Source organism: Rhyacophila brunnea, unplaced genomic scaffold (assembly GCF_057557595.1).
Source record: "Rhyacophila brunnea isolate RB1 unplaced genomic scaffold, BYU_Rbru_1.0 scaffold_4, whole genome shotgun sequence".
NCBI classification, from domain to species: domain Eukaryota; kingdom Metazoa; phylum Arthropoda; class Insecta; order Trichoptera; family Rhyacophilidae; genus Rhyacophila; species Rhyacophila brunnea.
In genome coordinates this window covers 54,178,515-54,322,693 of record NW_028233068.1, presented here as the reverse complement: position 1 = coordinate 54,322,693, position 144,179 = coordinate 54,178,515, and the positions used below count along the sequence as shown (strand labels likewise).

Here is a 144,179-nt window from a genome sequence, read left to right as displayed (position 1 = left end):
TACTCGTATGTATATGAGTATGTAGGTATAACTAGAATTCGGGTTTATTGAATAGAAAGCTTTCGCGGGTTTATGGCCACCACCAATCGGCCTCCTGAATATGCTACTCCATGTTTGTTACCACGTCACGTTGCTTGTGATTTCTCGAGATTCGAATCAAGAATATTTGTTTTCTCGCGAATTCGAGATTAGTTTTTTGATTTCTCGAGATTTCTCGTGATTCTAAAAAAATCGACATTATTACGAAATTATTTTTTCTTACCATTTTTCAAAATTTCAAAAATAATCAATTCAAAGTGAAAGTCGAGAGCACTTTTCTGACTAATTCCATTCGTTTTTTTTTAATTAAAGTTGCGGTCAGCAACCTTAGCCAAGTGATAAATTCTCGAGAATCCCATCACTAATTTCTCGAAAAATGAGAATTCTCGAAATTTCGGAAAATTAATATCTGGAGATTCGAGATTGGATTGTTTTGGATATATCTCAAAATTTCTCGATCACAATCTCTAACTTGAATAAATAGCACTGTCCTAGGACAGTCTTATCGATTGATTTTCTTATCGTTGTGGTTTAAATAACCTAAAGTATAATATACACAGTACTAAGCATATACTTAACGATGCTTGTCTAGCCCTTACTAACTTATGCTTCAACGTAAATATTCATAGTTCAATATTTTTTTATCTTTCATTTTTTATTGTACATATTATAGGTACTAATAACAGTAAATAACTAAGTAGCACATTATTATTCTATAATTTGCAGCTTACAAACAGCGGTCAGAGAGTAGCTTCTCAAACTTTAGACTGAAACTATTTTACAAATATTTGTTTAATTAATAATGAATAAACAAATACGCAATTTGATGTGAAGTTGGTAGCTTGGAAATACGTATGGCATTTGGCCAGGTCGAAGGTCAGAGCAAAAACTCTTCTTCTGAAAATGATGTACGGGCCAAATCAACTCCATAGAGGTGGATAAGCCAAGTCATGAATAAGAATAGCTGACGACGGAATCATCCATGTCGTGATCCTCAGTGACAAGGCCTCGCCGAGGACTTATTTATAATGTACTATATTATATTTATTTAATTTAATTTGGTGGTTAAACTAGACATTTGATACAACTATTCAAAAAAAAATACACTCATATGCAGGTATTGAACATTTGATGACACTGCACGCGAAAGCAATATTTGACAGAGTATAAATGCCAAACATTATCGAATTGTAGGTAAGTATAAAAAATATGTATATGTATCATTGCATAATTTAAGAGTTATTATTGCGTTAAACTATTTATTTTATTCAACGAATAATTCACAAAATTTGAAAATGTAACATTATACATATACTTAATATATTAAACATACATAATTTGAAAATATCTCGTGTATAATATTCACTAGAAAAAGTCTTTTTCTAGAAAAAAAAAAAATACTACACCCGACGGGATTTGACCCAGTAACCTCTGGATTCGCGCTAGTGTGGTTTTCCATAATGGAGTGATTCGTGACGTCGGTTAGTAATTAAGGAATTAATTGATACCTGTCTTATTTTTTTAATATACAACAACCAATAGCTAACATTATAACGCAATTTGATAAGCATTTCATTTAAGAACTACTAGTTAAAATCGTCGTAATTAAGTAGTGTAATTAAGTGCCCTAGCTTAATTGGAAAAGCACACTGGCGTAAGTGAAGCGGTTACAGGTTCAAGTCCCGTCAGATGTAGTATTTTTTCTAAAAAAAGTTTATGCATGAGATGTTTTCAAATTATGTACATACTCGTACGTTCAATATTATTGCATTGTTTAGACCAGTCAGTTATTTCAAACCTTTTTATGCTTGAGTGCTAAGAAAGCCAAAAACATTTGTAAAGATAAATTAATATGTAGTTGGCAGACATGAATAGTGTGTTAGTAAAATTAAATAAAATGAATACGTGTATTAATTAAGTCGCTAAGTACCAAAATAATAAAAACTGACATTTTTATAGAAAAATGTTCTACATACCAACGCCAATAACTTCAACTATAGTCTAAGTGCCTCAAGCAAGTCAAAAAAATACAGCAAAATAATTAAATCTGTCGACGTTGTAAGTCCGTTGGCGTGTTTTATTTATAATGGTGTAAGTATCACTGTAGTGATCAACGGCATTCAATATAAAATAGCTGACGATGGTGTGTTGACACTTGCGAGTTCTTAATACTTAAAATTATAGAAGCTGCCGTGATTGATTCACACTGTAAAACTACATTTTTCAAAAGGTCTGCTTCATGAAATTTTACTGCAATGACTCGGTATTTTGTAACTACAGGCAATACTACTTTTTGGTACTTAGAGCCTTATTTAATACACGTATTCAAATGATGATCTACTATATTTACGTCCTGCTTACAATATTTACAAGTAGTGTTAAATGGCCACGATGGCCGCGCGGCTTATGCGTTGGCCTATGCGTCGTGGGTTCCAGGTTCGAATCCTGGGTTTGACAAGTACACATATTGTTTTTCAGTTTGTGTATGAGTCAGAGTATGGACCTAATAGGTTGAGCAAGTGGCTGACATCTGTTTCTCGTAAAAACAAAATCTGTCAATACAAACTTCCACTGCGTGGAGGCCCATGATCCTATTAGGATCGGACATGGTCGAAAGAAATTAAATGAAATATCAATGAAAAATTATTTGAACCCAAACTCTCATTTAACTTAATTTTTAATTTAATACATATATTTATATTAAATTTAATATATACTTTTAATTTAATTTAATTTAAAAAAACTCTACCAGTAGGTATAGAAAGAAGTTGTTGTCCAACATCTTTCGCATCACGGCAATATGTCGCTCAAATTGAATGCGTTTCCATGAAAATGGTATTGTTTAATGATAATCGCGACTCACAGTTTTAAATCACCCTTGTGCGTTTCAGCTGCACACCCACCCCTAAATTCTTACCCAGACAAATAAATCTTTGGTCTGATAAGGGCCGCATCAGTAAATAAGAACATGGGATGACTCGCTCTTCACAAAAATTGGTATTTGCAGAAATAAAATCGTGCGCCGATACTTTACTTAGATCCAGCTATTAACTATTATATATAAATCAGCGTGATTATTATAATCTAACGTTATAAGTTAATCGTGACTTTAGGTTACTTATTGTTCCTTCATTATTATTTAGTGTATACAAATAAGTAATAATAATCAGCAGATATCGGCTAGGAAAGACATATTATATGAAACACAAAATCGTAGGAGTCAAAATATTCAAAAACTATAAGTCACCACAGAGTTTTAATTCATGTCAAGACCTACATTCAGACAGGACGTCTAAAAGAAGAGGGATATGGTGTACAAATATACATGCTACAACAATAATAATTGTCTGCATTTCATAACATTATAAGTATAATTATAATGTAGGTAAGTCAAATACAAGTTTAGTATACGTAAAAACTGAGTGTCTAACTTTTTAAACCACTCTTCTCTGTAGAACGTAGTACATATCTACAAGAAAGGCGGCTACAATAAAATCGTGGAAGAGGAAACTATATTGGCGATAGTTAAAAATATTTCCCGTGGAAAGCAATCACAGATAATTGCTTTTACCGTAGTGAAATAAACATTAGCCCGCATACATCAATCTGTTTCTACCCTAAAACTATGGTTTATTGCACTGGCGTCGTAAAAAATCCTCCATAGAAACTTTTCCGACTGTAAAAACGCAATAACTCGTTTTATTTTACGACCTAATTGGATTAAACATTCATTTTATATATTTTCTCTTTTTATGTATCGGCGCAGTGGTCCGCGAACAAGATAGGAGTCGCGCATATGTGGCATTTGAATATAGGATACATAAAAAAGTTTAATACTGAGTAGGTACTAATAAAATATTTAATTATATTATGTCAAACTTTATGTGAAAGGGTAAGAGGTACAATGATGGGCCAGTTAAGCGGATGGCTTGCTTTGATCGGTCAGAACAAGCTTATTAATGCGGTTTTATTGAAATGCGCGTCTACAAAGCATATATATTGATATATATATGTGTACATATTTTATAATACCAAACATGGTTAATACAAAAAATATAAAAGAAAAAAAAATCGCAAAAAGTACAGTGATGGGCCACCCGTCTTTTTATGCATAAATTAAACAACTAATACTTACTTTTCAATAAAATATTGAATCAACGTGTTTAATCTTATGATATAATCAACAAACATTACTCCTTTATCTCACCGTTAATGTAATAAAAGAGGATAAAGTGACAGAGAGTGGATTCTAAGGTCTTAGAAAATTATTGACCTGTCTGTTAAATACTTCATCCACCGAGTCACTAAATAAAACATCAATCTCAATTGGGACATGGCGCTGCTGAGATTTTGGAACGCAATTTGAATGGAAGCTATCTTTATACACTGAACATTCTAATTTATTAAGATGTTTTATTATTATTTCACAAATCGCACAACGATTTTGGCCGCCATTTTTTAAACTTTATTATTTTTGATTGCCTCTACTTTCAATTGCCTCATTAAAATGTGCTGTTTTTGCCTTTATTTTTTTATCTTCCTCTGCACTTTTCTTGTTTTCCATTTTTTGGTCTTAAATATCTCTATATTTTTGCAAAGTGATGGCGAATGAAACTCTTTGTAAAAATGTTTATCGTTTATTTTTGGTATCTGAGGCCATGATAATGTTTGAATTAGAACTGTAGATATATTTACCATATTTTCATTTATTTCTTCCATGATTCCTATCTATTGCCATGTTGCATTCTCTCTCGGCACTGACATATTATATACATTTAATTGGGTTATATTTTCTGTGCTCTAGCTGTTGTCAGATAATGATTTAATTTGATTAAGTTTTTCCGCAATCGGTAGGTATGGTATAAAAAATGTTTTATCTGTTTACCTCCGGTAGTATTTTGAATATTTTTAAGGTTTTCTTCTGTTTAAAAATCTTTAAGAATGAAAACAGCATTTTACGATATTTTGCAGCTTTAACAGGAGGGAAAACACTTATATATATAGGCTGAATCCTAAGTGCATTAGGATTATAGTGCTAAAATATGATGTTAAAACTATAGATGATGCTGTTGCATACTTTTATAAAAATGGAGAATAGCTGTGTGAAGTTGCAAAAAAAAATCGGAGTGCCACGATCGATATCAATACATTGGAAATATTTTCTATCCGAATCTGGTTACTGTGGGTATAGAGTTTCCTATATTATTTATCGAAAGGCATAAGTCACAATATCTTATCTACCAAGTTAGTGAGCTTTGTCTAAAATTTTATTTGAAATAAATCTTAAGCAGGATTGTGCGAGGATTGTCAAGTGACGAAGTCAAATCAAATCAAATCAAATCAAATTTATTTATTTTACATAATAAAATATACATAACAAATTATAAATTCAAAGCGTTCACGACATGACATAAAATAAGTGTTAATATTTTTTAAAAATAAAAATACAGAGAATAAGTAATAAAATAAGAAAATAAGTCATTGGTTCCAGAGACGTCCCGTGAGGGTAGGCAGATTGAGCATCGCTTGGGGGCGGCAGTTACTCTAAGGACGCCAAATCGAGGAGAATCATTAGGTAATATAAATAGTAACCTAAACTTAGAACATAATAACAAAAATTTCTTTCCATTAAAAAATTCAGCTCACTGGTTGGAAACATAATGTATTAATTTATTAACATAAAAGGTTTAACAGGACTGTATTTTTTGTCGGTTTCGCGATGTCTAGTTTATTTACGTTGTCCTTGGACGTCACGTCCTTGATGACCAGCAATGACACGTGCAGATTTGCTAATTACTTTTGAATTATATGTAGGTACATAGGTACTTACCTAATAATTAATTTATCTAGGTATTTTTGCCAGTCACTCGCGAGTTTTGAAAGTTGTCAGGTGTATTTTTTAATGTACCTGAAATCCTGTTTATTGAAGTAGTGGTAAGTATTTATCGTCACTGTTCTGGCAGAAGACACTAATTCGAAAAAATGACATATTGAGTTAGTTATACCAAAATGTTCCTCATTTCAAACTTTACACCGTCTTTACCTTCTTAATAAATAAACAGTCTTTATTTTAAAGTCATCCTTTTTACGATTACTTAATAAACTCACACGATAGACCATTTCAAACATTTTAACAACTTCAAAGTCAAATTACTCAAAACTAGTATTCTCCAGTTAGTGTGTTCTGCCAGAACAGAGACGATATTTTGTTAGTAATGTATCCATACAACATACAACACATTTCTTAAATATTGTGGTCATGAAAGGATGATAAAAAATACTGTATAAAATGGGGCGGCATTTTGGCGCTGCCTGGGGGCGGCATTTTGTCTAGGAACGTTACTAACGTTGTGGTAGACAACGGATTGGAAAAGTTTGACTACCTATCTACAATCTTCACTAAAAAGCACTGAAACATGAAAAATAATTTTCACATAATAGACAAAATGAAAAGACAGGGACCTTTCCCGTATTAAGTATCTACAGGTTGAGTGTAAGAGCTAAGAACGTACCTACCTGAGAAGACGAGAATACCTTCTAATAATTGTGGGGTTTAAATATTATTATGATCAATTTGGGAGGGAACTAAGTGAGAAAGTAAAAGAAATAAAAATGAAGTGATTTTTAGTTACACTGTACCGCAATAGCCTCCGCCGTCTGTTGCTATGGCTACCGATCCTTGTCGTTTTGATTCCGCGGTGCAGTATGGAAAAGTTACGAACTTACACGAAAATTCACGAACCGTTGCGAAAGCTTCTCCCTAAAGCTCTTGAACTTTTTAGCTTATTAACAAAATGTGTGCAACTGAAATATCTGCATACGACCGAACATGGGAAGGGTCTTTAATTCAAAGTCGTTAGTGATCACTACGCTGATTTCAAACAATACTAAATCAACGTATCTACGTAATGTTACAATTTTGTATACTGTCCAACCCCAGGATTTAGAGATAAGTTTTTTTCAATCCAGTAGGTCTATTCTATACTTATCGACCGATGAAATGATACATATTATCAAACCTAGGGTAGATTTGTATCACGTATTAGCACTTATTGTGACAATTAATATAAGTTGGTTGTAATTGTTGCAACGAGTTCTATATTTTAACTGCACCTCTCTTGTTGTTATTAAAATATAGCACTTATTGCAACAATTACAACAAACTTATTGTAATTGTTACAATAACTACTAATACTTTGATACAAACCTACCCTAAGTTTGATAATATTTATCACTTTATCACTTTAGCGGTCGATAAGTATGGAATAGAACCACAGGACTGAAAGACATAAACGACTTATTTTTTAGCAGGTGTTTGAATTAAATTATTATGAATTTTCAATGCAAAAAAACTTATTTAGAAATGAAATACGTAAATCTTAAACGATCTTCAAACGTATAATATTAAATTTTTACTATCTTTAGACACGTCATGTAACGGTGAAGAGTAATAAAATAATATCTACAACATTTTTTTATGCCCAAAGAAAAATAAGTTATATGACCCATAACTTGTTTATATAATATATTATGTATTATACAATTATTAGGACAATCGACTAAAATTCTAAATTTTAAAATAAGATATATTATTATGATCTAAGTTTTTCCATAATATAATATTATGGGGTTATATCGTAATTTTCGCTGATTTTCATATATTGTATGTGAAAATGTTCGCTTTCCATATTTCTTTGGTCAATTATCAAATAAAACTAATCCTGAAATCTAAGAATATGAACATGTTCAATACAAATGAAGTCTAGTGGTAGAATTTCATTATAATGGTTTTTAAACCAAACTATTTTTATTAGGAATGCCTCAACATTTGACAATGTTTTGTACAATTAAGTTTTGCGGCATGAAAATTGCATCCCATTACCGACTTTTAATTTTCAGCGAGATGTTGTAGGTAGGTGCGCTATTGCCTTAAGCCAGGCGCGCATACAGAAAAAAAATTGGGGGGGGTTTAATATCAATAATATTTTTAATTCATTTTGAATGCAGCTGGGAGGAATGGGCTTAACAAAATCTATCACCACAATTACCCCGTCTACTATGCTTATAGCCATTTTAATAGCGAAATCCCATACTTTTATGGATACATTGCTCATACCCAGACACTCTACACTCTCTACTTCGAGCTATTGCACCCACAAGCAGTTATTGAAAACGCGTGGTTTATTATAATTATTATTAGGACCGTTAGTGTCCGTTGTATTATGCGCACTTTATTTTCTTTTAAACATGCCGCATCGACATGATGAAGCAAATATTAGATGCCCCAGATAGTTGAACCAATTTATGTGTGGTACATGTCTATCGGTGGCTACAGGCCTTGCCTATCATATAATACCGAGAGGAGTGGGACCAACCCGTTGAGAAGGCTATTCGACAGCCAAATCATCTGGGCCATGATCGTCAGTCATGTGAGGTCCTGACGAAGAAGAAATAAAATAATATTTCATTCACCTAAAAAAATCCATCCCAAATCCAAAGAGGGGTCCGGATCCGAAAATTTCCCCCTCGTGTGCATGCGCTTGCCGAAAGCTTTTAGGTATGTTATACAACTCAGTGATGTCACCACATACAAAGTCGTATTTATGGAACCTAAAAAAGCTCAAGTTGTATATAATATATAAATTCATTATTGTATCTCCTAGTTCCCTATTCTGTGATTTATTCTCAACATGTGGCACTGCAAGTGAGAAAAATCTCAATTTCACGAATCTTATTCCCAATGGACTGCGAACTCTGTTGAATGAAGCACTTTGCAATCAAAAGCAAGGATTTGTATGGTTCATAATAATAAAAAAATGTGCCTCCCAAAAATCTGCCAATCCTGCGAATATGCCGCCCCTAAACAATGCTTGGCTTACCTATCTTCACAGGATCTCACTGCTTACATCCAATAATTCGAGGGCTTAGTGTCAAACAACACTATCTACAAAAGTGCAACTTTACAGTAGAGCCAAAAATCGTTATTTTAGATTCTTGTAACTTAACAAGGGAAATGTTTATTTAAAACCTAATGTGAATATTTTATGATGTATTGTGTATTGTACATTTATCTTGCTTATGATGATGCTAAAATTTATAGGGATAGTTTTAAAAAAATATGAAAACAAGGGTAACTTTTGTAATTAGCGTTAAACTTTACTGACGATTTAATAAGAAATTAGAAAAGATTGACATAACGTTGTTTGACTATCATGTAGCCGTAAATGTAAAATAACGTTATCTCAAAAAAAAAAAAACACTTTTTTGTAGATAACGTTGTCTGACTTTAAGCACTCGAATTGTAATCTATGATTGCGATTGAATATAATTTTATTCATTAATTTTTAAAAATGATCTGAGGTAAATGATTTTAATTATTTTCCAAGGTTGTAAGGAGATAAAAAAAAAACTCTGCATTAGGTAGTGATATTAACAAGAATATATTAATGATATTAGTAAGAAATTTATAGACAATGGACCACCATTATTTAGATGATAAATCACAAATAACTGAATATACCTTCTAAATAACATGTGACTACAGTAAGCGAGTTAACATTTTCAACGCGTCCAATTCTGCCGACACAGGGAATGTTGATTTCTCTATAAGTTACCAATGCAACCATACTAAGATGTTCTGGAATTCTTATTATAAATGTCCTGTAATACAAAAACATCCTATTACTCCCACTAAGACAAGGCTTCACAACCTTCAATGAGTCGCAAAATGTTTTCTAGGAGGTCGCTAACTAAACATGGTGGAACACCAGACTGTCATTGGGAATGTACCTATTTATTTTGTATAAAATTTATAGTAGCTGCTAAAGTGAAACCAAATATAATAGTAGAAATAAATTCAGGCTGAATCAGCGTAATGTTTGTAAAATAAACAAACAGAGGCTACTAATTAAATCGAATAAAAATGTAATAATTTTATTATACTCCACAAGAACGAAACAGTTTGTGCTGTCAAAAAAGAAAATGTGATGAATACGAATTCACACGGAAGAGAAAAGTGTTGAAATGTTTATTTTATATTATTTTGAATGAGCTTTCTTATTCTTCTTGGATAACACTGTAGTGTAAAAAATTAAGCCTTGGCCTACTCAATCCTCCGCCTCCAGCAACAGCTCCCTGGTGTCCATTCCCATATTATGTGTTTTCTTCATCATATTAAAATGTCTGCCGTGGCAGTGGAATGCAGGTTATTTTGGTATTATAAAAGGGGGTTGTGGTTTGAGGAAGGTTAGGAGTTCGTCCCTTAAGGTTATAATAGGTCAACCACACAATGAATACTTGGAAACATAGGTTACAAACAATGAAAGTCTGATGATTGTTTTTCTAATTTTTTTTATTAATAATAGAAATTTTATTTACATAATTTTTGTCATTTCAAAATTAATTCCATACACGCTAAGATTTTCAATAATGTATCTGAAACCATAACATTTTGAAATAGTAAAATATTATTTTTTCTGCATTTTATAAAGAATGAATATCTCACGGTGCACTAAAAAAACTACTAACTTATACAAACTTTTTACAATATTACTTTTTGTATTGTGTCCAAATCTGAACAAACATTGACCATAAAATGAAGTAACTATGGAAAGGGGACATTAATAATAGGTAAAATAAATCATTTTATTTAACAAGTATATACATATGAATATATACCTACATATACCATTTTTGGAGAGAAGGTTCTGAGACATAAATTAAAAATGATAAATCTATGGTCCTTACAAATTGACAGTGTTTCGTCTACTTCTTTCTTTCGATTAGTTACTTTTAATAAAAAAAAAATACTACATACTTACAAAACAAATTTAAATACGTTTTAAAAACCGAAACGTAAATAAAAATTCACTCCTCCCCAAGGTCATAAGTCCATAATGTCAACTACCTAATACATTATAGAAATTTCATAACGTAAATCGGATAACAAAAATTAATTTTCATCGAGAATCAAAGAACAGGTATTTTGCTACATTTTACAATCCTGTTAAAGAAAAACTTCTCACATACAGTTTTGTACTTATAAAAAAACAATTTAAAAAATATACCGCACACCACTGGCGGAAATAAAATAAAACGATTTTGTGATACATAATTATATTATTTAATTCTCTATGAGAAATAGAAAAATAGCACATAATGTAAATACATATAACAATTATTTATAAAACACAATATTAAGACACATAATATCATATTATCCCAATATAATGTGACAAAATTGCCAATAAATTAGGTCAATTTTTAACAATTTAATGAAATACAGTACACTCTCAGTAATTCGCCGCTCGATTATCTAACAACTACTATAATCTGTCGTTATTTTTACTAGTTGAAAGCACAAAATCAAGCTCTATAATTCGCCGGTATACAACGCAGAGGAGACGGGTTTATTTTGGAAACATCTCCTTCGTAAAACGTACGTACATCGCGAAGAAAATAATGTACCAGGGAGGAAAGTGCCCAAGGACCGCATCACAATTATGTCGTGCTCGAATGCAACCGGGACACACAAAATGAAGATTTGGTCATAGGGAAGCCAGGAATCCTAAGCCATTCAAGAATATCTGCCTCACTGAACAACTGGTTGTGTCAAGTGATTACTGTTTAATATTTAGTTAATAAACTTAGTTTATAAATATGAATAATTTAGTAAATACTTGATTTTGTTTAAAAATAAAATCGTAATTTGCTAGTACAAATTTCTCAAAAAAACTATTTTTATGAAATACCTGTTTTAATTTTTACCATATTTTGTATATATGCACTATAAACCGCCGCTTTCAATAATTGGACACTTGTCTGGTTTTTGGGGTGGCGGATTACTTAGAGAGTAGGTACCGTACCATCCAGTGTTTCCCAAAGTTTTTTTAGCAGCGGAACAATTTTTATTGTAGAATATGTATTTACGGAGCAATGGAATAATAAAATTGTGAAAAAATTTATGAAACACAAGTAACGGTGGTTAGTCTTCCACATCGCACTGGACACCAATATTCTGTAGTATAAAGTTTGGGAAATACTGCCTCGGGATATACTTTCACACATATTATGATTTGTATCTTTCAATTACAAAATATTGCATACTGATATTAAGGTTCCATTACGCTTATTTTGTTGGTGTGTTGATCATTTCCTACTTGCCACGATTTGATAATATAATTTACATTCGAACTTGGTTATTACGAGGAAGATGGGACCGACTGAATTTGCTCGTTATAAGCATTACTCGTTATATCGTTATATAACATTTTTCGTGCCATGTTCTATTTAAGTGTAGAACATAAAAAATCTGAAAACCATCGTAAAAATCCAGGAAACAAGCATGGCATTCATAAACTACAAAAGAAGTGGTTTATTGTAATGAAGTGATGAGCCGCCGGCGCTGGTAGGTACCTACTGAATTCACAAAGCTTGGATTTTTTACATGCAATTTCAACCATATGCGTGGATACTTTTTCAATGTCATCGGCGAAAACACCAATTAGGTACTTAGACACTTAACTAGTGTTATAAACAAAATCCGATCCCGGCGGCATCGATCTATTTAACTGCCTGGTCGGATATTATTGCTTAGGGTCGAAAATATTGTTTTTAAACGATCAACACATTAACAGTTTTGCTCGGTATACCCGAGAAGTAACTCGTTGCAAAAGTGAATAAATGTATGGAGAAAATCATAAACTAAAATGTCAACGAATGTTACCCCATTACATCCGAGATCTCGCTATTTTCGTGATCGTAATAACCACGTTCGACTGTACTTTATTTTCAACATTTATTTAATTTCAGGTAGATGTACTTTCATTTAACATGAAATCTTACAATTAAATTCAATTCAACAAGTTTGTATTGTCATTTCGAAGATAATACTCACCATGTACCATATGACACTTTCTAAGAAAATGTACAGGCTGTAATTTTGATACTGAATCAATTATACATAGTAAGTTTTTCACAAACAATTTAACCTTTATACATTATCAAATGTATTTCCTGATGGACAATTAGCCAAATTAGTGTAGACAGTGTGAAGTTTCTCAATTTATTCTAAAATGTCACTTAGTGAGTTTCACCTTTGAAACGAAAATGTCCTGAATTGTTGAAGAGAAACCGAAGGCGCAAGCAGCGATAGGTACTTTAAAAACATTTCACTTTTCTAAAGTCATAACAACAACAATTATGATCTATATACCGACAACTATAATTTGAGGTTCGGCTGTTTGGAGAACTAATAGCTTGCAATACTCACATTGCAATACTAACCTCAACTTATAGTTGTCAGTCTCTATCTACCTAATGAATACAAAAACATTGTCTCTCACTTAGAGAGCTTTTTAATTGAACAATTATTTATACATAGTTCCGTCATCAGTTCAGTAGTCGTATTATTATATAAAAAATAATTTTCCCAAAGTGGAGTTACCGCCCCTGTATAGCCAGTGGAGGGATCTTGCGGGGCGTTATATACTAAAAAAATGAATGCACGAATATTTTTTAATAAAACATATTTCCGATTGACTACATAGACGACGGCCGAGAAGGCAACGTGTCAGTCTATAATATCGTGGGTTTCGGGTTCGAATCCCACTTACAATTTTATTATTAGTTTACTTAAGAGAGATATAATTTTGTGGGGGTGCGGCACTGAAAAAAATTATCTTTGAAAAGGGAGAGCCAAAAAAGTTTGGAAAACTATGAATACACACAGGGTGTAATCGACAAGTGACTGTGTCTTTCATTTTCAATGTACTCACAAGTCGACACAATTCTTTCAAAGCATGACCTTTAGTGGAAACATCAGTGAAACGTAAAAATCGCCAGATTTTGAACCAGTTTTTCCCATATCAAACGTCCAATGAATAAAATAAAATATAAATCTATCGAAAGATAAATATATTTCTGTGAATAGTAACTAATTATATTTTCAAATTTCCGTTCAATTATCAAATGTTCAGAAGTTATTTAAAAACCACGTCAGACAAAATATCAAATTTGCATTGAGACAGTGAAGATATAAAAGTGATAGTACCTTTCTTATACTACTTGTTATTATACTATACTATTATAATAATATTTAACTATTTATATACTTACCTACTTCGTTTTGTGATTTACTTGTACATTCTAGATAGCTGATACATAAAATGCACTTTGTCAGGACTGCTTATTAATTAAAAAATTACTGCGCGAAAAGTCTGTCAGACGGGTTACGCCTAGCATAATGACATGATGTTAATTCTGCATCAAACATTTTCACTCATCGGATTGTAATTAAAATAGCAAAATTACTAGAACATAACTGAAAAACCCTATGCATGCACTCGAAAAAGAATACATTCCAAACAATATTTGCCAACATAATCATAGGCAATCACAATCACTTACCAATTTAGAAAATGAAAAATCAAGATTTAAAAAATCCTACAATATCATGCATTTACAGATGTTAGTTTGTACTGCCCAATTATTACGGATCATTTAGTGACAAGTGTACAGCCTAAAATATTGCCAACTACGCTGTCAATATTTCCAGCAAATAATATTTATGGAAAGAGCCATTTGTGAATATTTTGACATTCAATCTTAAAAAATACTTTGATTGTCACTAGGACTGTACTTTTTAAGCTGTTCCATCAACTCTCCATCATTAAAATTGACTTTAATGCTGAAATATCGAAAATATGGTAATACAGGTACTGAACTGATACTGAAATGTGTAAATACACCCTAAACATGGAATATTACACAAAAATAATATCCAAGATGCTAGATTTTACACTTCACATAATACAATCGATTGTGCATATTTATTCTTCCTAAATCTTTTACGTCGCCAACAGATATGAGCATAATATAATGTAATGTTTGCCATATTGACAGAAATCAGTAGTATATTGTTCGAAGGTCTCTCCATTCTATACTACTGGATCAACATGTATTCTATCGTCTTCTCAACCTGACATTTCATGTTCTTTAGAGAACTCATTCTCAAGAAGCACCATACGTCTATCCAGCAAAACAAAATGAATTCTGTAATGGATATCGTTATGTCTAGTTATGATTACCACAGAGAATATTATGAATTGTCCTACACGACTGAGTTCGAAAATATCGCACACTTCTAGAATGAATAAGATACAGATGTTTCCAACCATAAGCCAGTATTGTTGATATTTACTTAGTTGACCTTCAGTCATCATAAAAAATACTACACTGGCAGTCGTGAACCTGTATAGTAGTCGATTGGGAGCAATAAGTAACTCTTGTAGTTTATAAATCATACCACCTCGTGAGTAGGTAGACGAGAGGCCTGGATTCAATAATTACACGAGAGCCACCTTTAAATATCGAAAATGAAAAAGTGCTCTTTTTTCTGCAACAATGGATACATTTTGGCTCATATTTATTGGCAACATTATACTAAATATACAATATAATGCGCGCATTCTACAACTACTGATAGGAGCGCGTTGGGAAGATATAGAGATACATAAAGTTCTTAATGCGCAATAATTTTAATTTGGTGTGTAAATTTTTAATATTTATTGAGCGGATACCTAAATTTTGTATAAATTATTGTTTGGTCCCAATTATTTACAACACAAATCCAACACTCGTTGGAATAAGTTTATAATCATTCCATACGCAGGAGTGAGTGCGTTGTTGTAAATTGTCAAAATAAATTATCAGAGCAGCCTTGTGATGGTTTGGTTTTAGACATAAAAATTTAATATCTATTGACATTTTACATAAATACTGGGTGGTGAGGGAAAATTAATTATTACATAGTTGAATTAATTGTCAGGTATTATAAATCAACTGAGCACCAGTAGAGGAAAAAATCAATTATTGGACTATGATATGCATTTGTAGATTAAGGGTTTTTTTTGTGAAAATGAAGTAATTGGCTTAAAAAAAATCTTAATTATCGCACGCTAAGCCAAAGCGGGACGGCACTTATTCGTGCATGCGGCGTGATGATTTGCAACTTTAGAAGAGAGCAATTAGAAAAAAGAACTACCCTACCGAAAAATAGAAACTTTTGTGACCAAATAACTTTTCCTGGTACATTTTTTTTTCGACCATGTCCGATCCTAATAAGATCATATGAGCCTCCACAGAGTGGAGGTTTGTATTAACAGATTTTTGTTATACGAGAAATGGGTGTCAGCCACTTGCTCAACCTATTAGGTCTATACTCTGGCTCAAACACAAATTGAAAAACAATATGTGTATTTTGCCAGACCCAGGATTCGAACCTGATCCCACGACACCATAGTGGGACTATTATGGGTCACTGAAAATAACATTTCAAGCAATCTAATCATATTTACTATTATTTATTTCAATTTATATGGATAAAAATGGCCTTTGGGACCAAATTCCCTTTCGAATTACGAAATAATGAATATTTCGATTTATAATGAATTTTTTGTATGAGAAATGATTCTTGGGGGTTAAAATTTACGAAAAATTCGAAATACGGTGAAATTCGATTTATCGTTATTCGAATTATCGAGGTTCTGCTGTATAGCAAATTTTTGCTAAAATGTCCTTATGTCTTTTTGGCGTAGTGCCTTCAATATGTATACAATCGATGGAATGCTCTCAGTGAAAAATGAATCTATATTTTGGACTACTAAATTTTTTATGGATTTTTTGAGTTATCAAATCCTTTTTTTTTTTGAAAATGTTTCGTAACTGCAAATGCACAACACAGTCCAATTAGTTTACAAATTATTACAATACTCAGTGATTTTGTATCAGTACTGAATGCAGAAGTGGTAGAAGTCTCCATACATAATATTGGATTGGATTATTTGCAACACGCGAGTGGTCACAGTACGTTAAACGCCAATTGTACAATTGAAAGTTACAATATAAGGTGTATTTGTTATTTTTTTTCAATTAATAAGTTTCATGTTAATCGTAACAGATAACTAATATTATGTAATTATCACTACGGATTCGATACTTTTATCCCCCGTTACAGATGTCCTGATATTTCAAGTAAAACGTGATGTAGTTGATAATATAATCTCCAAAATTCGTAGGATATTATCGATGTAAAATGTTCTTTGCTAGTAATAAATTATTATTCGGGTACAAATAAAATGCTCAACGGCAACACTGGGTTAATGTAGACTATGATGAAATTTTCCTTAAAATTAACAATAGGTATTTGTAACAATACATATAATATCTACAATGAGAGGAAGGATCTTGTTCAGCAGATCATTTTGTGTATCTTGAGTATCTTGCCCAAGCGCTGCTTCGCCGTCTTCATTCCTTTCTTGAATTTAACGGCTGGAAAAGGGAATTTAATCATCGGTAAACATAATAAAGAATTATATAGTTGAAGAAAACCCTCCACCAGACAAGAGCCTAAAATATATACAATATAAAAGCTGAAAAGAACATATTGTATCCTGTTTAAAACAGCTACAATTAATTTGTAGCAAACTTTATTATTTTCATGGGTATCTGGGTATCTGTCGTCGAAATTCAAAAGCATTTCAAAATATTTTAATACAGTTTTAGAGTCACTGAAATTGTTCCATAATACAGTAAAACCTCGTTAATACGAATTCCACAGGACCGAAAATCGAAAAAAAATTCGAATTACGAATTGTATGGGGGAAAAATATTTAAATTTTTAAAAAAATTAAAATTTTTGATTTTCATTAATATTGTTTACGATCATAGATGTGTCTACCAAATTTCCGGTTCCGTGTGTGTTAATGGGCCATAAAGATAATTTTTATTACCTTCATAAAATAAGTAATTTTTGATGTTTTAAGAAACGTCTGTCACAATTTTCAATGACTGGCTCCTGAAATAGTGTACTTTATTACGATTTATTGAATATTTTTATATGCCAGGAATTGAATGGTAATACATATTCACGGATTCAGCATAACATTCAGATGTTCCAAAACAAATATGAGTATACAATTTGCATCAAAAAGTACCAACAAAAATCATGTAAAATATTAATTTCGCTCAGCTACCAAATCTATTACAATAAAACAGTCCAGAAATCCTATCAAGTGTTTTAATACCCTAATTTCATAAGGCACCCACTTGTTATACATAATAAAATTAATTGGTTAAAGTATGCGCCAAGTGAACAGGGGCGTTGCAAAATATTCTAATTTTTTCACCAACCAAAAAAAAACCAAGTCTGCTTCCATTTAGGGTATTATGGAAAAATCCTGATGCACTAAAGATACCCGTGACCAAAAAAAATTGGTAAGCCCCGAGTTAAAAAAATAGAACAAAAAGTTACCTTTGGGGGTGGCAGGCGACGGCAAGACATGCTGTACAGGTGGCGGCCTCGGAGGCTTTACAGGTCTCTTCTTCCTGTAGGGCTTTTTCAAGCTCGTCAAACTCTGAAATATTCAACCAGATAATTATTAACAACATGAAAATTGAAGTCATGAAATACATATTAATTAGCTTATTATTTAGTTTTGACTTACGGCAGGTTCTCTGAGCGCATGGGCAAGGGCTAGGGGAACATCGGGGGAACGGTGAACGACTCCAGGGTGAACGGCAAGGTGCTGCACCCCATGCGTCGGAATGCTGTCAGGATTCATGTTGTTTACGGGGTCAGGGGAGCGGGAACGGGGCAGAGGCTGGGGGTGAAGGTGCGGGTGGGCGAGAGGGAGAGGATTAGGGTGCGAACGAGGGACAGGAACGACATGCGGGTGGGATAGAGAGTGAGGTGAATGCAAGGAAGGAGAGATTGAAGGTAGCGGGCCGAGACCCGGTGGCACGGTCTGCAAAAATAAAACAATTGTATTAGATCACTGTCTGTCAGCACACATCAATTATTCACCACAACAAAACTCTAGGAGCGCGATGCAGAACCATCCAACGCGTAAGTGCCTAAGTTCGCGCCTAACTTTAAAGAGCCAATTTCGGCGACCAACGTTAAGTGAGAAAAACATATTATTCTTATTACAGTATAACCCCTATTTTACGTTTTTTAAGGGACTGAAGAAAAACAACCCAATTGGAGGGAAAATGTAAAAGGGGGGTATTGAAATTTTTTTTATTTTTTATTAAAAAAATCATGTACAGTTTGTAGCATTTTTGTTTTTTTGTTATGTAATTCTCTTTCAAGACTATATAAATATTTAAAAGTGTCATCTTGAATATCAGCAAAGCTTGTAAAGTAGGTTTTTAAACCCTCGATGAACCTCATTGCTTCTTCTTTTGTTGGAATATCAACCTCTTCTTCATCAGATAGTTCTTCAGCAGACAAGTTTGCTGGTGTTAAATGACTGTCAACAATGTCATCAACTTCCACCAAGTCTGATGTCATAACATTGGAGTCAAGGTTTACATAATCCTCCGGGGGTTGGTCTGAAATCCTTTCCCAGACTTCTATAACATCACACTGGATATTTTCTTGGGTACTGGGTACGTCTTCATCCTGCTCCTTGTATATCCCAGCTTTCCGGAAACAATTCTTGATGGTAGAGCGGTTATTTCACCCCATGCCTTAACGGTATAATGCATTGCATCTAAAATGGACATCTTAAATTTGTTGGGGTTCTCACCTCGTTCTAACTGATACAATAGCATCTGTACCAAGTTTCTTCTATAGTAGTGCTTGAATGCCCGAATTATCCCTAAATCCAGGGGTTGCAGTTCACTTGTACAGTTAGGAGGAAAAAATGCCAACTGAATGTTCCTCAAACTCAAGTTTGTGGGGTGAGCTGGGCACCTATCGAGGAATAGCAATATTTTTCGATGTTTTACTCCCATCAAAGCGTCTAATGCAGTTAGCTGCTTTTCAAATAAGATTGATGTCATCCAGGCTTTTTTATAGGCTTCATATTTTGTCGGCTATGTCCTGACATTTTTGAAGCAGCGGGGTTTTGCAGACCTCCCAATCACTAACAGGGGAAGCTTCTCACTGCCATCTGAATTTGTAATAAAGAGAACAGTGAGACGAACCTTGCTTAATTTTCCTCCATGACAGACTTCACCCTTGAAGCTGTGAGTCTTACAAGGTAGAACGTTGAAGAACAGCCCAGCCCAGTCTCATCGGCATTGAAAATATCTCTGGGAGCGTAGTCTGCTTCCAATCTTCAGCAATATCCAAATCAACACTTTGCGATTCTCCGCAAATTGATCTGTAGACCACATTGTGCCTCTTCTTAAAACGATCTATCCATCCATTTGATGCAGTAAATCCTTCAATATTTAGTCGATTCGCGATGCGCAGCGCCTTTTCACGAATGATTGTACCGCCGACGGGAATATTACTGGGCCGCGCACTGACGAACCATTCTTTTAAAATCTCCTCCATTTTTTCGTACTTCGACGCTCTGATGTACATACGTTTTTTCGCCTCGGGTCCACATTGAATAGCGCTTTTTTCAATAGATTCACGGTTTTTGATGATTGTGGCCAAAGTAGTAATGGGTATTCCTATATTTCGGGCCAGTGAAACGCGTGAGCCAACGTGTTTATTCACTTTTTCGAGAATGTTCCTTTTCTCTTGCACTGACAAAGCTTTCCTTTGGTTAGACATTATTATGACAGACGGAGTGTATACAAAACACAACAAAAGAAAAGATGACGACCAATGGACCAATCACCTTGTTATGCGCCGAACTCGGGTCAATCACAGCATCGCTCGCCGACCAATCACCGTGCGCCGTTCGAATGTCACGACCCAATCATTGTCAAGCGCGCGTAACTCGCATATTTTGAATATTTTTGACGTAAATCGCGGGGAAAAAAAAACCTAAATATGGGTATTAAATGTACTGAAATACATAGGGACTGAAAAAATTACATGCAATTGCCGGGAAAACGTGAATTCCGGGCACGTTTATACTGTATATTCTTGTTAGAATGGGCTGATTAACGTTGACATCTCTGCGTTACGCTCTAAGAAAGCTCTAGCTCTAGAAATGGTCAATTATTTAATTAATATTGTTCCACTTGAACAATCACGATCATCATTAAAAATGTTGTTTTTGCTTGATGACTTCTTAGATACGATTACATATTGTAGTCCAAAAGATAAGAGATCTTAATTTGCAAAAAGAAATTTTTCGTAAACACAGTGCAAATGAAAACTCTGCCAATCATGCTAATATTGACCTGTGACCTTAGATAGCATCGATGTTTGTTGTCCCAAAGTACAGAACTAACCTGCCATTAGTAAAACTAATTGGAAGGGTGACAACTGTGTTCAACCCACAGAAAAGAAAAATAAATAGAACTCTGATCCAAGGTCCTGCAAACGCTGCAAATTGAAGCAGGATTTTAGAAGTGTGCGTTAATAGGGTGGACGGACAAAAAATGACCTTCACAGCGCACACAGAGCCGCATCATTGATGTCTTCTTTTTATTAGAAATATTGCATACGAAACAATATAATATTATAAATACATATTACTAATATTGGTGTTTTAACGCGTTTTTTAAATTAACATACTTTTCACACACAGTTATGAATATACTTTATAGAAATTGAAAAAAGGATATTAATTGTATTTTGTAGTAAGTATATTTCTATGTTTGTACATTGTACAGAATAATTATGAAAAATATTAAATATAATTATTAAAACCTCATCAAACTTATACGTGACATAATATATAAGATTAAGTAATAACAAGATAAGTACATAAATATTTACATACAAAGGTAATTCTAAATAGGCATAACATTAATCGCATTTATAATTATATATTAACAGAAAATATCATTATATAACATATAAATCAAATATCAAGTTTTTTGACTATTCTGTCGCATGTATAATGGAAGATCTCTCTAAACATGGCATCATCACTTCCCTTCCGAATAAATATGGGTAGGTACAAAAAGAAATTTTAAATAATTGCTTACTTGATGACAAAACGGTATCTAAATACACTACATTAACGGTGAGCAATAATTAATAACTGAAACATTTAATCACTTGATTTTATTTTTTTTATTTTATAATTAAAATGAATATTGACAGTAAATAAATGCACATTTACCTATGCATATTGCATATGCAACAATAAATCATTATGATAAACGAAAACAGTTATCCCTAATTGATTATTATAAATATTGTCTAATATTCCCTGTCTGAAATGCGGCCCTGTTATTCAAACAAAATACACGCATTATATGCATTACAGTGGTGTGCGTCGCACTCGTCAATAACGTTTAACATTGTTTGTGCGTGAACGTCAAATGCCATGCGGAAAATAAATTTTAATGCATGTTACGATATTGACATAAATATTCAAAATAACAATAAAAATATGCTTACTTGTGAAATGTAGTTGCACTATTTGTTTTATTTTTCATATTTGTATCATTACCACAACTTTTTACTGAGCAGATTGCTATTTTCAATTTTAAAACCGACAGTAGTTGTCAGGGCAACGCACAAGTTTAGAATAACGTTTTATTAACACGCGTTTAATGTTATCCTTACCCGAGATCGGTTGCCTGCGTAGCCTTACCAGTTGGGTATTTCAGTTCCCATTATTTCTGAGTTCCCTGGTTCAACCATATCGCTTCAAATATTGATATATTCCACTTGTGTGAGTATTCAATGAACGTTGTACGTATTATAAATTACAAAGATAGGGTCTACGTAGTTCACTCTTGGTGTACTTGATTGTATATATTTTGTATGATTTTTAATATAGTTTGCTTGTTATACTTTTTTTTGGTAAAATCTTGTCAATAATGTTACCTATTTTTTTTATTTTTTCTGGTTTGTAAACTTATAATTTGTAATAATTACTTCATAGAAATAAATAAATATAAAACAATGTTTTGTTGAAGTGAAATGAAGTCTAGCAAAACTAATAGATTAGATTTGGGATACTAGTAAAATAGAAGATGTTTCGAAGATTTTAGTTTTTCTTTTCTACGCACAAAAGTATCTTCTTCAAACGGAAATACATATATACCTAGAGAATAAAATATAATGGAAGACGATAAATATGAAAAGTGTAACTTACGTGGGGGGTATGTCCAGGTGCAGGGGTGCGAGCGGCATCCGGCTGTTGCGGTTGAGGGACACCTCGGAGACGAGCGGCGGTAAGAGCAGCCTGCACGGCCTCACGTCGAGAGCCCCGTCTAGCCGGCCGAGATGATCGAGGCAAAAGGCGCCCTAACCTGCCCCGCGGCGACCAAGATTCATCCTCTCTGCAATCCCAATAATGGAATTTCAAAATACTATTATAATATTATAATGTGGTATAAAAAAAATATCTGGCATAATATACCTATTCACATAATTATCCGTTGATATAGGAACAGTAATCTCGATTGAAATGATCATGTGATGAATGACTAAATGGCAAAATATGGCAATGGGCACAGACCTGTCTCCAGGCATCATGGCGTTGGATGACTTTCTGCGGTGAGATTTAGAGTTGGGAGTTCTCCGAGAGGGTGGAAGATCATCTTCCTCATCCGAAGACATCTCCAGCGATGGATAAACTGCTCCGGACAATTATAAAAACAATAAAATAAATGCACAGAATGTAATTTTTTAATGAATTCAAATAAGAATTTAACTCAATGCTATAATGATGGTTATTCAAAAATTATCTGGTTTTCTCACAAAAACAAATGAAGCATGGGAGGTCTCTACTGTTAAAGGGGTGGAGGGTACTTTCATATACATGTTCACACATTACAATATACATATACATACAAGCTTTGATGTCAATTCCAAAATACTAGATCTGGTCAAAAAATAAATTAAATCCCGATTGACATCATAAAGGTACAGTAGAATCATGGCTCACCGTATTCGTCATCTCTATGCACAGCTCTGATGGGCGGAGCTTCGGGCGGAGGCTGCCTTCTGGGCTGAGGTTCGGCCCTCGCTAAGCCGTAGCTCTGCCCGATGGACAGCATCCCCGCCACAGCATCTCGCTCTCTGAAACAGAGTAAAAGAGATTTAAAAAATCACACTCCAAAACCTTAGATCCACCCCATCCGAAGATTCTTCGCACCCAAACTACTGTAATAGAGGGAGTAATACTAACTTCTTGTTCAAGATTACTTGTAGTGATTCCAGAACATTTTTAGTATGGTTGAATTGGTAACTCGGAAAAATAATATTCTCTGCCCCATTCAATGTACTTATTGTTTGAAAATAAAGAAGAAAATGACGGCCTATTGATGTCATGCTTTGATTTTTGTTATTTGCAATTTTACATAATTGTTTATCTAAATAATGATTTGTACAGAAAACTTTTTTAGATTTGCAATGGTAATGTTTGAAAAGCATTTTAATAAGAGGCGGTAAATAAATCTGAGTGTACAAATATGAAATTTGTTTCATATGAATATAGGTACATTAATGCATATGACTTGTGCCTAGATTAATCATTAAGCCTGAGTACATACCAATTTTTTTAAACTTGTAAATACTATGAGCGTTTTGATGTCCGTCAAAGAAACCTTCTCATTCTTTTTATTAATAAAATACAAACAGTGCTGAAAGAAACTAAAAGTCAGTGTGAACTATTAAATTCTTTCTTTGCTCACCGTAGAACAAAGAAACTTAATACATATTAACTCACTGATTGTCAGAAGATCCAGCATAGGCAGAGGCCTGCAGTAGGGATTCAATGCCATTTTTGGGTGCCGCAAATGCAGCGTGCTCCGCCTCCTGTCTATAGACGTGCACTACAAATCACATAATTACACAAATTAGTCGAAGTTTGCGGCTTCCGCAATGTTTTTGTTTTATTTTGATTCAAAAATTATTTGAATATAAAAATCAAAATTGATTTATACTGCCAGTTCTCTGACAAGTTTGCCATTTGTATTACAAAAAGACATCAGTATATTACCGACTGTCGACTCCTTTAAAATGAAAGATAACATGGTGCGGTGAAGCACCTCTTGTGATAAATACATACAGGGCTTATCAGTAGCAGAAGTGATTTATTTCCAGAAAAATAGATAAAGCGAGCAGAGTGTAGAAGAGAGATCAAAAAGATATACCGGGAATGGTAATCTTGAGAGTGTCTGCCCCCTGAGGAGGCGCTAGGAGCAAGGGAACAGTCGGATGCTTTGGCTTTTTCTTCTTGGGAGGGCGGGCAGTGGCCGGTGGATGGGCTGACTCATCAATGCAGAGCGCCCCCTCTTCGGGATGTGTCTCCTCGCGCTCATCATAGTCGTAGATGGAAGAGCGCGGGTCCACTCGCCGGCGGCTAGGCCTTTCGCTCCGCCCCACGACTGCTCCCTGTCAACATACACATTCTCTATTAACACTTGTTACGAGAATATAAAAAAATACGCTGCATCGAGAGTTTTTCCAGTCACTTTCATCTGTATTCGGAGCGGACCAAGTCACACCCGGAAATGTATGGGGCATGGTGGTTGTAAAGGTTCTTTTATTTTTCACATACTCTGTCCATTTAATATGTCAATGTTTTAATAAAACATTAAAAGGTAGAAAATTTTACAAATTAAAATTATCTGTAACTCAATAATCAAAAATGTCAGCCTGATATATCTACAAGACAATGTCAACAATTTTTTCAAATTCCTGATGGAGTTTCAGTTATAGATTATATTATACCAATGACATTATTAATGGACGACGCACTCAATACAGTAGCTAGCAAGTAAATTCGCATGTATAGGTAGACGTCACGCAATTTCCAGTATGCGATATCACGCATCGAGAATTTATAGCAATATGACCTTTATTGTAATGGCGTTAGAGCAGTGTTTCTAATGTCAATGTTCATTTGAGCGAACCCGTTCGAACCGAACCATTCGGCAGACCCAACAAAAAGCATCAGGAATTTATAGCAATATCACCTTTATTGTAATGGCGTTTATTGTAACAGATTATGCCATTCGGCAGACCCGACAATTAAGTAAGTGTCATTTTCTTTTCCAGATGATTCGTCCATATTATTGTCATTGTATTATACACATGCAGTTTTTATCATACGGCTGGATGGAGATCAGACGGCGAGATTTAAAAATTGACTCACATAAGCAGGCGGCGGCCGAGGGACAACAACTGTTCCGGTAACCTGATGATGCGGGTCGACGATACCAGGCACGTCTCCGTCTTCGGGGAAGCGTCCTCGGGGCTGTCGGAAGACGACCGCTTCGGGCTCATCGCGCGGCGGGAGACTGCGGTACGGGTCGGAGTTGTTGGCGAAGTTGCCGCCAAAGCCGGAGGGTGAGGCCGGGTCAGAGTCCAGATCCCCGTCGTAACGGAGCAGGGCGGCAGGGCTGAGATAGTCATCGGCAGGCTCCGCGGGTGAATAGTCAGGCGGGGCGGGGCCGTCCCTACCATGCAGCAAGAAGCGGGATCCATACGAGTCATCGTACATTCCGGGGCCGTAGAGCGGGCCGCCATCTGAGGGTGGTGGATCAGTCCGAGCGACGTATGGAGGGGGAGGGGCGGAGCGAATTGCCGGGGGCGTCGAGTTCTCATTGGTGAAGAGCACCTGTTCGTCTGTCTGATCGGTGGCGTTGTTCCGCACTCGGCTCTTGGAAATGGTCCAGCGGTTGGAGGTGTTGCGGGGTCCTTCTCCGGTGAGGTGCGACTCGAGTATGGAGCGGGAGGGCGAGGCAGAGGAGGCAGCGTATTCAGGCGGTGGGCCCCGACGATCACCGTTTCCAGTCCGCTCGATGTCACGATCTGACGGTGGTAATCTGACAACAGATCAAGATATTAAATATTTATAATTTAGATAACGACTATCTCTCACTATTTCATTATATTATATTTATAGAGCAATCAAAAAGAGAGGAATGAGTTCATAAAAGGAATTAACAATAGTGCACAACCTGCAGCCCTTCCTGCCATTTATTGTGGCTCGCCGACAATACATGAAATAAGTAAAAAAATTCTAATATTTCCTTTTTAATTAATTAACACTACAACAGATGATGCGGGCGGAGAGTGAGGGGGAGTAGTGAAACAAACACAAAAATGAAAGCTTGAACAAATCAAATAATATATTATGTTTTATGACCTCACTGGGAATCGGACCCAAAGGTCCTGGTATAAGAGGCCAATGCATTTGACTATGAGAACTGTAGAGGTACAAACCCAATAATTATAATTACCTAGGCTAGGTTTTCAGTGAAACATGTTAAAATGCTTTTATCAGTTAATTAAAAAATTTTGTTAAATGTACTGCAATGATTGTAGCAAACAATGCATGTGATAGTGACCGTTGGCCACGAAAACACACTTACTGCATATCACAACATGAGCCACCAGCAAAATTTTGCTAGAGGAAATCTGACTTTTCACTTTTAGAGTAAATCAAAATGAAAAAAGGCAAGTCTTTCGATGGTAGCACGGAGTGTCAGTGATCTCACTAGTGCTGACACTGAACTTCATTTGGTGTGTACTAATTTAATTAATAATAAAAAAAATTCTAGACTCGGAAGGGAACAAATATTATGTATATTATGTATATACAGTCGTTTCCTGTGTGGTCTGCGAACAATTAGTGAATGGCCATGTGATAAAAAGATTGTGCATCACTGAAATACAATACAAAATACCAATTTTGTTAATTTCCCATAGATTTTATGCATTTATAGTTTTTGACATTTAAGAATTATGTACTTTGAAGTTTACTTAAGGCAACTGGGGTTGCCGATTAGTAAAAGGTGGTGTGAAGCCATTAAGGTTAATTATGTAATAAACTTCACATGACCCCAAACTGGTGGGTAATGTACAATTTTGGTGCAGAACGGAGTACCAGTAATGGCAGTGAAATAAAATCTTATTACATTTCAACACATGTCAATAATACATCTTGACTCACAATTAGGGAATCCAATCCCGAGCCAAAATTCTAATCCCGGGATTTCGGGATTACAATTTGACAATCCCGGGATCCCGGGATTGGCATTTTTTTGCATTGTTAATATAAAATTTTTATATTTACAAATAACATTGATAAAATCGGTCAAAAATAAATCTAGTATAATTTATACTATTTAAGACATTTATTGTTAATATTGCATACGTTCAATCTTGGAAATACATAAGTTTAATGGAGAAAATAATATTGTAATATAAATAATAATGTGAATTTAATATGAGATTTCTGTTTCTGATAGTAAAGACTTATTGAATGGGTTAGTGAGATTTAAAATAGTAAAGCAAATCATGGTGTACTGGCCTTTCCGCTTCATAAATCTAATTAGTCAGCCAAATATGAAACTGCCGTAAAACGTATGAGAATGTGGTGGATTACTTTGTTAATAGTGCGAAGCATTGTTTTTTTCCAATCTCTCTCATTTTCATTAATGTATGTGAAAAAATAAAATGAATCGGCAACTTACACATGAGTAGAAATCAAACTTCATTCAAACTCAGTGTATTTCCAATGTAGTTTTTCTGTTATATTTTCATTTTTATTTTATTTTCCATAAAAATTTATAGAAAAATCAATCCCGAAAGTTTCAGGATTATGTTTATCAATCCCGGGATTCATAGGTATCGAAAATAGCTCGGGACCCCGGGATTGGAATCCCTACTCACAATATAACATTGGCTGAATATAAAAATATTCTTACCCAATTTTAATTTTTAAAAGGCCTCCTCCTCCTCGGTCGTCAGCGAGACGGGCATAAGGGTCACTGGAGGCAAGGGCGGGACGATTACCGCGCGCTCCCTCTGGAATGCGGTAGTCGCTATCTCCCCCGAAGGAGTCCTGCGAGTCGTAGCCCTGGCCGTAGGAGGCCATCCCACTACGGCACGCCATGGTGGCCATGCTAGTCAGCTCCGCATCCTCCGAATCTTGGCTGGAGTTGGAGAACACGTGGTTGGAGTCAGGCACGTGCATGATGGGCTTAGGGAGGGTCAGCTTTAGGACGTTTCGCTTCTCGGGGTGGTTGTTGTGACGACTGTAAAGGGAGCGGGGGTGAGGCGGAATAGATGATGAGGTAAAGGCTGGGGTGGGGAGTGGTTGTAGCGGAGGGGCGCCTCCCGCAGACACGGATGCGAATGGTCTATCCCGCGAGACAGCCTGCTTACTTTTTGCTTCCTGAAAATTAAACCCATTGGAATCATTCGGAAACTATTTCATTTTCCCAATCACATGACAGTGGCTTCCCAACATTTCTGTTTTACAGTGGCATTAGATTATAATGTTTGAGACTTTCACGGTTGTTTGTTGTTATCATATTTATAGATTTCTGGGTTTTCACCGTGTGTATTTCTTCGTTCATTCTCAAGAGACGGCCTCTACAGCAAATCCGAAACATCGAGTAAAGAAGGAAGAAGTACACACGGTGAAAACCCAGAAATTTATAAATATGATAGCAAAGAGATTCTTTTACAGCGTCCTAAAAATATATGTTCCGAGCAGCCAATTTAAAAATTTTCCTTTCATAATCAGATTTTTGGATTTCTAATTGCAAATGGAAAGTGCCATAATCAGAATATTTAAGAGGCTTTTTTATCCATTTCTCAATTTAAACAGAATTTGATATAATAGACACAGATAAATAATGAAAGGACAGATGGTCATTTTCATTTCGTCATCCCCTGAAAAAACTGTTTCTGAAGCATATGAATCTATCAGTGTGGTTGTGCATCAGCGATTTGAAATAGAATACCAATTTTCTATGAAATCAATAATAAAGATACAAGAATATTACAATTATTAAACATTTTTGACTTGGAACTCAAATATTGTCACCTTGCCTTGCTTATAAAATTTAAAACTAAAAATTAAACCTACAAATAGATCTAAAAGTGTCTAGTCGCTTACTTGAGGTCTGGGTCTTTTTCTTTTCTTTTTGGCAGGTGAAGGCACGGTGGGATGAGGCAGGGCTGGGGGCAGAGACCTCTCAAGCCGCTTCAGTTCCCTTGCAAGCTCCCGGACCAGCTGCCCGCTGTTTACCCCCTCAGGGATGCTCTCCTTTTTTGATTGATCATGCTGCGGAAGAAAATGTATGTTAAAAACAATATTATTACGTCAAAAGTCAGTCAAGATACGGCATAGAGGATTGCGAAAGACTCACCGCTTTGTTGGCATTCCACTCACGGAGAGCGGCTGCCAGGATCCTGACACCTCTCAGTAAATAAGGCGGGACGTTTAATGTTGTGCGAGTTGTGCCCTCTCCCTCCTTGCAGCGCTCCCCAAGAGTGAAATCTTTATCCTGCAAACAGAACCACGACAAACAATATAATTATTTAATGTATTTAATATATTAATGTGAATTTCCATATGCCAGTTTTTTTATGACTAGTTTGCTGGTATTGCCTTATATTAATCTGAATAAAGAATGAGAGGTAGCAAGCGAACGCACCTGATGCTCTTCGTTGATTCTTTTCATTTGCTGCAGGAGATGTGCTCCCGCATACCAATGGATTGTCTCGAACGATGGGAATCGGAACATTGTGGGGGTATCTATTTGCTTTTCTATCTCATTCACCCTGTAAAATAAGATGAAACTAATTTTTAAAAACACATTCTATCTAAAATACACAAAGAATAAACACCAGCGGCTCTCGTGGTGCGGTGCGTAAGGCGCCAGCCTTCCATCTCGGAGTTCCGGGTTCGATTCCCAGTGAGGTCAAAATATATTTACATAATCTAATATGTAAATTCCTCAAGCATGGGAGTTTTGCCACTGTAATTGGGCTTCACGGCCTGTAGTGGTGTTTAACAAAGAAACAAAGAACAAATAACTAAAATAAAAAACACGATCTCGACTTAATCAGAACTCAAGACCCGGACCCAGTTTATTCCATTGAGTCAACATGCCAATATCAATGCAAATGTCACTGAATACAATGTAAGACAAAAAAGCAGTGATTTTATATCGATGCTTTCACAGATGGAAATATTGGGTGCATTCGTCAATTAGAAATAGTATATTGATGCACAGTGCAACTATTAGTGTGAGAAAATTTATCAAGTTCCCAAGACTTGACAGCAGACGAAAAACATTTTATCGCACTCATTATCATGTGGTTCACTGATATATATTTGACTAACAGTAATTGGTAACAACTTCTTCCCGATCCACTTTCAATTAAGTTGCAAACACAAAAAAATATTTTTTCAATCAACAATGTTAGATAAGTCAACTCTGTGTGCATCAGTGCATTAAGTTACCCATGTTCCGTGAATGTCAACTAAACTACATATTATGTATATAAAGTTGATGAGTTGTTGTCATGTCGAGTTTGTACATGTTAGGCTGCCAAAAACTTCCAATAATAATCTAGTCTTTGCTTTACAATACAAATCCATCGTTAATGTGGCATCATCATAGTTGAGGGTCATTTAGATTAAATAATGGATTAGCATGAAACGTACTGTAACTGCAATTCAATATTGAGGCTGTGAAGGAAATTTCCACCAAAGACCATGGAATCTTCAACAGTGAGGACAGCATGAATCCAGCCAGTCGGGATGAACATTGTCTGACCTTTCTTGAGGGTGCATGCCGAACAACACTCCACCTGAAACGAACACATACATACTATTATCTTTACCTAAGTAAGTACCAGTGTTTTGGAGAGGAGTAATGTGATTCAGGATATGTTAAATAAATGATTGACCTATCATTCTTTACTTGATTCCAAGTGTAATACAAATTATATCGCTGATATAAAGTAATAAATCGAGGGCTTAGTGTCAAACAACACTATCTACAAAAGTGCAACTTTACAGGAGAGCCAAAAATCGTTATTTTAGATTCTTGTAACTTAACAAGGGAAATGTTTATTTAAAACCTAATGTTAATATTTTATAATTTATTGTGTATTGTACATTCATCTTGCTTATGATGATGTTAAAATTTATAGGGATAGTTTTAAAAAAATATGAAAATAAGGGTAACTTATGTAATTAGCGTTAAACTTTACTGACGATTTAATAAGAAATTAGAAAAGATTGACATAACGTTGTTTGACTATCATGTAGCCGTAAATGTAAAATAACGTTATCTCAAAAAAAAAAAAAAAAACACTTTTTTGTAGATAACGTTGAATGACTTTAAGCACTCGAAATACTAATGCTAATTTAATAGTGCCTAAAGGCTGGTTCAGACTGGTCGAGTAATTTAGTATCCATGTAAATGTGTGTGAACATTCAAATTTAGTTGAGTAATTTAGTAAAATCATTTAGTCGAGTCGATCCATTTTATTCTATTTTTTCAGTCGAGTAGCGCCCCCCACCACCTCTCACTAAATACTAAACAAGCCACAAGACAAGTGTGAACACGTTATGTTTAGTCAAGTTCATTAGTTGTTGTAGAATTTATTCCTCCAATTCTTCTAATATATGAAGTTATTAACTTATTTATTTATTTTAATTATGAAAATTTCAATAAAAAGAATGTTATATTCTTAAATTTGTGAATTATCCGTTGAATAAAAAAAAATGTTTATTTTTGCTTTGTTACCTTGTGCTCTGTTTATTTTGACTTGTCACTTACTAAAATACTGTGTTCAGACACTTTTCAGTTACTAAATCACTCGCCAGTCGACTAAATCACTCGACCAGTCCGAACCAGCCTTAATAGATACTTTCTCAGTAAATTGTATTGAATTACATGTTCCATCATTAGAAATCTCTAAGTGCTCGTCCGTAGTCATTTGGCGGGCGCGGCGCGACGGCGTCTTGCGAAACTCAAACGTGTAACCGTGTGTATTATGCCCCAAAAAACACACTGTCTACGAACATTTTACACACGGTTATACATTTGAGTTTCGCAAGACGCCGCCGCGCCGGCCCCGCGCGACCACTACGTTCTTGCACTAATATTTGTCACATTGCCTCTTAATCTTTTTTCATTTCAAATTCGGCCTCCTTCAGCACAATTTAAACTGTTGTTTGTGACATGTTACCATATATAACTTTAAAAGGTTTTGGAATAATTATCTGTTCTCACCAAATCGCCAAAGAAAACTTCATTTTGATTAGTAGATGTGGACCACTGCTGATATAGTGCCAGATTCGCAGCTGTAGGAGGAATTAAGTAGAATATCTGAAAACAATTGTGTCATAATAAAAAAAATATTATATTTAAAGGCACATTTATTACAAAGTATTTTGTGTAACCATTGCCATGAAACCATAAAGGTAATTTCCCAAAATGACAGATGTCACGTTTATGAAGAGTCATGGTGTTTCGGAGTAATAAAATAATGATAAAAACACCACTGTTACTGATATTCCTAAACATTTCTATACCCCGTTTACACATGCATGGATTTACTGCTGACAGTACGTATTATCACGGCCATAACAAAAAAATGCATGTGTAAACACTTATTATCGTGCAAGTTGCAAGATTGCATGCATGGTTCAAAAAAGTTAAGAAGCTTCTGAATTTTCATGTGACAATATTGAACTGTGCGATATCTCATTAGAACGATAGTGGCGAACTTATTTTGAGGTTTACTGATTTTCACAACCTATCAAATCGAGGGCTTAGTGTCAAACAATACTATCTACAAAAGTGCAACTTTACAGGAGAGCCAAAAATCGTATTTTAGATTCTTGTAACTCAACAAGGGAAATGTTTATTTAAAACCTAATGTTAATATTTTATAATTTATTGTGTATTGTACATTTATCTTGCTTATGATTATGTTAAAATTTATAGGGATAGTTTTTAAAAAATATGAAAACAAGGGTAACTTATGTAGTTAGCGTTAAACTTTACTGACGATTTAATAAGAAATTAGAAAAGATTGACATAACGTTGTTTGACTATCATGTAGCCGTAAATGTAAAATAACGTTATCTCAAAAAAAAAAAAAAAACACTTTTTTGTAGATAACGTTGTCTGACTTTAAGCACTCGAAATAGTACTATACAATGACAACATTGCGTCTCGCTTAACTCTTGAAGAATGGGATTGTAGAGACAATCAGCACATTTACGTGTAAACATTTATTATCACAATAGTTTTAAATACACACTATTGGTGCAAGTAAATCTATGCACGTGTACAGGCGCTATTACTCTAATTAACATATCGCACCGTGAGTGTAAAACCAAGGCATCTGCAAAAGACATATTTTGGATATATTAGGGTTTGAAGTCTTCGTTTTGTTAGGAGAAATAGTTTCTAAAAAAAAACCATAATATTTGGTTTATATCTACATTATATTGCATGTTCTTTCAGTTACTTCACTTTTACATTATCAACTTCACGACGTTTGCAGTTGTTTTGCATTTAATCTCGAAATTGAAAAATTTGCAGATGCCTTGGTTTTACACTCACAGTGCGATATATCGGCGAAGCATCAGACTACTATACGAAAAATGAATGGTTTGATTCTTAGGTAGGTATGTCAAAAGGTTTTCGTATTCCCTCTACCATGGCCAAGGTAAAACCACTGATGACAAAATACTTAATTTTATACATAATATAGTTCAGTTGAGGCATGGTCTAAAAGATTGTGACTACGCGACGCGCAGATTGTGCAAACGACGCGTGACGAACAAAACATAATTTGTCATAAAAATTCAACATGCGTCCATTTAATGTTATGTTTATTGTTATATTAGTAATAATAATAATATTTTCATTGACATGTTTTGTTTTTCGAGTAAATACGTAACGATTTTTAGTCATCTTTACACGATTTAAGAATATATTCTTGCGACGCCATCACAAAACAAATTGGCGTGCTCACGGGTCGACTATCGCTCTCCGATTGGCAACGCGTGCAAAATTACGTCCCACATATAGTTGAAAATTATTTTCCGTTTCATTGAAGTATGCTCTTCAGAAACATCCATCACTTTAATAAATTACTGTAAATAAAACTGTTATTTATGTATGGTATAATTCTATTATTATTAATTGTGGCAAATAAACTACAGCCTGTATAGCATATTTTTTGTGCTACTGACCTTCCTGCCGTGCAGAATGTGGTACCAAACAGTTGTGCCCCCAAAATCAACGTGGAAGTCGGTGTAGGAGCTGCCGGCCGACATGATGCAGTACTTTTGGACGAGAGGGGTAAGCGGAGCGACACTATCGGGCCACACCACCTGCACCCAATCCAACTGGCGTGCCATCAGCGGAGGCTCCACCAGCTCCGACATGCTGGAAGTTAACAGACACTCAACATTTTCTTCTCCATTAAATGCTATATATAGCACCGGCTACCTAGTAAAAGTCTAGCAGCATCTATATTACTACAATTTACTTATTATTGTCTATAGCAGTGATGGCGAACATATGGCATGCGTGTCACTAGTGGCACGCAAGATGTTTTTGCATGGCACGCGAATGTTTCATTTTGAAGAGAAAAGAATTTACTATTTTATATATACCTATTTAAAAAATGTATTTTTTATAAAAAAATACTATTAATTACTATATAATATAATATTAAAAAAATAATGACGACATAGCCATGCGTATTTTCTTCAGTTTTTGACAAATCGCATTGTATAAAAAATTGCAGGCAAATCCTTTTCAAGAATAATCATTACGTTTAATGTAAATATACAACTGCATAGGTCGCAACAAACCTTTTGAAATTAATTATCGACACTCATTCAAATATAATAACTGCTTGTTATTTTGCCTCAAATATAATCTCTAAAAATGGAAAACCGTTCAGTGATAGAGAATATAATATGAAAGAAGAGTGGTTTAAATGCTTCCACGATCTCTTTGAGACTTTTTAAAATAAGGGAAAAAATATTCAAAGAATAAAAGATATGCCTTCGGCTGGAAATACGGTGAAAGATAGAATATCAAGAACTCAATTGTAATTTTTTAACTTTTTTAATGGAATTCCTAAAAACTGTTTTTTTAGAAAACTTTAAAAAACTGTTTTTTACCATGAAAAACTGCTTGGCATGTCAGAAAGTCGAAAAATATTATTTGGGATATTTTGGCATGCGTACGTAAAAAGGTTCGCCAACCCTAGTCTATACAATTTTTATCACAATTATTTATCCCATATTCTAAAAAGCAATGTTTGTTAATATTTATTTATACATTAGTCTCCAAATTAGGAAGAAGCAGTTTTTAAAGAATATAATGATACAACTTCAAAGAAATGTCACAATTGCATTTCAGTGACTGGCAATAATACAGAATGAAATGAAACGGGAAGATGTGGAGTAATTTTATTTTAAATATAAAAAATCACATGTAAACAGTCCATGGCTAAGATAAATTTACCATTCAAAATGGTCAACCTGTTCATACTTGACATAAAATTATGGCAACCCTAATAATAAACCTTCCAACCAAATTATCGATAAAAAAAGACAAATTGTATGAAGGCATAAAATAAATAAGCCTCATAAAAGCCACATAACTTTGGCTGGTATGTATGTACTTACTACTACATATTATAATGCATAGTCTTGCCTTTGCATTTTGCCTTCTTTATATGACATCAACAAAGCCAAATTTATGAATATAATATGTACATAACTTGTGAATTCCATGTATTTTAATTGTAGGTAATACTTCCTATCATCAATTATTATGATATTTTGACCTGCCTATATAGAATACTTTTTGTAGACCTATGTACATTTTAACTATGACAATTTATTTTACTTTTAAAATAATACATTTTGTTATTTTTATTTGACTGGTCTGAGATCAGTCTGTTGTATTTATATGTTATATTATGGGAAGAATTAATAATTACATACCAACTGTGTTTTAAAGACCCAAAACTTTTTTTTGTTCAAGCAATTGATAAATTGACAAATTATAACAATTTGTTTTTTGACTAACATTCTGCTTTCACTGATAGTTCAAACTGAACTTTAGTGGAAACCTTAAAGACTGTACATACTGGAGTTGGCAACATCATGAAAGCGGCAACCCAGCAAAACTAAACTATTAAATTTTGGATTAAAGATACAAAAATGACTCCATAAAACCATATGATACAAATAAATAATTATGATAAATATAATGTATATTTTATAAGGTTGTCAACTATTTTTCTGTATGTAGGTACCACTGTTTTAGTGGTTAGGTATTCAATTCTGACAAACCAAAATTTTAAATAAGCGCAGTCAGACTTACGGCGTATCACTGAACTCCAAGCTAAGAACGTTGAGAACTTTAGTCCTGTCCTCTCCAATGAAATAATCTACAAAATCTCCTAGAGCCATCTTGAAATTGGACTGACGAGTGACATCGATGACGTCAATCTCTCGCGTCGCGCCAATCAAGCGCCTGACGGAGCGCACATCAAATGAGGAGGAGGGTGGTACGCGTAGCTCCAGCCCAGTTGGGTTTTCGAAGAGTAGAGGCCGGTTGAATCCTGGATCAATAGTTGAAAGATTAATCAAACGCTACAAGTACATATAGCTAATAACAACAGGTGACAGACTAAGAATCGGCAGATAATTCAATGTCCAAAGCCACTCGTGTATGTATTTTTATTGATTTTTATAATTTATTTATCTATTTTAAATGCGTATAACTTGAAATCCTTTTTATTTATATGAAACCGTATTTAGATATGGTACCAATATTGAAGCTCGATTTGATATAAATAAAAAGGATTTAAGTTTTACAAAAATCGCTGTTTTTTAAAATAAAAAATATTAAAACTATGAATTAGTCAAAAATCTCTGACAAAATATAAAAAACTTAAGGGGGGACATGCTCAGCGTAGGTCAAAGTGGAGCTTTTATTCTATTTTCAAAGCATGATTCTGGACATTCCTTAAACGTTGTAGATAATCTATAAGAATATGTTAACGCGCGTGTTTGAACATGTACCTAACCGAAAAAAAAATCTTTTTTTTTAAACGGTACATGTTCAAACACGCGCGTTAACATCATTTCACTCCCTACTTCAATTATAGTTTGCCAATTTATGGCTACGGCCGTATGTTGTAAATTAACCACTGGGGAATGCCAAAAGAAATGGTGTATTTCAAAAAAACACTACCTTATTCTTAGGTCAATAATTATTATAAAGCAATCATTATTCGTAAGATGTTTATCACACTTGAATGGTCAAAGACATAGCTTATAATTAGTATCTTTAGAATTATCTTCAAATGTGTTAATCTTGCCCATTTTTTGAATAATAAAATGCCTAATTCTTGTCAAATTTGGGATCACAGAGATTATCAATATAATTTTTTATAGTAAATATTTCACTATAATAATGTCGACATAAATTATACTGAAGGTTTTATAAATGCGTTTAAAAATTAATACATGTAAAAAATCTTAACACCACTGCACATTTATGTACTGAAATATGACTATATTCTAAAATATTAGAGCGAGAGGTTTAAAAGAATACTATTTTATGTAATAAAAATACTTTATGCAGTCATCAAATGTTTAAAATAAATATAAAGGATAATAAGGCTTCAAAATTATATAAATAGATTATCTACAACGTTTGAGGAACGTCCAGGATCATGCTTTGAAAATAGAATAAAACTCCATTTTGACCCACGCTGAGCACGTCCGCCCTTAATATCTTAAATTTTAATAATAAATTTCTTTTTTTTCTTTTGACCATGTCCGATCCTAATAGGATCATATCGTGGGTATACTGACAGAACGCATTATTTCAGATTTTGCTGTTTTTCTGTTTTAAATGCCAAAATGTATACAATTTTACGCTCTACGTCCTAGTAAAACGCACAAAGGCATAGGATATAATGGTGAGAAAATAGAAACATTATTAAATCATATTGTTATTTTTTTATTCTGATAGAAAGCATGATAATGACTTAATGCGTTCTGCGTATACAAAATACAGGAATTGTAACATGTCGTATATTGTGTTTGCCATAAAGGTTAGTCTTTATAATGTAGAAAAAATGTTTTCAAATCATAAAACAATCTACGTGGGAGAACGCTTTGAAAAAAAAAATTAAAGTCCTTTTTGCGATTATCTCAGAACTTGTTTTAATGAGTTAGTGCAAGAACGTAGTGGTCGCACGGGGGCGGCGCGGCGGCGTCTTGCGAAACTCAAACGTATAACCGTGTGTAAAATGTTCGTAGACAGTGTGTTTTTTGGGGCATAATACACACGGTTATACGTTTGAGTTTCGCAAGACGCCGCCGCGCCCGCCAAATGACTACGGACGAGCACTTAATGCTTTCTGTCAGTATACCCTCGATATGGGCCTCCACAGAGTGGAGGTTTGTATTAAAAGATTTTTAAATAATAAATATGACCATAAAATATAATATGTAATAATAAGATGGGGTACTTTGACAAATTCACATTTTTGTATTAATTATTAATTGTAAGTTTATCTTTGACTTAAAATAAAAAATATTTTTCTTTTTAATGTTTTCAGATACAATATTATTTATAGCTTAGATTGTACATGTTAGATTAGCTTAAATTGTAAATAATCAAAAAAATGTCTCAAATTGCAAGCTTAGTATTTTTCCGCTGGGTGCCTCGGGTATGTAGAGGTACCGGATTTTAAAATTTAAATATGGAAAATATGGAGCAGGAATTTTGGAAATTGTTATTTAATTAATATTTTCCCACATAAATGCGTAAACAATAGTCACACATAGAATGGTAAATTATTATCGATTGATCAAATACACCGTAATAGAGCAATATCGAGATTTTTCAAATTCACACTTGTTTTTGAATAAAAAACGATCAGGGGATCGAATTTTTTTGAACCTATCGGACATGATAAATAACACACAATCAATCCCCAAAATCAAAATAGTTCTAGGATAATATTATGTACAATAGATAGGATTGCATGCAATGCATGAATGTTTTGTCTAAAACATAAATAAATACGGTAGGTACAGTAGAACCTCGATTATTTGGATTAATTAGGAATGATGATAGTCAGGATAATGATAAATCCGGATATTCGAAAAATAATAAAACATCTACTTTACTTCCAGAATATACATGCTTAAAACCGTGTTTTTCACTAATTATATTATTAAATTTTATAGTCTTATTATAAGAACAAGAAACTGGTTATCAAAAAAAAATGTATAATCGAGGTCCGGATAACCGAGGTTCTACTGTATTTAAATTTTAATTGATTTAGGTTTTAAACTATTCCATTTGAGTCATCTTTTGGGACCCTGATTTCGCCTTTTAGCATTTTCAGGCACTACGCGCACTCACCAATGGTAAATTAAATGCACACTGACTACGAAAATTAACACTATCGACCGAGGGTACTTGATGGAATTTGAATTTAAATTGATTTAACCCCACGGTCAATAGTATTAATTTTCTAAATATGGTATTTGTTTGGTACAGAAATTTATACAGTAAGTATCGGAGGAAGATTTGTCTATGTAGCAAAAGGAAGCTAACCTTTCTCCTTGAGGTAGGCCTCGGTGAACTGTCCGGCTTGCATGGAGATAACATGCTTGTCGAAGGGGAAGGCACGGCCGGAAAGGGTAGAGATGAAAGACCAGCTGCCTGTCTGCACGGCCCGCCGGTCCGCATTCACTTCGTACCGATCCTGGCGGTGCTCGTTTGTCGCAACTTTGACTGAAAATTGTTTGCCATATATTAACACAGTATTTTGGAAAAGCCTTAGAAGCAGGTGCATATCTAGTACTAATTGTATGGAAATTCATCATATTATGGCATTTCGCTTTACGTCTAATTTTAAATAAACATAACTAGGCCATAAAATGAGATAATAGTGTACTACCCGGGATTTGCCTTTTGGCATTTTCATTACGAATAATAATGTTGTTCGTGAAACAACATTGTATTGTCTATGAAACTTGGTTATATAGTGGTAGAACTGTTCTGAAAGATAGGACACTCTTTTGTATTATTTTTCAAATTTGCTTTCTTTTGTTTTTATAATATACCTATCATTTGATTTTCTTCTGCTGTCACTTTTAACATGTATATGTTTTACCGCTTGCCGTGATATTAAAATTGTGTACACAAATTCGAGTGTAACGCAAAAATGTTACCATTACTATTTTATTACAATTTTTCACATCATCACGACAAGCACGGTGGCTAAGCGGTCAAGGCTGCAGTAATTTTGAATTGAAGTTCTGTTGGCGTGGATTCGAATCCAACTTCTGACTAATATTTTTATATTTTATTTTATTACTAATGTATATTTCTTAAATTATTAATTTATATTTTTAACCAAATATACGTTAATAAGTGAATACTAGACTAAACAAATTGACGATAAAAAATATTCTTCTATTTACTTATAAAATATTTAAAATTGTGTATGGTTGGTTTAATGTCATAATTTTAGATATTTAATAAACAAATGAAAATTTTTTGACTATTATCTAAAATGACTTGGATTTAGGATTTAATTGAATTTTAAAATGTAACAAACACTATCTACATCAGTGGTCAGTAACATTTTGATATACTGGGTAAAACATATACATGTACCAATGTACTTCCGTGTACTCAGCATCAGGCTACTGATGTTTTTGGGTTATACCTATCAGCTAATTAAATTTAGATAATTTTATACTTTATACAGCAATATTTTTCATATAATTATGTATCACTCGCATTCAGATATAATCTCGAGACATCTCAGCCTAATACAAACATATTTCAGTTATAAAACATCAATAACAATCATGAAAATGTATCTACAGATTTCAGATGTTTGTGAATTAAAAATTAAAAGAACCAACCTCAGATTAAATTAAATAAACAAATAAATGGTAATCCAAATAGAAATACCACTGAAAATTTCTTCTGATAGACTAAGCCAGGAACCTTATCATATTCATTTTTTTCAAATGCAAACAACCGTGTCACAAACTTCGTAAAAGTTGTACATATTATTCAGTCAACTAGTGTTCTTGGTGTGTAGTCAACATAAAATCTTCTTTCACAAGTCACAATGGAACTTTTCATATAAGTACCTACTTAAGCTATCGGGGGTCATGCTACTACATTATTATCATATCATTGATATTATTATCCAGAATATTATAATTTAAGACGTGAAACAACTGTTATAATATAGTATCTCACTTATAATACTTAATGTACATTTATTTAGAACTTAAGATGCATTACAGTACTCAGAAACAATGCAACGATGATTTTTGGTGAATTTAATGTAGATGTGGCACTTCTTCGCTTAAATATTAGTACGAAATGACAGTTTGACGTGTAATATCAATACAATACAAGGTTAATTCGATATTGTGCGTGAATCAAATGTTTTACTTACAGATAGAGGGGCCATAAGTCGGAACGCATTTTGGACAATGGTATTTATCGATGTCTTCCGACTGATAAATCTTCACGTTGACGCAGCTGAAATATAAGATTTAAAGAATTAAAATAGCCATTATAATAGTCAGTTAATTAAAACTTAAACGATGGATTTCTTGTTGTCGAAATAGCGGCCTGACATTTAGTCGTCCGAAGACGTCCCTAGCAACGGGAACGTAAACAATCAACAAGAAAGTGTCAAAACTACTGCGAACTTGCAAGTTATAGGGAAAAAAATATAGTGCCTGGAATATATTGCATTTATTCATTCTGTAAAATGCAATGAGTGAAAGATTTGAGCTTGTTTTCATTTAAAAATCGTGCAAAACTGGCAGCTATTACACCGGAGGAGGGGCCATCATTATGTATAAACGTCTGCTCCGACGATAGAAACATTCAATTTTATATTATTTCGTGCTTAAATCTCTGTGCGATGTCTCTTTACCTGCCGTGAAACCATTCTCTGCAGCAGTCACATTCTATCATGAATTGTCCAACATTATAAGGTTGTCCGCAAAGACAATAAGTCTCTGTCGAAGACGCCATCTTGGCGAAACCATAGAATTTGGACTGACGACCGACTGACACTGAGCAAGACACAATGTTACCACTTTATTGTGTTTCATAAAAATTGTATAAAAATATATAGATTCCTTGATTCGTTTATTATTTTAGGTAGGTATATTATCTACCTAAACCATTACGAATTTCATTTAAAGAGGTTGGACAGTGTTTTAATTAGGTTTTAAAAACTAACCAACACCATCTGCAATTTGTATTCTTTTATCAATGAAAACAAATAAGTATGACCAAAGCATACACCTCGTATACATTATTTTTATCAGATCTGCATAGTCGACCCATCGCCTCCTAAATATGTTTAATAGCTTTGCAATTTGAGAAAGATGGGACCACATTTATAACATTTTTTTAAATTTATTTTGATTTTTATCTTTGAGGTTAAATAATATACAATATTTTTTATTAATGTTTTTAGATACCTACCTACCTAGGTAGTACGGTCAAAAAGTTTCAATTATTGGAAGCTTCGTATTTTTCAAGGCCTGAACAAAAACGATGCATGAGTGCGAGTGAGAAAGTATTCGGCACCCTTATAATCTCTGCGACACGTGCTAGAGTAAGATAAAAGGTCTACATATTTTTAAGTTGGTTTCCAAAAATATCGCCGGCAAATAGTGCCGAATCGCTTCACGTAGCGTGTTGTTCGTGTTGCTAAATTTGCTATTTTTTGTGTTAAACATAAAGTCAGTGGTAAATATTTTTAGTTAATTAAGTAGGAAAGGTGGTTCTGCATGTTGTATTAAAATATGGTAGCCGTACTGATAAGCAAGAAGATGGTATTACGTTTCATAGGTAAGTTGATACATGCTCGTGACAATTTATTTGTATATTATTATTTATTTTAATATCAGTGACCTAGTGTTTCTTTAAAATAACTTAAATTATGGATATATTTACCTAATTGGTTGCATTTTGACCGCTTAAAAATACTATATAACGTAAAAAAACAGAAAATTATATTTTAATTCTGAGCGTCTAGTGCGAGCACTTTGGGCGAGCACTAGCGAAATGGTCTATGGTCTCGAACATTTATAGGCGAATGCGTTCGCTCGCCCACAAACCAAACGCACGGCACGTAGCTTCATTTAGCAATGCAACGGGTGGCGTCTATATGTATCTATAGTCTATGGTATTTTTCCACTAGGTGCCTTTGGTCTATGCATGTATCACCTTATTATATTACTAGCAGAACCAGTTGGCGGTCGCCAGTCTGTCTCGCTAGGTCTTGCAGACGGCTTGGCGGTGTTGGATAGTAATATAATTTTGAAGTATCCATAGACGGTGCCATAGTTTTCCCTTCGGGATGAATTTTCATTCACCTCAGACAGTTTGACATTTCGCTGATTCGTCAGTTTTACGAATTGCATCTTGTCACTGCCAATATAAATTTGGGGTCATATGCGTAGTCTATTCTGAAGTTTGGCCTTCACAATATCGTCTGACACCACCTCAGGCCTCTTGACCTATCACAGGGGTCGGCAAAATCTTGGACCAAAGGAGCCAAATATGAGTGGTTAAACAAAAATTTGAGAGCCATTTGTATATTTAAATGAATTAATTACATTTTATAATTGTTTACTTATTAAGTGAAGAAGATTTCCCGAATAAAACTAACGTTTTGTTTGTTTTTATTGTTGAAATTATAAATATAATTTTTACAGAATATGAATTACATAAGTACCTACTTATAATTTTCACGAATTCTTTAAAACTAATGTGAACAATGACCTTCCTTGCATTTTATTGGAGAGTTTCTGTATGTTTGGTATGTAATTTGTAGTTTTTAATTTCAGGCGCGACTCCAAATTCTCATCGGTTATTTGACTTCTCTAAATGCTATTTATATTATTCATGTTTGAAAATGATTGTTCACATACATAGTATGTAGACTCGATTATAAGTTAGGAAAGCTATTCCATGTATTAAAAATCGTAGTATCTACCATTCTACCTTATGTAGTTTAGAGCACTCCACTTGTCTTGTGAAATTAAATTGCATTTTTCTGTCTCCAAATCCTCAGTTTTGGTGGCAAGACCTACAAATTTGGAGCTCCATAACTCTTTGCTTGTTAAATACACCAATAAAATTGTATTTAAAAAGTGCTCGTGTCAATATCAAATGGAGAAAAATTTTATTTGTTGACTTTTGCAATGCGTGGATTTAAAACAACAACAATCTTACCTTTTTGCATCGACCATCACGGAGGAAAAATTAGTCTCGACAACTGGCAATCGCCGATTGCTACCGAATTCGAATATACAGCAATATTATGTGATTAATATAAATAGCGATCCAATATAATGTGAATATTAATCTCTTTCGAGTCCCATTTAGATAATAGAAGAAGGTTTGCAGCGTAAAAAAAATTAATTTAATCATTTTGTTTCATTGCCTATCAAAAATAAATGCTTGCAGCCATAAAATAATATTTAAAAATCAAATTTTGAATTAAAAATTAACCTTCAACAATATGTGTTTCCCGGTGCGGGACGTTCATATCGAGACAAATGTTGATAAATGATAAAGCAATACATATTATATCTGAGAGGAATAGACCAATTCTGATAAGAATAGGAATTTATAAGACCTAAAGATGTGGAATCAGCTTAAAGAGGCCTTCATCCAGCAGTGGATTGATACAGGTTGATGACGATAATCACGATATAAATGGGTAGGTATATAAAATCATAAATTTAATTGTCCAAGAAGAGTAGAATTAGGTTGAGATAACCTTCATCCAGCAGTGGATTGATCTTGGTTGATGATGATAATGACGATATTATGAATGGGTATATATAATATCAGCAATTTTTATAAATAAAGCAATTCATATTACCGACAGAAATACAAACAACTTAGAGAGGCCTTTATCCACCAGTGGATTGATTCAGGCTCATGATGATAATGGCATTATAAATAGATATAATATAATATCACCAATTTTGATAAATACAGCAACTGAAATGACAGAAAGGAGTATAATCAGGGTATGGGAGGCCTTTGTCCAGCAGAGGATTGGTTCAGGTCGATGATGATAAGGATGATAAAAATAGGTATAATATCACAAATTCATTAAACCGATAGTAGTAGAATCACGTTGCGGAACCCTTCATCCAGCAGTGGATTGATCCTGGTTGATGATGATGATGATGATGACGACGATATTAATATGTAGATAAATAACATTAGCATTTTTAATAAACATAGAAATTCATTTAAGACTGTCAAGAATACAATCAACGAAGAGAGGCCTTCATCCAGCAGTGGATTGAGTGGAGTGATAATAATGGCATTATAAATATATATAGGTAAATAATATTATAATTTATCACCGATTTTGATAAATATAACAATTCATGTGTAAGTAAGGAGTAGAATAAGGTTGAGGAGGCCTTCATCCAGCAGTGGCTAGGTCCAGATTGATGATGATAAGGATGATGAAAATAGGTAGATATTATACAATATCACAAATTTTGATAACTACGTATAACAATTCATATATCTAACAGGAGTAGCATCAGGTTGCGGAGCCCGTAGTGGATTGGTATAAATATGTAGATATTATAATAATTATATCACCTGTTGTTATGCTGTCTTTCACGTTGATTAATAAAATTAAAATAAATATTTCTTTCATTCCTTCAGTAGATTCAAATTTGCCATATTAATATGACTATATTGTAATCTATGGAAATTAGTAGCCTTTAGGTAATTATTCAATAAAAAAATAGTGTGTGTGAGCCACAAAGAAGTATTTAAAAAAAATCAAATTTGGAATACAATTAAGTACAAAAATTTCAGTGGGGGCGTTTTTAGACAATGCAAGGATTTCGAATTGTTCCAAAATTTTCCAAAGTTTTTTCAACGCAAAAAAATTAAGTGCGCCAATGTGTACATGGTGACATTTGAATAAAAATAATTAGTTCTATCTGTCAATAAAGGATTAGAAGGTATTAAGCGACGAACATGTAATTTTGTTAGGCATCAACAGTAAATATGGCGATCGTATACGGTATGTAAGAAAATATCGGATATAAACGTCACGTACCTGTGAAATCATGAAAAATTTCTGAAATATGTTCAATTCAATCGGTAGATGAATCAGTAGCGCACATTTTGAAGTGAAGATGTAAAAATAACATTAAAATGTCGCTTAATACTTTGGACGCGGAAGACGCACACGGTGCGTAATGACCAGGCGGCCGATCGATGTAATTAACGTGCATTTTAAAGGGGGCAATTAAAATCTCATTATCTATTCAGCAGCGAAAGCGTTAAATGAGCTGTTGGCGCATTTTCCAAAATCTCTTAGTATAATAATATATAGGAGATTATTTTTTCAATGGTAGCTAGCAAAGAGATTAGACTCTGGCACCTCTAGGCACCGTGCAATGTCTTTGGTAGGTAGTTATTTACAATCAAATAAACAAAATGTGCTAACAAAACAGTTTTGTTGTGTATTCATAGGTGCCACTGTTAACTTATAATAATATATAATTTGATGGATTACTGGGCACAGACCTCTAAACTTATCTGTATAATGGCCAAAAATGGAACTACGAACTACCATAGGACGGCATTTTGAAAATTTCATTTGAATGTTAGATTTTGTCCAGTTACCTTGATTGGGTAGTTTTCGACAGTGGCTCCCCCTTCCCATTCTACAGATAAGTTTGTAGGTCTGTAACAGCATTAGCGTGAAGTTTGATAGTTTTGACGGAAAATAATTCATAGTGATGATATAATATAGACTACAACATAATATTATAATTTCGATCACATAAGTCGAATTTTATGATTTTTTGTTGTATTTTATGTAGTATTTTCAAAGAGATTGAAGACTTATTTTATATTTTTCTAAAAAAATTAATGTTGCATAAATCAATAACCTATTTTGAAACGATGATTTTTAAAAATTAGGGAAAGATTTCTTTGAAAAAATGTCACCCGACTGCGTCCTGAAAAACATGCAATATTGACTTACTTATATGTGATTGTTGCCACCGCCCATTGATCTATGATTAACTATTTATTTTCTTTGTGAGTGCCCTAAAATCACCTGGAAAAATATTAATTATTTTTCCCTATTTTTAATAATTTACAATAATAGTAAATATGTATGCATTTACAAAAAAAACCTCTCTGTAGATAACCATTTTTTTTTATCAATTAGGAAAAAACATGTAGCACGTGGTGATGTGTAAACTGTGTCTAACTAATTTTTCACTTACTAAGTACTATTATGTATTATATTATAACATCCACTCGTTTAATCCACAGCATCTCAATTATAATGTTAATGTGGCTAGGTACCTACTAATACCGACAGAACTGTCTGCCTTCAGCAAACGGCCCCTCTAGGGTACGAAAAGACCGGATCATCGCCCTCCAGTCTATTAGTCAGCTGGTCTTGAATAAGTAAGTTACCCTCCTCCTAGCTACTATTCAAATATAATAAAAATATTTACTAAGTAATCATAATAATATTAAATAAGTAGTATTAATTATATTAATATTAGAGTCAGCAACCTTAAAGGGTTAGAGACATGGCGTGATGTATACAGGTCGATCCGTATTGGTTGAGACCTCGTACGATGTGTCAGGTAGTCTGTCGACTCTCCAAGGACAAGAAATAAAATCAAAAAAAAAAGCAATAGGAGAAATTCTTTTCGAGTGAGATGACGTTATGTTAAGAACGAAATGTTAAGTTGCGATTAAAGATAAATGTTATAAGATTGAGCTAGTATATTTAGTTTAAGTTATTGTGAGAAGTTATTTAAGAGACTTAGTGAATAATAAAACAGTTAACTTACGTTGAGTTATTTATTGTGAACCTTTCCCTACTCCCGGCGAGTTAAGAAATAACGGAAGAGAAGTATTAAAAAATGTGGTGAAATGTACGAAGTAGCACTACCTACGTGGTATAATGAATAAAGAATAGACATAAAATTTTATCATGTGTTTTTTGTTAACTTTATTTAATATCAGTATAAGTTTATTACATCATTTTATAAATTTATTCCGTTTAAATAGGTACGTAATCTATCATAATTACAATTTCTTCTAATAATTATTACATTCGGATTATGGATTGCTATAACAGTAAAGAAGCATCTCATGTGTTTATCTTACAATACGTGCAAAATACTTATTACTGTTGAAAGAGATACTAACAATAATAATTATGGGCAAAGATTGACGGATATTAACATGTTTGCTATAACAATAAAATTAATAATGATTTATCACTATCATTAATATTAATTTAAATATATATTTATTAAATATTTAATAATAAGGTGTACGTACATAGTAGATAAATTTTAACGATAATAATTATTACATTCAAGAGATTCAGCATTTATTTTGTGGTAATCATGCACATTTTCCATTGTTAATGTATCACAATATGGTATTCACCATTTATGAAAATTATTAAGCTCAGGTACAACATAAGTTTCGTTCCCATAGTAAACTTGATCAAGTATGGTTGTGGTATGCGAACGAAAGATCTGTAGTAAATTATACCTATAAGTATTAACCGGTTCTATGCGTTCAGCGAGTTATCTTGCTCAATAAGGCCGTGATTGACAGACTGCACATATAAATTTCGCGAGTTACCTATCTCGCCCCACTTTAAACTCAAATTACTAGCAACTGTCGATTGATTTACATAATGTAAAAATTTAAGCACACAGTGACATCTGTTTGAATAATTATAAAATACTAAGTCACAAATTATAGGTATTACAGCGATTATAGTAAGAGCTTTGCTCTACATTCAACGTTTGTCGTTAAAAACCTGTGGCCTGTCAGATACTGCCATAGTAATATCGTGAGGCATAGAAAAGGTTAATTAGGTACCTATATACCAAGACGTTTAATGATACATTAATAAATACAATAATCCATTCCAATACCTAATATTTTATTAATAATCATTACAAGATTATGGCTAGAATTTATTTGGGCGCAATACCCCCCACGACCAGTCTCTGGGAAATGGAAAGGATGAAATATTTTATAAAAGAAGCTGTCTGTTTTGGATAACATTATTTTAATTATACAAGTAACCTTGATATTTATAGCGTTCATGAATCTTTTATGTTACAATATTATATTATATTATATACAAACTCTGAATTTTCTGAACAAGAAAGATGACAAAATTTAACCATGTTCAGTCACAAAAGAATGGATAACAATTAATTACAAAAATGCATTCTTCACAATAACTATTTATGTATTAGATATTATGTTATACTCCCATAAAATCATTTTTTAAAACAATGAAAAAAATAACGATAAGCTATAATTTTCATTTAATCAGAAATTAAAGGGCCAAGTGCCAAGTGCTTCAGTAGTAAAGTTCTACTATAATAGACATCTCGCGACAGAAAAGGAAGCATATTATTTAATACAATTTACTGATAGTTAACATTTTAAAGTGTTTTTAATTCAAAGATAAAATGAAAACATTTTATTTAGATTCACTGAATACTTTCAACTAATAAAATTACATATTTTACAACGTTTTTCTTAGCTCGTATTCTTATTTGTCTGGTACAAATCTTGCAATCGATTTTTAACTAACTTCCTGACTTGCTAGACATTTGAAACTTTTAGAATATATCAGAACACGATGCCAATGCATTTTTTTATTACATTTAGCCATCTTTAAGTAGAATTGAATTCATTTTCAGTTAATTTTGTTTTGTATGAAAAGTTATTTCGACACCATTATTGGTTGCTAGTCTGGGGTCCTAGCAACTAAATTATTAATATATTCGTGTGTTACTATGGAAATCAATATGACATGTCAAGTACAAATTTTTTTGATTGTTTAAGCTAGTCAAGTCAAGTTTATATGGTTCAACAGAAAATTTAAAAATTTTGTAGGTATAATATATACTTTTATCATATAAATTTAGTTTGATAAAATCTCGATTTTGTAATAGTTGTTGTTTTTCATGAGATTCAGCATTTTCTTCTTGGTAATTCATTATGATTAATTTTATTATAAACTGAGTTATCACTGTATTCACCATTGTTTATAGGTACAACATGTGCTTCGCTCACTTGGTAAGCTTTTTCAAATATTGGTACCGAAAATTACATTTTACTTTGTGTAGGGCCACTGTGTAGGGTTTAAATTATTGTCAATAGTATGTGGTGGAGAGTATAAGGAGAGGTAATGATGTGTTGTAGAAAAGGGATAGTTGGTATAATTGAGTGGAGGGTGCGCGAATTTTTAATGTGAATATTGTAAGAAGTGGGGAGTAATTAGAGTTTAAAATGTTGTTGATCAATGTGTTTATTATAGGAATTCTAAAGTATTGACTTTTAAACCTATTTTATCAGTTTGGTGAAGGATTTTGAAATTATTATCTTTGACAAATTTATTCAATTAGTTTTCGATGCATATTCTGGAAAATTATTACTTTTTAAACATCTAATGTAGTCGTTGCCTATGATATTGAAGGCACATTAGGTCTTCCCAAAGTAGACCCGGTTGCAGTCATCGCATGGTAATAATAACAATATATTTAACTTGAAATCATTTTTTTTATATCGAACCAGCTCCGCTATAAATCCTTGTACTTAGATTTTTTTGATTTCGTTTATACCTTTGTTTTTTAATGTTTTTAGATAAGTAGATAATTTAATATGAATTATCAGTAAACTGTTTTAAATTGTGTGCTTCGTTATTTTGCCGCTAGATGATCTTAGTAGTATTTATAACACTTCCCTATCTTATGTTAATAGTTTATTGTCAAAAATAAAAAAAATCTTTTCAAGTGATTTAGCAATTGAAATACAAAAAGATAATTATACAATTTTCATTATGTAATATTTCTCCAATATACACTCAACAATATTATTATAAACATAACAACAGTATTAATCTGATAACTTCAAATAAATATCATAGGTACCATAATATTACCTGTTTTATTAAATATTATGTAGGTATAGGTCTGTTACCGAAAGTTGAGGCGATCACAGATACGAAAGATTGGGTGTATTGGTGTATTTTTGAAGAATACAGTATTCTTTTACAGGCTGTTCTTTTTTGATTAGTTCGATTGTTTTTCCTAATGAGTATTCTGGTCGCCTCAGCTTTCGGTAACAGACCTATACTCCTACCAATTATCTTTGTTATTTAACTAGATACCCTGAATGCTACTAATATGTTGATGCTAATTGATTGAATTATTCATTTATTAGCTATTATCATTTATAACTTTCATTGTAAAAGCCTCTATTTAAATTCTATTTTCAAATTAACCTATTCACTGCATCCACCGCAACTAGTGCGTTGCCCATCAGGTGGCCATTAGATATAATCAGCATGGTATTTACATCTGGTAATTAAATATTAATTAAAAGGTCCGCAGCGAATGGGTTTTAATCGTTAATGTAATAGTTTCTCAGATCATTGAGTGGTTTAAAGATATCTTGAATCGTCTAATGGAGGTGAATCCTCGACCACATCGGTGATGACTGCCAAGCCCCTGTATAGGTTTGAAAGGAAGATCTTTTGACACATTGATGAGTGATAAAGTATATTCACACTCGACAAAAGAAAACTGTTTTTCTCTCCATTCTCGAACAACGACAGCGTGTTTCGTCCACTATAAATAGTTTTGCTAATCTAAGGCCTTGTCCTTATCGTGACTCGTGCGTTCTCCAGGTACAAGTGACATGAGTGAGCCGTCCTCAAGCACTCGCAAGGTGTTATCTTTCGCGCGACATGCGCAAGCGATCGCGAGATTCTCGACAACTCGACGTTTATAAAGCCTTGAGCGAGAGTTTTTTTTATTGCCATTCCAAAATACATTACAGTTACTAGAGAGTCTTGATTGGGTAGTTTTTGACAGTGGCTCCCCCATCCCATTCTACAGATAAGTTCGTAGTACCAGTAGCGCACCCAGGGGGGGGGGGCAGGGGGCCTTGGCCCCCCCCAAAATATGAAAATCATCAGAATGATTTTACATATTGAAATCGAAAGCCAATAAACTATACCTTGGGCTTAGACAAACAACACGGCAAAAAATTATTTGTAATTCTCCGGCACCCTTTTTAGTAATATTTCTTAGATTTTAATTTCTAATACAAAAATTTCGAAACACTAATGTCAGGTTTTTTTAGAAACCCGTTCCCTAATGAAATTCTCGGTGTCCACCCGAATTCCGGAGTGGTATTCCGGTGGTGGTGGTGGTCATGGCTGGGGAGGGTTGACAGGGGTCTAGCCTGGGGGCCCGGGCTGTGGGGGGCCCAGCGTGTCGGGTTGACCAGATAAGTGAGATAAACACATTTCATAAATTAGCTTTAATAGTAAAAAAAAGTCGCCTGCGGCGCTATTACACTTCATAACTATAAACATTTTAATTTATATAAATGTCCAATATATTTTCTGATTATTATGTGTCGGCAGCTCCATTATTAAAGTAGATGACGTACTGAAAATCGCCAATAATTCACTGTATAAGTACCCTCAATTTGAACTAAAACACAATTTGAAAAACGTTAATGTAGTGTTTCACACTGCCTTTAATCTAAGCGGTGGATAGGGGGCCCGTCAAATACCCTAGCCCAGTGGTCGGCAAACTCATTAGTCAATAGAGCCACATATCAACAGTACAACGATTGAGATTTCTTTTGAGAGCCAAATTTCTTAAACTTAAATTATATACGTAGGTAGTTTAGTTAAAGTCCTAATTAAATTATAGGTAGGTACACTGAATAAAACTGAATATCATACGTAATAATGATCTTATTTATTAATAAAAATTAAATTGTAAGTAAGGTATCCATAAAATTGAATCATGACAATGACTGACAAACTCAATGTGAATAATGGCCTTGCACCTCCTTGTAAAGTTTGGGTAAGTCAGGTTCGTATGTTGTTGATTTAATTTTAAACACGATTCCAGGTTCTCATCAATAAATCGATTTCTCAATTTACTCTTGATTTCCTCTCTTGGAAATCTTTTTACTAACCACAAAACTTGCAATATTAACATTGTTGAAAGATTTTATTCAGTACCTAATTAAATACAGAACTTTATTTTTCTTGACTCTTCTCCTCAGCTGCTTTCTTCCTTGCATCATCGACAGAATATTTAGCGCAAAATTACGAGTTTTTAGTTGTAGTATCTCTCTAAATTTGAATGCGTCAATTTTTCCCGACACATAAATACAGGTCTGGAAGCCATTTAAGTTTTGAATAAACGCGAAGTCTCGGTCTATTCAACATTGTATTTACGGTTATCCTCTTCCATTTTCTTTGCTGCTTCTTTGTAGCCATGTCAAATATGACAGAGAGCATATGTGGCAGAGCCGCACTCAAGGGGCCAAAGAGCCGCAGTTTGCCGACCACTGCCCTAGCCTGAGGGCCCGTTTCAGGATGTGGGAGCCATGGTGTAGGTACACCGAGTGCAATAGACAAAAGACCGATAAACGAGATATAAGGCTGTGTTGTATTGAGTAGGTTGTGTATAATTTAAAGGCAATAATACTTTTTGTGTTCATTTTCAATTAATATGTTAGAACCTCAATATTAAAAAACCAAAAATCTGCAACATTCTGCGAAAAGAACGACTACACCCACTACGGTGGTGGTGTAAATCAAAGGAACATTTTTTTCGGTGGAATTCGGAATAAATATTGTATTGTTGTTTTAATTTAATAAAACGTATTTTTTTTTAGTACTTATTCCACTTTTATTAAATAGATTAGGACCGGTTTCGTCCGCCTCTGAGGGACATTTTCAAGTAGTTGAAAATGTCCCTATGTATATCGCCATGTATTGTGAAAATATGTAAAAATATTTATATGAAGAAGAAAAAGAGCCTATGGGACTAATTTACATTCTCCTCCTTGGGCCCCCCCCCCAATAATAATTCCTGGGTGCGCCACTGCGTAGTACTGTACCTATCTGTCTGATTTTGGTACTAAGTTCTCTTTTGTGATACTCTTTTGATCGTTGTGCGGCTGATTTCGCCATAATTTAGTTAGTCCGTCTAAGGGCGGTACTTTGCATAGGTATGTCACTGACGGAAGTTACTATTCTGCGCGCCAAACCGTTTCATTTCAAAAATGAATTATCCCGAAAATGATACCCAAATATTGAATCTTCTTCCAGATGTGGCCTTCCATTATAGTTTTCCTATAAAAATGCTGAAGATAATTCTTTCAGTTTGCCATTTTTCTACGGAAGAAAAAAAACAACAAGCAGGATAATCTTGAGAGTGAAAAGAAAATTAGTGATCCTAGTGATCCTTTTTACTTTTCACTTTCACACATGTCATAGTTGGGTTTCGGGAATTTCCCGACGGGAATTCTCGAGAAATTTTCGAGATATTCCATCCCGAATCTCAAGAATTGAAATTTTTAACATTTCTTAATTATCAAATATTAATTGAAAAAACGATTTTCCATATGAAAAAAGTGACAGAAAACACAAAATGTTCAATGACTGAAGGGGGCATTAAACACAATTAAACCAACGTCGACTCAAAATGAGCGCAATTTTTGCAACATCAGGGAATTTTGTGTCTCAAAGGCGTACGCGATTGTCAGACGCAGCCATTGTCTGTGTTTTTTGAAATTATATTTTAATAAATAATGTTTTGAATATTTTTTTTCCTACTTCTATTTTATTTGTCTGTTTTACAGTGATTTCAGGATTTTTACAGGTTTTTTTTAAATTTCCCGATTTCTCGAGAATTCTTTTCTGGAAATCCCGAATCTCGAGAATTCAAAATTTCATCATTTCGGGAAATCCCGAATCTCGAGATTAAGATTTTCTCGGGAAATACCCAACTCTATCCACAACGATATTAGTGAGTGCATTCGATGTGCGTTGGACCATCAACACAATATGCCTTCAGTTACGTAACACCCCATTAAACCTCTAAACAGTTACATAATATTCTTAAAAATACAAAATAAGCTCGATAAGGGTACGTAGGTACTGTCACATACCTAATATTTTATTTATGATTGTGGAAAGTAAATTATACCTCATTGAAATAATATAGCCATTTTAGGTAGATAATTAGTAAAGTTTATACGTCATAATAATAATATTATTTTTATTTATCTACTCAATTATTGGCACCTATGGAATATTAAAGTTAATGATTAGATATACATACATAATCATGTTGAATTTCTTAGTATTTGTATGTATATTAGAAAATGCAAGAATTGAAAAAGTGAAACTGTGGGGTTCTTTGCAATACATTATCTTTTCTTTAAAATTGACACATTTTACAAGTTAAAACTAGTTAGATATTATGCTTAGATTATAATATTTCGACAATATTTCGTTGGTGCTTTGCTGGATATTTGCGAATAGTTATAATCGATCAATTTTCTAGATATTGAGTGACATTTTGGCTTATATTTTAAATGGTAAATATGTTTAACATCAGACTCAATACCAATTATATGTATTTACTCTTATAAATACGATTTGAAAAATTAATTCGACAAAATACCTACATGCATTTTAATATTAGTTGATAATATTGGTACCTAAAGTCGCGTCCAAACCCGTGCGCATTGACTTAGTACAAGATACCAGAAAATGCCTACAAATGATACACATATAATTTTAATCAATATTTATTTCTAAACACATCTAAACGAGTGCAAATAAACTGAATTGGATTATTTTGTTTGAGGCAGTAATGGAAGTGCAATTATTGAAGTATAACATGGCTGCTCTTATTAGAATATTACTTTGTCTTGATATTATAAAAGGGTAGTAAATGAAGGCACAAATGAGTGCGAACAAATATGTACTTACGATGTACGTATGTATAAATCCAGGGCTGGATTTACCATAAGGCTAAATGAGCTATAGCCCAAGCCTCCCAAATTCGTAGGGGACTCGGACGTCGAAAGATAAAATTCAGAACCAATTAAGACAGAGGGAGTGGCTGCCTCCATGCAAATTAATTTGAGGAATATTTTGACAGAAGTAATTACTAGCTAGGTATATTCAATAAAAATACACACATATATATAAATATGTCTACATTTTATCACTTTATCTTCCACTCAGTGACGTCCCGTGGGGGTAGGTAGATTGAGCGTCGCTTAGGGGCGGCAGTTACTCGAAGGGCGGCAAATCGAGGATATTCATTTGATATATAGATAGAAATAGCTAAACTTATTATACCTTTCCATTAAAAAATTCAGCTCACTGGTTGGAAACAATGTATTAATTAACATAAACTGTTTAACAGGACTGTATTTTTTTGTCGGGTTCGAGATGACTAGTTTACTTCCGTTGCTCTTTGACGTCCTTTGTGACCAGATATCGATTTAATAACGCCCAAACCTTTGCGATCTCAGGCTAAAAATATCATTACAAATGTTGCTAAGTTTTGTGAAGAAGAAAAGCGACACGGATCGCCATTAATTCATCAAAAAAGAGCAAGTAGGTATAATAAGTAGCAAATAATAAGTCACTGTATTACCAACGTCAAAAAAATATTTATAAATTTAATTTTGTTTGTTTGTTTTAGTGGTAGATATTTTATTATTAATGTATCAATACAACACATTTCTTAGATATTGGAGTCATGAAAGGATGATAAAAAATACTGTATAAAAATGGGGCGGCATTTTGTCTAGGGACGTTACTGTTCCACTTTATTTAAACCTTTTAATTCTGGTTTTAACACCGAGTAGTTTTGCGCATAATTTGAGTGGAAAGTGTGTTACACACCGCGTCAACTGTCTACACTTGTACGTCAAATAGTTTTAAATCTTTCAATGGAAGCAGTGTTGTCATATTTTCATACAAATATGTAAAAATTATAGTATTTTGAACAAATTATAGTACACAGAAAATATATCGTTTTCAATCCTTCAAAAATATAATATTTTTGGCGCATTTGTCGTAAAATTATGGTAGGTATAGGTACCTAATATACATTTTCACGGAATCATTAATTTGGAAATATTGACATGATATTATGATGTTGAAAAGAAGTCCATCGGTGATAGAATTACGTGCGTTAGCGAAACGTTCACGAAAAACGGCCGTTTTGAAACCGGTTTGAGGCAGGCAATGCGCAGGCTACGAATGCACTGCGATGCGTTCATCTAGCAAACGAAAAATGCCCGAATCTACAGGGCTTATAGATAATTTTCCGACCATGTCCGATCTTAATAGGATCATAATATGGGCCTCCACAGAGTAGAGGTTTGTATTAAGAGATTTTGTTTTTTATGAGAAATGGATGTCAGCCACTAGCTCAACCTATTAGGTCCATACCCTGCCTCATACACAAATTGAAAAACAATATGTGTACTTTGCCAGACCCAGGATTCGAACCTGAGACCCACGGCGTGATAGTCCAACGCTTATGCCGCGCGGCCACCGTGGATAACCACTTATAGATAATACATAGAAATTATTATTGAAATCAATTTAAAAAAAAAAATCGGTGTGTGTACTTATGTACGCGCGTTAGAAGTTATACTTCTTTGGCGTAACAAAACAAAACTTGTGATAAACTAGATTCTTTGAATAACTCTTAATTATCTTGTTAAATTACACACTCAAGAAAATGCCGGACAACGAGAAACGCCGTTGGTTTATTTATATACAGTTTAATTTATAGTACTAAATTATATAATGGTTTATCGTTGTTTTTATATTTAAAGTACCTACTGTCACTGACGTTTAATCGTTTTTTACGTAAGGAATTGCAAATGGCCGACAATAATAAATTCGCTGCCTAGGCAACAGAACAATTCTAAACTATAATATTATACTGTATAATCGCCACGATTGCAGTATCATACTGTGGCGTAAAGGTAGTGCGTTCGGCTGATAACTGAACAATCGGTGGTTCGAATCCGATCGAGTGCGTTTTTTTTCGTGTGAAAAAATTAATTATTTGTTACATGTCACACGCCAAAAATACACTCTGATCTGATTTTCCAAACGCGCCAAAAGAAGTATAACTTAAAAAATATACCACCCGAAGAAATATTCGATTGAAATAAATTATTATTGTCCGCACGGTCAATGCTCGTGTATGCTCCCATGTCTTTGAAACATACTGGTTTATTAGTCAGGTTTGAACGCAACTTTAGACCGTCACATATATTGATAAAATAGATATTATCTTTAGATTTATTTTATATATATTTAGCGAACATGATCCAGTAGGTGGCGTTGAGGACGGCGAAGAGAAAGGGGAAGAAGACGCGCGAGAACCTGTCGATGTTGAGCGCCCTTATCCGTCTGGTCTGCGCTGAGGGCCCCTTCTTTTTAGGCTTGGGCTTTGGCTGCGGTTGACTGTTGATGAACAGGGCATTGTCCTTGGAAAGAATACACTTCATAATATTACTTTATTTGGTTATTATCCAATGTATTAATACTTTCTATTAATATTATTAAATCACAAAAAAGCAATACTCGAGTAGGTATATATATATAATAAGTTCCATACAGTGTGGCCCTTGAAGAAAGCATATTTCATTATATAACTCTATTGTTATCTGGATGGGAAATGCCTTGTTCAGAAGGCCATGGTGGCTTGTAGGTATACAACAAAGGAAAATACTATTTAGCCCTGATCTAAACCTGGAAATCAAATTAAAAATGGTAGGCTATATTATGAAGATCATAATATGGACCTACACAGAGTGGAGGTTTGTATTAACAGGTTTTTACGAGAAATTGATGTTAGCTACTTGCTAAGCCTATTAGGTACTCTGACTCCAATTAAGAACAATATGTGTGTTTTCCAAATACAGGTTTCGAGCCTGGGACCCACGACAGTATAAGCCGACGCGCCAGCCACTCGGCCGTGGTGGGTCATGATTTTACCGCAATATGTAAAATGATTAACCCTCGTACAAACCAGGTTGCAATATACGAGCAGCTCAATTGTAAGCCAAACATACTTGAGTAGCTCACTATTTTCAACCAACACATGATTTTACTGCCAGAAATTGTGATTGACATTTTATGATTCACGACATGGCTATATTAATATTATTATATTGTTCAAGTTGACAGGGCTTGAGGGCAAAACCATGTCATATCCTAATAAAATATGGGCCTTCACAGAGTGGAGGTTTGAATTAATACATTTTTTTTTACGAGAAATGGATGTTATCCACTTGCTGAACCTAAATTGTGTAAAACAAAATGTGTTCTTGCCAGACCCAGGATTCGAACTTGGGTCCCACGATGGCATAGGTCGACGCTTAAGCCACGTGGCCATCGTGGAACTAAATAGAGGGCAAAATCAGCGTATAATAATCTAATTGGACAGGCGCGGATTCGGATACATTTACGCCAACAATATTGCAGAGGGTTGTGGCTGTCAAGATAAAAAAGCGTAACAAATTGAGAAAAACCTTTGGTAATCCAGGACTTGCATCAGGCGGAGGAGGTTTGGGTGCATCAGAGTCTCCTAGGACGATATTCACCAGGCAGTACTCCATCAAGGCCATAAATACGAACCTGAAATAGAAAAATACATAATGTATATAGGTAGGTCTCATGGTGTTATTTTGTCTGTGAAACTAAACATTTTATTTAGTACTAATTATAGAACACAAAAACATCTACATTGTTATAAGCTCTTACAGATTAATTCAGAATTTGTAAGATCCAAAAACCGGAGCTATTCGGATTACTTTCAGCATCTCGTAAAATAATTACCAACAGATTACAAAATGGCTTTTCTGTTCTTTGTTATACTGGGCTATTACGAGCATGATACAATTTGTGCGATTGAGGTGTCAAAGTCGCTGATAACGAAATTTAATTTTATAGAAATGGCCGTGTAATCAAAATAATTTTATTTATGACATAATTAATGAAAATTTGGTAATGTATTCGTCGCCACTATTAAATATAATCCAAACACACGATTAAGACAATTATACTAATAATATTTTAATTGATCAATAATGTCAATAAATAACCATCGAACACTGTAATTTTGATAAATTTTGAAAATTTCGATATCCATTTTAAAAAACCCACTTAGGGTTTTCAAAGTATTAATAATATTACAATTAATAATAATGTAACAATTCATAATATTGCTGGAACGAATAAGAAAATGTATTCTGTCTCTATCTATACACGTATAGTATTTAAGCAAAGGCAAACGGCCTATCTGAATAGTCTTGATAATGGTGTTACAACCGAAATAGCCATCGACAAACCTTTTTAAAAAAAATAAAAAAAACCTGTAGAATTTAATATTAATTATATTTTCATTTCTTGTAAAATGGAATTCTACCAAGTAAATGCTAACTCAATTAATACATTATTGAATCTTTACACGTGGTCGATTAACTAATATATTATTATTGTGTAGTATTGCGAAGCGATGGTTTTGATCTTCTGAAAATACGTAATATTAATTATAATATAAAACCATTAGAAGAAGCGTAGTTAAGTAAAAATGACCATAATATAATTATTCATTAAAAGCAAAGGTACTTAAAATTATTATATAAGTACATAGTACGTTATATATAATAATATGTATGTATATTATATACCTATTATGTTAAACATTTACTACAACAGGTCATCAGTCTCACTACCGAAACAGTAAATCCAGGCTTTGATAAAATTACATAAATAGATTGTGACGTAACCGGGAGTCGATCTGAAGCCAGTGCCTTACACATTGGAGTAACTGGGCCGCACATACAGCATACTATAAACCGTACGCCACTGGCAGGCAGGTACATAATATACATTTTATACATCATTATTGAATAGTCAGTAAACCTAGAATTTTTAATTAATTATTGACATCGTTGAAAAGAAAAGCTTCAGACCCTTTCATGACGCAGTCTATTGATAAACAGCTGACGAGTGAGAGCGATTTTCACGAACCAGCTAACTCAAGAAAATCATTTATCAATTTCGTAATACGTTAGGTAAGTAGGCAGGTGGTGAGGTAGGTGTCAAACTTTCTTTATAAGGTTAGAACCAATTATTTTTCTCCTATCCTCGAGACAAAAGTCGTGCTCATTCATTCATCAGACTCCTCTGCCTATTGTTGAAGACATTTTGACCAAAAAATCAATAGTAGAAATTCAATGCTTAAAAGATTTTCTCTAATTGAAATCATTTTAGTCATTGCGTAATATAAGAAAATTACCTTAGAATTTTAAACAATAATTTTTCTCAGGAATGTCTAAGTTTATTAATTAATAATTAAGTATTAGTAAATAAATATAGTTGTTATAGTTTCCCTACTACATTCCCCCTATGCGGACCATTGTAGACTTGGTTGTAGATTGGACATTATATTAATATACGTTTTCTTCTTAATATATAATTAATTGTGTCCGGAAACTTGTACGTATGCAGTTCGCCGTATCACACTTCACCGTGAAATGTTGTATCGGAAATATATGGCCGTATATTAAAGACCTCCAACCTCTTCGTCGTTGTACTGAGATAAAATTCATGTCTAAATAAAACACGGTTCTTTCGATTTATACCTTACAGGAAGCCAGCAGCAAACAAATTTTGAAAATAGCTGTTATACTGGATTATTTTTTAGGTTACGTTTTCATCCTTGAATTCAGGAATATTGTCAAAATCAGCTATAAAAATTGAATTATTGTTCATATTGAATCTATTCAAATTGGAGACCGTCTCTTATACGGTCATCTCTTTCTGATATGATAGCTCACGGCGAACTGTGTCACGGTGAATACAATGAATACAATTTACATGTAACCATAATAATTAATATGTAATAATAAGTAATAGTCGTTAGTAGTTCACCCAACCTATTAGGCATTTATAGAAAATCAAATAAATATTGAAAAAAAACATTTATTTTTCATCAGCCGGTCTAATAACTAGGGTGAGTGTTGTTTCTTCAATACTAAGTAGATAAACAAAGTCGAATTCTTAATTTCTTTTTTTAGCAACGGCTAAAACGTTACACCATTTTTTTTTGTATTCGTTTGATTAATAATGCCATCAATATAATAATTATTATTAATTATAACACAAATATGAAAAATATGAAACTTGTGATTTTGTGAAATACCTGTCTTATGATAACGTTTATATCGGTACACATAACATTGTAACTCAAATTGTTTGCACGACATTTAGGCCCCTTACGCACTGTCGACTGGTCTCTGGCAACCAGTTTAACGGCAAACGCGAGGCAGAAGAAAGGATATTAGCGTTTACGCACGCGGCAACCAGCGGAAAACAAGAACAATTCACTCGGCGACCAGAGTAGAGGGCAATCAATGGGATATCTTGTTTCTTATCACGCGTTCCGCACTGCACGAGCAACCATCAATGAACTTACCCTAAAGTAACCAATATTTTTTCTTCTGGTATGATGACAGTCTCATATTCGTGTCCTGGCCTGTGATTGACGGCCTCAATGCATTCAACATCTCGTCAAATGATCTTACTGACTCTCTAACATAATAGCGCCTGCACACGTGCATGGATTTACTGTCACCAATCGTGTTATTACTATCGCGATAATAACTGTTTAGACGTAAAAGTGCTGGCTGTCTCGCCAATAATTTTCGTCAAGCGTAATCGAGACGCGATGTGTTATTGTATGGTGTTATTTGACCTGTTGTGAAAATTGGTAAACCTCAAAAATGTTTTGCGCAGTGTAATTTGTTTTTTTTTCCGGCAGGTTCACTACTATCCTTCAACTGCGCAGGCGCAGATATCTAATAAATTCCAACTTTTGCGTTAAAATTCAGTAACTTCTGAACTTTTTTGATCCCTGGATGCAATCTTGCAAATTGCTCGATAATACGTGTTTACATATTGTGAATTTTGTTATTTTAGCCGCGATAATATGTACAATCAGAAATAAATCTATGCACCTGTAATCGGAGTATAATGGAAAAAAATATTTTCATTCTTTATCAAATCACTGAAAAACATATTGAATATTCCTTTACTACGACGTTCTTGCAGTAGGGGTGCACCAAATATTTATTTTTCTTCTTCTTCCTATGCTTTTTGAGGCACAAAGCTACTGTAAGTTACTCAGCGAGAAACTGACCAGATTTTTCGTACATTTGTAGTTGCCCTATTGGTCTCTCGTATTTGGTCGGCCACTTTCTGTTTACTGACAGCCATGGTTGCCGGAGACTGGTCGACAGTGCGTAAGGGGCCTTAGTATCCAATAGCTTTGTTGAGGAAACACAATAGCATTGCAATAAAATCTACAAAAGACTTACACAGTGCAGACTGACATGAAGGCGTCCACGGCCTTTAGGTAAGAGACAGGCGGAAGCGACGCCTGAGACTTGGCGTGCTGAGTAGACAGCGTCAGGAGTGATGTCACGCCCAAAGTCACCCTGGCTGGAGCAGCTTCCGGCTTGATCCAGAAGGACACCCACTGCACAACAAAATTAATTCAATAACAATAATTTAATAGGATATTTTTTTAAACGCATAGTTTGAAATTGAAGTGGGTACGCTTAGCAGAATATAATAATAATGTGACATAGGTAAGCTACGGTAAGTCCATATTGACATCATTACGGGAGAGGTAAATTAGTATTTTTACGCGCATCTGGTATTTTTAGTAATAAGATTAGATACTTACGTCTTTTTCTGATATTAAATTCTGTATTTTGTGTTCTGTCTAGTTTTAAATTTATTTCCAAATACATTTTAGTATTTTTATATGCTATTAAATACATTATGAATTACTTTAATTTATCATATGCGTAAAAATGAAATATCAGAATTGTAATAACTCATTTTTCATAAAATTTGGATTGACCCTAGCTTACCTCTCGCATACAAAATAATATAATCCACCATACTTTGATATAGATGCGGAAAGTAAAGTATGCGCACAATTTCAAGTGACTTCACCAATCTGAAGATTTAAAATCCTGTAATTTTGATCTTTAATAATTGACACATTCGTACCAATATACATAAATCGACTGTAGAAAGGAAAAAGGAGTTAACCCTTAGACTATAGATACATCAGTTAACCCTTGGATTTTATCGGATAACATACACGACTAAATACGCACTGTGAGTATTAGCTGCAAATGCCGAATTATTATCTAAATTTTGCTTTTATTTTTTTTTAAACAAGGAATTGAAGTGAGAAAAAAGACCTTACCATCATTTTTATTGAGTTTTCTTTAAGTACCTACATCAGTAATTAATATCAGATTGAAAACATTCAACACCAAAATAATGCATTTAAGGTTTATGTATATTGTATTTTTTAACTTTGACCGAAAACCATAACAAAAGCGTTTTCGTGGCTCCTATAAAATTTGATTTGTGTAAGTTACGTCCTTTTTACTTTTAACAGTCGATATAATATAATATCGATTTTCACTTCGTTCATCAGGTTGAGAACGTATTATAATGTACCCATAAACTATATTTTCTGAAGTATCTATAAGGTGATAAACAAAAGTCTGTAAAGTTGTTTCCATAAAAGTTTTCTTTCGGAATCTTTTATTCGTTCAGCGATAAAATGTTAGTATTCACTTAGTAGTTTCATTTTCTAAAAATATACCACTATTTTCATTAGCAAAAATATTACCTTTTCATTTTGAAAATGCACAGTACGTCAATAATATATTGTATACCATTCTAATCTGTTTGTGATTGAATCCTTAAGTAAAGTTTTAACTCAATCTATCAAAATCTTGCCAGAAACTATACACTACAAATGTGGCGAAGGGTAGAGATAGGCTGTGGAGATCTGGCATAATGCACACTAAACTTCGTCAGCCAGATTTACTATTTATTTTCATTGAATTAAGACTATAAATACCACAATAGTGTTAGTTATTAAATCATTCATAATTTTATATATTTTATAGATAGAAGAACATTTTTATCTATTATGGTTTGGTTTAGGCAGGGTTCAATTGAATTTTAAAACTAACCAACACCATTTGCGATTTGTATTCTTAGTACAAAAAAAAACAAATAAGAGTGTCTGACAAATTTTAATGTGCACTATAATATTATATCGGATATCCACAACTAGAGTTGGGTTTCGGGAATTTCCCGACGGGAATTTTCGAGAAATTTTCGAAATATTCCATCCCGAATCTCGAAAATTGAATTTTTTAACATTTCGGGAAATCCCGGATCTCGTGAATCTTTTCTCGGTATTCGGGATTTCTTAATTATCAAATATTAATTGAAAAAACGATTTTCTATATGAAAAAAGTGACAGAAAACACAAAACGTTCAAGGACTGATCGGGGCATTTAACACAATTATGCCAATGTCGACTCAAAATGAGCGCAATTTTTGCAACATCAGGGAATTTTGTGTCTCAAAAGCGTACGCGATTGTCAGACGCAGCGATTGACGGTCTGTGTTTTTTGAAATTCTATTTGAATTTTTATTATTTATTTATTTTTTTATTTATTATTTATTATTTTATTTATTTATTTATTATTATTTTTGTTTTAGTACTTTTATTTTGTTTGTATTCTTACAGAAATAAAAAAATCATATTTTTTTGGAATATGTCTGTTTTTACACTGACTAGGATTTTTACAGATTTTTTTTTAAATTTCCCGATTTCTCGAGAATTCTCGAGAATTATTTTCTGGAAATCCCGAACTCAAATACCCATTGGACTACAATAAAATGTATCCACATTAATAATACAAATATATCTCACGAAGATTACAATAAAATGATAAGTAGTCACTAATCAGGATCTTGTAAAAGGCATTAGAAAATATCTTGAGGTTACTTTGTGAAGCTTTTTTATATATTACGATGAAACACGAAAAGAACGAGGTGTCGCAACTGACCGTTCAAGTGTAATACAATTAAGTCGGAAAAACCGATTGAACAGAAACTCCCTGACTAAATGGTTAATTTGGAATAATATACCATTTTATCAGATTAACTACAAATAATGAAATTGCAGCGATGATGGCCGAGTATCAAGGATGTAATAAATTATATTATTAATATAATATTTAAGTAGATACATAATTACATAATATAAGGAACAAAATACTTCAAAATATTATATTATATATAAATATATTTACTGCCTTAAGTAGTATAAGGCAATACGTAAGTTAAAAATATTATACGAAACGGTTATCAGAATAATGAAAAGGGAATCTAATTTTCTTTTAAACCAATCTTAATATTAAAGGGCAGCGGAAATCGAATAGGTTTGTAATTACCCACTAAAGAGTAGGTACAACGTACCTTATTTATTTATTTATTATTTACTAGTCTTCAATTTTATGGATTTACTTATATACCTACTATTTTTAGTTGCTTTAGTAAAAACTGTTATTATACAAATAAAAGTATAGTATAAAGGAGTAATTAATAGATCGATTAACTAGTATTTACCTATAAGGTATATAAATTAAATAAAGTATATAAATTATAAATGTGCATAATACGTAAGTACAAAAACTATGTTCGGGTAAAGGAAGAAACAATACGTGTATGTAGGTCATGGCCCCCACAAGGAGGGGACTGACAGGGCTCTAGCTTGTGGGTCCGGGCTTAAGGGGGGGCCCGGCTTGGCGGATTGACCAGCCAAGCGAGATAAACACACATCACAAAATTGCAGTAAAAGTAAAAAATGTCGCCTGCGAATGCAATTTTTGATTATTGTTAACTATAACTCTATAATTCAAGTGAGTGCATTTAAAGATACAAAAAAATCACTAAAAAATACACTGAATACCCTTAACTTTATCTCGAACACCATTTCAAACACGCAAATGTAGATGATCACACTGTTTTAATTAACGTTTGCGATAGGTAGGGATGCCCAATGATTCTAGCCTGGGGGCCCGCTTCAGGATGTGGGGGCCATGATGTAGGTACTATCTTTCAGTGGTACTCTAAAAGTACAGAGTACGTTTCAAAGTTGTATAGGATCACGATTAATGGAATCGGCTTGAATATGTCTTCATCCATCAGTATATTGATACAGATGGGTGATAATGACTACTTTACTTTACTACTTTAAGTCTCGAATTATATTATAGCAATCACAAATTCGTTCAGCGTCTCGTCTTGAATGTGTCTCCTTCCATCTCAACGTTGTGAAGCATTTATTGCTATTGTACGCTGCATAGTGACGGAGGATTGGACTGTAAGCGGACGGAGTATCGCAATCATGGCCCCCACATCCTGAAGCGGGTCACCAGGCTAGGATCTTTGGCGGGGCCCCCTACCTATCGCTAAGGATACAGGAAGTGTGACGTTCTCTACAGCAGCGTTTTCCAAATGGTGTACGCGGTGAAATTAATGTATGGAACTTAGTGTTTTTTTTTGTATATTTTAATACATCCATTTAAATTATGTTGTTGTTGAGTATACAAAGTTAGAAATTGTATCGTACAACCACATAAATTTAGATAATAACATTATTGAAGGAAAATAGCCCCGCAGGCGACTTTTTTTTACTGTTAGAGCAAATTTTTGTTGTGTTTATCTCACTTATCTGATCGACTCGCCACGCCGGGCCCCTCCTGAGCCCGGGCCCTCAGGCTAGAGCCCTGTCAGCCCCCCTCCTTGTGGGGGCCATGATTACAATCATACTCTTGTATTTTATTTATGGCGAATGAATGTAAATGTATCTATCTCTATATAAATAATTATTGGAATTAACTATTTTCACATACTTAGTACTTATTAGTATTAGTAGCTGTGATCAATTCGGTGGCTTTATCTATAAATATATATCTCTTTTCAACTAGGGTTTGCAATACCGGTATTTAAAAACCGGTTTTCCAGTATTTATCAAAACCGAAATACCGGTTTTAAAATTCCAAGATACCGGAATTTTCAGTTTAAGAAAGCACACTAATTTACGTTTTTGAAAATTAAGTATAAGTCATGTGCTGCTAAAATGCAAATGCAACAGATGTGAAATAATGACAAAACAAAATCTATCAATAATGTGATATGACGCGATGAATTATCATAATAATATTTTGAAATAGAACCTAAACATCCATGACAAATGTTCAATTATTCTATAATTATGGATGACTGTACAAGCGCTGAATTTAAGAAGCCTTTCTTGCAGCCGGACTTATTTGCACGTGATGCATACTAGCTTTTTTGAGGGCTTTAGTTAAAATTATTAATATACTTATTCAAATTATGTATAAAAACCACCAGTTCTACAATATCATGACCAATACATATTTTTAAATGTCAACATAATAACTGTAGGTATATAGGTTTTCGCTATAAAATAATATTTTAAAGAGATTTCAATAGATATATTTACTTTGTAAGTACTTTTTTAATGTTTTGACGAATACCGGTACTCAATAAGAAATACCGAAAAACCGGTATTGACATTTTCATTCGGTATTGCAATCCCTAATTTCAACCATACGTCGGTCAATAATAATTAACACCTAATACATCAGATAATATATCTGTAGATACCTGCCTACTTTAGATGTCCCTATATGAATATGTACTTAGCTACTTACCGACATAATTACGATGAGACACGTCGGTATATAGGTGTTGAAGAGATGGTAGCCAAGGCGCCGTTTCAGTACGAATATCACTTCCAAACAGGTGAAGTTACCTGTAAAAAATGACCACTTAATCACAATATAAAATACATTTAAAGTATTACACTATACTAAGTGATATGTGAACATTATTTTAATACATAACTAACTGAATTTTATATCTAACCTACTAGAATTATAAAATATCATTTATTTAAATAATAGGTAGTGAGTCACTTTTCATCATCGAATGTCTTTAATAACTCCGATGTTATGAATATGCACATTAAAGCTAGTACGTTCTCATTAAAATGAGACAGTTTTTTCTATAATAAATAGTATGTTCCTATATAATATTGAATATTTAATGTATTATACAAACTGGAAATATATTTGAAAAAATCGATGTGTGTACTTATGTATGCGCGTTAGAAGTTATACTTCTTTGGCGTAACAAAACAAAACTTGTGATAAACTAGATTCTTTGACTAGCTCTTAATTATCTTGTTAAATTACACACTCAAGAAAAAGGACCGCTTATTGGAACGCCGTTAGTTTGTTTATATACACTTTAACTTATATTACTAAATTATATAATGGTTTCTCGTTGTTTTTATTTTTGAAGTACCAACTGTCACTGACGTTTAATCGTTTGTTTACGTAAGGAATTGCAAATGTCCGACAATAATAAATTCACAACAAAACAACAGAACAATATTCTAAACTACTGTATAATCGTCACGATTGCAGTATCATACTGTGACGTAAAGGTAGTGCGTTCGGCTGATAACCGAACAATCGGTGGTTCGAATCCAATCGAGTGCGTTTATTTTTCTGTGAAAAAATAAATTATGTGTTACATGTCACACGCCAAAAATACACTCTGATCTGATTTCCCAAAACGCGCCAAAAGAAGTATAACTTCAAAAAAAAACACTCTGACAAAATATTACATCGGAGGTTTTTACAGTTTAATGACGGTGCGTAATTGTTTTTTTTGGATGTATAATTTTTGTTTATGACGTTATTTTGAAGCATTGGTCAATATTAACTGAGATACAAGACTAAGTTTAAATATTTTCTGACAGTTAAGCTATATTGTAAACAAACTTCCATGACCGTCTGAACATCATGCTATTTACAATGTGAAAAGATTTAGAAGCTTTCTTCATTTTCAACTAATTTTTACGATTTTTTTTTTACATATTTAATCAATACTCAGTGAAACGAAATACGATACATATATGTACGTTTCTCATAGGAAGTCAACACTGTGCACTATTTCAAAAGATATTTACATTCAAGCTATTCGTATCATCAAACTGTTTTATCCGTTATTTGGAGTCCATGAATACAAATTTATAAATAACACATATTTTTTTACGATTAAAATACATTTCACAGATCCTCAATTTTTTACATAATTAGTAATTCGGCTAAACGGCAATATTTTAATGTGTATTAATTAGCAACACATAAGAATTTCTTTTATACCATAATGTCAGAATTATTTGTGACAGAAAATATAATTCCTTTGTCACGTCTAACCTTGCAACAAGTAGATATTATATTAAAAAAATAGGAGATCATTATTGGTCTGCACATTTCGTTTTGCAAAAGGTATAGGTAATCAACTAAATATAATACATAGATGAAAGCAAGAATTTTTATCATCCCATTCATTATTGAGAGATGTGTGAATTATTAGCGGCCAATCTACGTAAATAAAGTATTTATTTTAGCATACAGGTAGAATGAATAATATAAATATAACGTCTTAAAATCTGTACATAATATTTATCAGAAAACTCAATATTAAATTTATTGTGTCAATTTATTTGCATAGTAACGAATCAACAAGTCATCAGAATTTGGTTGAAACACACATCCAAACTTTGTTTACAAATTTATTGACGATTTATTCACATATAACAGAATTTTGGGTACATACAAAAATAATGGTATTAATAAGGATGGAAAAGTAGAAACAGTAATTACCAACCTGTGGAATATACTTGAGTGCAGTCCGCGGTTCTATTTTCCACTAACTGAAGTTGTGGAAGTTCTATGTTTTCGTCAACAACCAGAGGAACTTCTGGATCCCACTGGAATACCAGGTCATCGGTTGTGTGGGATACTATCAACAAAAAAATGTAGGTACATATTATAATTATATCGGTGTTGTTTGGGCATAAACTGTTAACTGCAAAATGTTGAATTTACAGGAGAGCCATTTTAAGCTTTGAGGAGAATCCACATAAATTTCAGTTCATTTTTTTTGTTTAAAATTGAAAAAATCATTATAAAATAAATAACTGAAGAAGAATATGACAATACTTAGATTGTCAATTATTTCACTAATTAGGTAAATAAGGTCACTTATCAGTGATCAAACTATGATAAGGTCTTTGGGTCATGTTTTGACCAAACTAACCACTGTGTTTGTTCACATATCATCATATTATTACAATAGCGTTTTGAGCTTTTTAAGTGAAATATAGATATCGGGTTATTACCAAATGGAAGATAATACTATAGTGACACAATTTTTACTCTTAACATAAAATGACCAAAAAAGCAGTTATCATGTTATGCCCAAACAACACCGATATAGCCTGAGGATTATATCTTGACTGCGGACATCTTAGCGGCGATCTGAGGAACTACGGATCCCTCCGCTCTTTCATGTATATTTATACACGCCAACCCCCGCTGCCGCTGACTTCCGTAGTTACTTCGCCTACTATGTATATCATCTGGTCGGTTCAACCATGGATGCTACACTTTTCCGGGAACATTACCCATGCCCAGACACTCACTCAGTTTGAGCGGTTAATACCTGGCATGCATATAATATACCTATAAGTTATTGCGACTTCCGCACGTGGTTTAACAGTCATAATTAATAGGATCGTTAGTGTCCATCTGTGTCGTCCGCGCTGTCTTATCTTTTATATACGCCACGTTAGAATGTTTAAGCAAACATTGGATGCCCCAGATTGTTCCACCAATTCGTGAGTGCTACGTTTTTTCTACTGATTGGCATTGTGTATCGTTGAATGTCGAGAGAAATGGGGCCAAACCATTGATAATCCATAGTCATGAAGTTCTGATGAATAAAATGAAGCTAGAGTCTGTATTCTATAAGCTGGCATTCACGTCACGTCGTTCGTGGACGGAAAGCATTGTGCCATCGCGTTCGACTGTTGCAAGTTTTCAATGGGGGGGGGGGGGAACCGCACGGACTCTAGTATTCCATCCGACTAAATATTGTGTATTTTTTTAGTTTCTCGGGGGGGGGATCCGGACCCGAACAAACCCCCCTCCTGCCCCTGTGTGTGCGCCTCAGTCATGTCACCCAAATTAACTGTAATGTCATAATATTATTTTTTACTAATAAATAAATAATTATTGGAAACCACTGTTTTCATTCACTGGATCATTTGGAAACATTTCCCCTAATTAAAAAAAGTTGCAATGAAAGTGCATTATTGAGAAAACCTTGTTAATGATATAAAATGAATGGAATGAAAAAAAACAAAATAAATCCATAATAAAAAAAAATATTCTGATTGCGTAATTATATAAGTAGATACTTACTACTTATTAATAGTTTGGATGACGTTTTAAAGAGAGATTTATCATTTCAAAATACCTTCCTCACTTAGTAAGAAGTACCTATCACCATTCAAATCTTCGCGGAGTTATATTTATGCCCTCGAGCAACTATTTCCGCTGTCGTCAAACGAGCGAGTAGTAAAAGATTGTCGTCAGAGTAAAATAGTGGCCAGCAGAAGAGTAGAGTGAGTGTCGGTCCGCGAAGTGGAGTGGTGGGTGTCGAAAGGAGAGCAGATGACTCAGCGATTTGGCTAAACAAGAGCCACTCAGCTGCTTGGCGGCTGTTCAGGAAGCCTCAACCCTCCGACCCGACCGTCACCCATTTTGTTTTATTTCCACGCGAATATCGAATGTATCGGAGGTTGGCACCTGTTCTCCGGGCGATCAGGGAGGCATCGTTGAACCTCAGTTTATTTCATAACTATGACGTAACTATCCATGGTAATATCTGCGCCAGTAAATCAGAAATAATCTCAGTACACAATGTGTTGTTTTATGTGTTGAATATCAATAATAATTTCGATGTAGAGGACTAATAGAAGTTCTGTATTACAATACTTGATGATTCTGCAACCTAATTAATGTAGTTTAATAATTATTGATAGATAGCAGTAGCGAAGGGTGGAGGTAGGCTGTTAAGATCCGACATAAATCATCATCATCAGCCTGAAACTATCCACTCCTGGATGAAGGCCTCTTCAAGCTGCTTCCACTTCTCTCGGTCCTGTGCGTTGCGTTGCCACTAGAGTTGGGTATTTCCCGAGAATATCTCAATCTCGAGATTCGGGAATTCCCCAAATGATAATTTTGAATTCTCGAGATTCCGGATTTCCAGAGAAGAGTTCTCGAGAATTCTCGAGATATCGGGAAATAAAAAAAAAAACCTGTAAAAATCCTAAAATCAGTGTTAAAGCAGACAAATTCCAAAAAAATATGATTTTTTTTATTTATGTAAGAAGACAAACAAAACAGAAGTAGGAAAACAAAAATGATTCAAAACATTACTTATTAAAATAGAATTTCACAAAACACAGACAGTCAATCGCGTACGCTGTTGCGACTCAAAAGTCCCTGATGTTGCAAAAATTTTCATATAGAAAATACCCAACTCTAGTTGCCATGTACTTCCGCAGAGCTTCATCATTTCATCGAGCCAGCGGCCTCTAGGTCTACCTTGCGGACGTTTTGTACCTCTTGGAAACCATTGAATGACTAAATTCGTCCAGCGATTGTCTCTTCTTCTAGCAATGTGTCCAGCCCATCTCCATTTGAGGCGTTAAATGAACTCAATCACATCTCAAACCGTGGTCTGCTTCCTTATCCACTCATTCCTCTTTTTGTTATTTCAATAATAAAATTCGTGTAATTTATTGAGTGCATCTAAAATTGAAGTAACTATTTCATGAATCTGCATTATGGAATTACTTGAGACTAATGTAATCATTAACTTTTTTCAGTACCGTCTATACTAAATACAGAGAAGGTTTTCATCAATGTCATTTTTCGTAATTAATGTGGATTGAATTTTTAAATTTAAATACACAGTTCAATCTATAATAATTCACACTATTTTAAAAACTAAAGGAATTAGAAACTAACCAATCTTTACCATACAATCTATTTGCAGTACGGATATTATTTTACCAGGTTATACACGTATTATAATTTATTTATATTATTCTAAAGATTATTTCAAAATAATATTTATTTTATGTTAGAAGCTCGGTCAAACAAAATGACAAACATTGACATAGGTTTAGAAGTATATAAACAAAAGCAGTGGCTGTAGGTATATTTTTGTACGTTCTAATATATGTATATTTTTAAAAAATCATTAAAATATTTGATTTATAAAAACGAGGTCACGTGGGCTGAGGACACAAAACTAGATCATACATCGGGGTAGTTAAAAATCTCATTGATAATAATAATTGCAAACATAGGTAATTGAAGGTAATTCTTATAAGTTGATATTGATATTATATTTTCATAATTTTGATGAGAATTTTGTCTTCATTTCTCGTTAACATACTTATAGCTGATGATCCTATTCAATTTGGACTATATACTGTGGAATTCTAGATCAGCTTTCTCCACCATTTCTTAACCATAGCGTAATGCATGAAAAATGTCTTTAAGAGTTCTGTTTAGAACGTCTTAGGAAGATCTATACAAGATATTGTAGGAAAGGCGTACATAAGAGTTCTGAATTCTTAATTTAACTAATCTTACTTTTTCTTCTCTCGTCATATGATATTGCATATTATTATAAACTAAATGATCAATGCTAATCACCCTTACTGAACATTGGTCGTTTCGTGGATAACCTCAAAAGATGTGACAGGCATTTTATATAAGCAGAATTTTATTACAATCAAACCACATCCTCAGTTTGTGTACAACCATTTTTCATGGTGGTATGATCGTGTCAGAATGGAATTATTTTAATAACTCAATACTGTATCAAGAGGCAGCTGTATTGGACAGTAAAGTTGAATCAACAACATGCCTTAGTACCTACTCAAAACATTGGCGTACCTAGCTTACTTACTGGCCTTACTGCTACAGTATTGTAGCTCAACCAGACCAGCATTGTCAATAATAATTTTTGCAAGATCTAGCATCTAGGTTGTAAAATTTTCATCTGGCGTATAGCATTAAATCTAGCGTTTTTTGACGCGACATACAGCTTATTATTTCTCTATATAAAACTAGAATGTTACACGAAATTTGCTTGAAAATCAAGAAGCTGGATCATATAAATAAAATAAGTGCTAAATACAAAATGATGACTGACCTACATTCATTTTTATTTTTATGACTTATTTTGTTAGTTGTACAATAGGTACATTTTTGTAAAAACAATATTATTAATTATGGCATATTTTTCTAAAATGATTGAGATTCTTGACACCCTTTGAATTATGAAAAAATTAGCATTTTTTGTGTTGCCTAGCTTATTTTGTTACAATATTTGACATGTTTTTGTGAATGACAGTAAAATTGGCAACACTGAACCGGACATGGAGAGAACCTGAGAAGTAAAATTTCTCAAAAAAGAATAATTTCAAACAAAAAACGGATTACGTTCCAAAAAAAATTCCTTTACAAAATTATTTTAACTCATAATAAGTCGCTTCATCGAACCTTTAATTTTGTTCGTATATATTTTTGTTATCTATGATAAATACACGATGCAGTTCATTCGTATTGTATTCTGATTTCATTTTATTTAAATAACTTCATCTGTACTGGGTCTGAAACTGTGTTTCTCATCGCTGATTTACAAAGAAGATAAACAATATGGTATTGCTCAATCTTTAGTATATTATGTGTCATGTACAATCTGTACGAGTTGTACGAGTTGTACGACCCACAGTTTGACGTAGACCAAGTCAATCAGCCCTCGCAACAGTACTGAAAGTTGAAGTAGCCCCGCGCCGCACCACTAGAAGCGCGTCGAGTATTCATTATTGAGGGATCGTGCGACAATACCGGGAGAAAAGTCGCAAAGAAGTCGAACGAGCGACCAAATTTTAATATAGGACGAACGGACAACGAGTGGGCGAACAGATAAAAATATGCACTAGCAACATTCACATATTACATCAGCGTTTCTCAATATATATTTTGACCATGTCCGATCCTAATAAGATCATAATGGGCCTCCACAAAGTAGAGGTTTGTATTAACAGATTTTTGTTTTTACGAGAAATGGATGTAAGCCACTTGCTTAACCTATTAGGTCCAAAATTTGACTCAAACAAAAATTGAAAAACAATACGTGAATTCGTCAGATCCAGGATTCGAACCTGGGATCCACGACGTAATAGGCCGACTCTTAAACCGCACGGCCATCGTGGGACTGTTGAAACTCAATATATTTAGTCACAGAATACTATTATTTTCAATGTAAAATATAACGCTCCTCTGTGTTGGCAGAGTTTCGGTACACGGGAACAGAGGACACTTCATGTCATTAAAGATAAATGACGACAGAGCAAGTCAAGATACTTTTTTTTATTTTCGAAACTCTTTCTTTAAGCACCAAGGTGCATGGTTGCTACATCAGTCCCATGCAGCTTCATTTCAGGGAAGTGTGGCAGTAAAATTATTTCATTCTGACACGTTTATAGCGTCATGGAAGGCGGCCGTGCACAAATCTACTGCATGTACATGACTGGCGGAGATAAAGTAACTCAAATCATGTATTTCGGAATTTCAAATATATATTAGGTATACAGTATTAAATAAATGATCCTGAAGTGAATAAAAAGTGTGTTCTCACACATGGTATAAGTGAAACTTATTAAACCAATTACGCTATTGGTATTTCGCTTTATATTAATTAATTCATTTGTTAAATTATCACAAGTTTTCGGCAAATAAGTGTTAGAAAAGAGTAGAAGTGGAATAATAGCTAAATGAAGTTTATAGGTTGTAATGTCAATTGTAAACAATTAATAGTCAAAAAAATTCGAAGATATTGTTCCTAAGTCGATTATATAAAGTTGTAAGAAAATGATTTTCCAAAGAATCGAAAGCAAAGTATCATTCTTTTAAAATGTCGTTTTTCATAAGAACACACACAAACTTCTCAGATCCATAAGTCATTTGCCGGTTTATGTAATCTCATCACATTTTTTTCAGAATTTTAAATTCGATCGATTATTTATTTTTAGTTCTTATCTAAAACAACACAAATATGGAAATTCCTCATTAATTTATAAGTTGGCAACACAAACATGTATTAGATACCACGAAATCCTTATAAAAAGACTTTTTCAGCAAATTACAAAAGAAAATTATTTTCAGCCGATTATCTTTCTATTTGTATGTGACGAAAACGTCAATTTTAATTGCGCATCGTTAAATTGAGATAAATAAAAGATTATAAAACCAATAACTTGTTAACATAATCTTGATAACATAAGCTAAAAATACTATTATAGTGGTACTAGAGTCTAGACTAATAAAAGACGATATTACCAATTCAATTTTTGAACAAGTCTGAACGAATCGGTCTCGTTTTTCTGATTATTCCCGCGAGACATCTGATATTTGAGTACCTTTTATTGTATTCCTTCTATATTTATAGGTATTATCGTATTGTACCAGTAAAGTTATACAAAGCCTCTCATGAAAGTCGAATCGTACAAAGCAGTGTCTGATATTTTGATAAAAAAATGGCGTACATTTTTGAGCACTTGACTAAATCATAATTGTAGCTGTAGGACACAGATCACTTCAAAACGAGAAGCATTCAAGTTGGAAATCTATTGTGAAGGAAGCGAAAATAATTCGCGAACTTCGACACAACAGCACCCCATTCAAACAAAAATGGATAAAAGTATAAGGGGTGCTAAAAACAATCGTGTTTTATTTATTTATGTTTTGCAAAAGAGCTAAAAATAGTACACAGTACCTACTTACCCATACTAGTATTTACGGCTTAGGTATATTCTTTCCTTTTATATACAACCTTAAACTTTTAACCAGTGTCGTCTTCAGGCATGGGCACATTGATACAGTGACCTGAGATGCCATGTTGTCATATTGTTTAAGAGATATCTCTTAGCAAAGTGGGTAATTACTCGATTTCTCGCTAGACATGGGGTTCAAATTCGTATAGAAAAAAATCTTATTCTTTATGATCAATTTTTAGGGGTAGTTAGCAGAAAAGATAATTAAGAAATTTGATTTGAACAAAAAATAAGATTTCATTATATTTGCCAACATGTTGTAAAAAATCATGTTTTCGTAAACTTTGATAAATAATTAGTTTTGTGTACAGTAGAATATAATATTGCCTGTGGTGCAATTTTGATTAGTATTTATTTAAATGACATTTAAAATAATGCGTATGCATAGTATATGCTTACTGTATATTTTTTGATTTTTAGTTATTGTTTATCGATAGGTTAGGAATAATTTTTGTCTGATTTTTTTATTATTGAAAATTCACTATTTTTGTTTTGCAGGTAAGGAATCTAAATATATTAATTTATGTGGGATGGGGCCCACAATACTTTTAATACGGCCCTGATTTTAGCACTATCTCATAAATATGGTACATTAATAGTATATAATACGCTAAAAATATTTCCTACAAAACTTTTAAAAAATCCTCATCGAAATTGTCATTTTTTCTCTTATTGTGAAAATAAATTCTTTTTTGTTTTTTTTACTGGGTTCTGTAAATTGTACTAGTTCCACAATATGAAGACATTTTAAATGAAAATACTTGCATTTGCATAAATATCTTTTCAACATTATTAAATATAAAATAAAATCCACATGAACTTAAACCATATAACACGTTTTAAAACATGTGTAACGAGACTTGAAATCACAGAAAAAGATATACATAGTACAACAAGAAAAGACGCCATCTGTTACTATAATATTATTAGCATGATCAGCCCTTCAGACTCACAAAACTAGCATAGCAGTGGAATGAATCGCATCCAATTCAATATTGACCGTCAATCTCTTGTAATTATATATAAGGAGGAAGAATTACTCACAGCTCTCCATCTGCAGCTTGCACTCTTGCGTATCATGGGGATAAATAAGGAAGTTCATGGCGCAAGACAGCTTCAGCGTCAGTTTCACCATGTACAGAATAGTCTTGTCTTTGTACAGCCACATGTAGTGGTTAGGGATGGTCATCGTTTGGAAAGTCACTGACTTTGCGTTCTTGAAGAATGAGTCCGGTCTCCACATATTCTTCAACCAGTCCACTTCAAGAAGCCTGACAACATATAATAAACATTAGTAAAGAGTTCTTACATATTGCTAACATTTCGTTTATTTTATGATACTACAAACTGTCGTTGGGTAACGATATTTAAAAATAAGAAGAACAATAATTAATATTTTATAAGATTAGTGACAGTTAGCTATACAAATAATTAATTCAGGTAGGTACCTAATAAGTAACAACAAAATTATGAAAGCACGTGTAAAATTAGGTTCTTAGTCAGATTCTTTCTAGTTCCTCCATTATTTTTGTTGTAATGCCTATTTATACTACTTATATAGGTATGCTGTTTTAAAAGATGTTACATTCAGATTACAGTCATGATATTTTTACAGGATAAAATATTTATGATGATGCATTCATGAAAAAACCTATAAACATGATAAATGGTGAGCAGTGACCTCATATCAGGGCTCGGATTGTTGTTTGAACAACTGAATAGTACTAGTTCGTAAATATGAATTTGCCACTGTTTGGCTTTATATATTTTTATAGATACACGATACACTGCTGGATTTTTAAATACTTCTTACATATTATTACACAACAGCAACAATTTTAATAAACTATTTTTTTAATTAACTATTTCTTTTATTCAAACGAATAATTCACAAGATTTAAGAATATATCATTCTGATTATTGAACATTATATAATTTTAGAAAAACACTAACTGAGAGAGTATATCACAACCAATAGAAAAATTTTTTTTTTTTTTTTTGAAAAAAGTAAGCCAACCGGTCGGGAATCGAACCCGGCATCTCCAATGGGTAAACGCCCCAAACTCGTCGCATTCAGCCATTATGCTACGGAAGACATACTAATGGTCGATAAACAAAAATCGATTGCCGAAGTAACATGATTTCGAAGAGCGCTGAGTGGTAGGTATTTAATAGCCAATAGCTTAAATATTGTCGCCCTTAGTATGTCTTCCGTAGCATAATGGTTGAATGCGATGAGTTTGGGGCGTTTACCCGTTGGAGATGCCGAGTTCGATTCCCGACCGGTTGGCTTACTTTTTTCAAAGAAGTTTTTTCTATTGGTTGTGATATACTCTCTCAGTTAGTGTTTTTCTAAAATTATATAATGTTCAACTATTTTTTTATTCAACGAATTTTTGAAACACAAGATTTCAGAATGTAACATTCTATATACTGAATATACATCATTTGAAAACATCTCATGCATATACACACTAGAGAAAATCGTTTTTGTAGAAAAAAATACAATGACCGACGGGACTTCAACATGTATCTGCTGGATTCGCGCCAGTATGTTTTACCATTAAACTATAGACGATTTTAACTAGTAGTTATTTTTTCTACAAAAACGATTTTTTCTAGTGTGTATATGCATGAGATGTTTTCAAATTATGTATATTAAACAGCAATAAGGTATATAAAGCACGATAATGTTATTATATATTGAAAAACTAAGTATTTAAATTTCATATTATGAATATACGCAACCGATGATAAAACCATTCATATAATTATTATTATTGAGTAATAAATGAACAAAAAAATATTAAATATGAGACATACCTATGTACAAACGTAGATAAATAGGAAAATTATCAACTATTTTGTAATCATATAATGATATGAGAAATACAATGGTAAATATGTATTTAAAGTTACAATTATTAAAACATTTCTTTTTAAAATCATAATATAAAAAATATATAACAGTAAAAATGAAAATGAAGGTTTAAAAAAAAGTGAAACAAATGAATCGTTTTTTTTTAGATAAATGTAACCATTAGAAGAATTAGTTGAAGCTATTAAAATGCAAATGTCGATGAATTTTCTAATGTAAGTATTATAAAATAAGTTTAGACACTAAGTGTAGTTCTAAAAATGAATAAATAGCTCTAAGCAATTGTCAAAATATATAACTCAATTATTAACTTTGTTATGAAACCATTATTAATGGAGTATTATCTCGTAAACACCAGCGCAACAAATAAAAATCTTTTATAAAATTGAGTCAAATCAATTGAGAAATAATACCACTTTTTTCTCACTTAAAGAGTGACAGTAATGAAAGGAAAGCCGCATAGTTGCTATCTAATAAACAAAGTCTACCTATTTCATTGAATATTGATTCTTATATGGTTGAATGAAAAAGGATATTAAATATGAAAAAAAGGTTAAAAACAAAAAATATACAACATAAAAAAATCAATTTAAACTTCTCTCTATAAACCATCACTCAATACACCGCAGAAAAACAAACAATACCTAACATCAAGAGGTAAACAATAATATAACTCATGCAGTTTGAACGGTGTAAAAAACTTCTTAGTGCCTATTTACCTTTGTAACAACCAGAGGTGGCGCAACAAACCTTCATTTGGCGTTTCAAACAAGCAATTTCATCGGCTGTCAGTAGCACCCTTCACTTTAATGGACTGACAAAGTGGAATACATTTTCGTGTTTAATGTGATTTTTTCAACGTTCAACTTGGTGATTTTTTAGTACTTCGACCACTGCCTCGAGGAAATGTGCGCGGCAGTAAGTGAGTTATAGACATAGACATCGTAAAAGTCACCTGTACTCTGATGTCATATTCTCAGGAAGTCGGAGACGGAAGTCCTTCCATGTTTGAGCGAAAAATATGTCCGCTGCGTATGTCTGCACACAACACACAAAGACGAAAGCCATTTATTTGCTTGCATATTTTTTTATAGAAAAAACATTTTCATATAACTAGTACTCGAGTACAAACTAAATACTCTATATTATATGAATGTATTGTGTATATGTAATAAGGGTAGCGTAGCATGGTTGACATTATAATTTATTATAATATTCTTCTTTATATTCTTTCTAACACTACAACAGGCGTAGAGGCCCAATGACATAGTATAGTATAACAGTAGTGTATTTAGGAATATAAGTAAGACAATCACAAACACCCAGGCTTTGAGAAAATTACATAAATATATTAGGTCCTCACCGGGAATCAAACCTAGAGCTCATTAATGAAAGGCCAGCGCCTTACGCATTTCACCACGAGAGCCGATTATGCAATTCAATTATATATAGATATAATATGAGGCACCAAGGCCAATTGGCCTTTTATCCTCGTCATCTGTAGTAGAGTATCCTCCACGCAATCTTGCCATTGTACACAGTGACAAGGATTTGTGTGTATATACAACCGTATAATTGTATTAGTAAATTCCACTTGATTGGTTTACTCACGCTTTAATTAAAAAAAAAATATTCCAAATGGCAAGGTTACGTGAAGGATACTTTACTCAGGTTTGTTTACCTATTAACAAAGAGTACATGACTCTTCGTCGTGGGTCTGAAGGAAGAAAAGAAAAAGAACAGGGAACATTAGGGCTTATATAGTGGTTTCCTCTTTGAATTGACGGAGTCAGCACTGAAAAATATTTTATTTTTTATATCTATGTAAATGGAGAGTGACATAAATGGCCTCTCTTTTGTGTCCTACTGTAAGGAAAAAATATAGACTAATAAGAACAATATTGCTCGTGGTCACGAAAATTCGATGAGGATAGCTGGATTGTAATTGTTTAGATCTTTGAAAAATGTTTAAAATTCATTTATATAGCTAAATCAGAATTGTTGTCCCTGTCTTTTGACGTATGTAACATAACTGCGTAACATTAATAAGTACTATATAATATCTACGTATCGTTGAGTCCATAAATCAGTCAATTACACAGTTTAAGTATGAACTCACGACACTGCAATAACTTCAGAACTTAGAATATAGCACAAATAAAAAATACCACCGAGACATGTAAAATATTACATTGTACTGACCAATGTTGATATTAGATACTACATACTACTGCACTAAACTATTATTGGTCATTGCGCAAAGGAAAACGTCTAAGTGGGACACCGTGTACTATATTCCAGCTAACTACCATGTTTGAATAGGATCAAGTATTATAGTAGGTATGAAATTTATTCAAAATATTCCAGAGGTAATAGGGAACCTCTTCCAATGGTTAACTCCGATTAAACATTTGTGTGGGTTACGCCACTTCTGCTCTGACCGCCTCAAATATTGTTTTTGATTGTTTTACGTCCAGCTTTTATGACGGCTTGAAGAAGTAAAGAAGAAATATTAATTTGTACAGAATATTAGGATGCAGCATGTGATACATATTGTCATTTTTTTTAACTTGTTTGAGTTTTTATTCGGTTTATTTATTGTGGTATGTTCAGTGACGTCCCGTGAGGGTAGGCAGATTGACCGTCGCTTGGGGGCGGTAGTTACCCAAAGGGCGGAAAATCGAGGAAATTCATTAGGTATATATAGAAAGCTACCTAAACTAATAACGGAAACATCTTTCCATTAAAAAAATATCTCACTGGTTGGAAACAAAATATATTAATTAGGTACATACTATAAAAGTTTTAACAGGACTTTATTTTTTGTCGGGTTCACGATGTTTAATTTCACGAATTACTTCTGTTATTCTTGAACGTCACGTTCTTGGTGAAAAGCAATGACACGTGCATATCTAATTTAAAATGTATCCAAATATGTTTGCCAGTCACACGCGAGTTTTGGAAGTTGTGAGGTGTATTTTTAAATGTAGCTATCTGAAACCGTAGACTCGCAATATTGTCTATTAAAGCAGAGCAGATGGTATTTAAATTTGATTTAGTGGTATACCTATATCTTGTTAGTAGTATGCACACAACACATTTCTTAGACATTTTGAGTCATGAAATGATGAAAAAAAGTACTGTATAAAAAAATGTGGTAGCATTTTGGCACTGCCTAAGGATGGTATTAGTCAGTCTAGGGACGTCACTGGGTTTGTTCACATACTGTGTGTAACGTTTTCATCAGTACAGCATCTGTTTTCTTAGGTATAATTAAACAAATATTATACTTAATATTAATATTGATTTATCTATCAGTTTTAACAGAATTATTAGGACTAGTCTTCACTCAATAATTTGAGTTGTGCGAATATGAAATAAATCTTGAACGATTTGAGAAGATTTCAAAAATTTGTAACGCTTCGGCAGAATTCAACAGGAGAGACAATCAACCGAAAATCTCCCTTTCGTTCGATACTGTGTCTTTCCATCTCTCTCTAATTCCGCCAATGCTCTGCGAGAAACTCAATATTGAAATGAATCCGAGTGAAAAATCTCCATCGGGATTAAAACCGTCTGAATGTTTTTTGTCTTTGTCTTTTGAGTCTGCAGAGCTTTGGCCAGCAGCTGACATTGCGACAAGGGGAGAATATCACAATCAGTAGTTGAAACTTTCGTCAAGTACAAAAATACCTTCTCAACGTATTTACGTAAACTCGATTATGAAAATCATTCGAGCAAATTCTTAAACGATTAAAGTGAATATTTTTTAATAGATTCTGTTTAACCCACTTTTAATTACTTATCGACCCTCGTCGTAACTTGTTTGTTCCATCATTTTATTAGCACACACAGAGGCTTGGATTATGAAAAATTAAAAATAGCATCAAAATTAATCAAAATGAAAGAAAAAAGTTATTACCATGGAATTCTCATCGATGGAGTCAAGTCCCATGACTGTGACGTGGAAGTATACAACTGTTGGATGGTCATCTTTCTTTGGAGGCCGCATCTTGTCATACTGCTTGGGATCTTCCGGCAAAAGATCTTGGAAGGTCAGCCCGGATCTAATAGGCAAAGTATCATCACGATAGTCATGACAACAGACAAAATAAGTGGAGAAAATGATTTAAATTACACCTACTATGAAAACTTGAATGTATGATTATAATAAATTGCCTCATTTATCCAGTGATAATAATTCAACGATGTTCTTCTTATGCAAATGTAATTTAAATTATATTGAACTATATTTTAACTGGGTAGCATCATAGAACATACACGAAATATTTGCATAATTTGGCGCTGCTATCTTAGCGCCGGAAAATATGAATGAAACACTTGAATAGCCGACATAAGTATAATATTGGGTACCTACCAACTAGAAAATTATAAACTGTAAGTATTGTCCAATTATTGTAGTGGTTTGGTAATTAAACTATACATTTTAATTGTCTATGTTAAACTGGATAAAAATGAAATAATTGACAGTGAAAGTTGTGTAAGATCATTTGCAGAGAAGTGTCTTTACTCCTGGTTCAATGAGTAAGGCACTGGGTTCTGATCCGGGGCTTCCGGGTTCGGTTCTCAGTGTATTTTACATATATATTTATTTTTTTTAACTTACTTCGGATATACATTAATGCATATGTAACATTGTCGGAACAGTCGTTATTTTTAGCACAGTATTATTAAAGTTATGTAATACCAGAGGCGAAGGCTTATTAAAAGACGAATACATTATCAATATCATACTAAAATATGCATTGATAAGTAATTTAATGTATAAATTGTCACAATATATTTACGTATACATTGTGTACATTGTGTCGTATATTTACCACAAATTTCAGCGTTCAAATGCTGTAATAACCCGTACGTAAATTTAATATGTTACAATGTTTTGTTTAGAATATCGTAACGTCTACCGACAAATCGTCGTATTTTAAAATTGTAGCAAAAGGGTTTTCAATATTCAGGTTTCAAGAAAATAGGTAAGTACTTACAAATTCGATTATATAAAGAGGTTTATCTACGCATTTAAATCATATTTAATTTTGTATATTTTAAAAATAGTATTGAATTTTTTTATTGCAGTATTTAAGTACTTAAATTTGAAAAATTAACTAACACATATATTTTCTTAATTTTACGATATTATTGTACGTTGACATTAATGTGTACCTAAGTATTCATCAGCAGTAATATTTATTATGATATTATTATCTTCTTAATTCTCGTATGTATGACTGATAATATATTGTGCAAATTGCGGAATACAAGATCGATGCAGTTCAGTGTAAGATTTGAAAGTAAAAACACGTGATTGTTGATTGAATATAAAATGTAACAAGTGATAAGTATGACACAATTTTAAATTTAAGAATTTTTGCATGTTTTAGAGAGGATACGATCGATAATATTGAAGATGGTTTGTGATTTATACTACTAGAAACCACTCTTGATCTACTGCTGAATGAATACCTCTTCTTAATGTATCCATTCTTCACAATCCCTAGTACTTGGTTGCCACGTAGAGTATACGTTTTATAACTTTGCACTTTTTGCACTTTTTACTATATTAATACGCCTCTTTGCCTGATTACCTTGCATACAATTAGATCAAATAATATTAATCGTATTTATACATATAGTAATAAATAAATAAATATTTATAATATACGTAAAAAAATATTATTAATATATATTACACCATTTTCATTCATAGAGCCGGGGGGGGGGCAAAGTTATGAAGCATATTATAGTCTACTTCAGCGAAATCTACCAAGTTGGATTTGGTCACCCTTTATGTATTTTTAAATCTTTTCGGCACCATCAAATGAGGCGATTTATTTTGCTTTGATCTGTTCTTTGGGTGATGTGGCTTGTCCAACACTTTTCATAGCCTTTTTGCCCATTTATTTCCCACATAACACCCATCTCAATATACTCCGTTATGTTACTATTAGTCTATGAACCTTTCTTGGATTTAAAGGTTATATTTCTAAGGTTTCACAGGAAGGTTACCCTTCAATATTTTATTGAGATGAACAAATTCAGAAATTCTCCCATAAATTTACTGTCCAAAATAATAGGTATACATCATTTTCAAATTGTTTGAGCAAACTTATATTTATAATGATTGCTTTAGAGTTTGAAAAGCGATTAATCCTTTGAATATATATTAGTACCTTTGTTTTCAAAGCATTTATCCTTAAACCTAATTTGAGGGTCACTTCTGCAAGTACATACCTACTTGCATTATTGTCTGAAAGATTTTTTTTGTAAATGTAATAATATCTTATAAACCTTGGTGACTTAAATATTTTGTTGCCCAAATGTGTACACGTCATATTATGACATGGTATTTTTTGTTAATTTATATACCATCTTGTAATTTATGATGTTGCCTTCATACGTATAGAATAAATAAATTTCATTTTAATGAAATTAAAATTAGAGTACCTATGTGTTGTATAGGAAAAAAAATCGGTGTGTGTACTTATGTACGCGCGTTAGAAATTATACTTCTTTGGCGTAACAAAACAAAAACAACACTTGTGATAAACTAGATTCTTTGACTAGCTCTTAATTATCTTGTTAAATTACACACTTAAGAAAAAGGACCAATTATTGGAATGCCGTTGGTTTATTTCTATACAATTTAACTTATAGTAGGAAATTATATAATGGTTTCTCGTTGTTTTTATTTTTAAAGTACCAACTGTCACTGACGTTTAATCGTTTGTTTACGTAAGGAATTGCAAATGGCCGACAATAATAAATTCGCTGCCTAGGCAACGGAACAATTCTTAACTGTAATATTATAATCGTCACAATTTCAGTATCATACTGCAGCGTAAAGGTAGTGCGTTCGGCTGATAATCGAACAATCGGTCGTTCGAATCCAATCGAGTGCGTTTTTATTTCGTGTGAAAAAATAAATTATGTGTTACATGTCACGCCAAAAATACACTCTGATCTGATTTCCCAAGCGCACAAAAAGAAGTATAACTTCAAAAAGGAAGAGATGAAATTGATGACGAAGGAAATGAATAAAGCCTTTATATAACGACATTACCCCCTCTCTTTATTTTAACACGTTCTTTCCTACTTTCCTTATACCTACTAAGGTACAAGTAAAGTTATCTCGAGCCGTTGGAAACTTACTTATGCCGCGATTTCGCCACCGATGTATCATTAAAATATCTCAAGTTATATCCAAACAAGTCTCTGGGAATAAATACATCAAAGGCAAAATGCAAAATGGCACTTCAGATGCCAAAATATGAAACGAAAAAAAATAAAAAAGGAAAATCTGAGTGTTTTCTGTCGATCGGCTCCCCTTCGAGGAATCGCCGAGTACGTCCCTGGTTGAACAGTTTCTCAAACAGTTTTCCTTTTGTCAATAATCAATAACAGACAACAACAAAGGTATTTAAAAAAAAAAACGAGGTCAAAAGATTGTCGTTATAATATTGAAAGTGAAATTCTGTTTTATTTACAATCGTACACCTTAAAATACAATTTAGAAAGTTTTAGTTATAAATAAGATTGATAGGTATATTATAAAAAAATAAACAATAGTTAAATGAAAATATAATATTATAATTCAATAAAATAGGTGACATATGTAAACGTTTAAACAAAATACGTAAAGGAAAGTGAAACAAAATAAACAATTTTATTATCAAAAAACAGCACATTGACTTTTCAAACCTAAAGTTAATTTATTTTATCTAGACAGCTTGAGTTTTTAATCGAATTTATTGATCATGCTTATGGATGAATAAAAAATGTATGGAATTATACAAATTAACATGACATCTGTCACCATTTTTCGTACGTCAAGTTGGGTCTTGATTGTTGATGCCTCTAGAATCTAGATTTCAATAATCATAACTGGATGCATCCGAAATACTGAGTTCCGTGAACCCGTGAATTTACTAGTCATCATCTCCACGCCTCATCTCGACTATAGGTACCCCCTCTTAGCAATCAGTGGCATACATAGCCTGTATAATCGAGAACCCCATATCACTCCAGATTCGGTTCGTTCATCTAGAAGGAGATATTTTTTATACTTTACGGCCATTGGCATGCACAAATTTCACATATTTTTTTAGGTTAGGTATCACCTTCCCTGAGCAGGCAAATCGAGATCGAATATAAAGCATCTCATTGATAATGGACTCGTTTATTCATTTGATGGACCGCGAACCTCAATATCTATCTCAAGCATTACATTTGAAATTCGTCTACCCTTAGTCTTTGTCGAGCCCCTAAGTCTCCCAAGCATATAAACAAATTGTAAAGACATTCATACAATAAACCGCTACTAATTAAAAAATTGATTCCATGATAACAAAAAAATCATTAATTTGGTATCATATCTTAAGTAGAGAATATATATAAATATAGGTAATTTTACAAATGAAAGTTAGCAGGTGTGTACCTACCAACCTTTTTTCTTAGCGGAATTTTAAAAATGTGGAAGCAGGGCGAACGAAAAATGAATTCGTAAACACGACAAGAGGACTTTCGTGAGACGGAAAACTTTGGAGTTTCTTTTTTTGAGACTACTTGATTTCATTTATTTTGTTATATTATATATTTATACTTTTGTTGACAATCATTCTCAGATTTTTTAAATATAGATAAGTTTTAAGTGATTATTCATGCTATGTTCAGAAGAGATTAGTTCAGTTTTAGGTCACATACTACTAATTGTACTTTTAACATAAAATCATGATAATATTAAGACGAAGAAGAATGGTGGTTGAATGGTTTTCACCTCGCTAAAGAAACCTTGAAGTGACGGCTACTAATAACTTAAGATATACATATAATTACCGAGTTACCAGCACAAAATGAATTGGATATGGTAAAGTAATTATTATCATATAAAAGAATAGTGTTTTGACAAATACAATATTTATGATTTAAATTTATTATTTATATTAAAATAATCATTTTGTTTCAGAGTACTACAAAACTTTTGTGTTTTGAATAATTAATGTTTTGATTAGTCTATTTTGTACTTCATATTTTACTTTAACTGTGTTAGTTTAAAAGAGAGTACTTCTTTATACTGTCAGTTAATCCCACATTTGTCGAATGATATTATGAGTGAGATCTAGCATTTTAATAAGGCATTGAGTTTCTAAAAAAATGCATATATATTATGGCATTTAACTAGCGTTTATCTTTCAACCTTTGACGAAACATGAACCTTTTTTGTTTATTTAGTAAGAGGTAAAATAATGGCTGGAAGAGCTAGATAAAATCTCTCCACTCTGATTCTCCCAAATCGTTTTGTTTATCCACATGTTACTTATATTTTTAGTTAACAGTAAGTTGGAAATACTAGTGGTATATCCGCTAAAATTCATACGTTCATATTGTATTGTATAGTCTAATCCTAGATGGGAGTTTCAAATGAAGTCGAGCAACAAAACAACTGTAGTCACTAATGATTACATGAGTTGCATATTATAGAAGTTCTAAAATAGCATATTGCTTATCTGCAATCGCTACGATAATTATTATATTCGGGTGACATTGTGACAAACAGATTCTAAATTACTAAATTGTACATCGTGGGTGCGTTATACGGAGCAAGTATGTTTATTATCATTATTTTAATCTTGCTTTTATCTCACAAATAGGATCAGAGAACTACCCACCGAAGACAAGAAAATCATCCATCATACTTACATTATAAGTAAAGCTAATTTCGAGTAATCATAATATTATCATATATTATTCAAATGACCGATTAAGACGAAGTACAGTGCTGGTGTAGTGTTACAAGTAGTAATATCTGCCGAAAAATAGGTTCAACTTGAAATCATTTTTATTTCAGGTAGGTGCGAATTGAGTACATTCCATGTGTGCATTTTATTTCATATTATGCTCATTTGCCATTTATAAATTCTTCTTTCTATTGTGCCATCCCCTAGCGGAGGTCGGCCACCATCAAGGCGATCTTAGCTTTGTCATCTGCTACCCGGAACAGTTCAGCGGACCTGCACTCGTACCAATCTCGGAGGTTCTTAAACTACGAAATGCGGCGCCGTCGTCTGCTACGTTTACAATTGATCTTTCATTGAATGACAAGTTGAGGAATGCTGTACTTTTGTCCTCTCATAATGTGGCCAAGGTACTAACACTGTAGTTTCCTGGTTTTGATAATACGTAGAACTTCACGGTCCTTCCCCATTCGATTGAGAACTTTAACATTTGTCACCCGGTCAGTCCAAGGAATTTTGAGGATGCGTCTATACAGCCACATCTCGAAAGCTTCAAGTCTCCGTGACATCTCTTGGTTTAGCGTCCATACTTCCATACCATAGAAAAGAATTGAGAGAACATAACAACGTACCATACGCAGTCTCAAACCTAGGTTAAGGTTTCGATTGCTAAGGAGGCGTCTCATTTTGAGAAAGGCACTCCTTGCGATCTCAATTCTAGTTTTTATTTCCTGAGACTGGTCCCATTTCTCATTGACCCATATACCTAAATATTTATAATGGGTCACACGTTCGATTGGTTCGCTGTTAATGACAAAATTTGTGTTGGTATCTGGTGTCGCTATTTTTTATACTAGTAATAATTTTGTTTTCTTGAGGTTCATTTTTCAACCATAAGAATTACGGACCTCATTAACCCTTTCTACCAGTTGATGTAAACTCTTTAAGATATCAGCAATCAGCACAGTATCAACATTTATAAATTAATACATATTTAATACATTGTATTAAATTGCATCTTTTATTAAAAGTCCATAATAGTATTAGATTCACAACAATAGCTACAGGCTACACAATGGGGAAAAATTTTCTAATGAAAATGTATTTCGCGGTTATGTGATTAATAAAGAGGTCGATGAAATTGTGTACTCGTATAATCGTAAAACATGTTTTTTTTTTTTTTGAATAATATTAAATCACTCATTGCTATTAATAACAGTATAAGTGTGCTGTGATACCCTGATTCACCACATACTTTTCCCAGAGACTCTACAGGACATTCAACAAAAATAATAATTTCAAACAATCTTAATTGAATGCACCGGATGTTCGATCCCGACCCGCCTGATGTGTTTGATTCTGTTTTCTTCGGATGAAACTAAATCGCAAACTGCTCTTCCTTTATCAGTACGGTAACCATTCGTATTTTATTTTATAAGCAAGTCCTTTATTTTAGTACCTACTATGTTTTCGAAATCCCACGTTGGTCCTTCATTTCAAAATAAGTATGTTACGAAGTAACATAAATAAAAACATATCATGTCTCATGCTGATAATGAAGCTTGCAATTGGCATTTCGGAAAATTAAAAATTTGGAGTGGTAAATTTTTGATTAGGTGCTTAGAGCAATATTTTTTTCAGAGCGAAGTAAAATAATCTTTGTACACAAAAATTGATGTGAAACGAAAATATTTGAAAATCACTGTTTTAGAATATTCGGGTGAACAATTATCTCAAACGATAATGTGTCCATTCGCCAACGTATAGACTATTAATTTCTGTATATATTTCAATTCAATCACACTAAAACGTTTTAAAATACAAAAAAATCAAATTAATTCATATATGCCCACACCCCTTGGAAAATCATATAAGTCATATATAATAATATATAGTACAAAGTAACATAGTAGATGAGTCAGTGGCGAGGGGTGTAGGTAGTATGTTAAGATTCGACATAAATAGTGCACACTAAAATTTGTCAGTTACACTAATTTTTTCAGTGAACTAATAATACAATTTGCAGATGGTGATGGTCGGTTTTTAAAATTCAATTAAACCTTGCCTAAACCAAACCACAATAGTTTAGGTATGCTACGGGCTACCCGACAAAAATAGTGCACACTTTTTCAGTCATAATTATATGTTTTCGTTGAATTAAGATGGTGTTGGTTAGTTTTTTCAAAATTGATCGAGCCCTGCCCAAACCAAACCATAATTGATAAAAATATTCTTTTATCTATAAAATATCTAAAATGATGTATGGTTTCAGGGCTTTAGATATTTAATTAGATATTTTATAGACAAACGAATAATTTGTGACTATTATCTAATATGGTTTAGATTAGGCAGGATTTAATTGATTATTAAAAAATAACAAACACTATCTACACATTGTAGTCTTAGTTGAATGAAAACAAATACGTTTGTCTGACAAAGTTTAGTGTGAATTATTTATGTAGGATCTTAACACCCTACCTCCACCCTTCGCCACTGAGATAAGTTATGTACTTACTGCGTATAGCATAAATCCGATGCCGCCAGCACAACTAGTGGCAGAATCCCCAGAGCAGTCCAAATCCACATTCGATGGACGTCCATCTTGCATCGCCGTGAGAGTAATTAATGATTATTCGGCTAAAGTGACTATTTTTGTCATTTTTAATTGTTAGCGTTTCATCGAAATGTCTTTTTCAAGAAGGGAGTTCTAGGACTTCTCTGCATATAGCCTGGAAAATTAAGACATATGCATGGTTAGTATGCGATGTTGACGTTATGTTAAATCGAAACATCGTTGAAAGCCATGCATATATGTATTACCAAAATTGAATGGCATTTATCTACGAAAATCTTAATTAGCGAGGCAACGTCGCGTTCTGTTTTCAAAATTGTTGTCATTTTTCCGATTATATAAATCGGAAAAATTAATGAATCGTAAACAAATCCAAAAATATTTTCATTTGACATATTATGTGTATAATGATTACTTATTGTATAGGTATAAAACTGCACAAAATTGAGTAGGTAGTTATAAATTAATAGTTAATATTATAAACTTTAAATAAGTTGATAGTCGCTTTATCAGTGTTTAAATGGATAAATGGTCGCATGGCGGATGCAGTATACCTAATGTCATTCGTATATTATAGCAATAAAATTATTATTAATATTATATTATTAAGTATATTATTAAGATGACATCTGTTTACGTAATAATATATGGCAACAGTTATTTAAAATAAAATGTATTTCATACCAATTTTCGTACTTGCATATAATTTTCATTTATCGGAATCAAGTAAAATATGATATTAAAAACTATATTTATTTAATTTATGGTAAAAACATTGTCAGGCGTGCAGGATATCCGTCGTTCGCGCCTACCATTTTACGTAACTTGTTTGCGCACATTCCTTCTCCATTAAACACCAAACACTGCTTTCTCAAGTAACAACTGTTTAGTGTTTAACGTCAATCTATGCATCTTGGCCTTAGTATCTTCTAACAACAGTAATCTATTGTACAATTAATAAACCATCTTCGTTGAAGAGCTACTAATAAGATAAAAATAGATTTCTCAATATATACATGTCGTGGAAGGGGGTTCATGGAAAATTGACCACAGACAATGTTTTTTAATTCTCGTATTTCTTCTATCATTTTTTTATTTTACAGTTTCTGCATTAGTGCTAAAGAAATCAACTACTGTACTTAACTAATTTAATTATCTGTAAACTAAAATTTATTCAAACTGATAAATAACACACTCCCACCTATTAAGATGAATACTGAGGCACAATATCAGAGCCACCTAGCAGAAAAATACGAAGCTTAAAAACAAACTGCTTGAGTGGGTCATACTTTTTTTTGAAGACACTTGGGAACCTATCTGTTCTTCCCTACCTACCTTATTTTCCGCTCGGTAAATTGTTTAGTTACAACAGAGAAGCATCACATATCTTTACCATAGTAACTTAAGGGAAAGTAAATTATCTTTTCTTAAAAGTATCTGATAGATGAAAGTGAAGTCATAATACCACCAATCTCAGATGGAAGAAGAGCTTGTAAGGTATTTGTGAATATTGCGAGGTTTATTGACTAAATACAGAAATATTTTTTGGGCTGGTAATCAAAAAACTTGCTAAATAATCACATAAAGTGATTTAAGTTGTTCTTCCACCAAGGTTATCATTTGTTGTTTGATAGTATATAACATTAACACCCACGCTTATCGTGCGGGTAACGCTTTGCCTATAATAATCGAGAGTCCGGGTTTGAATCTCGGGTCTGACAATGCAAAAAGTACATGTTGTTTTTCAACGTGTGTTTGGAGTAATATGTTGAGCAAATGGTTATCATCCATTTCACGTAAAAACAAAAATCTGTTAATACAACTTCCGCTCTGTAGAGGCCCATGTGATTTTCTTATATAATAATATCGTCACTGTTCTGGCAGAAGACACTAATTCGAAAAAATGACATATTGAGTTAGTTATACCAAAATGTTCCTTATTTCAAACTTTACCGTCTGGAAACCTTCTTAATAAATAAACAGTCTTTAATTTAAAATCATCCTTTTTACGATTACTTAATAAACTCACATGATAGACCATTTCAAACATTTAAACAACTTCAAAGTCAAATTACTCATAACTAGTATTCTCCAATTAGTGTGTTCTGCCAGAACAGAGACGATATGAAATATGACATTTATATTTTTATCACATGCCTATAAAAATACATCGATAAAACTTGATTAAATCGCTTTTGTTTGTCGTATTTTCAAATGTAATATCGTGTGTCAAAAAATAACACTTTCGGGAAAACGCATTTGTGTGTAAACAATATACCCAAACTATGAATTGGTTCTGTAAACTATGATACATACGGTACAAAATCTGTCTAAACAAATTTTCTGAAAAAATGTACATAAGGCACCGGACACACTGACGATACTATGTATATACACTGACAAAGACGAGAGGATATATAAAAAAAAGGTGTTGAAATTATTTGGCGGCAATTGTTTTCAGTTATTATGTTCAGTATGATATTGACAGATAACAGAAACAAGTGACCATTACATGTTTTATAAGTAGAACAAATATTAAATTTTAATATTCTACCTTCAAGTCACTGGAGATATTTTAAGTTTGACGCAAGTATCACTTTGATATGCAAAAAAATAAAAGTAATCTTTTCATAATTTGAATGAAAATTATTGGTATTTTTTTCCACCACTAAAATAAGTTTAGGCTCCACCTCTAATACAAGATGTTTTGAATCAACATCTTTGGTGTAAGAATATTTGTGTATAATAAATACATCTAAATCAAATAACGTCTCACATAATAATTACATAAAGAGAACAATATGGGCAATTTTAAGCCGCAATTTCGTGAGTTGAACGCAGCTTTATGTTAACTAAGGTGTATTCAGTATTGTATGTATTTACTTAATTATGCGTATTGTACGTATGCATAATTATTATACAAGATACGTTTTACAGGTGCGTACACGGCATGCGTTTTGAACAAAATATGGATAATGAGGGTTTAGACCGAAGGATCAAAGATATCCAAATGGAGTGTAATAATTAAATGATTATTCACAAGTAGTTTTACATCCGTTTCAATCTCAAGTTAAATATTCACAAAATAAATACAATTAATATTCAGAGAGAAGGGAAGTTGACGCTTACCAATTTGGGATCTTTAGAATAGAATAGTTATGTAGTTCTTTAAAGTCAGTAATTCAGACAATAATTGCCTAACTGACCTTTAAATTTAATTTGTCTAAAATAAACAATTTTACAATAATACCCCGTTTACACGTGCATGGATTTACTGTTGACAGTAAGTATTATCGCGGCTATAACAAGAAAATGTATGGGTAAACATGTATTATCCTGCAGTTGCAAACTTGCATGCATGAATCAAAAAAGTTTGGAAGCTTCTGAATTGTCAAGCGACAGTAAGAATTTTTTCGATCTGCACCTGTGCAGTATATTCAATTCAATTCAATTCATTTATTTTACATATTGTGGATATTACAAATTATAAGTTTAAGACGTTCACAACATGACATTTAGAAACAACGAAATATTATTAAAACAATATTAGGTACATAACAAAAGAGATAAATAAGTATTAAGTTATTCTACAGTATAAATGTGTAAATACAATATATATATATATATATATAGGTACAAGGAAGTACACCGGATGAGTTAAACAGACCCTATTTTAATAATTTATAAAATAACGTCCACCTATACTCATCCTCACGTAGATGGAATATAGTAGAACGATAGTAGCAAACCTGCCGGCAAAAAGACGTACTGTATGAATTTTGAGGTTAACTGATTACCTGTCCAATAGTAACATACAATGACAATATCGCGTCTCGCTTACTATTGAAGAATGGGATTGGAGAGACAGTCAGCACTTTTACGTGTAAACAGTTATTGTCACGATTGTTTAAAATACGCACTATTGCTGCCAGCATATCCATGCACGTGTACAGTATTCATATCCATATTCGCAATTGTTTCAGTGACAGTCGCATAACAATATTAAATTTCACTATACCAGGCCACGAGGGCATCAATTTATTACAGTACGTAGTAAAATACATTACTGAAATAACCAGACCGAGAAGATCATAAATGTATTCCACATAACAGACTAATAAGATAGATATGTGAAAGCCAGTTGTTATGGACCAAGGTTTTGAAGCCATACTATTTTTATTATTTTACAACCCAACCCAAAGAACACAAAACGCACCAAATATTGAATGCGCGTTTAGTTTACGTGATAAACTTTAATGCACATTATGATACAGATGTAACTATTAAAAATAACTTATTCTTAAGCAAAATATATCAGCGCTCGGACTGAAAGATTGTACGAATCGGAGCGATCGATAATTTTCCGAAAATATTTACAGATTTTTGTAATAGTCGTATCTAAGTATTATTAGAATACATACCTGCAAAACTTCTGTAGTCAAATGGAGCAACTGCCTTTTTTTGCAGCAATTTGTGGCATGAAAATTTAGGGCACAATTTTGTCGGCGCCGCAGACGAAAATCGAGGTTTACGTCACGTCATATTTTTTTACGGTGATTCCGACAAGTTTTGTATAAACTTAAAAAAAATACAATTTTATTATTCTATGAGACGAAGTGATAATCTCGGGGATTTCACGAACAGGAGCTGCGCTCCGGTGCGTTCCGGTCCATTTTGTACGCTGAAATATATCCTATGTTTCCCACACTCGAGATCCTCTGCCTTGTTATACCGCAACCGATAGGGTAAGCATTTTCCCATTAATTTTGTTTTCCTTGATATATACCTATTACGTATGAGAAATCAGTGCTTTATATATTGGACTACAATAGCCGTTAAACGGAGAGAATAATAATATAACGTGAAACCTTCTAACCATCCACACCCACGTCGCCAGATGTGCAACTAGCTGGAATAATTAATTGTTTATTGTTTGACATCCCATCTTCACGTATATTACTGAAAACTTGTGATTTGAAAAATGTGTTTTTACCAAGTTTCAATATTAATTATCAGTTTTATAAAAAGGAGTTTTTACAATTGCAAAGAAATTAATGCAGATCATTCATTCTACGAAGCGTCATATCTAATTATCATTAACTCGATACTCGGTGTGCCGAATGAGTTTGGCAAAGGATCGAATCTGCTGATCTAATAAAAAAAATTGTAGGCATATGTGGGTGGTTCACAATAATTATGGATCAAGTCCATCAAAATGGAACAATTTTTTTAAATTCAGGAATGTTTTCACTGTATATACTTAACATAGTTTGATAGTACATACATGGACCAATTAAAATAAATAGTCGAAACATAAAGTATATTCAGGCTTTATTAATATTAGCAAATACCTCTATATACTGCTAAAGGAACCGTCAAAATGGACATGATTCACATTCAATTTGATGTCTTATCAATACTAGTATTGCCATTTATGCGAAAAATTGTATAGTTACAATTGTGATATTAACACACAATATAGAAATCTATTTTATCTGGCCACTGAAATAAATAAATCGAATTTTATGAAAATTGGACTTGATCCATGATTATTGTAAATCAACCATATATCTGCTAAAAGAGTAGGTACACCGGGTAATTATAAGCATTAATTATACTCGTTTGTGTGATCCAGATCAAATATCAAATGGGAAGGAAAATGTTTAACAACTATTCATTCCACATCAGAAAATAAGGAATGCTTTATTCACTCTGGACTATAATATACTCCGATTGTAAAAATGGAAATTTATACTCTTTTCTTCAATGTGCTTTATTATGGTACTGTTATTTAAAAAAAATCTTTAAAATTCTTATTTTAATAATTATGTTTTGGTGGATAGCTCTTTTGTGTCCTTGTATGTAGGGATTGCAATACCGAATAAAAATGTCAATACCGGTTTTCGGTATTTTAATATTGAATACCGGTATTCATTAAAACATTAAAAAAAGAAGAACATATCAGTAAAATAATATAACTATTAAAATCTCTTTAAAACATTATTTTATAGCAAACGCCTTCTTACTTACATATTATATTATGTTAAAATTTTAAAAAAAATGTATTGGTCATAACATTGTACAACTGGTGATTTTTAAAAATAATTTCAATATAATGATAATTTTAACTAAATCCTTCAATTTTATTCAAAATGCAAATAAGTCCGGCTGCAGGAAAGCCTTTCAAATTCAACGCTGGTACAATCATGAATAATTTTATTATAGAACAATTGAACATTTATAATGGATATTTTCTATAAACTATTACAATTATATAAATATATTTGATGAATGGTGTTTTGTTATTATTTCACCTCTATTATATTCAGTCAATATATTTGAATTTTAGCAGAACATAACTTATAATTCACTTTCAACAACGTAAACGAGTGTGCTTTCTTAATAGCGAAAATTCCGGTATTCAGGATTTTTAAAACCGGTATTTTGGTATTTATAAATACTGGAATACCGGTTTTTAAATACCGGTATTGTAATCCCTATTTTTATGTAAAACCGTCCAATTTATTAAACTACCACCCTCGTAATATGATGAAGCGTCGTTTTCAATTTAAAAGGTAGGATTTATAAATATAATATTATTTTCGCCCACAAGCCGTGATGATAGCATGACCTTCTTTCGCGTGTCAGTGGGTGGTGACTGTCGACTGGTGAGCCAAGTGAAACACTCCAATGTACGTCCTCCGGCCTCTCCCATCGCTGAATATTTACTCTCGTCGAGATTTTACAAGGGGCATTAATCCATTAGCCAAAGACCCAAGAAAAAGAGCGACTCTTTGTTGTCAAACATTCGGACTTATGTAGATGTATATGTACCTGACAGTAGTGACGTCACTTTTCAGAGATATTATAAGAATCGAAAATCAGCAGGGGTGAATTCGCACTTATAATATTATGAAAAATTACATAAAATAAATTAAATTTGTTTTTTAAATTACTCGTAAATGTCCAATGGGAAACATATTATTATCATAACAAAGGCTTGCAAACTTTAGATTGTATTTTCAAAAATAAAAAAATAAACATTACGTTCTTGTGTATTATTATACGTGTACATTATGTAAATCTAGTAAAAAAAATACTTATTCACAAGTACAAGGATGTAAATGAATAAAAAATTCTATTGTTAGCTTTAATTAAGTCATCAAATAGAATTTTAATTAATTAATTACAATGCTGGTTGTCTTTCGTTTGGTGGAACTTGAAATATTTCAGAGAGCGTAATTATTATTAATAATTATAATGAATCATCGGATCAATAGCTCAAAGGATAAGAGCACTCACGTGAATAATGAAATATGTGGGTTAAACACCCCACTTGGTGCATTTTTTTTTTAAATATAACGTTCTTAAAATATTCACCATTCAATACAAAATATCTTCCACAAACTTAAAATAATCCATGATCATATTACCCCAATAGTTTTTTTTAGCTTTGGCTGTTAAAGGCATTGATATACTAAAAGGTCATGAATAAAAAAGGGACACCAAGAGTAATAATAATTACGAGACTGAGGATTAGAGAAGTACAAGTAACATTAACATCCTTCCTTCCCATTTATCTCTAAAATTCCAATATGTAACTGTATTTTATGAAAATTTATCAGCAATTTATTTGAGCTTCTACATTACAGTGTCCAAAATACTGTTTTTATTTTTCTAGCGATACACTTATCTATAATTTTGAATATTTCGTCTGATATGTACCGCTTCAAATACTTAAAACACTAATAAATATAACGAAATATTAATATTTTTCATCGGATTACTATTAAAGGAATATTTTAAGACTAGACGTAATTTACAGAATGGTAAAAATACTTATTTATTTAGAGTTTATAATCAAATTTTAATATATCACTTTGAAGTTGATTTACGAAACTCGATTACATTATAAGGCACTCGGACCTTTTTTGAACAATAATTATGAAAGCAGAAAACAGCTTAGGAACAACTTGTAATGAGGAGTCAAGAAAACAAAACAGTTCACTCGATCACTATTATGATGATTCATAATTATTTATTTGGACTTTTGAAAAGTATAATAATATGTTATCTTGGATAACAAAGTATCAATGGCAGTCTTTAATATTAAGTTAATCAATGGTTTAAGTAAATCAGCATTGCAAAAATAACGTACCTATTCATAATAATGTACGATAGAAGAATTGGGTAAAATATAGGGGCAACACTTGACATTTTTGACTAAATTGTAGTTACTAAAAAAGCCATAAATCAATGATTTTGATGATTTATAAAAAAAATGTAAGATAAGTTATTTTAAACATGCGTCTTGCTTACTAAAATAACAAGAATTAAAAAAATAATTACTACCTACTTACGTTGAAATTCTTGAGATATCTTGCATAATTATTACTTGTTTGAAATCAATAAAGATAAAAATATATTTATTTTCTATATAGGTAGGCATTATTTTCTAATTTAGCAGGGGGTTCCGATATATCCCGTGTTACCCTACAGTTATTGATTAGATATATGTCAATATTTTTAATCTAAACCTTGCATAACATATTTGAATCGGAGTGCATTAAAAAACTACTTTTTGAGTCATTCCAATCCAACACTGCACTTGCACAACTATGCTTCAAACCCTTTGAGCGCTTTGACATATAGTATGGCATAGATGTACATACATAGATAAAGCAACGGGTTTAATGAAAATTCAGTAAATACCCATAATGTCTTATTTTTAAAAACAAACAAAATAAATGTGTGACTGTTATGTAATATAAACTGTTTATACAATAAAATAATTAATATCCAAGTATCTATTTCATGCAATTTTTTCAACTTAACATAAAATGGTATTGTAAGAAGGTGGCAATAAACAATATTAAGGTTGGTATGTTGAGACAGCGATATCCATTGATAAATTGAATGATAATACATAACTAAATAAGTTGTATACGAGTAAAATTATCTACACAAATGTTTTAAAAAAAAATTAAATAAGTCATACATATTATTTAAATATCCTTTGAGGGAGATTTAAATTTAATCATTTTAACTGTTAATATTTTTTTAACTGTTAATTCCTAATGCAATAATTAAATGAAACACGTTATATAATACATATTTTATATTATATAATACGTCATATCAGTGGGTCTGTTCTATATACAAGGCGGCTATCGACGGCTAAAGTGATAAAAATATTATCACTTTATCATATTTATGTATTGAGGCGGTTAATTATTACAATAAATTATTATCCGTCTAAACTGTCACAACTGTCTATCTCGCTCTAAAAGTTAACATAGCCAAGAAAGGCGCTGTTAACACATAGCACTTTTTGACAGTTAACTTATTGTAACAGTTAATCACCCCAATATATAAATATGAAAAACTACCATTGATAGCCCGCCTTGTGTATCGAATAGCTTCGCTGTACCGGTTTCGTCCGCTTAACAATACATTATTAATAGTATGTCACAGTAGGATAGTATCAATTATTAGTTTTAAATTTGGACGACTGCATATCCAATTTAGAGAAAGAGATAACTTTAAACTCGTATACTAATTTCACAATCGTATAAAACATATTACTCGTATTATTCAATTCTACAAAATATAATATTAGTATTTTAGACTATATTATTTTTCTATTATCTCACCATTACAAATAAAATACTGTAAATATAATCATTATATACTCAAAATTTGTGAAATTTATATTAATAATTAGTTTATGTTATTAATCACAATTTTACTTAAACGTAAGTAGGTAGCTTGATCCATAAATGCATATAGTCATGTCATTCAATGTTATCAGGTTTTTTTTTTATCAGTGGCTTAAATTTAAATTTTCAACTGAAAAGTTATACTTTTGTTAATACAACAGTTTTTCTAGATATTAATATTATTATATATACCCAATAGTACAATATTTTAAATAATAAAGGTTACTTAATACATAATGTAAAGGGAAGCTGTATGAATGATTATTTTCTAAAAATCGTTATTTTTATTGTGTTGTACTTTTTGATATATGTTTAATAGACATGTTTGAATTATTGACAATGATTTTTTTCATTCGATTTATTTAAAATTACTTAAACGATTGATAATAATTTTGAAAAATAAACTGAAAAGTTTTTTCCAATAAGTTAGATAGTTGGATTTTTATAAACTTACAATTTTTGTAGTCGTCTCCAAAAACGATGAAACTTATGATAAGCTTTTGAAAATATTAAAAAATAATAAATTATTTTTATTTAACTTACATTACAGTACTGGAGTTGTTAAAATTCAATAACAGCATAACACGAATACTATAAATTATGATAGAGTATAAATAAAGAGATGATTCCACAGTGACCATTCAATAGTAACTGAAAAGATTTTCCGAACATTATTCCGAGGAGGACACGGGGTGATGTTTTGCAGTGGTGGCGCGTGCCCAGAGAAAGGAGAGGGTAAATCCGAGCAGGGTTTGATGACGTCGCCGGGTGGGGTGGGTATTACCGAATTCAGATGATTAGGAAACTTATTATTGGGTATTGAATACGATTTTTTCTCGTCGCCTTTCAATCGGTTGTGTATAAATACACTTTGCAAAATGTATCTTAAAAAGATCTGAAACATCATAACAGAAAAAAAAGATTTACGTAGATTTCAAATAAGAAAGGTTATATTCTATGAAGTCATTTTCAAACTATGTTACTACTAAAATAGTGTTTCGTTTAACGTAAGAAAAAACAACTAATAACGACATTATAAAAATATTTGAAACAAACATATTTTTTCCCCTTTTCCACAAATTTAATTTCATCAATAACAATAAAAATTGAATTCGTCCCATGAGTAGGTACATAATATATAACAGTTTTGAATGGAACAAACTATATTGTGGTCTTTATCATTGTCTGAACAAAAACGAAGCATAAGTGTGAGTAAAAAAGCATCTGGTACGCTTATATTCTCCGCAATATGCGTTAGAGTAATATAGAATTTCTACGACTGAATTAAATATTTTTTGTACACATCACCGGTAAATATCGATTTGATAACTCAACTGCAATTGCTAATAAAACTTAACAATAACGTTCTCTTAGGTGTAATTTAAAAATTCACGAAACGAATCACGAATAAATTTTATAACTGAATATTTTTAAAATGTTGTTATGATATTTCTAATAATGATATGATGTTTGATTTTTATTTAGGTCTATTCTATACACAAGGCGGCTATCAGCGGCTATCGACGGTAGTTTATCATATGTATGTATTGAGATAGTTAATTGTTACAATAAAATAACCGTCTAAAGTTTAGACCAAACTGTCAAAAAGTGCCATGTTTTAACAGCCCCTCTCTTGGCTGTGTTAATTTTTAGAGCGATATAGATAGTTTTGACAGTTTATATGGTTAACTTATAACACTTATAATACCTCAATACATACATATGATATACTACCGCCGATAGCCGCCAATAGCCGTGTTATGTATAGACCCACAGGTTATCTTTTAATATGGCGTTCTTGATCGTCACGCATGATCACACGTCAATCTTTTCTGGAATTTGCAGCAGGTCAGCGGAAAACAGAAACTCGTGATGTCATGTATATGGTCATTCTTGGAACATGGAAAAATAATTATACAAATATTTGGTACAAGTCGGTTATGGGGAAGCCAGCGGCAAACACATTTTGAACATAGTCGATATAGTGGATTATTTGTTAGGTAGGGTTAATTTAGGTTAGGTTAAGTTAGGGTGGGTTAGGTTAGGTTTTCATTCTTGAATTCATGAATTTTGCCAATATCAGCTATAACAATTAGCGCGGTTCCCGCCTGGCTTCCCCATAACCGACTTGTACCAAATATTTGATTTAATTTAGTTGCTAAATGCTGTAGTAGAATTAAATATGAGATAGTATATCCATGTAATTATAACAAAACTCCATACGTAACCCAATTTTTACAGATACCATAATACGTATGTAAAGACATTCAACCATTAACGATAAAAAGATGTGTATCATTAAAATGAATTTTTTGCTCTGCATATTCCCGTAACGACGAGAGATTACTTCCACGGCTCTATTCCTTTCTGTTGATGATGTGTGGTTAAAAAAAACCCAACCGCGTAAAAAGACTCCAAACCAAATAAAATTCAGTTCATATTTTTTTTCAACAGCAACAGAAAAAAATACTGCACCACTTTCTACCACTACCTAATAATGAATTGCATTTACGACACACTTACGACAAATAATACTTCAGTCACTGTATTACGTAGATTATTTGTACTAGCTATTTTATTTTAAACGACATTCAAAAGATTCACATTAAAAAGAGATAAGTATTTTTGAAACTGTAAATAAGGTCTTTAAAACGACATTAAGAAAATAGTATAGGAGCTTTACATCGGAAAATGAATGTGGTAACGGTATATTGTTTTACATCTACGATATTCTCATAAGAAATATTTTTTCAATGTATGTACATATTATAATATATAATTTTGAATACCAACCTCACAAACATACAACAAGCAAATTACATATTACTACGGGAAAAATGTTTTCCAAAGATATTTGTAGAGGGTGGGAGTTGAACCCGCATCCATTGTATCCCTGGAAAAGTGCTTTACTAACTACACAACCTAGTATGTAATATGTACTACACGGTGAAATTTATTAACAGCTTTGCGTCGCAGGTGTTATGTCAAAAGAGTCAGGCTATATAATTATGTTACCTTTTACTGAGTAGGCAGACGACCGCGGTGCAAGGTGTCAATTTGAGTTTGGTTAAGTTTAAAATGATAAAAATAACTAAGTACAAGATTGTAATTGAAATTACGATTTTAAATGGTTTACTATAAAACTTTCAGATAAAAACATGATTGTTCTCTCCGCCTTCCGTAACGTATCGTATACGTCTGGTGCCGTTTTGGGATCGCTACCATTTTATAATAATTCTGGATCAAAATGAGACTATCGCCTTGATGGCGAATTTAGACAAAACTTTTTATACTGAAAAACACATTTTTTGCATAAATTAAATCTCAATCACTATTGTAATACATTTTTTTAAATTATTAATAACCATGTCCTTGCTTTTTCGTAAAAGGTGGTTGGGTTCAGTCAAAACGCATATAAATATAATTAATTCCATGATTGAGTACTTATTGATTTGTAAATATGTAAAAATTATGTTAACCAAACTATTAACATTATCAGTGACACAATAGGCATCGACCATAGACTATAGATACATCTAGACGCCACCCGTTGCATTGCTAAATGAAGCTGCGTGCCATGCGTTTGGTTTGTGAGCGAGCGAACGCATTCGTCTACAAATGTTCGAGACCATAGACCATTTCGGTAGTGCTCGCCCAAAGTGCTCGCACTAGACGCTCAGAATTAAAATATAATTTTCTATTTTTTTTACGTTATACCTATAGTATTTTTAAACGGTCAAAATGCAACCATTAGGTAAAGATATCCATAATTTAAGTTATTTTAAAGAAACACAAGGTCACTGATATTAAAATATATAATAATATACGAATAAATTATCACGAACATGTATCAACTTACCTATGAAACGTAATACCATCTTCTTGCTTATCAGTACAGCTACCATATTTTAATACAACACACAGAACCATCTTTCCTACTTAATTAACTAAAAATATTTACCACTCACTTTATGTTTAACACAAAAAATAGCAATTTAGCAACACGAGCTACGACGCTACGTGAAGCGATTCACCTCGATTTGTCAGCGATACTTTTGGAAACTAACTAAAACATATGTAGACCTTTTATCTTACTCTAGCGCGTGTCGCAGAGATTATAAGGGTGCCGAATACTTTTTCACTCGCACTCATGCATCGTTTTTGTTCAGGCCTTGGCATCGACCTTTTTTCCACGACTGTCTTACAAGTTACTTTTTTGCATCCTGGTAAAATAAAAACACTACGGTATTTAATCACTGATAATGTAGTGGAGATAATCAGTTTGAATGCAGATCATTAATTTGATATTAGTTCTTATCCAAACACTCCGGTTTTGTCTCCAAGTTTTGCTAGCTTGGCCTAATAGATTATCATACTTATTAAATAATTTATGTGATAAATTTCAGGGAATCCACACTCTCTTTCAGTGTTACCATTAATAATTGTCGGTTGAAAGGGAATTGCTTCTCAGGTCTTTCCAACCCTTAGTTGGACTGATAGCTCATGTTATACACGGTATCTATTCAACAGTCAAAAATACTAAAGAGATTAAGAGATTATTCCTGGAACACTATCGGCACAATTAAATCTGCCTATCGCCCGTTACACCACGGCATGCAGAATGAATGCGGAGACGTGGCGAGTGGTGAAGAGCTATCAAGTGACCGTATAGATAAAAATTTAATTCCAGGAATTAAATTATGATTGTGATATATTTATTTGAGTGAATTTTAGCTAAAATTGACGTAGAACAGTTTGTCTGAGAACCGAAGTGATCTCTCTCTTTACAAATTGATATCCACATTGAAAATTACCCTGGATTAAATCTTCTTTTCATAATGCTGAATTCAAAGGCTTTCGAGTAAGCGTATGTGAGTAGGTACTCGTACTTGTATGATCACTTTAACCATCGGTATGTACTTAGGTACCTTAATCTTAATAGTAAATTAATTCTAAAGGTTTCACGATCTAATAAAGTCAAGTAATAATTCCCATCTAGGCCACGTGGCCATTTTACTCAACCACATTATTTTGGATATAAGATTCGTTTAAAAACCCCAAGCCGCATAATATACTAGTTTAAAAAAATTTAAAATATAATGTATTTTATTTTTCATAATATTTAATTTAATCGCTGTTCTGTGGTAGTAAAGTGGCTTTTGTAGTCGAATATAATACGAGGCACTGGCTACTCGTTTGAACTCCGGGTTTGAGCCTCGGTGAGATTACGGTACACATCAGTAGGTATGTGATTTTCTCAAAGTCTGTGTATTTCTGTGATTTATTCACTGCTACTAGGAACAGTAGTAACTACTGTTCACTAACTATAATATTAGGTTTCACAGCATATTGTAGTATTAAAAAAACAATTTCAGCATATATTTTCTTTCATTATCTTCAGATACGCTATGTAAGGTATTCACGTTTCTTGCAAACATTGCAAAACGCATTCTCATTATACTTCTAGTATAATTATTGGAATAAGCATGAATGTGCGCAGATTCAATTTCTTACAGTGCGCAGTAATATAAGTGCGCTCACTATTATCGACATTACTTACGTCATATTCATTGCATCACTTTCTACTTCTTATATATTTTATTCTACCCATTAAACTTCACGCCTATTTTGTATGTAAATAATATTTTCTATAAACATTATGTTTTTATTGAGGCCCAATTCTATTAATAGTATTAATTCTATATAATTTAGAAGATAATTAGTTATTCACTCGTATAGCGGCAGGGTGTAGATAACATACAAAAATCTGCAGAATCAAAACACTCATAAACATTATTACACCGTTAAGAATTAGTTCCCACTAAAAAGTAAAACCTTACGAAGGCTCAGAGTAACCGTATACTGAACTACGAAAACAGATGTTGGGTGTGACTTTAGGAGCAACGAGGAGATAATAGAACGCACCAAGCAGCCTCTCATTACGCTGAGAGTGAAGAGGCGACGTTGGACCTGGCTCGGCCACGTGCTGCGGATGCCAGAAGAGAACCTCAACCTGGCTTACCTGTTCTCCAAGCCCACCGGATTTCGGCGTCCTAGAAGGTTGGTAAATACTATCTATAGAGTGTACACTGTATACGGTAGAGCTACGGGATACTGTTTTGACCTGGAACGAAGCAAGAAGACTGGCGAGTGACAGGGATTCTTGGAGGCGCCGCGTGGTGTCCATATGCTCCAACTAAGGGGCGGATATGGCCGAAGAAAAAGTGGCAAGTTAGAGTATCTTTCCATGCGTTTGCCAGTAGTAATCGATGGATTGGTAGCTTAATCCAAATTTGAGACTTTTTATTTTTTTGTGAGTCGATCATGACGATTGTTTGTTACACATTAGCCGGATTCATTGTACCGTCTATTTTGATGTGGGTACGACGCATAAAAAGTATCACTTTAAAAAAGAAAACCATGTATTTATCACTACGTTATTTTTTCTTTCTACTGTCTTATAAATATCGGTACAAGTCGGTTATAGGGAAGCCAGCGGCCAACACATTTTGAAAATAGCCGATATACTGGACTATTTGTTAGGTTGGGTTAGTTTAGGTTAAGTTACATTAGGTTTTCATTCTTGAATTCATGATATTACCAAAATCGGCTATGACAATTAGCGCAGTTCCCGCCTGGCTCCCCATAACCGACTTATACCTAAATATCTACTCTTTTTATAGATAGGATATAATATATGAATATCAATCCAAGTATATAGAATCTGACTGAAAAAATATCGAATACTTGTAATGCGGTAACTTTAGCAGAAGAGTGTTTTGGCTAATCGGTGGTCCGATGCCTCTTGTTTCGTGCGGCGTCGCGGGGTGTGGTGACGAGCTGCGCGGCCTCATCGGGCACTTGAGCACGTTTCTTTTGAGGACAGCAGCGCTGCGATGCTATGCGGTGGAGCGACGCGGAACTACTCGTCCGCACTCGATCTTGCGGAATATCGAGGAGCGTTCGAATTGAATCCTTCAAATTTAATATCTACATAATATTTCAGTGGTTGACACCATTATTATACTTAGACTAGCTGACCCGGCAAACGTTGTTCTGCCATATAAATTATTTCTAGTGAATATTTTGGTTGTTAAATAAAAAATAACGAATGTATCGTAAGTGTGTGGGGATGGAATATATGACAGAAAGAGGAATAGAGCGCTGTAGACGATGACCGCCGATAAAAACAAAAAAACATCAACCATTCATTTACTCAATTCAAAATAAGTAATGATGTTCATAATGAATGAATTACCTGTGAGAGGATCTCGTTGTTTAATGTTTATGCAATATCCGTCTTGTCCCTTCCAGAAAATTAGCGGATATTGGAGAGCGTCGTATGAACGGTGTGTGTCAGCGATGAACTCCAGATTATTGTTTCTTCTTCGAATCACGATTTCTCGCGTCGATGTGCGGTCGCCAACCATGATTCCAGCAATGTTGTCAACAACAGGTGCATTGAATCGACGCACGTGCTCTCCAGCTGGTGTTTTATCAGGATTGATGACAATAGCGTGATTGTCACTTTGCAATTCGTGCATGTGTGCTTTGAAGAATTTCAATAATTCATTGTGCTCATTCAACAGGGCGTCCAGTTCGCCGACGATGCGCCTGGCATTAGGCAAATTGAGGCTATTGTAGCCGCAACGTGCTTCCACATGATTGATGTCCTCACCGCCCATGAAGTAGATTTGTAAAAAATTATGTGGTTCGTTTGACATTGGCAGCAATGAGCCTACTTTGTGGTATACTTGGCCTTTGATTTTGAACGTAGAATGGAATTGTTGACCATTTGCCGCAGTATTGTGAAAAATTTCTGTTGCTTCAAACGAAGTCATTTGGAAGCATGAATTGAATGTGCGAATGGACTTCAGGAACAGGTTTGAATCTGGAACCGTGCCGATGAGCAAGCCGTTCAATGGTTCTGGTGGTATCTCAATTTCTGCTAGTTGCACTTTTCCTGATGCGCAACACATCCCGGCTGACTCATGTTTGAATTTGAGCGCATGACAATGGGGACATTTTTTGTCCATAGCACCAATCAGCACTTTCGGATGAGCGGAATATTCAATATCTGGCTCGTACTCGAATGCGAGACGAAGGAACGAAGCGGATGTAAATGTTTGATGTACTTGTTGGCGTTGTCGGCCATTTGCTCTGCGTGTGTTAACTACGAACCGGCGCGCTTGGCTCCGTTCCAATTGTCGTTGTTAATTTCGTTCAGCGCGTGCCTCTTGTGATTGGGATGCACGCAATTGCGACATGCTTACACGCACGTTTTTGTTATCTTGTTGGATTTGTTCGTCTGTTCTTTCTGCTCTACTATTTTGCATGTTTGTTGCTTTATTCGTTCGACGGCCCAAATGGCCCCCCTTCCGTCTTGCTGGCATTGTGCACTGTAATATACGCACATAAAAATAGATAAATTAAAATAAATCGTACAAAATTTTGCACGCACTGCGTTGTGATATGCCGGATGGATTGTCAAAATGACGCTTCTCTTGAATTCTTCTCAGACGTAGCGCCATCTGTCATTCAACAACATAAATAATTTCGTTCTATTTGAAATACGAACGACGGTTAAATTTGTTCATACATAAATAATAAAATCACGATTAAAAAATGGGAGGGTGGGGGTAGGAGGGTTAAAATGTGGGGTTATAAGTATTTTTTATGCCAAATAATAAAAAAAATACAAAAAAAAAATTGTCAAAAAACTAAAAGAAAATTTTTCTGGATAGAGATACCCTAATCATCTAGCGGTATGAAATATACTTGTTGACCTATTCTCATACCTAACAAATATACATTTAAAAAAATCATAAAAATCGGTTGAGCCATTTCGGAGGAGTTCGACCACAAACATCGTGACACGAGATTTTTATATATATAGAGATAATATAGCGAATCTGTCACCTTAGTTGTAGTTTATTTTATGTGCATTTTTTTGTTTTTGAATTAATCAAGTTTGAAGAGTGAATGGAATATAAATGGTAGAACATAGATAATTTTGAAAACACTTCTGAAAAAATATATTATAACCAATAGAAAAAATCTTTTTGATAAAAGTAAGACACCCCGCAGGAATCAAACCCGCATCTCTCGGGTTTCGGTTATTGGTTATAATATATTTTCTCATAAGTGTTTTCAAAATTATGTATGTTCAATAATTAGAATGTTGCATTCTTAAATCTGTGAATTATTCGTTGAATAAAAAAAATAGTTACTCAATTATAAGTAAATGGTAGAGTTGAATTTCGGGATGCAAAATATGACAATTACTAGCGAAGAGATATCGTTACCACACATATTTGTGATAAGGGATGGAAATTCAAAAATATATTTTCCTCTTAAAACAATTTATAAGATATAGATATAAAAATGGCAACAAGTTGAAATGTCGATCGGGGAACGGACAACCTCTGAACAAATACCATCATATATTGATACCAAAGGAGCACTAAATGCTCACAGGGACACCCTAAAACCTGCTGGATAAACGAACTTATAGAGTTCGTTGAATGTACGTAGCAGCAAATAACCAGGGACCTAGAATAATAGAGAGAGCTACGGGAGACCTTCATTCAGCAGTGGATCGATCCCGGCTGATGATGATGATGATCTTAATGTATGTAAAAATGTTAATACCACTTCACTTCCGCGACTCATTTAATTGAAAGTAAGTAAATATGAATGCTTCAATTTTCAAAAATGTACACTTCCGATAAAACAGAGTGGCCAATATAAAAAATATTGTTCTATAATGTCACATTGGCCATTAAATATCTTTAATATCGCACGAATTGGTAATATATTATTGAAAGCGTTTGTGAATCCGTCCGCGAGTGAAATAATTGTCCACGCAAATTTATATATTAAATGCAACACGTGTGTGGCTATGTACCTACTTATTTTGATAATTATTTTCCAACAAATCAAACAAAGCAAACTATAATATGTGTTCAATTTCACTGGCCCGTGATAAATTCGCGAAACTGTGCGACGAGTCCCTCGTTGTTGAGTGGGTGACATTATTGGCCAAGATTTTGCAGTGATTGCCGTCAGAGACTTGCTACCTGCTAAAATCCTAAACTGGGCCACCAAGACTTTTGTTCCAGCATATAGACATACCTACCTAATGTTCGCGTACATAATATATTTATAGGTGTAGTATGTCCATGGATTCTATTATAATATATGAGATTTATTTTACGTCATATTTATATTAAGTTTTCTTCTCTGGTAGGTACTACATCATGTGATGGACCTGATGGACCTTGGCTACCTCAAACCGACTCCATTATCTGCCCTACCCTGCACTGTTCGTCTTCTATTAATTGCTCCTAGCGTAATATCCGTGGTCTTTTCGCTTTTCACACTATATTTTTCGTCTGAACCATTAAGAGCGTACTTCAGTGAAAAGGCAAATAATTTTCAACAGTAGGTGTGACGAAATTTCTCACTAGTCGCCAATCGGAGACCGACAGTCGAGGTATCCACACGTCGATTTGTTTTGTCATGGCATCGGATGAAAATATTCTTAAATCCTGTAAAGATGACAAAAAACTTTACGTATGTACTTAAAAAAGTAAACATGTCAATGAATATACTATTATTATTAGTAATATAACAATAGACAAAATTAAATGGATGAATATTGGATTTTTATGACAAATTATATTTCGTTCGGCACGCGTCATTTGCACAATCTGCGCATCGCCTAGCCACGATCTTTTTAGACCATGTCTCAACTGAAGTATAGCCTTAAGCGATTTATCGGTACTCGTTCAACCACATCGATACCATTGTTTAATAAGGGAACAACTCAAATCTTGTTCCAAGATAATGGCGTTTGAATTTTTTGCAGAAATTCTCATTTTAATTTTAAAGCCTTGATTTAGATGAAAGTGTGTGTTTTTTTAATATATAATTTAGTGGAATTTACCAATGCACAATGAAATTGTACAGTTTAATAAGGAATTAACCAATACATTTGATTATATAACGGAATTACTGAGTAATCTCAGAAAGGGTTATTCGATTTTATGACACATTGAAGAAATTTTTGACGATTTTTTTGCTGAATTATAAAGAGAAGACCTTTCTACATCGAATGGCATTCTTAACTCTAAACCTTTAAATTTTGAGTTGTTCCCCTATTGAACTAAGGTATTGATATGTGTAACGTCTTATTAATTATTGCAGAATAAGGGTTTCGAAAAATCTGACGACCACAGGCACATCAACGATCTTGTAAAATTATTGTTTATAGCGATGTCGCCAGATGCCTTCTCTCATAGATCTCCAAACATCTTTTACAAGATTATTCATAGTAATTATATTATTAGCAGCTAATCATCAATTTTTTTATTTATTTTTTGTTGATAAACCGTAATGTTATATAATCTTCTCCATGCACGAATTTACAATCCTTGCATAATAAAAAGTACCTATTCAGTGTGCCACAATTTCACTCGTAATTTGTAACATCTTCAAAATACCCTATCGCAGGATAAGAATATAGTTTGTATGATTCCGCCGACCGTGCGGTTGACTAAATTTTAAATAATAATTATTATCGTCATCATTAATTGTTGTAACGCTGTTAAACTATATATATTTTTTTATGATTAATAAAATATCTTTATTTACCTATATATATTTATATATATTATTATATGCCTGTAATGCATTAACCAACATAATATGCTATTCTATAATAATACATTAAAAAAAAATTGAATAAATTTGGTAGCATACATTTGAGTAAGAATATTGGGTACTGTTCGGTTATCAGGAATACAGCGGAAAACACATTTTGCAAATAGCCGATAAACTGGATTATTTGTTAGGTTAACCTAACCAAACCTAACCTAACCTAACCTAACCCAACCTAGCCTGACATAAACTAACCCAAACCAACAAATAGTCCAGTATATCGGGTATTTTCAAAATGTGTTTTCCGCTGTATTCCTGATAACCGAACAGTACCGAATATTGTTACTACTACACAATATTAATTATTACGTATGTAGGTTAATATTTTCTTATATGTAATCGATTTCCATCGATAATATTCACTGATATAACGACCAAAAATCAACCCACATCTACGAAGATGACTCATTTGAAGGGGGGGGGGGGATGTTGGTTTATTACCATAATCTTACATTGTTTTACATATTTGTTCAAATGATTAATATTACCGACCTTAGCTTAGATTTATTGTTCCTAATTGCATCCCAAAATATTTGTGTTTATTTGATTATTTAATAGGTAGGTACTCACTTTGACATCATAATAAAAATATATATATTATTACAGTATATTTTTTATTATAATTTTTATTTTTGAAAGTTATTTAATATTAGGTACCTAATAAACTATATTTCGTAAGGTATTTCTTCTTATTACATGATAATAGATTAAACACAAAATTAGAAATATTCAATATCCCTCTACAGATTTAAAAAAAATAGTACTTATTTCATTTTGGACAATATAATGTGCATAATAATATGATATTATGTATGTGTGTGTCATCGAAATAACATGAAAATTATGTACTTTACACGAGAAAGTATTATTATTATATTAAAATATGTGCATATTATGAGTCAATATAATTATGACGCTATCATGTAAATAATCTATGTAGTGTGAGATACCCCTTCGAGATGTATGTATGAGAGTATAAATACCTACATACAATATTATTCAAGTATCATATTCGAATACAATACTGCAATCAATGATCAGACATTCTATTCAAAGAGAATATTCGAAACCATCGCACTATTTACGATATTTTAAAATCTACATAATCATACCTAAGAATACATAATTTCCAATCGAAGTCTTCGTCTCTTGATGCCGTCTTCTAAACGAAGGTTGGTATGACAATAATTGTAGAAAAGATCCTTATCTTAGGCCAGTTTTATATATTTCTTCTTCTTCGGCCATAGCCGCCCCTTAATTGGAGCATATTGACACCACGCGGCGCCTCCAAGAATCCATGTCGCTCGCCAGTCTTCTTGCTTCGTTCCAGGTCAAACAAGCATCCCGTAGCTCCACCGTATACACTCTATGGATAGTATTTAACGGCCTTCCAGGACGCCGGGATCCGGTCGGCTTAAAGAACAGGCAAGCCAGGTTGAGGTTCTCTTCTGGCATCCGCAGTACGTGGCCGAGCCACGTCCAACGTCGCTTCTTCACTTTAATTGTGATGAGAGGGTGCTTGGTGCGTTCTCTTATCTCCTCGTTCCTCCTAAAGTCATACCACCGCACACCCAGTATCCGTCGAAAACATCTGTTTTCAAATACCTTAGACAATATTATTAAACCTCTTATAGAGGTTGCTCATTCAAAAGAATTTCTTCAGGTCTACGCTTTATGTACATTTATAATGCATTATGAATTGGAGTAAATTATATTTCTCATTGCAGATTTACATTGAATATAAAGCTTTGTTGCATTTAATTGAGCTTTAATTTCACTTGAGTTATTAACTCATATTAACATCCCATCATTACGTGATTAGTCCAGAATATCTTCATTGTACGATACAGCCACCGAAAGCTTTTAGCCTCTTGATGATATATTCTATGAACGATCAGGTTTCCACTCCACTCGCCAATAGAGATACTGAACTTATTACGGAAAAATAGGTTATTATTTGAATATATTCATTTGGGTATCATATTTGCTACTGGCGACGACAGTGGTTTTGGTGATCGATCACGTCAGCCGCATGTGGCTCGCGAGTCACGATTTGCTGACCCCTTCACTAGAACAATGAATTTGATTTATAAAATGTCAAGATGCTAGGTAAAGAATTTGGCTGACTACTGTCCGTGCTCCCATGAGATCTCTTATTTACTGACAGCATTGCAGTATGACGTCACTTCGTTATATACTTATAAATAATACTATGTATATTTGTTTGAAGACATTAATTTTAATAAAATAGTACTCGTGTGGAAGTATCATAGAATAATATTAATAATTGTTTAAAATAATACCTAATTCATCAATTAATATCAATAATTATTTTTTTAAATTATTAATTATATCATTCAGAATGAATTCATTGCTGAATGAATACCTCTCTAAGCGGATCATACATATCTCGATGCAGTGCGTTGTATTGCCACGTATATTTGAATATAGCTATATCGCAGATCATCAGGTTATGTGGGGGGGGGGTTCATTTAAAAAAAATATCCATAATACTGTATTATAGATTTTTAAGGGACGGGGTTAACAAAATCTAGAAAATGCCATTGACATTCACACTAACCATGCACACTGCTAACAGCATCTCGTCCCTTCAACCGTGGACATCATCACTAAACGAGTATATTCCTCATACCGAGACACTCTATATTTTGAGTCTAGCGATAAATACATATCGTGCAGGTATAACTCTAATATATAATATAACCCTAAATCACCCTCTCTACGCCTTCTTTCTACGCCTTGGGTACCGTTTGAGGACAGTTTGTCCAGAATATATATATTCAACATAATATACTTATCAGTCTTATTAGATACTTACGGCTTTTAGGAATTTTATTTTGGATTACTATCATGCTCATATTAATTAACACAATGCTTACGGGCCCTTTTAATTAATTTTGTAATTAACGTGTTATTTGCATTTGAAAAGTAATTAGCAAAAACACAATTTTGTGCGGCCCGTATATATAATATGTATTCATTTTCTGGAAGGATCTTCATCAGGATCTTTGAGTATATACATACCGATCCAGTGTCTCATAATTTTTCTCTGCCCACGTTGGGCGCAAATTAACGCCATATGTGTACAGTGTATTACGTTAAAGTTCCCACCACCACCCGTCATATATGCACAGCCGTGGATATGCACGGCCGCTTTCCATGACGCTTTAAACGTGTCTAAAAGAAGTGATTTTAAGTGCTCAGGCGGAGCCGCACGGGACTGATGTAAAACATGCACCGTAGTGCTTAAAGAAGAAAGTTAGGAAAGATTTTTTTTTTGATTTTTGGACTAGCTCTGCTGTCCGCTAACGTTAAGCGCCCTGTGTACCCGCATACTGACTGTCACGAATTGAAATGGATGAGTCTACAGAAGAGTCGGGACTATCCCGCTCCCCATACGACGCTGCAAATTTCTCGAATGCCGCAAAATTGGCCTCGGTGGCTATCAGATCTCCATGACGTACTGTATTACTTTGGTGAATTTTTGAACAATTCAGAGGTCGGCAACCTTTTCAGGAGTCGCAAATGTTTGAGAGAATTAATAAGTAAGTAAAATTTTGTGTAGGTATCACTTATTTAATTTATAAGACAGATTGATTTTAAGCATACCTGGTATAATAATATTCTGGCTTTATTATGACAAATTATGCAAGTTTTCAAGAAACCTATTTAAAAAAGCTAGATCTGCCAAAAAATGTTAAGTATGCAAGGCTAATAACCAATATTAATGAATCACAATGTTTAATAGACAAATGTTGATACTTACTAATTTAGCAGAATTTTATATTGATACATCGAAAGGTTCCTAAGTTAAAAATATGAATCTTCTAGAAAGTAACGCACATGAAACAACTCAGCACCAGTAACTCAATATGACAGATAGAAGCGGTTCACTGGTGAGATGAGGGTTAGATTTCTGGCAGTTTTTTAAATTAACTTTTTATTATATGCCCTTTACTTTATGTTGTCTCTCTGTGCTCTTCTCTCACATAAGCATTCATAATTATAAAGCTTAATAATTTTAGTCAAAACACAGTTTAGTGAATGGCAACCTCAATTTTGATTATTCTGAAATAATACAACAGTAGCATCATATGCGATTTGCAAATGTATTAATAACGTGTGTTACAATGTATATTTAAATGCTAGCAAACAAGAACTAGTACAACTGCGAATGGCTTATACCGTATCCACGATACCTAGAGAATAATTATTATAGTTCTACTCCTAAGATATTCCCAGGTATAAAAAAATTGAAGATGCCTAACATCAAAAGTTAGTATTTCGAGATAAGCAAACGGTATAAGGCTATATAAGTCTTCAAAATCCTAAAATGAGTTATATATTCCAAATAAACCATAATATTATATTATAAATGTACAAATGCGAAGAAGGATGAGTAGAACCAAGATCTCTGAATTACTAAATTCCCCACATTAAAGTCTCCATAAAAAATGGTACAGAAATCAACCTTATTATGGTTCTCCTGAAAGTAGCAATTTTAGACATAACGCCTTCTTTCTTTCGCACATAGGATTATGCCCGATTAAGACCGGATGTGCTGCTGGGTGGTTTTAGTTGGTGGGGATATTAGATAGTCGAATGTGATATTGACGTAGATACGTATTTTGAAGACTGAATGTTCATAGAAATGGAAGGAATTTGTCAAGAATTGCGCGCCTAGATCCAACTGTTGTCTATTCATTTTTTTAATCGAATAGAATCAGTATATTTCTTCATTATGTATACTTTACATTTTACTTACGTGGATTTAATAAATATTTTTTTTCTCTTAATTGTTTACTATATTAGGTATGTATATAATTATTTTCTGTATTCATAAATAAATCGCAATTAATATCATAAAAAAACCCGTTCATTAGGTATATCACTTTTCCCTAATATCTTACTTTATTATTGTATTACTTGTTACTTTAAAACCCCAGGAAAATAATATAATCACTATGAAATCATTCGACGTAGGGTACTTATATCGAAGTTTTAAAATAAAAGTAAATTATACCCCGTTAAGGGAAACTGAAAGGCATAGGTATTATGTGTGTGTTTGCATGTGTGTAAGTAATTTTCTTTGTGAAGGAATACGTTGGTGTGCGCATGCCTTCATATATTGATCTGTTTTCTTCGCTAGACAAAGATAGATGCGTATACATTTTCCTGATGAGCGAAAAGGACAGACGTATTACCCCAAAATGTATCATCGTACTAGGTTGCAAAGTAGTTCTCTGGTTATTCGAAAACGCTTCTTATTGCTATAAGTAATAAGGACTGGCTTGGCATGTTTTGTGAAAAAGTTGAGCTCTTTTATAAGTGAGTCTGGAAAAGCCGACGGTAACATGCTGTTGAATATGAACGTCAAATACGAACACAACATATTTTGGTGGTATGGCAATATAACCTTTATTTTTATTGCAATAATGATCAAATTAACTGTTTTTAAAAATATAGTTAGGGTGTTGTTAATTCAAAAGTTCCATTGAACAATTTTGGCTGTTGAGTTTCAAATCTAGCTAAATACATCATAGTTTGCATACGATAAACGGATCTATCGCCACATATGCATAGGTCATATTCCGTTTTTCGAAAGACAAACGTAACAATTTTCTTCCGACAACGCACACTGATATAAATTTATGTTTGTGTTAGTATATTGTCTTACACTTTATACTACCAAATACGTGTACGTATACAAAGAATGCATACAATAAGTTCACCACATATTCTCTTTACAGATAGTATGTATACAGGCGTATATGCATCATATGTATCATGGTATAAGATGTACGTGTGAAATGATTTCAGTCTATAATGGTGTCATCATTAGTTTTAATTAGTTCACTTAAATCCTCCATTGGCTATTAAAATTGAAATATTTGTGAAATGTTTTATACTTCCACTTTTCAGTAATTCCCTTACGACTGAAGATCGTGACTTTCCACTACTCGCGGTCCTCTGCATCTCTCAGTAAGATCCTTCATTTTGTCACTCCAGCACGTCGATGCTCTTTCTCTGCTTTACATCTTTTAGAGACTATCAAAAACCGCCAGTCTCTTCAGGTTATCTGGTCCGCACCGAATATAAAGTTAAAAAAACTGCAGAATCTATCTCAGACATATTGTCAAGAGCCTCTCCTTTATCTAGAGTCTATTGATGATAGCCCAATTTGTGCTGTACCTTTTCAAAAAATACAAAGTATTCGGCATCAATATCATATTTAAAAATCACTAATTGCCTTTCGTTCCCTTACCCCCAATGTTTATGACACGACACCGTACAAAAATATGGAAAAAACTAATGTTTTAACAAACTATAATAATATTATTATAATTATTAGAAATATATTTATACATTTTATTACTTTTTTAGGAATTCGGGATACTCGTACATATTATGTTTGAAGAGGATTCGAATCTTAATATCGACATTGTCAAAACTTTTTTGTATATTCTTATATATTGTTGGTGTGTACCTATTTATCTTTTTTTCAATGTCATGTTTCACGTTATCATGTCAGATTTTAAGGTCGATTAGATTTTTCCGAGTACTGTCAACCAGCAGATACAGGTTCAAGTCCCGTCAGGTGTTGTATTTTTTTCTACAAAATAATTTTGTCTAGTATGTATATGCATGAGATGTTTTCAAATTAATATAACCATGCAAAAAATAATTGTTATCCGGTCAGTAAATAAGAAGTTAATTTCCACGATAATAGACTGGTGTGTCGACGCTACTGAAATCAATTTATAAGCTTAAATAAAAAAAAATGAAAAGGTAAAGCTATATCAAAATTGATTAAAGTACTCATGGAAAAGTCTCTAGTTTTCTCCAATTTTAATTCTTGATGATTGTGAGTCAATCGAAATAGTTATCAACTATCAAAATAATATACCTACCTTCAATATAACTTATATTATCGTTCTTGTAAATGGACTTCTACTACGTAAAAGATAATTAATTTCCAATAAAAACCAAGTCCATGTATATTATAACTGAAATTTGGCGACATCCTGACGTCGGATAGTAATTAGGGTAGTTTATACCTTAATTTAAAATCACAAAAAGCCCATTGCCAAAGTTAACGCACAATAGTTAATTTCGATTGATAGAATCAATTGGTAAAGTATAGTAATGCGAATCTAATGAACATGGGTTCGAGTCCCGCCGGGCATCGATTTTTTTTTCAAAGATTTTTTATAGTATGTAGGTATATACATCTAAGATGTTTTCAATTTTTTTATTAACTTTTTAGTTGAGACTTGAACCCTTGATTAAAAAAATGTACTTACTAAAAGAAATAAAACTAAAACTATTATTCTCCAAAATAATATGTCATCAGTAAGATCAGCAATTCTTTGTAGCGACATAAACAAGATTTCCAGAAATCAATGATCAGTGATGAGATATAACGAAGACACTTTTGTACTCAGGATTCTTAATAGTAAGTAATTAGAATTTAATATGACGATTTTTACTCTGAATTTGTACACTTTGTTTTCGAGTTATATTATATATTCATAAATGAATCGTTGCCAATTTAGAATTGATCACAAAAATAAAGTAGTCAAAATTATCTGTATTTTTTAAAATTTGGAATAGTTAATTAATTTAGTAGTTTCAGAAAAATAATAATTGCAGACACATTCACTGAGTTCCTACACTAATTTTATCACTGCTTGCCCGGATTACAGAAATATGTGCTAAGAAAATTAATGTAGTATTATAAATTATTAGGGGCAGCCTTGCAGCACCCTACGCATAAAATCATGTCAATGTGTTACTGTAGACTCACAATGTATTGGTACTTACCAATACAGTGAACTACGTTTTAAAGATGTGTGCGAATTACACTGAAGGGTTTAGTAAAATACTGACGATTTAACTATTTCAAAAATAATATGTTCACCTGAATATTTGCAATAATAATATGAACCTACTTTTCATTTAAGTTACTGAGTGTAACTTGTAGAATGATCTCACTGCCAATAATAATACTTGCATTTTACATAGAAGTGTCTTTAAATAATTATTATTGACATTGGTGAATAAATGAATTATCGGTCATTATACCGATCATGAAGAAGTTTGAAGATCAAAAATTTATATAAATAAAACTACCATATTTTATAATAATGTTAATTTTAATTTTCATAACGCTTCCAAAAACCGTTGACAACATATTATTATTTTTAAAGAAACTAAATTAGTGAAACAGTTATTACCTGCTATACTTATTTGTTAATTAAAAGTTTTCTTATCGACGGTAAATAATTACCTATGACATTTTAGCTATTAGTTTTAATATAAGTAATGTAAATATTTTTTCTTCAACCCTGGAAGCATGGTTGTGTAATTTTATTCATTTGTATGTGTTTACCACCATTAATACACAATCATAAGTGGTATTAGTTTAATGTATCTGTGTGAAGAATAAGATTCATTATTTCAGTCATCAATTTTAAAAACTTTATATTTAGGTACTTCATTGAATGATTTTTTGGTGTATTGTTTCCTTTATAACAAAAATTCATTTATTAAAGTATGTAAATATAAATAAATCACAAATATTATGTTACCTAAAAATTTTGTATAAATCTGTTATTGGTACGAAACTATTTTGATAGTATTAAATTCATCATACTCGTTATACTCACTGCTGAGGATCTCAACCTTTATTAATAGAAGTTCTAAGAGCCATTGAATTGAGTCAGAATCTTTCTACGTCCTCTTTTATTTCGCCTTTGTAAGTAACTACTAGTATCACCGAAATATCGGCGCTTCTGTGAAAAATTTGGCCAAAAATGTCTAAGGTATAACGCAAAAAACTTCTTCGATATATAGACACATACAACGTTAGTTGTGAGATCTATAAATATCAGTAGCGAAGGGTGGAGGTAGGCAGTTAAGATCTGCCATACATATTGCAAATTAAACGTTGTTAATCATAAGTATTTGTTTTTATTGAACTAAGACTACAATTTACATATGGAATTGGTTGGTTTTTAAAAATCGATCAAACCCTTTCTTACCAAACCATAATAGATATGGTATATTCAGGGTGATACAAAAAAATTGTGAACACTTTTTTGTTTTCGTTGGATTAATAATACGTCATATTATACGTAGTGCTATATATTTTTTAATTCATTAAGCCCTGCTTAACCCAAACTATCATAGATAAAAAATATAGTTCTATCTATAAAATATTCAAAGTTATGTATAATTGAATTGCATAATTTTAGATATTTATACTATTATGGGCATTATGGCTAGGTTTTTGCAGGGTTTAATTGAATTTTAAAAACTAACCAACATAACGTAGTCTTATATCAATGAAAATAAATACTAACTGATAAAGTTTAGTGTGCACTATTTATGGCGGATGTTAACGGCCTACTTCCACTTTTCGCCACTGACATACATATTCAAAGCATACGACCGTTTTCTGTCCCGTGCCATATTTTTTTTACCGTAAAGGTATATAAAGAAAACTAGTGAACGTACTAGACTTCCAAATCAGATTGAACTACTTCCATAACCGATCATCATTTTTTCAGAGTCCAATTTTCAAAAAAGGTGTCAAATGTGATTTTGAAAGCAACATTTCAAATTGATTTTGGTAGCAGGATATAAAACGAAAATACATGGCAACGTATAAGGTATTATTTTTTTCAGAAATACTATTTGGACCTTAAGACATCGTCAACAAAAACTTTATAAATTGAATTGGTGTTTACGTTAAATGTAGAAGAATTTCAAAAAAGCTTTTTTTGAAACCATTAAAAAAACTTTATAAGCAAAGGGCACCGCGAAACGAAATTATTTGAAAATGACTGCATGATTTTGGTAACTTTTTACCGATGTAATATCAATACAATGGTATTCTGTTAATAATATCGACCGAAGGTACTTGATGGAATTTGAATTTAAATTCTAATGGATTTAAGTTTTGTACTATTTCATTTAAGTCGATTTTTAAGACCCGGGTGTTACCTTTCGCCATCTTTAGGCACTGTGTACACTCACCAAAAGGCAAACACACACTTGTGTCACAATAAATAGTACAAAACTTAAATTCATTAGAATAATGGTATTCGTTGACGCAGCGTATTTGAATGCGGGTATTTGAAATTATAGCATTGCCGTCAAAAATCTATTTTTCTTTGAAAAAAAAAATAACATTCATTCATCGCGTCACTAAGTATCTTCTATATTAAATGTACCTCAAAAACTTATATAAAATGCAGTAGTATCATATCAAAGACAATAAAAGAAAATGTTATTTAAAAAAAAGCCCGCGTTGTTTTGCGATCGGACGACCCATTTGAGAGAATGTCTGTTATTTTCTTCGTTGGTGTCTGTATATGTCATGTGACGGTGTGGGTAAATGAGTTATGTGACTGTGTGCGTTGACGAGAGCTTGAATGAAAAGAAGCTAATTCAGGTTGTGGGCGGCGGTGGGCGTGGCGAGGGAAGGGGGGAGAGCGGCTCGCCTTCTTCATTCATCCGAACCTAATAGTAGGACCTCTCAACAAAACAATCACACTTCCTCGCATACATTTTAATACTACCCTACACGCACGATATTCAGCTGACGAAGCTTTGCTTGCAAAACGATCAGATCTGGATTAAATTATATCCATGAAAGTACACGCACAACTGGGTATCCGTATTCTCGCAGCCATTCGATACTGAAAAATATTACGTTAATTATTATTAACTATTAATATTAACTGTCAATTATTTATGAAAATATAGTGTATTAAATAAATAATACATATTATATACATTTTTTTACTCATATCCGTTCTTTATCTGGAGCATGTCAATACCACGTGGTGTCTCAAGGAATACCATACTAGGAGGTACCCCATAAATTGGAGTATTTTTTTCAAATTTCATTTTTTTTTTTTTTTTTTTACATATAGTGAACATTACAAATTATTAATTTAAGACGTTCACAGCAGTACATTTAGAAGAAAATAAATATTATTAAAACAGTATGACGTATATAAACACACGGTGACCGCGCGGCTTAAGCGTTGGACTATCACACCGTGGGTCCCAGGCTCGAATCCTAGGTCTGGCATGTACATATATTTTTTTTCAATTTGTGTATGAGTCAGATTATGGACCTAATATGTTGATCAAGTGGCTGACATCCATTTCTCGTAAAAAAAACAAAAACCTGTTATTACAAACCTCTACTCTGTGGAGGCCCATATGATCATATTAGGATCGGATATGGTCGGAAAAAATACATATTTATAAAAATAAAAATAGATCAGTATTGAACAGTAGAAAAGTGTAAATACAAAAAATATTGGATACCGGGAAGTACCTACATCGAATGAGCTAAGCAGACCCTATTTTAAGAATTTATAAAACAATGCCCACCTATAAACATCTTCACGTAGGTGGAATATGTCAATATCCGAAGTGATTTGGTTGAACAGAGTTAAAGCTCTCCCAATTGGCATTACCAATGGCAGGTTAGTTCTGCACCTTGGGAGAACAAACAACGGATGTCCTCGATTCCTATAATAATTATTATCAGAGATACACAAGCCAGTACCACCAAGAATGGCAGAGTTTCCATTTACGCGGCGTATAAGTCAGAAAAATATGTAGCTAAATAAATATCCCTTCTAAACTTTAAGCTACAGTATGTAAGCTACAGATAATATCCATACAGCCGAAATTAAAAGGGTCTCAAAAATTTCTTCTGGACCCTCTCCACCATAAGGCTGTACTTCAACTGATGCGGTATACACCCTGCGTATAGAATGAAATAGTAATTTTGAATGCCGGATTATGATTGGCTTGAAGAAAATGTAGGTTTAGTTGAGATTTTCTTGCATCATCCTTATTACGTGGCCTGGTTTAGTAAACTAATACCTAAGTAAAAAAGACAAAATACAGTTGCCGTGTCTGCGTAATATGACCTTTGTAATTGTTATTGCCAAATTTTGTAAGTATATCCTCTTTAAAACTATCTTCTTAAATATGAATTGAAAACTGAAAATATTTATCATTGAATTGAGTAAAAAAATGGAAACATGGAAATCCATAAGAAACAGACTGAAAACCATGGTAGGAAGCACCCGAGATAACATGGTGAAGTTTGATGACCTCTCCGATGACCAAACCTGCAAGTGCGGTGAAATGTAAAGGATGGAGCACCTATTTTCATACAAGGCTTGCCCAGTAAGCTGTAATTTCAACAAGAAAAATGGTGTTAACTTCGCCAACTTTTGGAGCGGCACATTGTAACTATTAAAAACCCGACACAACGAAGAAGAAGTAGAAAAATCATTCTTTCTAAAACTAATGGTGAAAAATCCTTGTTCACTAAGAGAATAATTCCAACTTCCTGAAACTGATTAATTCCTTATTTAAAATTCAATTTCGCCCCGCAGTTTTACGTTTATGAAATTGTTTACAGTAGATATAATATATATTTTGACAATTAAACTATAATTCTACATTCGGGTTTCAGTGTGGTCAACCATTTGTGAGAAACCGGAAATGTAATTGTGGACACATACCGCTTACAACCTGACAGTTGCAAACACCTAGTTTATGCTATTCCGGTCCTATTATAGTCCCCATTGTTATTAAATTATATTCATTAAATACAATATAACATTGTTTGTAATTTAATTAACAGCATATCTTTTTACCACCATAATAACTTAACACCATTAAAGTGTTAATAAATAAAGACTTCAAAGAATGTACCTCTGTTCAATCCAAAAATAAATATACTTTATATTTAAATTTAGTATCGTTGAATAATCATCAGATGTCTACCCTTATTTCTGGAGTTTTATTTATAAGTGTCTTCTTGTGTAAAGGATACTTTGCTAAAAAGCTTTAATTAAATAACCCATCGCCAGTGCTTTGTATATTTAATGATATTAAAACAAAAACCAATGTAAAATGAATAAGTCGGTTAATATTTCGTCATTTATATCGATACAAATGTATATTATTGGTTAATTTCTTATTTATATATCATAACAAAGAGCTTTAAAAGCTCATTTGATTTTGAGTGGAAATACGGCGGTCCAGCGGGTTACATAATTGCAGTACCATAGAAAAAAGGCTTACATGGGGCCGTAATAATAGTAAGTTTGTTTTTTTCCACGACCAAAATTTCTGTCACTTTACAATTTTATTGATCTCTAGTAAGTAGTATGTGTGAATAATAAATATGATGACTAATGCCATTTATATTTTGATTTATTAAAGGTTGCTTTATGAAAATTTATTACACAATGGTTTTAAGGGGAAATCATTTAAATGTATTAAATAACTAACTGATATAATATATTCACTTGTAATCTTACATTTTTTGTAGTTTTTTCAGATAGTTACAGAAATTTTAATTGTATAATCGTAAATACAAGAAAATATGTATTCAATTAATAAGATTAATATATTTTTTTTAAGTGTACGAGTAATAAAAACATGTAAACGGTTAGTAGGTATTGTAAAATGCTGCTTTACCGACGGCCCGTGCATTTTGTGTATCTTAATATATTATTAATTCAATGGTTTATTGAAATTAAAGTATTTTAAAATTAATCTACAGTATAATAGTAATTTATCACCCACCTAATATCTTGTCTGAATATACATATAATAAAATAAACAGTTTGTTCTCACTAAATACTATTATGAAGATTAATTAGATTGAAATGATGCATGTCGTAGCTATCCGTAGCGCATCGTAGGCCGTAGCGTTCTACATGCTACGAATACTCTACGGCCTACACAATGAAGTAATAGGTTCGTAATTAACGATGTTTCAGTGCATTTTCATCGGCCTGAATCTATCAAATGAGTTATTTTGAAATGTTGCTTTAAATAATTGTTACATATTATTATCTAACCTTTTTTTGTTGTCCTATATAATATACTGATTATAATTAATTGCCATTATATTACTCGTTCCCTTTTGTATATTCACTAGAGGTGAGTTGGAAATACTGTCACCAGTTTGTGTACTCAATTTTCTGGTGAAACCACCCATACTTAGTATGTGTGGCCCAATAAACTTATTCCAAACAACTTCATCACGATGATATCATCGTGAGTCGCTGTTCTGTGCACTCGCCAGTTGGTAGACTTTCAACACTATTAACATTTAATGCGCGCGAACGAGATAGCACTTGAATATATGAATATTTAAATTTATTAATCTATTGCGTTCGAATGTATGAATAATAGGTCATAAATTTTGTGTCGCAGCACAGTGGTGAGATGACGCACAGATTTAGGTTTGTTATATGACTACTCAAAACATGTTTAATTTTTTAAAAAAATCACTGTTATTCATTTTTATTAACAAGAATATTGTAACCTAACAAAAAACAACTCATAAATTTAAAATGTGTTTAAAATTTTATAATAAATGGGACTTTTCGACAAGCAGAGCTCGTGTTCACCTCTACATACTATTAGTACTTGGCTCACTTTTAGATAAGTTAGTCATGTTCACCATTACGTGGGAAACTTGCATGAATGCATAGAAGTGAACACAGCTAACAAGCATGTTACCATAGCAACATGCGTGTTAGCCGTGTTCGTTTTCATAGGATAAAACAACACGTTAACCAGTTAGTGAGAACGGTGAAGTGAGTTAATGACTTGGCTCACTACACCATTTGACAATATAATACGATAGCTCAATGAATATTTTTATTTTAACAATAAAACACTATTTTAGTATATATTTACTTAGCTCACTTCACTTTTATGATAGTTTATGACAATATGTAGAACACCATAACGCACTTAACTCATTTTTTTCAAAAATGTCGGTTGGCTCACTCGACTTCTCTTTGGCTCAATTGATAACTCGTATTGCTTACTTGCCGTTAACTTGCTTCTGAATATGGGTGGTACTAAATACATTTTATAATTAAATTATAAATTTATCATTGTATAATTTGAATTCAATGCCTTTTTTCAATATGCAGTTACATTAAATAAAATTTACGGTTTTTTAAAAAAAATCTTTTTATTTTCTTCTTTATTTTCTATTTGTTCCAAAATCCATTAACATTAAATAAAAATTTATTATATTAATACAATCGACCGAAGGTACTTGATGAAATTTGAATTTAAATTTTAATGGCTTATACTATTCCACTCAAATGGAATAGTACAAAACTTTAATCCATTAAAAAATATATTATATAAGTAGGTTATAATATTTATATTACACTATATACAACAATAAAATTCCAAGTACTAAAAATAATGAAAACCGAATACGTCAATGTCAACATTGTCAACATTTAATATTTAAATAAATTTTGAAGTCAGCAATGAGTGACATAATGATGAAAATTTTCTTTTGTTTTGCTGAAATATTTTATTACATCAGTGAATACTCTCTTCTTTAGTGAAATTTGTATTTAAAGTGACAAACATTTTATTTTAATTTTACCACGTTTTTCTTAACTCGTATTCTTGTTTTTCCGGTGGTTGTTTATCCAGTACAAATCTTACAATCGATTTTTAACTAACTTCCCGACTAGATAGACATTTGAAACTTTTATAATATATCAGAACACGATGCCAATGCATTTTTTAATGCTTTTAGCCATCTTTAAGTGGAATTGAATTCATTTTCAGTTAATTCTGTTTTGTGTGAAAAGTTATTTCGGAAGAAATCCGTAATCCAATACACTATTATTGGTGATCCTAGTAACTAAATTATTAATATATGCATGCGTTACTATGGAAATCAAATGACATTTCAGTATTCTATATTTGTTTTTTTGTTGCAAAATAGCAAAAAAATGATTTATTGACAATTGCCTTATTTGTCCTAAATTATTAATACATAGAATGTCAAGTTTATATGATTCAACAGAAAATTTAAAAATGTGGGATATATAAAGTTATTTTTATCTTTTAATTATTATAATTCTACTGATTTATTAAAAATTAATTTAACAGAAAATTTTATTATAATAATACCATACTATGTATTACAAAATCACTTTTTATGTTAATTAAATAATATAAGAGTTAGCACTTTAAAATAAATTCTATAAATTTATAAAAAAATAATAGTTGGAAACTTTGATCGTTTATTGCGTGAGGCAAAAATTTCTTAACAAAAATGGCGTGGGAGGAAAATGCTTAAACCTACACAAAATAATATTTTCTCTCGCTCTTACAAAGTAACTACGCTTCGACGCGTCCTTCTCTAACGTCTTTCGTTAGACGGTCGGCGAGTTTAAAAAGTGCCACGAGACATTTTTATTTTTACAATCTCTCTAAGACGGGATTTATCTTTTCTCGCTATACCTAAGTGCACATTTCCAGAAAATTCTGTTTCTCTTAGCCAGAAGTTTAATTTTATTTTTTTGATGATACCGTGAAAAAATACGGGTGAATAACATAAATTATGATAATATATTATAAAATATGAAGTAAGTATATGTTTGTTTATTTATCTCTTTCTAAATTTTGAATTTTCACCAGATTCAGATGAAGTTTGCATATTTTCATTTCGATTTGAAATTGTTGTTCTTAATTTATGTTTTCCTGTTATCAAAACTTTATTCATTTTATCAAAATAATGTCTTCGTAAGGTTTTACAGAACTAACCCGATTTTGAATTTAAAACCTTTTTTAAAGAAGCTCTTGATTACTAAAAATAAATGTATATCGATCAATAAAACCACCTCTTGCGACCCCGGTGCATCAGTTGCTATATTATATTTACAAAAATGGCTGGTATAATTTCGTACTTCAAAATAATAATCTAAAAGCTATAAAATAATAAAATACTTAATTCAAATGCTCTTTAGTCAATGCTAGAAAGTTTATAATAGTACTCATTGCATAATATTACATTGTTAGGCATGTGTTCTTCATTGGGTAGAAATAAAATAATCTATCAATCTCGCTAATCTTCTGAATGTTTATACAATGCAAATTTTCGTTGTTATCAGATTTGGTTAACTATTGTATTTTCCATGAACATGTATTTGATTGCAGTATACCAATTGATCGAATAAATCACCACTTACAATATGTTGAGCTAGCAAACAATGCCAGTAAACACAGTTGACGTTATAAACATACCACATAAGCATGAAGTTCGATAGTTTTAAAAAATGAAAATAATATGACGTAGTTAGAGCGATGCCGTGTGAGAGAAAACGATGCAATAGTTTTCATGTAAGAGCAGTCGATTATAATAAGGGTACTAATAATTAATTTTACTCTATGTAATTTGCGTGCAGTGATAGAAATTGCAATTTATGCAATTTCAAGGTCACATTTTTTTACTAAATGGTCCATTCTCTGGGTCTACATGACAAATAAGATGTGAATTTGCCTGACGATCCAGAATCCACGACATTATAAATATACATATTACCGCTAGGACATCGTGGATATTATGTAGCATCAGTAATGTGCATGGGGAATGGGACAACTGGACGCCAGGACAATTGGACGCCGCACTGTCGTAGACATGTATACAGAACGTAAACGAGGAATTTTAATCAGTTTCTATCTACTACTTAGTAGTTTTAATTCATTTTACTTTTAACATAATATTTTTTATTGCGGATTGAGAATTACCCTGCCTAAGGCTTTATATAAAATAAAAACTCTTTTTTCGTTGGAACTTAAACATATGCATGATTAAATCATTATTTACGTGTGCATATTTAAATTCTCACCAACTATTTAATCATAATATAATAATGTTTATATAAATAATAATATATATATTTTTTTAAAGTACCTAACGTCCATTTAATTTCAAATTGCGTGGCGTCCAGTTGTCCCGGCGCCAAATCGTCCTAGACCCTATGCATGACTGTGAATATCTCAGAAACAGCTACCCAAGACTAGCATAGCCACGCATTCAAGTTTTATTAGGATGAGTTTACCTAACTTTACGTTAAGAATGATCAAAGGAGAGAGGAGCACGTAGGCGTAAAATTAACAATTAAAATATATATTTCAAAATACAAATCTACCGAACAATCTAAGTGATTTGCAGTTACACGGTTCTGAAATTATGAACATCATGGGCTGTCGTTTTCTCTGGTTTAATTTGTAACTGTGTCAAGCTAAGAAACCCTTCTATCAAATCTGTCATCGTGATGGAAAGAGGCCTAAGAGAGGATATGCAGTAGATGCCACTTCAAAGATACGTTCTTATTATCATAACCGAATGCATTCGAAGAGGCATCTGATTCAACAGTTATTTCGGTTGAAAAAAAACACGACCACTTGTCACTGAATATAATATTTTTACTCCTGAATTTCATGCCAACTAGTTATTGGTAACCCACTGAATCCAAATAAACGTGATGCACATTACCATATTAATCAGAATGACAGGATTTATCAAAATATATAATTACGGTGGTGGAAATCTTTGAAAAGAAGTTACGGCAATCTCTTTGGAGTCATATATGTACATACATTTCATGATAAGGGTCAACAGATTTTAAAGTAGGATGACTATGCCGACCAAACCATGCGCCCTGATAAAAAAATATCCAATTACCCTATATGTTTTTCTAATAATATAATATACACAAATGATAATTTTGTTGGTATTAAGATTTGGTTGGTAAAATTGAAGTGGTCGAACTGTCTAACACGAGAAATTACTAGGTAAGTGACATAAATAAATATATGTACCTATTTATGTTAAAGAATTATTTGGAGATGACCAATACCCATGTGATTATGAACGACATGTATAAATGCGTAAGCCACTGGCTTCTCTCCTGGGGGCTCCGATTTCGATTTCCAGTCGGCCACAATACATATTTGTGATTTTCTTCTGGGTCTTTCTCATGTGAAAGCCTGGTTATTTATGTGATTGTTTTACTACTATGATTGATACTCTCGTATTTTATTGAAGCGTTAGTTAAAAAAATACTCTGTAAAACCATCTATAGTGAACGCAAAAAATCAAAAAGGCACTATATTAATAGTTCAGTAATTCTCTAAAGACTCTAATAATACTCACATAACGAAAACAAAAATAAATAAATACAGCTATCTTCCTATTTGCTCCAGTAATTTTAAACTTAGCAAAAGTTAGTTTTTTTTTTACTTTTTGCAGTGACGTTGACCTCTTCGTAGTACGTATTAACAAACTTTAATTACTAAGACATGCTAAAATAAAAACTCGTTAAGAGACTTAATAAATATTTGAGTGAATATTTTTCCGTCTATTCAACAGAAGCCATTGGCGAGTTGAAAGTTCAGTGGACTGCGTGTGATAACTATTATGAAACTCTTTATAGAATTTACTTATATTGATATCAGTCATTTTAATTTAATGTTTACTTTGATAAAGAAAACTTTGTGAGGAAAACAGTAAATGTTTTTAAATGTAACTTTATATTTAATAGAATATTTTAGGTACGTAGGTATTTTGTTTATACAGGGATAAGATAATATTGTAAGATGATTTATTAAAAAAAAAAAAAAAAACTACGTAACCAATATACCATTATTTCACGTTATTACCACGTTTTTATTAGCTCGTATTCTTGTTTGTCCAGTACAGAATTTTTCTTGTGTGTCCAGTACACATTTATTCTTGTTTGCCCAAGATTTGTATTGGACGATTGAAGATTTTTAACTAACTTCCCGACTAGCTAGACATTTAAAACTTTTAGAATATATCAGAACACGGCGACAAAGCATTTTTTTAATACTTTTAGTCAATTTTAAGCAGAATTGAATTCAGTTTCAATTAATTCTGTTTTGTATGGAAAGTTATTATTGTAAGGGGGTCCTAGCAACTAAATTATTAATCTTTACTTGCGTTAATATGAAAATCAATATGAAATGTCAAAATGACATTTCAGTACGTATTCTATATTTATTCAGTATTTCTATCAAGTACAATAAAAAGTTGTTATTAATACAAAGAATTGTCAAGTTTATATGATTCAACAGAAAATTTAAAAACGTGGTAAGTATATAAAAAGTTCTTTTTATCTTGTAATTATTTTTGATTAGACTGAAACTACCCATTATTGTCAGCACATATAAAAATTCGTTAAACGTTATATGGAAGATAAATATCCGTTAAAAGTAATATTCTCTTAATTCGTAATACTCTATCAGACTTGCCAACCTGTTCCTATGGCAAACAATTAAAACGCTTCAAAAAGTTTCCGTTTGCAAAGATTTACTTTCCTAACACACTAAATTTTAATTTAAGTCATAGCCGTTTTCACTTAAATATTGTTTTGTGTCAATTTACAGGTGCAACTTATATTACATGCCATGTTTTAAAAGCTAGGTATACAAATTAATTCATCTCTTGTAAACTTAATTAACCTCAAACGTTCACTTCAAACCTCAGAACACCCACGGTGGCCGCGCGGCTTAAGCGTAGGACTATCACGCGGTGGGTTCCAGGTTCGAATCCTGAGTCTGGCAAGTACACATATTGTTTTTCAATTTGTGTCTGTCAGGGTATGGACCTAATAGGTTGAGCAAGTGGCTGACATCCATTTCTCGTAAAAAACAAAATCTGTTAATATAAACCTCTACTCTGTGGATGCCCATATGATCCTATTAGGATCGGACATGGTCGAAAGAAAGAAGAAACTTAATTATTTCATTAAACCAATTGCCGATTGTACCTCTCGGGTATCACTCGAAGGGTGAATTTTGTCAAGAAATGAGTAGTGAGGTACTGGGTAAATATTTTAATAATAATAAATAATAAGAGCGGTTCATAGTCTCTATGTATTTTTGTAATTTTTAATTATTAGTCGCAAATACGGCCTCCTTATTAATAGGAATAAAACCAAGTTAATGGTTATTGATCGGGCCAACCTTCTACCAACACCAAGTACACTCCAAAACCTCGAAACAGTCGACGAGTTTGTATATCTTGGATCGACCATCAGTGGAAAGGGCGGATGCGAAGCGGAAATAAGAAGGCGCACACAAATTGCAAAAAGTGCGATGACACGCCTTACCACTATATGGAAGGATCGGGGAATTTCGATTGCCACAAAAATGATGCCTGTGCAAACATTAGTGTTCTCGATATTCCTATACGGAGTCGAGTCGTGGACCCTGAAGGCAAGAGAACGGAAGGCAATTGATGCCTTTGAGATGTGGTGTTGGCGCCAAATGCTTCGCATTTCTTGTACGGAGCACAGGACGAACCAGTCAATCATCCAGGGACTGAAGATAAAGGAACGGCTCTCGACGATATGTCTGAGAAGAATTCTGCAGGTTTTTGGACATATTGTCAGGCGCGAACCGAACAACCTGGAGAGACTGGTAGTTTTGGGTAGCCTCCAGGGAAAGCAAAACAGAGGAAGAGCATCTGCGCGATGGAGCGACCAAGTGAACGAGCTGACTGGGGGCACCATCCATTCTGCCCTGAGAGAAGCGGAAGATCGAGAAGGATGGAAAGTCTTGGTCGCTCAAAAGATGGCAAAATTTAAATGTGGTCACGATCCTCAGCCATGAGTGCACGACCAAGAAGAGAGAATATTAAACCATTTTGTATCCGTTTATCCTTTTATGTTGAACATGGTGATTATGAAATATTATGATTACCTATTGGTCTGAACGGTAAAATTGAGGTTTCTGTGTAGGAAATTCTGTTCATCTTATCTGACAACATTGGTTTAATGAAATCTATTATTTCACGTTATATTTCGTGTGTAGTAAAAATAAGAAGGGTAAAAAGAACTATGAAGACTTTCATGAAACAGAATATTGACCGCCGTTGATGATTTTGTGTTAGTATTATGCCATTTTTTACACTACCTTAGTGTTATTAGATTATTAAAATCATATATTTTCTTTCTAATGTATTTAAATTCAAATTCCATCAAATACCTTCGGTCGATAGTATTAAAATTATATATTTTTCTTTTTATCACGTTCGTTTCATTCAAACATTTTCTGATGATGAGTTCATAGTCCGAAACACCAGTCAATAGCAATGATACAATATTTTACAATACCTAATAAAAAGTTTACTTCAAAAACAATGTAAAATCAACGTGTAAAAAATGTAACATAAAAGTATGATGATTGATAATTATTATTAAACGATAATTCAGGTGTAAAATAATTGTATTTCATGGTTTTTTAATGTGTTTTCTTTACTCAATGAAAAATGCCTTTTTAAACTAATATGGACGAAGGTTGAAGGTCGAAAAAGGACCTAGAAGATGGATTATCAATTTTGGATACTTTTACAAACAAATCAATCAAACTACACACAAGTTTTCTTATAGATGTAACATATTATATACATGTGTAAGTCCGGAGTCACCACTCATCTATCATGGGCGCAAAATATAAAGTTGTGAAAATATGAAAAATGTATGTGAATTTAACCATAATATTGGCAGCTAATTTTACTAATGCTTGCCTGAAAATGTTGCTCTATGAATCATTGTGATCGACAAAGCAACACGTATCCACACTACTGATACACAAATACGGACCCAATAAGCAGTACTGCAATAGTTTTCACTGACGTAGCGTCATAACCTTGGCAGTGTGCGTGAATTAAACAAGTGTTGATGTATCTATAAACGGACTAAAACCTGAAACGTAGATCTCTTTTCATTCTTAATTATAATACCCAACCGATACTAGCTATCCGTCGTTTTTTATCCTACAGCTCGATTGCATTGCTCTTTCTCGCTCTCATGATTTCCGTTGAAGTTAGAATTGAATCTGTTATATGTCCCTTTCTTACGCACGCTTTATTTATTATTTACTATCTCATTCTGCTGTAAGGGCTGAAGAGGCTCGGTAAGTTTATCTGGGACTGAGTCCCAGTACATATCTAGCACTCGGCTGGTGGATAACTAAACTTGGTGTAATAATATATGAAAAATAAAGTCATTTCATCCACAATCTATGTCTAACTAAAGCATATATTTCGACGGGATTCAACTGGTTTGCTGATAATACATAGAAAAAAATCGCTTGTATAAATTAAAAGTGTCAGAAGAGACAATAATTATATTAAAAAGGTATTTTCACATTTATAATTTACCTTTAAAAAACAATTTTTACCATTTAAAAGATTTCGGATAAAAAAATATATGTAAATATATATCATTAATAACGGCATATCAAGTCGTATTTTAAAAAAACACAGCTTTATTTATTAGTTTTACTGATTTTTTTTAAATTGCCATCACGAAAATCGGAAAAAAAATGATTACAAAAAAGCTTTAATTTTCTTGTATAATCACAAGGAATGAAATAATATTAAATTTAATATATTATCTTTCATATCCTCTTTAAAAAAAATACGTTTTATAGACTGAATGAAGAAAATATATATTTATATAATAAAAATATATATTTTGGGAAATCATTGTGTCAATAAATAAAAAAATACATATTATAGACATTCATATCTTAAATAATAATAATAGTAAAAAGTAGCTGTTTATGTAAATTAAAATTGAAACGTGCTTGACAATAAAAACCTGTTTAAAATATATGCATCGTTTGTCTTCCTAAAAATAAAAAATAAATTATCACGCCACACTGTGCTCTTTTTGAGACAATAAAACAATCTAAATAAATAATTAAAATATAAATAAAGAAGTACAGACCCTTTAAAGAAAAAAGCGATTCAACTGTAGGAGAACATTCGAAAACATCCAAGGTAAGTCATATATTTTTTATTAATAATTGAATAATATCTATTACCATATTTACTAAGTAAAATTTTATTTTAGAGTTGAATAATGAATATTGCATTTATTTATTCTACATACTAAATTTAATATATTTATTATTATTCTATCGTGTCTTTAGTTTTTATTATTTTATGTAAATGGAAATAATATTGTAATATAATTTTATTTTATTATCGATCAAGCTTGTTTCGCGTACCTACTTTACTAGAACCACAACTCAGTAATAAGTTGTCTAAAAATAATATAATTAATTTAATACCTGCCTATTATATTACATTTTTCATTCCACATTATACCGGTATTTTAACAATAATTGTAAATTATTGGAAAAATACATTTTAATATATCACATTTCCCATTTAATATTTCATTATTTTAACCATTATTATTGGTAACAACTGTATATTAACATTTCGTCTGTGTTTTTATTTTTACCACGATTTAAATTATATTATAATTAATTTACCATATAAGTATTATGAAAAGCTATTGTGTAACCTGCATTTAATAATTTATTAAATATTTTTTAACTAGCAAATTACGCAAATATGATCGAACGCTTAATTGAAATTAAGCTAATTAATAATGTAGATAAATTTATCAAATCAATTTCTATTAAGAACCCTCAGCAGGTAGACATTAATATAAATATATATTCAATATTTTAGTTCTTTAATGTAGATAGATGTTGTATGATTTTATTTAAAATATCTACAGTCATACTGTTTTTATTTTGTAATTTAATTGACTTATCAGCACAAAACAAATATATATATATAACATTAATATTTTCGATGTGCAATTATTTTTAAATCATAAAATATAAGGATTATTAAAAATCTTAGGGATGTTATTAAAAAACAATTACTTAATTGTTATCCACCTTACTCATGTTAACAGGCATTAATTCTGGTGGAAAGTAATAAGTTATATGTAATATTATTAAAATAAAGTAAGAAACAATATTTTATCTACATAATAGGATTAATAATAATATATTGTCACGTATTTTAATTTATATTATATATATTATTATTTTGATAGAATGATGCTTAAAGTTGACTTAAATTTAGAGATGTAATCTTTTTATGATTCAGCTCTCTAATTATACTATATTAGTTGTATTTATATTCCAACACTTTAATTAGTAAGTCAAATTTATTTGGTTGGGTAGTAACTTCCTTTGTCTACGTTTCCACCACTTAAATGAATTTTTTACAGAACAGATTATTTCTTCAAAAATTAACTTCTCTTTACACCTTATTATAACTTTACTTTTCTATCAGAGCTCCTTGATATAATTACCAGTCTTAACACTACTTAATTGGTGACGCTTGGCCCGGAAGATTCTTGGATGAAGCTACGAAATTGAATTGTCAAAATCAATATGATCGCTACTTACAATTATTGAAGACAAAAAAAACAAACTTTTAAACCGAATTTAAATTCAAATTCCTTCAAGTAGGTACCTTCGGTCGATAGTATTAATATTAAAAAAATAAACATTACAATATTCAATTATGAGATCTTGTATACACAAAAATGATGTAGAAAACCCTTATCATTTCATGGAATAAAAACTTTTATATGAAGGTAAAGCTAAAAAATAGTTACTAAAGATCTAATAATGATAATGATTAATATTTATGCTCTGGCATTTATTTAAAAAAAAAAATATACACTGGTGTCACAAATGTAAATTATTTTAAACTAGTATTAAATATAGTATTTGTCATCTAGAATAATTGAAATTATCAGTTCCTAAGTAAGTAACCAAAGCGAGAAATCATAAATAGTTGTATAGATATTATGAGATATAATATAAATATTCGACTTTTAACGGTAAATACAATTATATCGATTAATAGATTAATCGATCGATTTTTTTTAAATAACTTGATGGACACAATTTTTTTTATAATATATTAGTACATGCGTACCGATTTTCAAGTCTCTTTATACGAGTACGAGGTGCAAAATGCATCAAAAATTAACAATACAATCACAAACAACAAAATAAACATTTCGAATGAATATAAAAATATAACTAAAACCTTATAATAATTTATAGTGTTGTATGAAAGAAGTATTGTAAAATCTCTCATGAAAATTCCGAGAAATGTATTACTTATTAATATCTTTTCTACATTTGTCAGACGAATTACAAGAGAATGTTTTCTAAGAATACATACAAGGATAATAAAGATTTTATTATCGTTCTAATTAGGAGAATTCTAACAACAATCTTACACACCGATTAACTGCTTACTACGCTTATTATGGATAAATTCTTCTAGAGCCATTCTTATAAGTATATGTATTTATATAATTCCAAGAAATTTGAAGTAAGTAATCATTTATATTTTAGAGAACGGGTTTAATTCATTTCTACGTAGCTAACAATTCGTGTTTTATAAACATTATATTCTAATAAATAAGTATACCTACGCTATTATACTAATGCTTTTAGCAAAGAAAATATCTAATGAATAAAATAAAATATGAATTTTAGGAAGATAACTAAGTATATATTTATAGATGTCCTCACTAAATCTGGCGCTATAGACCATGTTCATGGTCGACTCTATCCCGAGCCCTCTCTCTCAATCTCTCTCCAGTCGGTCACACTCAGTCTCTCTGTGATCCACTTGATTTTATCCACCCATCTTCTCCGGAGCAGCCCAGGAGCCGAGTGCTTGACTGATAAATTTTATTAAAACTCTAAATCCATCACATCTAACAGCGTCACCGGGATCTGAGTATTCGCACCTTCAAGACATATTATATTCAATGAATTTTCTAAATATTTTTTCCGATTTTTTCTTCAATTATAAATTTCTCAATGGTTTAACATGGGATATCCCATGTTAAACGGAAATAGAAAAAAAATTAAAATACCGAAGACATAAAAATTAATCGTATATAATATTATACTCTATTGGAATAGTATTTTTGTGTTTTTTAATTTAATTAGTAATTAAATTTATGCGGCATTCACTATTAAAACTCATTTAGTGCTTACACAGCGACTGGCGGTATAATTAACGTGTTATTTAAATGTGGCAATTAAAAGGTTAGCAGTGATTGTGTTAATTGAAATTCGCTGCAATATATATTTTTTAAATGATTGATGCAATGCTCACTTTTGGAAGATGTTTTTTTCGTTTATTTGATCAAAAACTAGTACATTTTTAAACTCTACATTTCAATCAAGATTATTATAAAATTAATAGCTATACCAATACGGTAGTGATGATAAAAAGTTCATTTCGTTAATATTTAGCACACCAAAAATGATAACATAATATTCACATGATAACAATTGCCAAAATTCTTACATTCGTGCATTTGCGTCGGCTGCGTAGTCCAAATCAACATGACAGCAATTACGTATGTTATGTCAATGGCTAAATGATAAAATGCCTCTCTAAAACATAAAAAAAACAGTTCTTTGATCACATAGTTAGAATTAAAACCGTTATTTTAAAAGATTCATCGTGAATGAAAATTTTGACAGTTCACGTGGAAGAAATAGGTCGCATATTCGATGGTCTAGCCACGGTCCTACCTTCGACTATACAATCGTCAATTCGGTGATGACATAGAGATATCATCATTATCGTTATGGCAATAATGGTATTTTTTTATTATTCATTTTTTGGGTTGTTATCGCGTGTTTTTCTTCCTTCTTGGAGTTTCGACCAGGTTGCAGAAGCTATTTTTGTTGATTTTCAAACACTCAATTTACACTGGCCGGAAAATTAACTAATATATTCCAAGGTAAAAGAGTAAAAAAGCCATCGAAACTCACATTCACCCTAAAAATATTAATAAGAACGATTAGTCATGGTTTCTGGCACTTTGAGTGAAATTTAACATGTGTCACAGTATACTATCACCACTTTTTTTACCCTGAGCATCGTTTACTCTCAGTTATACACTCCTCTTTTCAACACACTTCAACCAATCAGTACACTGAAATATATTATCTTTTGAAAATGACCTTTGCTATCAGTCTGAAATAGGCAGGAAAAATACACGGTGACAAATCAAAAATGTAATATAATAAGAATACACTAATAACGAAGAACAATAAATTACTGAAAAATATAATAATATATAGGGTTATAAAATTAGAAATATATATTTGTTGTTTTAATTTAATAAAACGCCTTTTTTTGTAGTATCTATTCCACTTTTAATCAATAAATTGTGACCGGTTTCGTCCGCCTCAGAGGGACATTTTCAACTGAAGTTTGAATGTTCAAAAAATTCATTTGAAAATGTCCCTCTGAGGTGGATGAAACCGGTCCTAATTTATTGATTAAAAATGGAATAAGTACTACAAAAAAAATGCGTTTTATTAAATTAAAACAACAATACAATGCAGTTCCACTATGAATTGACAGTTAAAAAAATAAAATAGATTAAATATATATTTGTAATTTAACAACCAATAAGATGATTGCGTCACGAGCTGTATGACATGTTGCACCATCTTGTTCTCACCAAATGATCATTCCGTTTATGTTCTTAACTGTGTATTAACTGTATTAATTGTATTAACTGTATTTTATACGCCTTAAAATTTAAATATTTATAAAGAATATTCCATGTAGTGCCATAAGAAAGTCCGAATTCTTGAAAATGACGTGTAATTGATTGTTCTTGACTTGAGTCTCCACACTTTGATTCACAATATTTATGTTTTCAGTAGTAAATTTACGTTTCTGATGGATTGGATTCTTAACATCACAAACATTACCATTTGACTCGATTTTTTAAAATTAAATTATGAATAATGAGGTTCTGTAGGTTGATTATTTCGACTAATTATAAATTTCACACAATACCACAACAGTAGTTTGAATAGATTCATTATTGTTGTAATACATTTTAATACTTTGTATACCTACGCTGTGTACGATTTGCTGAACAATACTAAACATAAATGTCGATTTTGGTGTCAGTCAAGTGACTTTTTAAAAATCTATAGTATTCATTTGATACCCTTTATAAGCTTCCTCTAATAGACAATTTGGTTTTAGCATCAATAAAAACGCAAATAGAATTGCCTCAATAATCAGGAATTATCGAGAGTTGTCCAAGAATATAAAGCTAATTTTAATTTTAATAAAATATTTTACCGACCCATAAATTTTATTAATGTCGCACTAAACCATTACTCCTTTAAACCTTTTAGCGTTCAATTACATTTTTATATCCCAACCATAAGCCGTTGAGCATATTTTGAGGTGAATCCCGTGAAATATTACAGAACCCTGTGAGTATATTTTAT

The 144,179-nt window shown here is 32.6% G+C and overlaps 2 protein-coding genes across 3 annotated transcripts; both read right to left on the bottom strand.

Annotated features, from left to right (window-relative positions):
• Positions 1 to 15,949: 15,949 nt before the first annotated feature.
• On the bottom strand, positions 15,950 to 42,859 carry LOC147067532 (uncharacterized). The gene is made up of 20 exons (XM_085953628.1): positions 42,716 to 42,859; positions 42,227 to 42,312; positions 40,357 to 40,536; positions 37,096 to 37,336; positions 34,941 to 35,136; positions 32,965 to 33,060; positions 31,386 to 31,531; positions 30,370 to 30,496; positions 30,082 to 30,219; positions 29,829 to 29,996; positions 28,630 to 29,099; positions 26,070 to 26,742; positions 25,066 to 25,306; positions 24,639 to 24,744; positions 23,856 to 23,989; positions 23,427 to 23,544; positions 23,061 to 23,247; positions 18,543 to 18,842; positions 18,350 to 18,452; positions 15,950 to 17,367 (listed from the first exon to the last, which is right to left on the bottom strand). Exons 1-20 carry the CDS (start codon positions 42,814 to 42,816, stop codon positions 17,288 to 17,290), a joined length of 3,891 nt encoding a protein of 1,296 aa, XP_085809754.1. The 5' UTR covers positions 42,817 to 42,859; the 3' UTR covers positions 15,950 to 17,287.
• Positions 42,860 to 48,967: 6,108 nt separating this feature from the next.
• Positions 48,968 to 104,045, bottom strand: ort (glycine receptor ora transientless). 2 transcript variants are annotated; one of them, XM_085954297.1, is made up of 10 exons: positions 103,950 to 104,045; positions 93,631 to 93,844; positions 85,286 to 85,430; positions 82,319 to 82,401; positions 79,530 to 79,756; positions 71,387 to 71,521; positions 69,358 to 69,458; positions 64,105 to 64,265; positions 60,253 to 60,358; positions 48,968 to 59,205 (listed from the first exon to the last, which is right to left on the bottom strand). In XM_085954297.1, the coding sequence occupies exons 2-10, from the start codon at positions 93,714 to 93,716 to the stop codon at positions 59,023 to 59,025; spliced, it is 1,227 nt and encodes a 408-aa protein (XP_085810423.1). In that variant the 5' UTR covers positions 93,717 to 93,844; positions 103,950 to 104,045; the 3' UTR covers positions 48,968 to 59,022. The 2 variants fall into 2 exon arrangements, with proteins under 2 accessions (XP_085810423.1, XP_085810424.1); XM_085954298.1 differs by having other exon boundaries at positions 103,861 to 103,967.
• Positions 104,046 to 144,179: the final 40,134 nt, after the last annotated feature.

What these genes read in the sequence shown, in the direction of transcription:
- LOC147067532 (XM_085953628.1), bottom strand. Translation starts at nt 42,816, where the DNA reads ATGGCGTCTTCGACAGAGACTTATTGTCTTTGCGGACAACCTTATAAT. An exon ending in AGAGAATGGTTTCACGGCAG is followed by an intron (nt 42,313 to 42,715) that starts GTAAAGAGACAT and finishes CTTATATTTCAG; the next exon opens with CTGCGTCAACGTGAAGATTT. An exon ending in AAGTTTTCTTTGGCGATTTG is followed by an intron (nt 31,532 to 32,964) that starts GTGAGAACAGAT and finishes TGTTCGTTTCAG; the next exon opens with GTGGAGTGTTGTTCGGCATG.
- ort (XM_085954297.1), bottom strand. Translation starts at nt 93,716, where the DNA reads ATGGACGTCCATCGAATGTGGATTTGGACTGCTCTGGGGATTCTGCCA. An exon ending in CAAGCTGCAGATGGAGAGCT is followed by an intron (nt 71,522 to 79,529) that starts GTGAGTAATTCT and finishes TTTTGTTGATAG; the next exon opens with TATCCCACACAACCGATGAC. An exon ending in GTCTCATCGTAATTATGTCG is followed by an intron (nt 64,266 to 69,357) that starts GTAAGTAGCTAA and finishes TTTGTTGTGCAG; the next exon opens with TGGGTGTCCTTCTGGATCAA.